Source organism: Cornus florida, unplaced genomic scaffold, assembly GCF_030987335.1.
Source record: "Cornus florida cultivar Cherokee Brave unplaced genomic scaffold, ASM3098733v1 CherokeeBrave_3.0.0_Hap2_Chr02, whole genome shotgun sequence".
NCBI lineage: Eukaryota > Viridiplantae > Streptophyta > Magnoliopsida > Cornales > Cornaceae > Cornus > Cornus florida.
Genome location: NW_026775572.1, coordinates 85,411,307 through 85,555,485, shown reverse-complemented (window position 1 = coordinate 85,555,485; position 144,179 = coordinate 85,411,307). Strand labels below are relative to the sequence as shown.

The 144,179-nt window shown below is 36.2% G+C and overlaps 4 protein-coding genes, 1 long non-coding RNA gene and 2 pseudogenes across 5 annotated transcripts; 4 read left to right on the top strand and 3 right to left on the bottom strand.

Moving 5' to 3' along the window:
• Nucleotides 1–31,613: 31,613 nt before the first annotated feature.
• LOC132297804 (small nucleolar RNA R71) lies at nt 31,614–31,712 on the bottom strand (annotated as a pseudogene).
• A 32,675-nt stretch (nt 31,713–64,387) lies between these two features.
• Nucleotides 64,388–84,619, top strand: LOC132296494 (glucan endo-1,3-beta-glucosidase-like). The gene is made up of 5 exons (XM_059794693.1): nt 64,388–64,454; nt 72,626–72,759; nt 82,171–82,318; nt 82,631–83,028; nt 83,777–84,619. The coding sequence occupies exons 1-5, from the start codon at nt 64,388–64,390 to the stop codon at nt 84,338–84,340; spliced, it is 1,311 nt and encodes a 436-aa protein (XP_059650676.1). The 3' UTR covers nt 84,341–84,619.
• A 1,721-nt stretch (nt 84,620–86,340) lies between these two features.
• On the bottom strand, nt 86,341–88,024 carry LOC132295405 (uncharacterized). The gene is made up of 2 exons (XR_009478461.1): nt 87,365–88,024; nt 86,341–86,525 (listed from the first exon to the last, which is right to left on the bottom strand). It is a non-coding gene; the product is annotated as an uncharacterized LOC132295405 (long non-coding RNA).
• A 10,930-nt stretch (nt 88,025–98,954) lies between these two features.
• Nucleotides 98,955–99,428, top strand: LOC132296493 (uncharacterized). Its single transcript, XM_059794692.1, has one exon. It carries the CDS (start codon nt 98,955–98,957, stop codon nt 99,426–99,428), a length of 474 nt encoding a protein of 157 aa, XP_059650675.1.
• Nucleotides 99,429–100,558: 1,130 nt separating this feature from the next.
• LOC132296492 (uncharacterized) lies at nt 100,559–101,385 on the top strand. The gene is made up of 3 exons (XM_059794691.1): nt 100,559–100,771; nt 100,861–101,065; nt 101,198–101,385. Exons 1-3 carry the CDS (start codon nt 100,559–100,561, stop codon nt 101,383–101,385), a joined length of 606 nt encoding a protein of 201 aa, XP_059650674.1.
• A 12,471-nt stretch (nt 101,386–113,856) lies between these two features.
• Nucleotides 113,857–115,135, top strand: LOC132296491 (uncharacterized). The gene is made up of 4 exons (XM_059794690.1): nt 113,857–114,115; nt 114,225–114,283; nt 114,373–114,781; nt 114,885–115,135. The coding sequence occupies exons 1-4, from the start codon at nt 113,857–113,859 to the stop codon at nt 115,133–115,135; spliced, it is 978 nt and encodes a 325-aa protein (XP_059650673.1).
• An 8,054-nt stretch (nt 115,136–123,189) lies between these two features.
• LOC132297855 (small nucleolar RNA R71) lies at nt 123,190–123,288 on the bottom strand (annotated as a pseudogene).
• Between the last annotated feature and the right edge of the window lie 20,891 nt (nt 123,289–144,179).

Sequence of the window (144,179 nt, the reverse complement as noted above, 5' to 3'; positions counted from 1 at the left end):
CCCCAGAATGAAAATATCTTCCAAAAGATATTTTCTTAAAAACCCCTGAAATAAAATATCTTCAAAAGATATTTATGAAAAACACTCCAAGAAAAGAAAAAGAATCCAAAGAACTGTGCATCCATGCCCCTATGGACAGTGGGAGCAACCAGAATACTTTCTTGCAAAAGTAAAGATACGTGTTTCGTGGAAACCACTTAGGATGAAGGCACGCGAAGTCAAAAACTAACTCCGAACATGAAAAGTGAGGTTGTGCCAAAAACTGACAAATGGAGAAAAGGCAGAATAGGGAAAAAGACGAAAAGGGAAAAGACGAAAAGTGAATAGTGTCCGAAAAAGTGAAAATGCAGAATTGACTCGGTCCTCAAAGGAAGTTGTCAATCTAAATGAAAGAGTCTCATAAACCATTTCTGAGCACTCAAGACAACACTATAAGATGAGAAACTGAACTCAGAAAAGAAAATTAAACGGAAAAAATTTATCCGTAAAATTTCAGAAAAGGGAAAGGAAGGTAAATGACCGGGTCATCACAACTTGTAAGTGTTTCTTTCTTTTGCAGGCCATGGCTCGAGTCAAGACAGTTGCCCGCTAGCAGAATCAGTGTAGAGTGAGACCGCGTGTAGAAGAGCCTAAGGAGCTAGCTCCAGCTCACTCCGAGCGATTCGCCTCTTCTGCTTCTACATTTTCATCTTCTTCATCAGCTGAGGTAGCCGAGGCTCAGCATATACCATCACTTTCACCACCACCAGCACAGCCCGTCCAGGTCCAAGATAGACCTATCAGGAGATATTCACGCCTTTCAGTGGCGCACGAGTCTGTCTTTGACACTGCTTTCTTCTCCTGGTCGATTCTGACCAAGGCAGCCTATGATGACATTTACTGCCATGATATTTCAGCTATTCTAGCCCCAGTGGCCTACCCGATTTACTTGCGGCTCGTCTGGTTGTTCTACCAGAATCTTCTGCCGGCTCTGAATGATATATCTGAGTTGTGGACTACTATTGATGGCCACCTCATCCGCATTACCGTCGAGACATTGGCTGTATCTTCTTGGTGCCCACATGTCTGCCTTCCCTATCTTGATTATCCTATTCTCAGGAGGCCATCTGGGGCAGACATGGCCGTTGCTCTGACTGGCCATTACAGTGATGGTGCGATATTTGCTACCCGAACTTACTTGCCAGATGATTTATGGTTCTTTGATTCAGTACTATACCGAAATGTATTTATGGCGGGCCATAAGATCCAGCGGTGCTCAGATTTTCTGGCCGCACTCTATGCCTTCTATACAGGTCATTGGTTTTCTGTTCCTGCACTCTACTGGAGTGTCAAGATGAGGCTTTATGTGAGCTATATCAGCAAAGCCAAGCCCAGGCGAGCCACCTTCCTCCCCTTTGCACATTTGATTACTCAGATCCTCCGCGACCAACACTATCCTTTCCACCTGGATAAACATCCTGAGCCAGGGGCTTCCCGCTATGGCAAAAAGGATTGGAATAAGAGGTACAATGCTCTCATAAAGAGTTTAGAGAATGAGGCCGTCTTGACAGCTGAGGGGGCAGAGTTAACAGCGATGGTTGAGGAGGCAGCAGCAGCAGCAGATGATCCAGCAAACCTACCGGTGGCTGCAAATGCACATATGGATATTGACCTGGAGCGAGAGCCTCCAGCAGAGTCACCACATCTCTCTCCGGCAGGGTCACTAGTACATTCTCAGGAGCAGAGTCAGGATCTACCTCAGTTTTGTGATCCAGTCATCCCTGACGCTCTAGCTCAGACACACAGCCTAAGAGAGCGTATCCAGACATTGGAGGATGCGGTTGTCTCTCTCCGAGCGGACGTGACTACTCTCCACATAGACATCTTGACTGCACTGCAGGCCATTTCCAGAGACATCCAGGGATCACGCCCCGCCAGATCGACTTCCTCTGCTTGATCTCTTTATCTCTCCCCTCATTTTATATATCTGTGATACTTGACTGTTCTTTTGATACTGTTATTATATTTTTGTGGCCAGTCTATTGGCCCAGATATTGTGTTGTACCCTATATTGCTTTCATTTTATTTATCATCTACATGCTATTTTTGGATGTCATGTTATTATATTGATATAATTATCTATGATTGACTCCATTATCAGGTACATCCTAGTGACTTCAGTGAGAGAGTGCTGCCCAAAATTTTTCAGGACCACCTTTACCCCTCTCTCTCTTTACTTCATTTCCTATCCCATTTACAATCGCATGTCTACTGTGCACCACTATTATCCCTTTTGTTATCTGATGAGCTTTTATCCCAGTGCCATCTTTTTAGGACCACAATTCATCCTAAGTTTGGGGGGGGGGGGGGGAGGGGGGGTTGTACCACCCATTCTTTGCCTTAGCTGCACTAGTATACTCTTTCCTTTAGTTCTCTTTACACATTGAGGACATTGTGCACTTTAAGTTTGGGGGTAATGTGTGTTCTTTGTAGTGTTTGTTTTCAATTCAAAAGTTTGAGCATGACTTGTGTATTTGAGGGATTTTCTATGATTGGTCCATGACTAACTATGGTTTTAATCTTTTGAGGACTATATTGTTTAGAATTTAAAAATTGCTTGACTTGAGAGTCCAATACTCCTTGTATGCCTTGTGGATTCTATTTAGGAGTAAATTTTTCGAAAGATTTATATCTTGCTTGCATTTGTGGTCTACATTATCTTGATTTTGTGATTGTTTTGAGATTCACTATAGGATTCTAAACTAGCACAGGCGCACATTAGCATTCATTTATAGGGTATATGCTTTGTTAATTATTGAATTGGTTATATCCCAATAGAGCTAGTTGTGTATTGAAAGCTTTCATCTTGATAAAAGTGGATAACACACCCTTTTCATTGAGTAGCCGAGATTCTAGCCTCATTAAGCACTGAATTTCTCGCGCCGAAAGGTGGAGGGCCCAAACTCTAGGTTAATAATGGTTTTTATAAAAAAAAAAAAGGATAGAAAAAGGAAAAGAAAAAGAAAAGAAAAGAAAGAAAGTTGCAAAAGCAATAAAAAAGTGAGGACTTCTCCCAAAAGGTGAGAAGTGAGAAATGATTAGATGGAGGTTGTTTTGATTTGTAGCCTAGTTGATTTAAGCTTGTAAGTCCTTAGGGGTGTTTAAACACCTAATGCCCTAAACCCGTCTTGTAATGACCCGATCATTTTCCTCCCTTTCCTTTTTTTGAAATTTTACGGATAAATTTTTTCCGTTTAATTTTCTTTTCTGAGTTCAGTTTCTCATCTCTAGTATCGTCTTGAGTGCTCAAAAATGGTTTCTGAGACTCTTTTGTTCGGATTGACAACTTTCTTTAAGGACCGAGTCATTTCCACATTTTCATTTTCAGACACTATTCACTTTTCGTCCTTTTCCTTATTCTGTCTTTTCCCCGTTTGTCACTTTTTGGTAAAGCCTCACCTTTCGTGCTCGGAGTTGGGTTTTGACTTTACATGTCTTCATTCAAAGTGGTTTCCACGAAATACGTATCTTTACTTTTGTAAGAAAGTACTCTGGTTGCTCCAGGTGTCCATAGGGGCATGGATGCACAGTTCTTCAAAATCTTTTTCTTTTCTTGGGGTATTTTTCATAAATATCTTTTAAAGATATTTTATTTCAGGGGTTTTAAAGAAAATATTTTTGGAAGATATTTTCATTCTAGGTCATTAGTGCAGTTAACCCCTTTTGGATGGGCCATTATGCAATTAACGAAAGTTATTGCAAAATACCTCATTTTGAGCCCGGATCCTCGTAAGGGATTCATTGTCACATTTTTTCGAGTTGTGTACTCTTAGAATTTCCTTCTGGTCATTTTTCTCCAGTTTCAGAGTTTCTAACCCTAGTTGCAGCCGAACTTGCTCGGGACATATCTCTCTGCTTGGGACTCGATTTTTGACGCCGTTTCTTCCATTATTCATATTTTCTTATTTAGGTTCTTTTTTGTTCATAGAGTTTCCCCGTTTGAGTGCGTCTGCTTAAATTTCACTTTTCCGAACCCGGCAGGGCCCTTACGGGGCACTTTTAAGGTTTTTCTATAAATAGGGGACTTAGAAGAGAAAAAGTTAGATTTTTCTCATCTTCCTCGCTCTCTTGGCTGGCCCTCCATGGAAGCCATGGTTGCTGCCCTTCTTTCTTCTTTTCCGGCCACTTCCCTCGTGCAAAATGTTGTCGTGCCTTCGTATTTTGTGTTTGCCTTGACGACGCGCACCTTTCACCCTTATTAGAATCCATTTCTGACCATTTCTTGAGTTTAGGTTTGAAGTCAAGTTGTGATTTTCATGGGGCTTCCTTGGGATTCTTGTTCATTATGTTGTCCTCGACAAAACCCCGCGGTATCGTTAGATTCAGAGCACTTTTCTTTTGGTTGCTTTTGAGATTTTTATCTCAAATTGAGGTAGGGGGTGTTATAGTTTATATTTTTGTTATATTACATGATATGGATGCTTATACAACTCATTTACATGCTTGGATATCAAATCTAGAATTTTTATTTATTTATTTTCTTGTATGAGGTTTGAATTTCCCGGTAAGTTAAAGCATGTTTTAAACTTGTGGCATGGCATTATAGTACACCTTGATATGGTCATTGACATATATTAAAGTGAGAGCTTTTGGACAAGTAATGAAGTTTTTATTTAATATTTATCTTGAGTAAATTATTAATTCATGTGGCCTTAACTGGCTTGAAATCAATGTGTGTTAGCATCTTATATTAGGCCCTAACATGCTCTTCAACATAGGTGAATTTGAGAATAATCGGAGTTATTTTGAAATCTAGTAATATTTAATTAATTTGATTAATTAAATTATTCCATGTGCACTATTCACTTTATTGGAATTTCGACTTGATATTATTGATGTGCATGCCAGATGATTTCACATATATTATTTCGAGAATTTTTGGACAATTTTGATTTCTAGAGAAATTAATTAATTAGGTTAATTAATTTCTACTTAGGGTTCTAACGAGTTAGACTTGTATTTCATGGGGCTTTTGCCTTTTTATCATGTATCGTGACTTATTGCAACTTAGCTTCATTAATGTAGTTAATGGACTCGCACCCTTACATTGGAATGATTTAATTGTTCATATGTTGTTAAATAAATAATTAAATCATTGATCTTATACTAGTGGTATAATTACATCAATGGATTCCTTGTGTTTTAAATCCTAATTCGTGGTCTATCTAGATGCACTCTATGATTTCTTGAGATTTTACATGCCATCACAGTTAAGAACTTAGGGCATGACTTGTGTGTTTCCAAAACCTTGGTTGTGCATGAAACGTGGTTAATGCATTTCTTATATCTTGATATTTTCTTGACATGCATAACTTGTTGATTTTGGAACTTGGGATATCAATCAAGAATTGACATGGCTAGGACTTGGTTCTAGTTGGGAGATAGAGAGCTTCCTACACTATCGTACGCATTAGGGGAAGGTACCCATGGGTTAGTAGCCCTAAAGTGATCCCAAAAGAACGGTTTTCTGTAGTACACACTAGGGGAAGGTACCCATGGGTTAGTAGGCCTAAAGTGATCCCAAGAGTACAGTTTTAATTCAGGCGATATCCGAGTTTCCACATTGGTTGATTTCACTCTTTAAATTTCAAGTTGTTATTCGTTGAAGATTTAAACCTTGTCGTGTTATGTGAAATGCTCCAATCTTGTTAATTGAATAGATATTATGCCTTGTTCTTGATTTCATGTATAACTCTTATCGTGTTAATTGGAATGTTCCATTCTTGTTTACTTGCATAGATATTATGCATTATCCTTGACTTCACACCTTGTCCATGTCTTGCTACTTGAATTGTTTCAATCTCGTTAACTTCTTAGTTATCTCGCTTCATGTTACTTTATGCTATCGTGACTTAGGAATGATCCTACACATGTAACTTAACTTAGATGCTAGGTGGCTTGGTCCACAAGTAATGAATTATGTCAACATGCAAAATCTCTAAACCCTTAGATTTCAAGTGTTATCTCTTGAAGATATAAGGACCTTGTCGTGTTTTATGGAGTAATTCCTACCTTGTTAAATTGCATAGACATTATGCATGCTTCGTGTATTTAAACCTCATTTAGTATACTTGAAACTGCGCACTTGCTTCTTGTATCTAGATTCCATTCAGCATACTTATGTCTTGTATACTTGCCTTATGTGTTTCCAATCTCGTTAGTATACCTATGTTTTGTATACTACCTCACATGTTTTCATTTTCATTTAGTACACTTGTAACCGGCTTGCTTATATGCCATGTATCTCATTGCAATCGCATGAGTAGCTTAGGATGATCCTTGAGTCTCACTTTGACATAGACGTTAGGTGGCATGTCCCTTTTGAATTGTTTCAAGTTAATCTAAAAATCTGAAAGAAATCGAGTCGTGCATGCTCACTCTTTACGAGTAAACTTGTTTACTCAACCCAAAGTTACTAGGGGTATTGTTCAGGTACGAAGACTTAGTTCGTGATGCTCACCGCTCTGTGGATGGCTTGTAGCTTTTTGTTTTTATTTCATGCAAGTGTTAGCATGAAATGTCATTTTGTAGCCTTACATTTTCAAACATGTATTCTTTGATTCCATTTATGTAATGTGTACATAAGTACACCCTTTTCAATGTATTCAACATCTATAAGATGAGGCCGGAGGCCAATGACATGTATATTGTATTCTATGCACTTTTTCTTCAAGGTTCACTATGAAAATATTGAAAAATGCTAAGTCATTGCTTCATAACTTTTACATCGGGTGTGGAAATTCCATTCTTTTTCTTTCATAGGGTTTCTATAATCATGTTCGAGGTGTGGCCAAGGGCCAAATGCCATTCATTCTAGGTTTTGCATTATGGTTCCATTTATAGTATTTATAGGCATTTTTGGCCGTTGAGAGGCCATATTTTGCATTCGAGTTCTTTTGAGGCCGCGGACCATTGGGACGCATCGTAAATGTCTTTTTATGTTTGTGTGCATGTCCATATCTCACAAAAACCTTAAAATTAAGTTTTTGAAACTTCCATAGGGTGATATATAGATTTTTGTGCAAAAACTCATGCATTAGAGTTGTTTAAAGCTTCCCATTTGGTTTATCATGTTGTAGATGCATATATGAAGCCATGGTATGTTTTTAAACTTGTTTTAGGACACTTGGGATGCATGTATAGCATTAGAAGTGGATGGAGTACCATTTCTACACTTAGCAATAGCAGCTTTTGCTGCTGTCTGCTACCTTGGTCGGCTGATGAGGTCCATCGGCCGACTAATAGCCTTCAAGACTCATTCCAGTAGGTTTTCTAGTGAAACAGGGTGTTTCGGTCGATGGTACTGTTCATCAGCCCGCTAATGATTGAGTTTCAGCTTGCTAGCACTGTACATCGGCTGGCTGGTCCTCCTTGGAGCTTGGTTTCCTTTCAGCTTTTTGGACAGATTTCTTTGGTTAACTTCAGATGGTCATATCTCCTTCATTTTTTTTAATCTAAATTAGGTCATTCTTAAGCCTAACTTCAAGAGTGCTTGAAGTTAACTTTCCAATGATACCAACCATACTCAAAAACTCCAACCATAGTGAGAGTTATACCAGTTTTTGTGAGATAGGGTTGTGGTATCTCTAAATTGGTGGACGCCATTTTATCCTATTTTCATATCTTTTCCGTCCAAACTCAGGATTAAGCGATTCTTAAGTCTAAACTTGTTAATTTTTCATTATCTTTCCAATGGTGTGCTCAGTATTACCCACTTTTATTTTAAAAATGACCATTTTGCCCCTAGGTGCATTCTTGTCCGTTCTTGAAACGCCGCTTTTACATTTATTTTCTTTGAGTTCAATGACCTCTTTGAGGGTCACATTGATGTCTTAGAGACATATTGCATCTCTAGAGACTGTTGTTTTTCTCTTTTGCTTCCGCATTCTGGATTCGTTATCGGATCTACGTTTGGTTCATTACAGAACACATTGGCTTAAAAACTAGGGTCGTCACAGGTGGTATCAGAGCGTCCGGGTTCGAATACCTTAAACGACGGGTTTTAGGTGCATATCATGCTCACGTTATTTTGCTTTGATATGTCATTAGTATCATGATAACATGTTTTGTTTGATAATATGTCTTGTATGATAACATGTTCACATGCTCAGGTGTTTTGAGACATCTATCATTTGTTAAGCATGTTTTGTGTGTATATATGCTTCCTGATAACATGGTCTGTGTCGCTATCATATCTTGGTGTGATATCATGTCTGCATGTTTATGTTTGCTTGACTGTATGTGACGTATGTCGGCATACCTTACGCTTTTCATTCATGTGTATTATCATACCATGTACTTGCGTGCTTCTTGATAACATGTTTTGATTTGATAACATGTTTGTTTGCTTATGTGGCAACGTGTTTAAAAGCTTACTTTGACTGTCTTAGCATATGATAGATGCCTGTTTACCTTAGCACGTTGTACCTACTTGTTATCCCAGTACATTGTATACACTTGTTCATCTTGACATGCTTTATGTGATTTACTACTTATGTGAGTAGATCGTCCGTGCTATGTTGCTTGCTAGCTGTTTCCTTTTATGTCTGGTTTTGACATTGTCTCATAGGATCTGTCATATCGCTTGGATGCATTCTTATTTTATGAGTTTCTTCATTGGATAGGAGAAATTCATTCTGTAAGGACCCATGTCGGGAACCTTCTTATCTGTTTTCTTGGTTGGGTGTTTCGCGACCTTAGTTTGATAGTTGATGTGAGTAAGGCTCATGTGAGCATAGAATCACAGTCCTTGTCTGGTGGAGTGAGAAGTGGGCTAAGGAGGCACTATTTCATTTCCTTTTCCTTCGTGGCTTCTAGATCTAAGGCCTTAAGCGTAATGCTACCTATAACAATGTTATCAGAGTTTTAGGATTAGCTACCCGGCTCTCGCAGATGCCTGGTTCTCGTGGTGCTTTTGGTAATGATTATTTTCGGCATTGATGTCATCCGTATCGATTGGTTTTCTGAGTTGACCTGGTTGGGCATGTTATGAACTAGTGCCTTATACTGTCATGCTACCTAACTGACGAGTAAGTGTAGGCGGGTTTTGGTCGCTGTTCGTACTGCCTTATCACTCTCTTCCTTTATCGTGTTTCAACGTTTCATTGTCTTGGGATTCTCTTGGTAGTTGACATTAAGTTAACGTGCCGATTCGTGTGAGGCATTGTCTTGGTTCATGGTTACGCGTTCCTTCAGTTGATCTTTAGACTTCTGGAGTTGTCCTTTAGTGTTTTATGAGCTGTCCTTGGTTTGACCTTTTGTTCGGTCCATGTTCTGTTCTTTTCCGGTATATTCCTAATTTCAGGGATGAAATTCCTTTAAGGAGGGTAGGTTGTAATGACCCGATCATTTTCCTCCTTTTCCTTTTTGTGACGACCCTAATTTTTAGGCATGCGTGTTTTGTGATGAACCAAAGATTAACCCGATAGCGGATCCAAATGTGGAAGCAAGAAACAAGTTGACGGTCTTCCAAGGCACAACACGCATCTAATACACTTTGATGACCTTCCATGAGGTCGTGGAACTCAATGAGAACTGACGTAGAAGCAAAAGATCGGAAAAATAACAATTAAGACCCCAGGGGCAAAATAGTCATTTTATATGGAAATGATGTCCCTAGAATGTATATCATTCCCAAAACACATCCGCAACTTTTCTTGAAGTCACGGAACTCAAAAGAAAGTAGCGAAAGCGAATTACAAGAAAATCGGACAAAAATACCTCCAAGGGCAAAATGGTCATTTCTGAAAATATAAAATTGGGTGCTACCGAGCACACCATTGGGAAGATAGCGAAAAATTGATCAAGTTAGACTCAAGAATCACTTCATTTGGAGTCCGGATGGAAGAGAAAACTCAAAAAAAAGTTTTGACGTCGCCGCGGCCTTGAATAGTAACTTGGGCAAAATGCTGAAATCGTGTGCCATTTTGAGGCACTAAACGACATTTTCTGGAAAAACACGAAGAAAAAACCCCCCTCAAAATAATTTTTCCAAGCTGACCATGTCAAAAGAAAGTTTTATTTTTGACGTGACATCCCCAAAATGCCCTTACAATTGACTTTTTTAAATAATGCAGATGCGCACAGGAAAACAGATTTGACGCGGGGTTTTCGGGTCCGGGAGAACATTTTCTGGAAAAATGTTGTGAAGAAACCCCCCCTAAAATCACGTTTTCTATGTGCCTATGTCAAGACCGGAATTTATTTTTAAAACTAAATTCCCGAAATGCTCCTATATCAGTTTAGGCCAAGAGGGTTAAAACAAAAAAGCTGCTATATGATTTTTTTTGAGATCTGCCAGAACAGAGAGCGAAAACGGGCTAGTAGATGAATTTTTCTGGAAAAACACAAAGAAGAAATCCCTCCTGAAATCAAAGTTTCTACCTGGCAATGCGGGAGAAAATGAAAAAAAAACTCACTCTAAATTGACCAAAATGCCCCTCTATGAAATCTGGTCACGAGGATCCAAAAAGCAACTAAATGGAAAACAGAAAGCTGAACTTTGTGATGGATTTCCGGCATTGAGACCACATTTTTTGGAAAAACACGAAGAAGAAAGCCCCCCTAAAATCACCTTTTCTAAGTGACCATGTCGAGATCGGAATTTATTTCCCGAAGGAAAACCCCAGAATGCCCTAAAGTCAGATTATGCAATAAAAATGTAAAATGAATCCATAGGAGGTTCAAATCACCAAGGATGAGGTTTTTCTTAAAAATGATCATGCACATAAATGTAACTTACCCATTAGGACATGCTACAATGGTCCATGGCTTAAAAATATCGCTAATGCAAAATTCGACCCCCTCACGGCCAAAAGGCAAAAATGAACTAGAAATGGGAAATTTGAAAACTAAAATTAACAAATGATTTCAAATTACTGTTTGGACCTTGGCCACACTTCATGCATATTAAGTAAGTCCTAATGAATGTGCTCGTGCACACTTTGCATCACCCGATTTGGAAATGAACTCTTAAAGGCTTAGATTTTACTAGTTTAGCCCAAAATACAAAGTATGAAACTAAAATGCAAAAATGAAAACAAAATGGTGATTCGCCCTTGGCCACACCTGTAATACCCCTAGTTTTCAAAAGGATAAAATGGGAATGGGAATTTAATTTTCAATTTTGATTTGTATTTCATTTTTTTTTTAATTTAATAATTGGACTTATTTGTTATTTGTTTAGCTTAATTGTTTTATTTGCCTAATTGATTTATTACTACTTGTGTGTATTTAATTTAATTGTTGAATTGAGATTGTTTTAATTTAATTATTTGATGATAAATGACATGCATTTTATATGACTTATTTTGGTTAGTTATCTACATTAATTGTTTTATTTGGTCCTGTATTTAATATAGGATTAGGGTTTTATTTTTATATGGTTTGGACACCAACTTAGGTTAGGTTTTAATTAAACCTGGGACGGCTATATATATATTCTTATAAGTCCGCTAGGGTTGAGACAAATCCTTTTTCACGTAAAAGTGTATTGAGAGGGAAAACAGAGAGGGTTGGAAGGAAAAACACAGAGGGAAAACTAGGCGAATCAATTAAGCTTTCAACTATGGACTGAGGGTGTACCACAGAGGAAGGAAGAGGTTAAGGGTGACTAAGAACTGGAACCGTAGGAGAGTTGCAGTTGCAGGTAGCCTACAGTTCATTGGAGAATTTAGCAACGGTGTTGAAAGGTTTCAAACCGAAACCTAAAGGCAAGTTTCAGTCTATCTCATTCCTATAAACTTGTGTTCTGTGCATTCTAAATAGACTCCAGGATGTTAATTAAACATTAAAAATGGATGTGTTATGCATAATTAAATCAAATTGTAATCCGTTGTTTGTTTTCGTTTAAACTGTAACTGGTTTGGTCTTAAAACTGTTCCGAGTGTGTTAAGTTTTTGATAATCAATTCATAAGGGTTTTAAAGAGTTTCTAGGACTGATTGGATTTAAAGTAGATCCTAAGAAGTTTTAAAACAATTCGGACAGAGACTTGGAATTTTGTCGGTTTTAAATAACTAAAATTGGTTCACGCATAAACTATTTTGGTTATGTATTAAACTTCTGTAATTTAATTCCTAATGGAATGTGAGGAGTTTCTAGGACTATTTAGATTTAAATTAGACCCTAAGGATGTTAAAAGGGTTGGGACAGGGACTGGAAGCTTCGCCGGAAGCGCAGAAGGCAACCGGACGAAGCAGAGATGACGCATGGAGTAGAGACGGCTCTCAGGGGGGGAGAGCCGGCTCCCTAAGTGAGGGAGCCGGCTCCCATTAAAGTAGAGCCGGCTCTGGAAGATAAAGAGCCGTCTCCCATGGGGGGGAGCCGGCTCCCTTGAACAAATACCCCTTCGGGGGTATTTTCGGTATTTATTTTGACCTTGGGGCCTTAAACAGAGTTTCTGGAAAATAAAGGGGTTCTAAATACTTAAAAATTTACCTATTAGAACCTTTAAATAGTTTGTTTATGCTAGGGTTTAATTCTAAGGGGCATCATGAACATAAACATTAGTAATGTGTATGCTGTCCGGAAGAAAGGAAGGGAGACGGAAAGGCTAGTTGTTTCTGCAAATTCAATGAACTGATATAACAGCTATTGTTGGGATTTTATAGCAATGATGTCTAGGATATATATGAGTCCCAAGAGGGTTGGTTGGGTTGTGGTTGTGGTTGACATGTAATTTTAAATATATATAGTTGCATGCTGTAAGGAGTGGAGGAAGTTCTAACTACTGGGTTATTTTCACCAGTTAAATGGGCTAGTATATTGTACCATTGGGGACTTATATGAGGTACAGTTTGATTTCTCTGTGTTATACTATATCAAGCACAGGTTTTAAGTTAGAGGATTAAAAGGACGTCATATGATGCAAACATAAATTTTATGCCGTCAGGGGGTTAAGGAGGTTTGCATTACTAGTATTTGTTTTAATGATTTAAATGAACTAGTATGAGGGTATGGTTTGGGTTGAATGGTATATCGTGCTCAGTTCATAGGTCTGATAATCATTATACCCTGCTATGGTTGTTAATTGATGAACTGATTTAGTTTCTGTTTTGTCAATTGGATGGATGTGGATAATTTAAATTGTTTAACAGTACTATAACAATTTAACAGGAGTTTTATGATTATAATCATATACTGGATGCATAATAGGATCTTAATAATACATGTTTTCTATTATGCTGGTTCATGGATATACTTGATGTTCTAATGAATGTGCATCACTGGTGGATGATTTGCATTATATGTACCGGTATGGGACGGTGATATATCAGGGATGGATTAGATCAAAAAGCTAAGTCCTACCCCTTCATACATATGGAATGGATTAACTAAAATAGTTAAATCCTACATGGATGCATGTCCTGTCAACTAAAACAGTTGAACGATATAACGGATGTTTGTTTTATCTTTCTGCATTAGGAAGGAATTTATATATATATTTATGGTACTGTGATACGAGCTTGAGTCTCTTGATCATGGTTAGGGTGCATATATTGCAAAGGTTGGGTAGCTAGATATAGCTAATGTTCCCTGGTAGGTCTAGGTACTTGGCCGCTGAAAAGCGTGTTTTATATGTCACCTTCTACCCAGGCTGAACTATGTTATAGGCTAGTGAGCATCCTATAGTGTGTATATATATATATGGACTATTGTAGATATTGTCGAGCTATCAAGGATGTATCTGCGTATCGGGTTTATGTACGGATTGTAGTAGATTGGAACTTGCATGTGGGCCTGACCCACTTCTATTTTTTAGGTATTCGCCAGTACCAGGCTTAGAGTTTGATCGTGTTGATGCAGATACAGACATTCACTCTTCCGGTTACATAGTATTTCCTTTCTATTTTGGTTTTGGATTTTAATTCTGTAAATTTATTTAAAGTTTTGGAATTAGGGGTCCACTAGGTGGATTCCCGAGTTGTACGGATTTAAATTATATTAATTTATTATTTAAGGTTTGAGGATTTTCATTTTAGTTTCTTTCAGCGCATTATTATTTTATTCTTAATTCAGTTTTATTCTTACTTGGTTACATATTAATTATCTGATATCCCTCGGATCTGTGCTCGGACTTGATCACCCGTGTCTCTAAATCAAGGGGTATCACAACATCTCAGACATAATAAATGAATGCTAATGGATGAATTTCATGCATAATGCACGCTCCGGTGCAAAATGGCATACTAAAACGCATGATTTTTCATATATTCTTATTAAGGGCAAAATTTAACCTCCACGACATATATGCAATTCCAAAAGAAGTTTTGCCCTTAGCCTTATGTCATATACATAAAATGAGAATAAAAAAAAATCTGCTTAGGCACACATTACAAATATAAAATCAAATATACACATTTAACCCGAAAGGCTACAAGCGGCCTTTCTAGCCAACCTTTACAAGAATGGAACCTTCAAGTCCACAAATCATCCAAGTATGATGAGAATCTCAACCTTGATTCCTGTACCTGAAAATATGCCCCAGTAACTTTGGGGTGAGTAACATAAAGCTACTCGTAGGAAATGAGCATGCATCGACCTAGCTTTTTACAATTTTATCACCTTAAGGTGAAACATGTTAAAGGGCTCATGCCACCTAATGCCTGTAACGACCCAGTCATTTTCTTCCTTTCCTTTTTCCTGAAATTTTACGAATGAAATTTTTTCGTTTAATTTTCTTTTCTGAGCTCTGTTTTGTGTCGGTTAGTGTCATCTCGAGTACTCGGAATTGGTTCCTGAGACTCTTTTCCATGGATTGACAACTTCCTTTGAGGACCGAGTCATTTTCACATTTTTCGTTTTGCGACACTATTCACTTTTCGTCATTTTCCCTATTTCTTCCTTTTCCCTATTTTGTCTTTTCCCCGTTTGACACTTTGTTGGCGTAACCACACTTCTTGTGTTCGGAGTTGGTTTTTGACTTCATGTATCTCCATCTTGAGTGGTTTCCACGAAATACGTATATTTACTTTTATAAGAAAGTACTCTAGTTGCTCCCGGTGTCTATAGGGGCATGGATGCAAAGTTCTTTGAAATTATTTTCTTTTCTTGGGCTGTTTTTCATAAATATCTTTTGAAGATATTTTATTTCAGGGGTTTTTAAGAAAATATTTTTGGAAGGTATTTTTATTCTGGGCCATAAGTGCAGTTTTCACTTTTTGGAGGGGCCATTGTGCAATTAATGAAAGTTATTACAAAATGTCCTGTTTTGAGCCTGGATCCTTGTACGGGATTCATTTTCACATTTCATCGAGTTGTGTACTCTTGGAATTTCCTCCTGGTCGATGTTTTCCAGTTTTAGGATTTTTGGCTCCGGTTTGCGCCAAACTTGTTTTAGGCATAACTTTCTGGTCGGGACTCAGTTTTCAACACTGTTTCTTCCGTTGTTCATATTTTATCATTTTAAATCTTTTTCGTTCACAAAGTTTTGCCATTTGAGTGCGTCTGCTCAAATTTTACTTTTTCGGACCCGATAGGGCCCGTTCGGGGCACTTTTTGAGATTTCTATAAAAGGGGGGTGAGATATTTCATTTTTCATCTTCTCCCCTCTTCATGCACGACCTAGAGCTCCCATGGCAGCCCAAGGGGTGCTACCATCTTCTCTTTCCTCTTTTGGTTCACTTTTCCTTGATGGAAAGTCTTCGGCCTTAACGTTTGTTGTTCCCCTCGCCGTGCTCTACCTTTCCCCCTTATTAGAATTCAGTTTTGACTATTTCTTGAGTTTGGTTTTGAGGTCAAGTTATGATTTTGATGGGGCTTTCATGGGGGTTATGTTCACGGCGTTGTCCCAGACAAAACCTAGTAGTATCGTCGAATTCGGAGCACTTTTATTTTGGTAGGCCTTTGGGAATTTCATCTCAAATTGAGGTAGGGGATGTTCTAGGTTTAAATTCTTGTTATATAGCATGCTTGTGATGCTTATAATACTTATTTGCATGATTAAATATAAAATCTAGAGATTTTATTATTTATTTTTCTTGTACGGGATCTAATTTTCCCGGTTGCTCATAACTTGGTTTAAACATGTAGCATGATTTTATATTGCCCCTTGATATGCTCATTGTTGTGTATTAAAATTGGAACATTTGAATAAGTATTAAATATTTTATTTAATATTTATCTTAGGTGAAAGATTAATTTACATGGCCTTAACTAGCTTGAAATCAATATGTGTTAGCATATTAAATTAGGCCTTAGCATGCTCTTCAACATAGTTGAATTTGAAAGTAATTGGAGGTGTTTTGAAAATTAGTAATTATTAATTAATTAAATTAATTAATTTGCCTCGAGTGCACTATTCACTCTATTCGAATTCCGACTTTATATTCTTGATTTACATGCCATATAGCTTCACATATATTTGATTTAGAATATTCGGTTAGGTTTTGAAACCTTTTATTTAATTAAATTCCATGTTTAAGATTTAATCCTCATGGTGATATACAACTTGGAATTGTATTGTGGCATGCTAGAAAATTAAGTTTTGGTATGGTTGTTCACATGTATTAAATTGGGATTTATTACATGAGAATTGCGACTTTTGTTTTATATTTAACTTTAGTGAAAGTTTAATTCGCATGGTCGTAAATTGAATGAAATAAACTTGTAAAGTGATATTTCATTAGTCCTTGGCATGTTCTCTAAGATATGTTAAATTGAGAGCATTTGGTCAAGTTTAAAAATCTAGAGATTTTAATTAAAAGAATTAATTAAAATCTATTTTGTGGTCCCATTAGCTTAATTAAGGTTTTAACTTGATATTTGTATTGGCCATGACTTGTTTAGTAGTATATATTAATTGTGGACCATTTGAAGTTGCTTTAGAACCTTGGTAATTAAATTAGCATGATTTAATTAGAGTTCTTCTTTGTTGTTCCAATAACCTAATTGAGTTTTAGAATGGATATAGGTGATGACCATGCCATGTTCTTTAATATATATTAATTTGAAGTTATTTGGAATTGAATTAGAATCTAGGGAATTTAATTATTTTTATTTAATTAAATTCTATCGAATTGAGCCATAGATTTAATTGTGTTTGAAAGTCGTTTCTATATCAAAATCCTGGACATGGACTTGTTGTATATTCATTTGGTTATGTTTTGAGCATTGGATAACATAGTTGCTATGTTTATACTCATGAGAATATGTTTTCCTTATTGAATATATTGTTGCCTTGTGTAATTATTTGCACATTTCGTATTTAACATCATTCAAGCATAGCGTGTAACGAATCGCACACTGAAGATTCGACATTCATCACATCATATTAGTTGTGGACTTAGAGCATGTATTGTATAGGTTTCCAAATTTGGTTGTGCTTGGTAGATAGTTGATTATCTTGCATATTCCTGTTGATATATGCGTTGTTGCACAACTTGTTGATTTTGGAAACTTGGGGATGTCGTTATTTGGCTATGGCTAGGCGTGGTTCTAGTACGGGGGATAGTCCTTCTATATAGTCTAGTGCGCACATAGGGAGGTTACCCATGGGCTAGTAACCCTAAAGTAACTATGTTGTCGGTCTGATCCGGCGTGACGTCCGAGTATCCACTTTGTTTGATTTCGCATTTCATTTTCAAGTTGATAACTAGATGATGTTGTAACTTGTTGTTTCTTATTTGTCGTTCCATTTTAAGTTACAGGATGTTAACTTTGCGAAATTGTGTTTTATGCGTTGTATTGGAAGTTCCAATGTTGGTTAAATTGCATCGATATTGAAAATCGTGTTTTGACGTTCTAATAAAGCTTAGGATTGATCTTATTGATTCATTTATAACTTAGACGTTAGGTGGCATGACCCACTTCTATTGTTTTCGTGCTTTAGATTTCAAGCTGATAGCTTTAAGAAATTGTATTTTGTTGCCTTGTATAATATGCTTTTATGTGGTTAGATTGCATTGAAGTTGTAAATTGCGTTTTGATTGTTCAGCATGGCCTAAGATGATTCCTTAGACTTATTTAGAACATAAACGTTAGGTGACATGATCACTTTAGTTGTTTCTGTATTCGAGATTGCAAGTTAATACCTTTATGAACCTATATCTTGTTGCTTTGTATAATGTGCTTCCATATTGTTTAAATAGCATAGATAATGTGATTTATGCTAGAAACACTCTAAGGTAGCTTAGGATGCTCCCCGAGTCTCATTTCGATATAGACGTTAGGTGGCATGAACCCCTTTAACTTGTTTCACTTTAAGGTGATAAATTTGTAAAATGCTAGGTCGATGCATGCTCATCTCCTATGAGTAGCTTTATGTTACTCACCCCTACGATACTGGGGCATATTTCAGGTACGAAGACTTGGTTCGTGAAGCCTAGCATTCCTTGGATGTCGTGTAGCTTTCAAGTTTCCATTTCAAGCCTAGCATTCTTTTATAGGGTTTTATAAATCATGTTTGAAGTGTGGCCAAGGGCCAAACGGTCATTTGATCCCGTTTTGTATTTTTGGATTCCGAGTTTTCATTTTTGCCTTTTTGCCCGTTGGGGGGTCGGATTTTGTATCAGTGGTATTTTTAAGTCGTGGACTATTGTAGCACGTCCAAATAGGTAAGTTACGTTTGTGTACATGGTCATTTCCGGGCAAAACCTTATCATTTGTGTTTTGAGCCTCTTGTGAATTCATTTCGCATTTTTTTTGCATATTCTGATCTAGGGGCATTATGGACCTTTCACGGTGATTTTATTTTATTCTTTCAACATGGTTGAATAGAAAACATGATTTTAGGGGGGTTTTTTTTTTCGTGTTTTCCAAGAAAATGTGGTCTTGGCATCGGAAATCGTTTACGAAGTTCAGCTCTCAGTTTTTCAATTTAGCAGCTTTTTCGACCCTCTGGACCAGATTTCTTGGGAGGGCATTTTGGGCATTTTACATTGAGTTTTTTTTGAATTCTCTCGCATAGTCATGTAGAAATCTCAATTTTGAGGGGGGTTTCTTCTTTGTGTTTTTGCAAAAATGTTCATTTACACCTCCAAATTCAGCCTCTGTTCCGGATTTTTCTGAAAAAAGAAACCACACAGCAGCTTTATGGGCTGCTGCCAGCCATGTGTGCACCCGGTGCGCGCGCGGCGTGCATAGGCACGCGCATGGGCATGCGCATGGGGTTGTCATGGCCCCTCGTCGGGCCGCCTCGACGTCAATTATTCTTTTGGGCTTTTCTCCTTCGTCGGGACTCTGATTCAAGTGAATTTTTTTTTGAACTTGATTAATTTTTCGTCGTTTATCCAACGGTATGCTCGGTTACACCCGGATATTTTTGGATAATTACGAGTTTGCCCTTAAAGCTTTAAATGTCCATTTTTCTTCGTCATGCCGTTTCTCATTCGTCCGGACTCTGAATCATGCGATTGTTGAGTCCATCTTGATTAGTTTTTCATTATCCTTCTAGTGGTGTGCTCGGTGGCACCCGAATCTACAGTTTTCAGAAATCACTATTTTGCCCCTGGGGGCTTATTTGTCATATTTTCGATCTTTTGCTTCCGCATCAGTTCTTGTTGAGTTCCACGACCTTATGAAAAGTCACCTTGACTTCTTAGAGTCTTGTTTTCTGTTTTCGCTTCCGCATTCGGATCCGTTATCGGATCATCCTTACGGTTCATCACAGGACACGCTGGCCTAAAAACCAGGGTCGTCACAACGCCTATGTCAAGGGTGAGACTTAGGGAGCATCCTAAGCTACACTAGATCATTTCTAGCATAAATCACATCACTCATGCAATTCAAACCACGTAGGAGCATGCTATACAAAGCAACAAGATATAAATTCTCAAAGTCATCAACTTGAAATCTAAAGTACGAAAACAACTAAATATAGCAATTTAGTATTATTAGAATTTCTAATACCACACATCAAAATATAGATTCTCTAAGTTATCAACTTGAAATCTAAAGTACGAAAACAACAAAAGTGGGTCATGTTACCTATCGTCTATATTCCAAATGAATCAATAGGATCATTCCTAAGTTGCATTTGAACAATATAGCATGGATGTACTTAACAACATCAAAATTTATAATGATTCATTAAGATCATAAAGCATATATGTACTTAACAACATCCAAATTTACAATGATTCAGTAAGATCATAAAGCATAGATGTACTTAACAACATCAAAATTTACAATGATTCATTAAGATCATAAAACATAGATGTACTTAACAACATCAAAATTTACAATGATTCATTAAGATCATAAAGCATAGATGTACTTAACAACATCAAAATCGCCAATAGCCAAAACCACAAGTCACAATTTAAACATGATTGTCAACTTGGAATTGAATGCGAAAACAAAAGTGGGAGACTTGGACATCTAAGCTCGGAATTCTGTCGAGACCTCAATGGTTATTCAGGGCACTAACCCGCGGGTCATACAACCCCTAGTGTGCACTATAAAATGAGGAGAACTCATACCTCCCGCACTAGAGCTAAACTCTAGCCATGTCTCTGAAATAATGTCCCAAGTGACTCCAAAATAAATAAGTTAACAACTTATATACGTATTAATAGTACACGAAACTACTTTTATACACAAGTAGGTTGAAACCACACAATACATGCTCTAAATCCACAACTACTATAGGATGACAAATATCGAATCTTCAGAGCGCGATTCGTTATGCGCTATAGTAACATCACATGTCGAATCTTCAGTGTGCGATTCGTTACACGCTATAACAATATAATTCAATATTGAAAACATAAACTGAAGAATCTAATACAGTCCAAACTCATGATTTAAATATACAATCAATATCAAACACATGATTAAATCATTAACGCAATAGAAACAGAAATTAATTACATAACCTAATTAATTTCTCTAAGTTTCAAATCTTAATTAAATGACCACTAATTAACACATGTTAAATAACATAGCATAGTCATTACATATATCAATTCAAAAACTTAATTAGGCCATTGAAACAATAAAAATGGAATTTAATTAAATCATGATAATCAAATCCCTAAATTCTAAAACAACATAAAATGGTTCCAAATTAATATATGCTAGTATACAAGTCCTAGTCATCACCAATATCAAGTTAAAAACTTAATTTGACCAATGGAACCATTAAATAGAATTTAATTAATCATTTTAATTAAAATCTCTAACTTTTAATACTTATCCAAATGCTCTCAAATTAAAGTATGTTAAAGAACATGCCAAGACTTAATTTAAAAGCATATCGCAAGTTAATTTCATGCAAGGTACATCCATGATAATTAAACTTTCATAAAAGATAATTATTAAATTAAAAGTGCAATTCTTATTCAATTAATCCCAATTTAATATATGTGAACAAACATATCAAAGCATAATTTATTATCATGCCACAATTCAATTCTAAGCTATATACATCATTGTAAATTAAATTTCATACAAAGAAATAAATATTACTAATTTTCTAAATTTGATACAAGGCATGCAAACAAGTTGTATAATCATGGGAAACACTCAATACAACACATATATAATCCTAAAACATCCCCTACCTCAATTTGAGATGAAAATATCAAAAGCAACTAAAATGAAACTACTCCGAATCCGACGAAACTTTGGGGTTTTGTAGGGGACAACGCTATGAACATTAAACTCCAAAGAGGACCTACCAAAATCCAAACTTGACCTCAAACCCGAACTCAAAAATTGGCCAAAAACGGGTTCTAATAAGGGGGAAAGAAACGCGTAGTCAAGATAAACACAAAACGTAAAAGCACTATGACTTTATAACAAAGGGAAGGAGGTTTAAATGAGAAGAGAAGGGTGGTAGCCCCCTTTGGGATGCCATGGGTGCTTCTGGTCGTGCTTGATGAGAGGAGAAGATGACTTTTCAATTTTATAACCCCCTATTTATAGTAAAACCCTAAAAGTGCCCCGAAAGGGTCCGTCGGGTCTAGAAAAGTGAAATTTGAGCAGACGCGCTCAAACAACAAAACTCTATGAACGAAAAAGATTCAAAATGAGAAACTATGAACAACGGAAGAAACGAAATCAAAAACTGAATCTAGAGTAGAGAGATATGTCCCGGACAAGTTCGGCGGCAACCGGTGCCAGAAACCCTAAAATTGGAGAAAAATGACCACAAGGAAATTCTAAGAGCACACAACTCAACGAATTGTGAAAATGAATCCCGTACGAGGATCCAGGCTCAAAACGAGGCATTTTTGAAATAACTTTCATTAATTGCACAATGGCCCCTCCAAAAAGTGAAAACTGAACTAATGACCCAGAATGAAAATATCTTCCAAAAATATTTTCTTAAAAACCCCTGAAATAAAATATCTTCAAAAGATATTTATGAAAGGTAGCCCAAGAAAAGAAAAAGATTTTGAAAAACTATGCATCTATGCCCCTATAGACACCGGGAGCAACCAGAGTACTTTCTTACAAAAGTAAAGATACGTATTTCATGGAAACCACTTAGCATGAAGGTACATGGAGTCAAAAACAAACTCTGAGCACAAAAAGTGAGGTTGTGCCAAAAAGTGACAAACGGAAAAAAGACAAAATAGGGTAAAAGACGAAATAGGGAAAATGACGAAAAGTGAATAGTATCGAAAAACGAAAAATCTAGAAATGACTCGGTCCTTAAAGGAAGTTGTCAATCCAAGGAAAAAAAAGTCTCAAAAATCATTCCAGAGCACTTGAGACGATACTAAGTGATGAAAAACTGAACTCAGAAAGGAAAAGAACAACGGAAAAAAAAATATCCGTGAAAATCTGAGGAAAAGGAAAGGAAAGAAAATGACAGGGTCATTACACTTTCTCTGAAATTTTACGGATAAATTTTTTCCGTTTAATTTTCTTTTCTAAGTTCAGTTTCTCATCTCATTGTGTTATCTTGAGTGCTCGGAAATGGTTTCTAAGACTTTTTCATTCGAATTGACAACTTCCTTTTAGGACCGAGTCATTTCTATATTTTCACTTTTTGGACACTATTAACTTTTCGTCCTTTTCCCTATTCTGTCTTTTCCCCATTTGTCACTTTTTGCAAAAACCTCACCTTTTGTGCTTGGAGTTGGGTTTTGACTTCAGATGTCTTCATTCGAAGTGGTTTCCACGAAATACGTATCTTTACTTTTGTAAGAAAGTACTCTGGTTGCTCCCGGTGTCCATAGGGGCATGGATGCACAGTTCTTCATAATCTTTTTCTTTTCTTGTGGTGTTTTTCATAAATATCTTTTGAAGATATTTTATTTCAGGGGTTTTTAAGAAAATATTTTTTGAAGATATTTTCATTCTGGGTCATTAGTGCAGTTAACTCTTTTTGGAGGGGCCATTGTGTAATTAACAAAAGTTATAGCAAAATACCTCATTTTAAGCTTGAATCCTCGTACGGGATTCATTTTCACATTTCGTTGAGTCGTGTACTCTTAGAATCCTTCTGGTCGTTTTTCTCTAATTTTAGAGTTTCTGACCCCCGTTGCCGCTGAACTTGTTCGGGACATATCTCTTTAATCGGGACTCGATTTTTTGACACCGTATCTTTCGTTGTTTATATTTTCTCATTTCAGTTCTTTTTTGTTCATGGAGTTTTGCCATTTGAGCGCGTCTGCTCAAATTCCACTTTTCCGAACCCGGCGGGGCCCTTTCAATAAATAGGGGACTGAAAGAGAAAAAGTTAGATTTTTTGTATCTTCCCCCCTCTCTTGGCCGGCCGTCCATGGCAGCCATGGCTGCTGCCTTTCTTTTTTCTTTTCTAGCCATTTCCCTCGGGTAAAATGTTGTCGTGTCTTCGTGTTTTATGTTCGCCTTGCTGACCCGCACCTTTCACCCTTATTAGAATCAATTTCTGACCATTTCTTGAGTTCGGGTTTGAAGTCAAGTTGTGATTTTCATGGGGCTTCCTTGGGATTCTTGTTCATCGTGTTGTCCCTGACAAAATCCCGCGGTATCATCGGATTCGGATCACTTTTCTTTTGGTTTCTTTTGAGATTTTCATCTCAAATTGAGGTAGGGGGTGTTAGAGTTTATATTCTTGTTATATTACATGATATGATTCTTATACAACTCATTTACATGCTTGGATATCAATCTAGAATTTTTATTTATTTATTTTATTGTATGAGGTTTGATTTTCCCGTGAGTTAAAGCATGTTTTAAACTTGTGGCATGGCATTATAGTACACCTTGATATGGTCATTGACATATATTAAATTAAGAGCTTTTGGACAAGTAATGAAGTTTTTATGTAATATTTATCTTGAGTAAATTATTAATTCATGTGGCCTTAACTAGCTTGAAATCAATGTGTGTTAGCATATTATATTAGGCCCTAACATGCTGTTCAACATAGGTGAATTTGAGAGAAATCAGAGTTGTTTTGAAATCTAGTAATATTTAATTAATTTGATTAATTAAATTATTCCATGTGCTCTATTCACTTTATTGGAATTCCGACTTGATATTATTAATGTGCATGCCATATGATTTCGCATATATTATTTCTAGAATTTTTGGACAACTTTGATTTCTAGAGAAATTAATTAATTAGGTTAATTAATTTCTACTTAGGGTTCTAATGAGTTAGACTTGTATTTCATGGGGCTTTGCCTTTTTATCATGTATCGTGACTTATTGCAACTTAGCTTCATTAATGTAGTTAATGAACTCGTACCTTTACATTGGAATGATTTAATTGTTCATATTTTAAATAAATAATTAAATCATTGATCTTATACTAGTGGTGTAATTGCATCAATGGATTCCTTGTGTTTTAAATCCTAATTCGTGGTCTATGTAGATGCACTCTATGATTTCTTGATATTTCACATGCCATCATAGTTGAGAACTTAGGACATGACTTGTGTGTTTCCAAAATCTTGGTTGTGCATGAAACGTGTTTAATGCATTTCTTGTATCTTGATATTTTCTTGACATGCACAACTTGTTGATTTTGGAACTTGGGATATCAATCAGGAATTGACATGGCTAGGACTTGGTTCTAGTACGGGAGATAGAAAGCTTCCTACTCTACCGTGCACATTAGGGGAAGGTACCCATAGGTTAGTAGCCCTAAAGTGATCCTAAAAGAACGGTTTTCCGTAGTGTGTACTAGGGGAAGGTACCCATGGGTTAGTAGCCCTAAAGTGATCCCAAGAGTACGGTTTTAATCCGGGCGATATCCGAGTTTCCACATTGGTTGATTTCACTCTTCAAATTTCAAGTTGCTATTCGTTGAAGATTTAAACCTTGTCGTGTTATGTGAAATACTCCAATCTTGTTAATTGCATATATATTATGCATTGTTCTTGATTTCATGTATAACTCTTATCGTGTTAATTGGAATGTTCCATTCTTGTTTACTTACATAGATATTATGCCTTATCCTTGACTTCACACCTTGTCCTTGTCGTGTTACTTGAATTGTTTCAATCTCATTAACTTCTTAGTTATCTTGCTTCATGTTACTTTATGCTATCATGACTTATGAATGATCCTACACATGTAACTTGACTTAGATGCTAGGTGGCTTGGTCCACAAGTAATGAATTATGTCAACATGTAAAATCTCTGAACCCTTAGATTTCAAGTGTTATCTCTTAAAGATATAAGGACCTTGTCGTGTTTTATGGTGTAATTCCTACCTTGTTAAATTACATAGACATTATGCACGCTTCGTGTATTTGGATCTCATTCAGTGTACTTGAAACTGCACACTTTCTTCTTGTATCTAGATTCCATTCAGCATACTCGTGTTTTGTATACTTGCCTTATGTGTTTCCAATCTCGTTAGTATACCTGTGTTTTGTATACTACCTCGCATGTTTTCATTTTCGTTGAATAGACTTGTAACCGGTATGCTTATATGCCATGTATCTCATTTCAATTGCATGAGTAGCTTAGGATGATCCCTGAGTCTCACTTTGACATAGAAGTTAGGTGGCATGTCCCTTTTGAATTGTTTCAAGTTAATCTAAAAATCTGAAAGAAATCGAGTCATGCATGCTCACTCTCTACGAGTAAACTTGTTTACTCACCCTGAAGTTATTGTGGGTATTATTCAGGTACGAAGACTTGGTTCGTGATGCTCATCGCTCCGTGGATGACTTTTAGCTTTTAGTTTTTATTTCATGCAAGTGTTAGCATAAAATGTTATTTTGTAGCCTTACATGTTCAAACTTGTATTCTTTGATTCCATTTATGTAATGTGTACATAAGTACACCATTTTCATTGTATTCAACATGTATAATATGAGGCCGGAGGCCAATGACATGTATCTTGTATTCTATGCACTTTTTTTTTCAAGGTTCACTATGAAAATATTGAAAAATGCTAAGTCATTGCTTCATAACTTTTGCATCGGGTGTAGGAATTCCATTCTTTTTCTTTCATAGGTTTCTATGATTATGTTCGAGGTGTGGTCAAGGGCCAAATGCCATTCATTCTAGGTTTTGCATTATGGTTCCTTTTATAGTATTTTTAGGCATATTTGGCCGTTAAGAGGTCATATTTTGCATTTGAGTTCTTTTGAGGCCGCGGACCATTAGGACGCCTCTTAAATGTCTTTTTACGTTTGCATGCATGTCCACATCTCACAAAAACCTTAAAATTATGTTTTTGAAACTTCCATAGGGTGATTTATAGATTTTTATGCAAAAACTCATGCATTAGAGTTATTTCAATCTTTCCATTTGGTTTATCATGTTGTAGATGCATATATTAAGCCATGGTATGTTTTTAAACTTGTTTTAGGACACTAGGGATGCATGTATAGCATTAGAAGAGGATGGAGTACCATTTATACACTTAGTAGCAGTAACTTTTGCTGCTGTTTGCTGCGTCGGTCGGCTGATGAGGTCCATCGGCCGACTGATAGCCTTCGAGACTCATTCCAGTAGGTTTTCTAGCAAAATAGGGTGTGTTGTCGGCTGGTACTGTTCATCAGCTGGCTGATGATTGAGTTTCAGCCGGCTAGTACTGTACATCGGCTGGATGATCCTCCCTGGAGGTTGGTTTCCTTTTAGCTTTTTGGACAGATTTCTTAGGTTAACTTCAGAGGGTCATATCTCTTTCATTTCTGATCCAAATTAGGTCATTCTTAAGCCTAACTTTAAGAGTTCTTGAAGCTATCTTTCCAATGATACCAACCACACTCAAAAAGTCCAACCGTAGTTAGAGTTATACCAGTTTTAGTGAGATAGGGTCGTGGTATCTGTAAATCGGAGTACGCCATTTTATCCTATTTTCATATCTTTTCCATCCGGACTCAGAATTAAGAGATTCTTGAGTCTAAACTTGTTAATTTTTTGTTGTCTTTCCAATGGTGTGCTCAGTAGTACCCACTTTTATTTTGGAAATGACCATTTTGCCCCTAGGTGCATTCTTGTCCGTTCTTGTAACGTCACTTCTACATTTATTTTCTTTGAGTTCTATGACCACTTTGAGTGTCATGTTGGTGTCTTAGAGGCATATTGCATCTCCAGAGACCATTGTTTTTCTCTTTTACTTTTGCATTCTGGATTCCTTATCGGATCTAAGTTCGGTTCATCACAGGACACACTGGCTTAAAAACTAGGGTCGTCACAGGTGGTATCAGAGCATCCGGGTTCGAATACCTTGGACGACGGGTTTTAGGTGCATATCATACTCATGTTGTTTTGCTTTGATATGTTATTAGTATCATGATAACATGTTTTGTTTGATAATATGTCTTGTATGATAACATGTTCAGATGCTTAGGTGTTTTGAGACATCTATCATTTGTTAAGCATGTTTTGTGTGTATATATGCTTCCTGATAACATGGTCTGTGTCGCTATCATATCTTGGTGTGATATCATGTCTGCATGTTTATGTTTGCTTGACCGTATGTGACGTATGTCGGCATACCTTACGCTTTTCATTCACGTGTATTGTCGTACCATGTACTTACGTGCTTCTTGATAACATGTTTTGATTTGTTAACATGTCTATTTGCTTATGTGGCAACTTATTTAAAAGCTTACTTTGATTGTCTTAGCATATGATATATGCCTATTTACCTTAGGACATTGTACCTGCTTGTTATCCTAGTACATTGTATACACTTGTTCATCTTGACATGCTTTATGTGATTTTACTACTTATGTGAGTAGATCATCCATGCTATGTTGCATGCTAGCTGTTTCCTTTTATGTCTGGTTTTGACATTGTTTCATAGGATCTGTCGTATCACTTGGATGCCTTCTTGTTTTATGAGTTTCTTCCTTGGATAGGAGAAATTCATTCTGTAAGGACCCATGTCGGGAACCTTTTTGTCTATTTTCTTGGTTGGGTGTTTCACGACCTTAGTTTGATGGTTGATGTGAGTAAGGCTCATGTGAGCGTAGAATCACAGTCCTTGTCTGGTGGAGTGAGATGCGGGCTAAAGAGGTACTTTTTCATTTCCTTTTCCTTCGTGGCTTCTAGATCTAAGGCCTTAAGCATAATGGTGCCTATGACAATGTTGTCAGAGTTTTGGGATTAGCTACCCCAGCTCTCGCAGATGCCTGGTGATGAGTGCTGAAAAGTACGCATTTAAACCCCTTAAGCTTAGGTATTCTAGGACCTTTATCTATTTTATTTTCCCACTTTAGATTGATTTCGTGTTATTTCCATTTTCAGGTACTTATCCCCAAAATAAGCTAACTCAGCTAAATAAGAGCATAATTGAAGCAATCTTGAGATAAATCAAAGAAAGGAGCAAAGTGGGAGCAAAAGGAGCAAAGGGTGCAAATTCAGCAAGTTCGATTGATCATGGAATATCTTCAATCGATCCAACATTGATCAATTTCAGCATTTCAAGATGGATCTAAGCTATTTTTTCCTTATCCAAAGATCCCACAAAGTTTGATTTATCTAACTTTCTTTTGATCGATCAAAAAGATTCTATCTTATCTAGTTATACCACCTCATCTACAACTTTTGTCTCTTTCCCAAAAATATCTCCAAAATATCTCAGATTTGTTTTTATCCAAAAAGGCCCTGCCATTGAGGATAGATCCAGCCTTAGTTCGATAGATCTTAGCTATGCTTGATCGATCTCAGACAAGGTTCGATCGATCGAACTTTCCCAAGTGCGCAAAAAGATAAAAATCCAGCTCATTGAAAATTGTCTCGTAGCCAATCATTAGAGGAATGTTGGAGTGCGTGCCCAGACCATTAGGGTGATATTTTAACCTACCTATATAAAGAATAAGATGCACCTTTTTGAGAGAGCTTTTTAGGAGTCTTTGGAGAAAAGGAGGCTAGATACCATTTCCATATCTTAGTGAAGAAGAAAAGAAGAGAGGAGGCTAGAGACACAAGCTTGGAGTTCTTCCATCCACCAAGAAGAGGAGTAATTTCTTCCATGGAGTTAGCCCTTGAGGGTTGGAGGACACTATCCATGAGTGGCTAGACATCCTCTTGGAACTAGAGTTAGCCCTAAGCATGCTTTCTATATCTTGATTTATGTATTTTTGAGGGGATTTGTTTTGTGATACATGTTTTGACATTTTTATATGCATAGATCTTGTTTATTCAATGATTTGTGTGGTTTAATGCTTCCAATTGACCATTTCATTCTATCCATATGTCTATGTATGCTAGAATAGATGTTCATATGTTTGTCTCTATTTCTTGTGTTATTGATGCATGTCTATGTGTATTGATGCTATAGATCTAGAGATTCTCAAGACATAGTGCTTAATAAAATGCTCTTATGGTTTATTTGATGGTTCATACTCATTTCTTGATGGATTGTGCCTCTCTCTTAGTTTAATTTCATGTCATTAGCTTAGTTGTAGTGTAGTTGTAGTCTAGATGTTAAATGGGAGGACAATCCATGCTTATTGTTTGATGTTCCATAGTGTTGAATGCAAGTGGCATATGTCTCTAACCTTATGATGTGTTTGGATTGTGAGCTCAAAGGAAGGATTAATGACTTAGTTTGATATATTGTGCTATCCACCATGTTGCTTAGATAATATATGCTTAATTGGTCATCCATACTTGTTGAAACAACCACACACACACACTATTGTTACAATACATGTTTTCCCCCTCATTAATCATTCATTAAAGGTGTAGAAAAGCTATACTTAGTGGTGACCTCTAAACCCCAAGATCTCTCTCTCTCTCTTTTACTCTCTCTATTGCACTTAATTGTTTACTTTACTTTAAATTGCAACTTAGTATAATTCAACCACCAACCAATCTTTTGATCACTCGACCTATTAACCCTAATCTCGATTCCACAACCTTGTACGACCCACCAATCCCCTAGGACAATCCCTACGTGCCCTATGTATATTTTCTAGTTAGAGGTAATAGTGACTCTTATAATTGTAAAACTTGGCCACATTGCACACTCACACTCTAAGTGCACACTTTGAAGCGTGGTACGGCGACAAACCATAGTTTTTGGCGCCGTTGCCGGGGATTGATTTAAGGCAACGTCGTATTTGTGGAATCAATTAGGAATTAGTATTCTTTTGATCTTGTTTTTACTTTATTTTCAATTTCATTTTCATTTTGGTTACTTATTGGGTTGGTTCGTGTTTAACTAGGTACATTAAGCAAAGGAGCATTCCAAGCAAAGAAGCATTCCAAGTAAAGCAAGGAAAAAGCTAAAATCTAAAATTTTTGCAAAGCTAAAATTGGAAAATGAGTTGAAGTGCTAAAGGACCATTTGTGAGCTCTTTTTTAACTCAACCTCTAGTTAAATCGTCGGCCCGCGTGGAGGCTTGTATTTCAATTCTTAGATAAATCGTGAGCCCACGTGGAGGCATTTTATTGTTCTTTGCATAAAACATGATAGTATAGGATCATTGGTATGTGGAGGAAGTTTGTTGATTGAGGTGTTTGTTCATTGCTTGTTGCTTGTTGTGTCTTGTTGTGCATGCATGGTCGTAGGTCATTAAATCCTACTCTGGTCCCTCTTAATTTGAATTTAGAATCCATTGTTCGTACACCTAGGGGAAGGGGTAATTTTGATCATTCTACTTTTACAATGGAAGTACATAATGAAGACCAGATGGAGGACCTTGGTCACATAGACCAACAAGGTATCCTTTATCCCAATGTGCATCATGATAACATACAAGTACCATTAGGCATGCCAAGGCCATTCATTCACCAACCACAACAACAAGGCCAAGTTCCATTGGGAATGCCAAGGCCGATGTTTGTTCCACAACCTCCCATAATTCAAGGCAATCAAGGTGCCCATCTTGCACCACCAATTGCTAATCCACCTCTTGTTTTAAGAGATCATTATGTGCCTAATGAATATAATGCACCCACATGCATTCAATTGCCACCATTTAGAGCACACCACTATGAAATCAAACCACAAACCATTCAAATGCTTTCTAATTATCGTGGACTTCCAAGTGAAGAACCTTACAAGCATTTGGATGAGTTTCTTGAAATATGTTCCACCGTGAAATACACGGACATGCTGGAAGAGGTCTTAAGGCTTAAACTTTTTCCATTCACCCTCAAAGACAAGGCAAAATATTGGTTCAACAATCTTAGGCCTTTTTCAATAACTTCTTGGGTAGAAATGCAACAAGAATTCTTGAAGAAGTACTATCCGGTTTCTAAGACCAATGCCATGAGAACTTCAATTAGGGAATTTTCACATGGGGATGGGGAAACATTTCATGAGGCATGGGAACGATTCAATGAATTGCTTAGGAAGTATCCACATCATGACATGCCCAAATGGCAATTAGTTCAATATTTCTTTGAAAGTCTATCGAACAATTATAAAGGCATGGTTGATGCTTCCATGGGTAGCTCTTACATTGATAGGCATGAGGATGATGTGTGGCGTCTTTATGAGAGCATGAGTAAAAATTCTTTGCATCGAACTTTATCTTCGAAGAATGGTAGAAATTCTAGTGGAAGGAAGAGTGCCAGCTTACATCAAGTTGACCACTCTAATGAAATTGCTGCCGAGATGAAATCATTATCTCAAAGGTTTGATCAATTCTTGATCAACCAAAACTCGGTCAATCAAGTATCTTCGTTCCCCAACCATTCTCATCATGCATCTAAGGAGACATGTATGACTTGTTCAAGTATTTTACATTCTACTTCCAATTGTCCCCATGGACATGTGCAAAGTGAGCACCATAAGTAAGTCAATGTAGCTTTTGTTAATCAAGGGAATAATCCTTATGGTAATCATTATAATCCTAGTTGGAGGAATCACCCGAATTTCTCTTGGAAAAGCCAAGGGGAGGGCTCAAACCCTTCCCAAGGTGGTTTTCAAGGAAAGTACATCCCACCTCCAATGCAAGGCCAAGGATCCCAAGGATATAAACAATATCAATCACAAGGAAACCAATTCTCAAATTCTCATTTTCCCAATCAGTCATATTCTTAAGGAAATGTTAGGAGTCCCGCTTTTGAGGAGAAAGTTTTAACCGCTTTAGGCACTCTAGAGGCGAACACACAATTGCTTCATTCTCACTCTCAATCCATTGCAAAGCTAGAAACCCAAGTAGGGCAAATAGCTAGCATTTTAAATGCGAGAGAGAAGGGAAAAATGCCTATGAATGCCCCACCAAAGCAATAATTTGTTGTGGAGACTCATTCCTCATCGGAAGGTCACACAATAGAGCATGTCAATACGGTGACGACCTTGAGAAGTGGAAAGATTGTGGACAACCAAGTGGGTATGTCCAATGAAGAGAGTGAACCGGTGCAACCAAAAGTTAACACCCGTCCTGTTTCATATGATATTCCTTCTTCATTGCATATGCATGATCATTTAAATGAGAATGTGTTGAAAAGTGATTTTAAAAGTGATCTTGAAAAGAAAAATTTTCAAAATGATTTCAAAACTTCTTGTGTTGAAGAAACTTCAAAGAAAAATTCTAAAAAGGTTTTTGAACCAAAACCTCCATTTCCGGATGCCTTAAAAGGATCCATTTCTATTGACAAGCAAAAGGCCAAAGCAAATGAAATTATGGATAAGTTTAGGCAAGTGAAAGTTAATCTTCCGCTTTTGGATGCAATTAAGTAAATTCCGGCTTATGCTAAGTTTTTAAAAGATCTTTGCACCCAAAAGAGGAAGAATAAAAGCCAAGCACCTAGAAAAGTGGTCTTAATCGAGCAAGTGAGCTCAATTTTGCAACATAATACTCTTCCAAAGTTTAAGGACCCCGGTTCACCTACCACTTCATGCATCATTGGTGATCATATCATTAATCGGGCTCTTCTAGACTTAGGAGCAAGTGTTAACCTTCTTCTATACTCGGTGTATGTCAAATTAGGCTTAGGAGATTTGAAACCAACGTCGGTAGTTTTGCAACTTGCCCACTGATCAATCAAAAAGCCTAGGGATATCATTGAGGATGTATAGATCAAGATTGACAAATTCTTCTTTCCCGTTGATTTTGTTGTCATTAACACGGAACCGGTTCCAAATCCAAAGAGCCAAATTCCCGTCATTCTTGGCCGTCCTTTCTTAGCAACCGCAAATGCCAACATTAATTGTAGGACAGGGATAATGAAGATTTTATTTGGCCATATGAAGGTAAAGTTGAATATCTTTAATCCAACCCCCAATTCATTTGACAAGCATGGAGAAGTGAATGTTGTAGAGAAATGTCTTGACCATGAATGTGAAGGAATAGAGTCTTTGCGTGAAACCAAGATTTTAAAAAGTTCATCTTCAACCTTAAAACCCAAGAAAGTAATTTCAAAGTCTTGTTTTGAAAGGGCATGGAAGCCCAAAGATCACATTGAAAAAGGACCAACAAGTTCCTTTGAGCTAAATCCAACAAGTTCCTTAGGGAACTGTTTGTTGGGTGGAGTTCAAAGTACTTATCATCCCATTAAGGAGGGGATGCACTACAAGATGTTTGATCTGCGCTAAAAGAGCCCAACGTCTTGTTAGAGACGTTAAAAACTAGTGCATTTCGTAGGGTGTCACAACCCTATTCCTCCCTCATTTCTATTTTAAATTTCATTTCTTGCGAAGTCTAGATATTTTCTTTGAGTTCATATGTATTGCTGGGACTTGTGATTAGGATTGCATGCACTTTCATATTGAAAATGAGCATTTTGCATAAGTTCGATCGATCTCCAAGGAGGTTCGATCTATCAAACTTCATACCTGCATCCAATCACCTCTCTGTCCAATCGATCTTAGAAAACCTACATATTTTAACTCTCTGTCAGATCGATCAGAAGTACTTCGATCGATCTAGACTCATCTTGGATCAATCTGCAGTGTCCAACACTTAGAAAATTTTTGAACTCAGAAAACCTGCATATTTTTCCTCTCTGTCAAATCGATCGAACCTGTCTGATGCTTTTTCCTAGGTCGATCTCAACTCACTTTGACTTTGACTTTTGTTTATTTTATTTTATTTTTGAAAAACTTGAAACTTTCAAATATATATATATATATATATAATAAAAAATATATTTTTCAATTTTCCATTTTCAATTTTCTGTTTATTTTTATTTTTATTTTTATCATTATTTGTTTTTCAAACAAAATCCAAAAACATTTTCGATTTTTAATTTTTAATTTTTAATTTCTAAATTTTAAATTTTTAAATTTTAATTTTCCAAAATTCAAAAATAGTTTTAATTTTAAAATTTAATTTTTTATTTTTAATTCAAAAAAATAAAAAATAAAAAATCTCAAAAATAATTCTACCATTTAAGAAGAGAGATCGATATCAGTTAGATCGATCTGAAGTTTCAGTTCGATCGATCGAACTGGTACGGGAATGTTTTTAAAAATTGAATCTAGGGTTAGGAGATCGATTTCACAGATCGATCTAAAAACCCTAGGAGCCTTCGCCGCTGCAACCCAACTCTTCTCCATCTCCGATGAGTGCTCTGGCAAGCATCCCAAGCATTGATTCTCTTTCCATCTCATCCCAGATCTCGGATTACACATTCCTTTCGCATCTCATCTTCTCTCTCGGTTTTAGGTGAGATCCGAGATCTCTTCCTTTGATTCAAGCTTATTTTCATGCATCCATGCTTTGATGTTAGATCTAGGATGTTGCCATGCTTGATTATAACAATTGATGAGATTTGAAGCTTTGTATATATGTGTATATATATGTATATATATCGTTTTTATAATTTTGTTTTTAATTTTTAATTTTGGAGGTCACGGGCCTACTCAAGTGATCAATATTGTTGATTTATTGTGTAGAGGGCCTTACAAACTTGTTTGGGTGCCCCGTGCCTTCCACGTCACAGATCTGTGACGATTTGCATCAGTTGCAGAGTTTGATCGATCGAACTTTTTCTTAGATCGATCTGATGAGATCGATCTTACTCAATCAAATTTAATTCAAGATCGATCGAACTTTAATCGATCTCACATTTTTGTGATCGATTAAACTTCACAGATTTGTATCACACACTTCATCACCATCTCTTGTGTTCCATGCTATCTTATTTATGCCCATTGCCTGTGTTTTCTACATTGGATGCATTTCATACTTATACTGTCTAGCATTCTTCATATCATGTCACTTATTTCTTGTCACTTCCATAAATTCATGTGCTTTATCTATTTTATTTATCTTATTTGACATACATGATTCTATAAAATGTGCTTTAATTCTTTATACCGGCATTGACTTCCTTTTTGAGTTTTCTTTCTATTTTACAGGCCATGACTCGATTCAAGACTGTTACCAAGTGGCAACATGGCCCGCAGAGGAGAGTCAGGTAGAGGAGCGAGGAGCCAGGAGAGCCCTTTCATATTCAGGAGGAGCCATTAGAGCCTACTCCACCTCAGTCTCCATCTTCTGACAGTAGATTGCACTCCTCTGCTCATGCATCATCTTCTCCTCAGGCTGAGGCTGAGCATATACCATCTCCATCACCACCACCAGCTCAGCTAGCCTAGGACTTAGTCCGGCCATTGCCGAGATACTCACGCCTTTCAGTGGCGTATGAGTCAGTCTTTGATATCGACTTCTTCTCCCGGTACAGTCTGACCTGGCTTGCATATGATGACATTGATTGCAGGGGCATTTCAGCCATTCTAGCCCTTGTCACATACCCGGTTTACCCGAGGCTTGTTCGGATGTTCTTCCAGAACCTCCAACCTGCCCCGAGCAATCTGGTGGAGTTGTGTACTACAGTGGATGGCTATCCTATCAGTATTACTGTGGACACTTTATCTCGATCTTGCCGATGTCCACATCTTTGCCCGCCCGATCTCCAGGATACCTATCCTACTTTATGGAGGCCTAAATATGCATTTATGGCCGAGGCACTTACAGGCCATTACAGTGAGGGTGACACATTTGCTACTCATACCTATGTGCCCGATGATCTGTGGTTTTTTGATTCGGTCTTGTACCGAAATGTATTCATGGCTGGCCACAAGATACAGAGGTGCGGTGACTTTCTGACAGCTCTGTATGCATTCTACACAGGATGCTGGCTTTCCATTCTAGCACTAATTTGGAGTGTCATGATGAAGCTCTATGCAGACCATATCAGCAAGGCCAAGCCCAAATGGGCTAAGTTTCTTCCTTTTGGCCATCTTATTACACAGATTTTGAGAGACCAGTGCTATCCCTTCCAGTCACGGGAGCATACTGAGTCTGGGGCCTGCTTATTTAAGAAACAGGACTGGAATAAGACATACAATGCTCTTATCAAGAGTGTTAGAGAGGACGCTGTGATAGCAGCTGAGGAGGATGAGGAGGCAGAGATGACAGCAGAGGTAGATGCACCAGTAGTAGCGGACGATCCAATAATTGATCCGGCTGCTATGCATTTAGATATTGATTTAGAGCAAGAGCCACCAGTAGAGGATCTTCCACATCACTCTCCAGCAGGGTCGCCCATTTATGATGAGGAGCAGGCTCAGGATCATCATTTTCCCGATCTAGTGGCACCTGAGGCTTCAATTCAGACACCTAGCCTAGGAGAGCACTTCCAGACATTGGAGGGTGAGGTTGTCTCTCTCTGGGTAGATGTTGTCTCTCTCAGAGCAAACGTCGTCTCCTTCAGCATAGATGTAGCATATCTCCGCTCCGACGTTCTAGCTGCGCTGCGGGACATTTCTCGAGACATCCGCGGATCGCATCCTGCCCGTCCTACTTCCTCCATTTGATCTTTCCATCATTTTTCTCCTCTTATATATCTGTGATATCTGCATATATTTGATACTGTTATATCATTTTTGACGGCCAGTCTGTTGGCCCTGGTACTGTTGGGATGCATTATATACTGTTATTATTTTTCTCATTTATACATGTTTTATTTTGGATGTAATGTTGTATATTGATATATCTATTTGACTCCATCAAGTGCATCCCAGTGATTTCAGTAAGAGAGAGTGCTGCTAAAATTTTTAGGACCACCCTTATACCTCTCTCTATTTTTCGGTTGCTATCCCATTTACACTTGCATGTCCACTGTGCACGGTTATTATCCCTTTTGTTATCTGATGAGTTTTATCCAAGTACCAAATTTTTAGGACCACAGTTAATCCCAAGTTTGGGGGGGGGGGGGGGTATGCGACTTACTTTGGATACTTCTGTCCTGGCTATTTTGCCTTAGTTACACTGGTATATTATTTCATTTTGTTCTCTTTGCACATTGAGGACACCGTGTCATTTAAGTTTGGGGGTAATAGTGTGTTTTGTAATGTTTACTTTAAGTTCAAAATTTTGAGCATGATTTGTGTATTTGAGGGATTTTCTATGATTGGTCCATGATTAGCTATGATTTTGATCTTTTGAAGACTATATTGCTTAAAATTTAAAAATTGCTTGACTTGAGAGTCCAATACTCCTTGTATGCCTGTGGATGCCATTTAGGAGTAAATTTTTCGAAAGATTGATATCTTGTTTGCACTTGTAGTCCACATCATCCTGATTTTGTGATTGTTTTGAGATTCACTTTAGGATTCTGCACTAGAACAGGCACACACTAGCATTCATTTGTGGGGTACATACTTTGTTAATTATTGAATTGGTTATATCCCAATTGGGCTAGTAGTGCATTGAAAGCTTTCATCTTAATAAAAGTGGATAACAAACCCTTTTCATTGAGTAGCCGGGATTCTAGCCTCATCAAGCATTGAATTTCTCGCGCCGAAAGGTGGAGGGCCCAAACTCTAGGTTAATAGAAAAAAAAAAAAAAGTTGTAAAAGCAATAAAAAAAGTGAGGACTTCTCCCAAAAGGAGAGAAGTAGGAAATGATTAGATGGAGGTTGTCTTGATTTGTAGCCTAGTTGATTTAAGCTTGTAGCCCTGGTTTGGGAGTCATTGACCTAACGCTCGATCTCATGAATCGCTAGAAAGTTGAATAGATCGACACATTGCACTATGCTTCCATCTTTGATCCTCTAGGATAGTAAAAAAAAAAAAAAAAAAAAAAAAAAAAAAAATTAAGTGAAAAGAATAAGCGCACCTAGATCAATAAACCTTTAATAAAAGGTCCACTCTTTGTCTTGATGATCGGTACTAGATTTGTGTGCTAGTTTGAGGTTAAGGATGTGATCATTTCATTAGTTAGCTAAGATAACAACATATTTGATGCCGGTCCATTCAAAAAGGATTCTAGAGTTGTTTTGATTTTCATGATCATTTTCTTGATGTGTGGATGACCATACTTGCTTGCTTGATGTTGAGATTTTGGGAGATTGCTTGGAAATGTTTGAAAAATTGCATACTTAAGGTAGTTTTCTCCCAGTGCTTGTTTGCAATATTGGTGCCTCTTTTGAAAGAATGGGCTTAATGTTTGTGGGTATCATTTCCGGAAGCCCTCACGAGACTTCACTCGTCCACTAGGGGTAACCTAGGGGTTTAAAAGTTTTGCTGTATATGCTAAATGCAATCGTATTCCCTACGAAAGTGGCGTTATCTATTTATTACTTTCTAGTTCATAGTTAATTAGTTGTTTATTTCATTCCTTTACTTTCTAGTTCATTGCTAGGGACTAGCAATATTTAAGTTTGGGGATGTGATGAGCGCTGAAAAGTGCGCATTTAAACCCTTTAAGTTTAGGTATTCTAGGACTTTTATCTATCTTATTTTCCCGTTTTAGATTGATTTCGTGTATTTCCATTTTCAGGAACTTATCCCCAAAATAAGCTAACTCAGCTAAATAAGAGCATAATTGAAACAATCTTGAGATAAATCAAAGAAAGGAGCAAAGTAGGAGCAAAATGAGCAAAGGGTAGAAATTCAGCAAGTTCGATCAATCATGGAATATCTTCGATCGATCCAACATTGATCGATTTCAGCACTTCAAGATGGATCCAAGCTATTTTGGCCTTATCCAAAGATCCCACAAAGTTCGATCGATCTAATTTTCTTTCGATCGATCGAAAAGATTCCATCTTATCCAGTTGTACCACCTCACCTACCACTTTTGTCTCTTTCCCAAAAATATCTCCAAAATATCTTAGATTTGTTTTTATCCAAAAAGGCACCACCATTGAGGATCGATCTAGCCTTAGTTCGATAGATCTCAGCCATGTTTGATCGATCTCAGACAAGGTTCGATCGATCGAACTTTCCCAAGTGCGCAAAAAGATAAAAATCCAGCTCATTAAAAGTTGTCTCATAGCCAATCATTGGAGGAATGTTGGAGTGCATACCCAAACCATTAGGAATGTTGGATACCATTTCCATATCTTAGTGAAGAAGAAAAGAATAAAGGAGGCTAGAGACACAAGGTTAGAGTTTTTCCATCCACCAAGAAGAGGAGCAATTTCTTCCATAGTGTGACGGCCCAAGTTTTTCAACCCGGTGCGTCAGTGATGAATCGAAAGTTGATCCGATAACGGATCCGAAATGCGGAAGTAAAAGATGAAACCAAAGTCTTTAAAGATATAAACCATCTTTAAGACACCAATGTGACCTTCCATGAGGTCACGAAGCTCAAGAGGACGAAAGCGAAAACAAAGGTCAAAACGGCCAAAAACCGTGAACCAAGGGGCAAAATGGTCAAGTCACAATTTAAAAGAGAAACTTGACTCTAAACAAGTCAAAAAAGGTGAAAACAATCTAATCTAATCATTTCATAACATTCCAAGAGGTTCTAAGAACATTGGACATGAATCCCTCAAAATGTCCTATCCCGGTTGAAGTGAAAATTGACACTACTTCACTAAAACATGAATAACTCCCACTGTGATTGGAATCTGAGAATGGAATTGGTACCATTGGAAATCTGACTCAAAATTCATAAATTTAGGCTCAAGAATCACCCCATTTAGATTTAAAATGAAGAAGTTATGGTCATTTGAAGTCAGAATATCTGTGCTGAAACTGAATTGAAGAAGTTGGGTGAAAGGGCTCATTTCGGTCAACCGAAATGACCTATCGGATAACCAAAATGAACATGCTGAGAGCAAAAAACAAGCTTTTAAGGCTTGGTTGTTTCGGTAGACTGAAGTAACCCATCGGACGACCAAAATAAGCTTGAACAGTACTTTTGGCTACTGGAAATGGTGTTTTGGAAGTTCAAACAAATACCAAAGGCCATCGGTCGACCGAAATGAAGCTTCGGACGACCAAAATGGCTCAAAAACATGCTGAATGGCTTGCTATGAACCAAAAACATTAAGGCTTAACCCAAGCCTTGAACCCTAATATGAATATGATCCAAAAACATGATTTTAAGTTATATAAACATGTTAGCAAGTGTACTTTGCATATTGAAATGTTATAGAATGCCCTATGGCCTCATTACATGTCATTTACTCAAATTCACATGCCAAACTTCAAAGTTAGGAAAGAATACGTTTCAAGAACAAAACTTGCAACTTAAATACATACACTTGAATCTTTAAGTTTGTGGCCCTTGGCCTCATGTCATACACATCAAATACATTGAAAGGAGTGTACTTATGTACACTTTACATGATTAGAATCAAATATACATGTTTTTGACATATAAAGCTACAATGGCATTTCAAGCCAATCCTCACCAAAATGAAAACCTTCAACTCCCTAAGTCATCCAAGCATAATATGAATCTCAACTTTAATTCTTGTACCTGAAAAATGTCCCCACTATATGGGTAAGTAACATAAAGCTACTCGTAGGAAATGAGCATGCATCGACCTACATTTTACAATTTCATCACCTTAAGGTGAAACATGCTAAAGGGGCTCATGCCAACTAACGTCTATGTCAAAATGAGACTCAGGGAGCATCCTAAGCTACCCTAGATCAGTTCTAGCATCAATCACCTCATTCATGCAATTTCAACAACATAGGAGCATGCTTACACAAAGCAACAAGATATAGATTTTCAAGGTAATCAACTTAAAATCTAAAATGCGAAATCAACTAAATATAGCAGTTCAGTATAATTAGAATATCTAATATCACACATCAAGACATAGATTCTCTAGACTATCAACTAGAAATCTAAAAGTGTGCAATTAACTAAATATAACAATTTAGTATAGATGTACTTAACAATATCAAATCGCCAATAGCCAAAACCACAAGTCACAATATAAACATAATTGCAAACTTGGAATTGAATGCGAAAACAAATAGTGGAAGACTTGGACATCACGCTCGAAATTCTGTCGAGACCTCAAGATGGTTATTCCGGGCATTAACCCGCTGGGAAAACCACCCTAGTGCACACTATCTTAATTGGGGAGAACTCATACCTCCTGCACTAAAGCTAAACTTTAGCCATGTCACATGTAACAACAATGTCCCAAGACTGCAAAATAAACCAAATAAGTTTACAACTTATACATAATTTATATAATGCATGAAATCACCTTCCATGCACAATTAGGTTGAAACCACACAACTCATGTTAGGATTCAAATTCTAAAATGACATACATAATGTCAACACAAAGTGTGTAATTCATTACACAAGTCAACAATATATTCCATAAAGAAAACATGTTCTCATGAATATAAATATAACAACAAAGTTATCCAATGTTCAAAACACAATCAAGTGAATACTCAACAAGTCTAAATCCATGATCTCAACACAGAAGGAACTTCTAAAACATGATTAAATCCATGGATAAACAAGATAGAATTTAATTAAATCAAAATAATTAAACTCTCTAGATTTCAATTCATTTCCAAATGGCTTCAATTTCATATATGTAAAATGACAAATCATGGTCATTACATATATGCATTCAAAAGCTTAATTAGGCCAATGAAACCACAAAAATAGATTTTAATTAATTCATTTAATTAAAGTCTTTAAAATTTCAAACTCAACCAAATGCTCTCAAATTAAAGTATGTTAACAAACATGTCAAAACTTAATTTTGAAGCATAATACAACTCAATTTCATTCAAGGTATGGGCATGAACTTTAATCTTTCACAAAAGATAAATATTAATTAAAAAGTGCAATTCTTATTTAATTAATTCCAATTTAATATATGTTAACAAACATATTAAAACTAAACTTTCTAGCATGTCACAATTCAAATCAAAGTTATATATCATCATAAATTTTAAATCTTATACAAAGAAATAAAAATTACTAACTTTCTAGATTTGATACAAGGCATGCATATAAGTTGTATAATCATGAAAAACACTCAATACAACACATACAAAACATTAAAACATTTCCTACCTCAATTTGAGATGAAATCTCAATTCCCCACCAAAATGGAACGGCTCCCAATCCGACAAAACTTCTAGGTTTTGTCGGGGACAACACCGTGAACATAAACCCCATGAAAGCCCCATCAAAATCACATCTTGACTTCAAACCCGAACTCAAAAAATGGTCAGAAATGGTTTCTAATAAGAAGGAAAGATAGAGCACGGCGAGGGGAACAATAAACACTAAGGCATTACACCTTTTCAACCAAGGGAAGTGACCGTAAAAGAAGAGAGAAGCATGGTAGCCATGGCTACCATGAGATTCGGCCAAGAGAGAGGGGAGAGAGAGAGAAAAATCTGATATTTTCTCTTAAGTGCTCCTATTTATAGAAAAACCCTAAAAGTGCCCCGAACGGGCCTCGCCGTGTTAGGAAAAGTCAAATTCGTGCAAACATGCTCAAACAACAAAACTTCGTGAACAAAAAACATTCATAATGAGAAAATATGAATAACGTAAGAAACGACGTCAAAAACTGAGTCCCGAGCAGAAATTTATGCCCTAAACAAGTTTGGCGCTAATTAGGGCCAGAAACTCTGGAACTGGAGAAAACAACCAGAAGAAAATTCTAAGAGTACACGACTTGACGAAAAGTGAAAATGAATCCCGTACGAGGATGCAGGCTCAAAACAAGACCTTTAGCAATAACTTTCATTAATTGCACAATGGCCTCTCCAAAAAGTGAAAATTGCACTAATGGCCTAGAATGAAAATATCTTCTAAAAATATTTTCTTAAAAACCCATGAAATAAAATATATTCAAAATATATTTACGAAAAACACCCCAAGAAAAGAAAAAGTTCCCAAAGAACTTTGCATCCATGCTCCTATGGACACTAGGAGCAACCAGAGTACTTTCTTGCAAAAGTAAAGATACGTATTTCATGGAAACCACTCAAGATGAAGATATGTGAAGTCAAAACCCAACTCCGAATGCAAGAAGTGTGGTTATGCCAACAAAGTGACAAACGGGGAAAAGAAAAAATAGGGAAAAAGACGAAATGGGGAAAATGACAAAAAAAAAAAATGAATAGTGTCGAAAAATAAAAAATGTGGAAACGACTCGGTCCTTAAAGGAAGTTGTCAATCCATAGAAAAGAGTCTTGAAAATCACTCCAGAGCATTCGAGATGACACTAAGCGACGAGGAACTGAACTTAGGAAGGAAAAGATCAACGGAAAAAAAAAAATATCCGTGAAAATCTAAGGAAAAGGAAAAGGAAGAGAAATGACCGGGTCATTACACATAGAGTTAGCCCTTGAGGGTTGGAGGACCCCATCCATGAGTGGCTAGACATCTTCTTGGGGCTAAAGTTAGCCCTAAGCATGCTTTCTATATATTGATTTATGTATTTTTGAAGGGATTTGTATTGTGATACATATTTTGACATTTTTATATACATAGATCTTGTTTATTCAATGGTTTGTATGGTTTAATGCTTCCAATTGACCATTTCATTCTATCCATATGTCTATGTATGGTAGAATAGATGTTCATGTGTTTATCTCTATTTCTTGTGTTATTGATGCATGTCTATGTGTATTGATGCTATAGATCTAGAGATTGTCAAGACATAGTGCTTAATAGAATGCTCTTGTGGTTTATTTGATGGTTCATACTCATTTCTTGATGGATTGTGCCTCCCCTTAGTTTAATTTCATGCCATTAACTTAGTTATAGTGTAGTTGTAGTCTAGATGTTAAATGGGAAGACAATTCATGCTTATTGTTTGATGTTCCATAGTGTTGAATGCAAGTAGCATATGTCTCTAACTTTGTGATATGTTTGGATTGTGAGCTTAAAGGAAGGATTAATGACTTAGTTTGATATATTATGCTATCCACCATGTTGCTTAGACAATATATGCTTAATTGGTCATCCATGCTTGTTGAAACATCCACACACACACACACTATTGTTACAATACATGTTTTCCCCCTCATTAATCATTCATTAAAGGTGTAGAAAAGTTATGCTTAGTGGTGACTTCTAAACCCCGAGATCTCTCTCTCTCTTTTACTCTCTCTATTGCACTTAATTGTTTACTTTACTTTAAATTGCAACTTAGTATAATTCAACCACCAACCAATTTTTTGATCACTCAACCTACTAACCCTAATCTTGATTCCACAACCTTATATGACCCACCAATCCCTTGGGACAATCCCTACTTGCCCTATCTATATTTTGTAGTTAGATGTAATAGTGGCTCTTATAAATGTAAAACTTGGCCACATTGCACACTCACATTCTAAGTGCATGATCGGTTGGTCAATTAACATCAACCTTCGCAATAGCACGAATCATTGTAAAATAGGGCTATTGGTCGGGTAAGTCGAACCACAGGGACTGCGCTAGTCTAATACAACCTAAATGTCTAGAATCATTCTTAGAATGATGAAGGGTTTATAGAGGTTTTGTTGGATGTCACTTAAGCTAGGAAATTAAAAGTGCATAAAACAATAAATTGCAAGAATTCAAGGGAGTGAAGTACAAGTAAAGAAGGCTAGGGAAATGAATCCACCTCCATCCCTATACACATGCTAGGTTAAGATTAATTTAAGGGGAAAACAACATATATGATAGTCATGATACATAACAATACTAGGTTGCTATAATATCCTTAAGAAGTTCATTTAAATAGAAAGGCAAGAATAAACCATCAAAGGTTCACATGATCAACTACCTAAACTAAAATGTAGCTTAGAACATGCTTACTAAGCCAAGGATTATCAAGCCCTAATTTAAATGGTGAATGCACATAAAGCTAAGAATCAAGTATAGCCCATCAAAGGGAAACCCTAAGCCATGAACTATCTAGGTTCTCCAACTCCATGCCATTAAAACCATTCCATGATCTAACTTCCATTGTCACCATGGAAGTGCAAGCAATATGATTAAGAAAAGCAACCATCCAAGACAAGATGAATAACTCACAATAATCATTTAAAACATTCAACATTCATTACAACAAAAATGAGGCTCTTGATCATGGAAAGACTATCAAAAATACATTGTAATCCCCAAAAATAAACTATACTAACACATGCTTACAAGGGAGGGGTTTCATCACCTCCCTAGATGAGGTTTAGTTGCCCATTGGTGAGCTAGAAGAAGGAAGAAGCTTGAAGACCTCCTCCATTTTCGTGCTCCCTTCTTCAAGCTTGAAGAACTCTATCTCCTTGCTCTCCTCTCTCTCTTCTAATCTTGTAGAATATGGGATAATGATATGTGTGGCCTTCCTTGCCTTATCTACCACCAAAAGGTCACCAACCAACATCTCCAACCACTTCATTAAAGAGGAAAGCAAAGTGAAGAAACCAAGGTGCAAGTGGGCTGAAATGAGCCATTTCCGAAGGGCATTCTGCCCAAAATTCGAGCACTCTAAGCAAGGCCTCGAGCACTCGAATTTAGTGTAAAAATGCCCATGCTTCACTTGCTCTGCCCAGACCTACTTTGGTTAAACAGCCATAACTTTCCACTCCGAACTCCGAATGATGAACCGTTTGAAGATTTAGAAAGCTAATTCAGAGCTATAAATATTTCATGTTTTGGTGGAGATCCAATTCTCAAGGATGGTTGGTCGAAAATGAAGATCAAGGCAGAATTTCATTGCTGCCAGGCAGTTCTGCGCGCCTCTGGTAACAAGGCCATAACTCTCTGCTCCGAGCTCCGAATGACAAACCGTTTGAAGATTTGGAAAGCTGATTCAGATCTCTAAATCTTTCATTTTATGAGGGAAGTCCAGTTCTCGAGTTTGGAAGGTCAAAATGGCGAGCAAAGCCCAGGTTCTACTGCTGCCAGAATTCAGCATTGGCACCTTTTGTTGCTCAAGATTCCACAAGGCCTTATTCTTGTTCCATTTTGGCCAATGAACCTGAAAATGCATAAAAACATAGAAATGAAGATAATCTACATAAATTAACATACAACGGACTTTACTAATGCAATTTAGGGCGCTTGAATATATAATATTCGGCGCTTATCAGTGCACACTTTGAAACCTGGTTCCCGTTGTGCTTTTGGTAATGATCATTTTCGACATTGATATCATTCATATCGATAGGTTTTCTGAGTTGACCTGGTTGGGCATGTTATGAACTAGTGCTTTATACTGTTATGCTACCTTACTGATGAGTAAGTGTGGACGGGTTCTGGTCGCTGTTCATACTACCTTGTCACTCTCTTCCTTTATCGTATTTCAACATTTCGTTGTCTTGGGATTCTCTCGGTCATTGACATTAAGTTAACTTGCCGATTCGTGTGAGGCGTTGCCTCGGTTCATGGTTATGCGTTCCTTCAGTTGATCTTGAGACTTCTGGAGTTGTCCTTCAGTGCTTTATGAGCTGTCCTTGGTTTAACCTTTTGTTCGGTCCATGTTCTATTCTTTTCTGGTATGTTCCTAATTTAGGGGCCAAAATTCATTTAAGGAGCGTAGGTTGTAATGACCCGGTCATTTTCCTCCCTTTCCTTTTTCTGAAATTTTACGGATAAATTTTTTCCATTTAATTTTCTTTTCTGAGTTCAGTTTCTCATCTCATAATGTCGTCTTGAGTGCTCAGAAATGGTTTCTAAGACTCTTTCGTTTGGATTGATAACTTCCTTTAAGGACCGAGTCATTTCCACATTTTCACTTTTCAGACACTATTCACTTTTCTTCCTTTTCCCTATTATGTCTTTTCCTCGTGTTTTAACTTTTTGGCAAAACCTTACCTTTTGTGCTCAAAGTTGGGTTTTGATTTAACATGTCTTCATTCGAAGTGGTTTCCATGAAATACATATCTTTACTTTTGTAAGAAAATACTCTGGTTGTTCCCGGTGTCCATAGGGGCATGGATGCACAGTTCTTCAGAATCTTTTTCTTTTCTTGGAGTGTTTTTCATAAATATCTTTTGAAGATATTTTATTTCAGGGGTTTTTAAGAAAATATTTTTGGAATATATTTTCATTCTGGGTCATTAGTGCAGTTAACCCTTTTTGGAGGGGCCATTGTGCAATTAACAAAAGTTATTGCAAAATACCTTGTTTTGAGCCTGGATCCTTGTACGAGATTCATTTTCATATTTTGTCAAGTCGTGTACTCTTAGAATTTTTTTCTGGTCGTTTTTCTCCAGTTTCAGAGTTTCTGACCCCCGTTGCCGCTGAACTTGTTTGGGACATATCTCTCTGCTCGGGACTCGGTTTTCGACGCCATTTCTTCCGTTGTTCATATTTTCTCATTTTGGTTCTTTTCTGTTCATAGAGTTTCTCCGTTTGAGCGCGTCTACTCAAATTCCACTTCTCCGAAACCGGCGGGGCCCTTTCGGGGCACTTTTAGGGCTTTTCTATAAATAGGGGACTTAAAGAGAAAAAGTTAGATTTTTCTCATCTTCCTCCCTCTCTTGACTGGCCCTCCATGGCAGCCATGCCTGCTACCCTTCTTTCTTCTTTTTCGGCCACTTCCCTCGTGTAAAATGTTGTTGTGTCTTCGTGTTTTGTGTTTGCCTTGACGACGCGCACCTTTCACCCTTATTAGAATCCATTTCTGACCATTTCTTGAGTTCGGGTTTGAACTCAAGTTGTGATTTTCATGGGGCTTCCTTGGGATTCATGTTCATCGTGTTGTCCCCGATAAAACCACGCGGTATCGTCAGATGCGGATCACTTTTCTTTTGGTGGCTTTTGAGATTTTCATCTCAAATTGAGGTAGGGGGTGTTATAATTTATATTCTTATTATATTACATGATATGGATGCTTATACAACTCATTTACATGCTTGGATATCAAATCTAGAATTTTTATTTTTTTATTTTCTTGTATGAGGTTTGATTTTCCCGTTGAGTTAAAACATGTTTTAAACTTGTGGCATGACATTATAGTACACCTTGATATGGTCATTGACATATATTAAATTGAAAGCTTTTGGACATGTAATTAAGTTTTTATTTAATATTTATCTTGAGTAAATTAATTAATTCATGTGGCCTTAACTAGCTTAAAATTAATGTATGTTAGTATATATATTAGGCCCTAACATGCTTTTCAACATAGGTGAATTTGAGAGTAATCGGAGTTGTTTTGAAATCTAGTAATATTTAATTAATTTGATTAATGAAATTATTCCATTTGCACTATTCACTTTATTGGAATTCCGACTTGATATTATTGATGTGCATGCCATATGATTTCACATATATTATTTCGAGAATTTTTGGAAAACTTTGATTTCTAAAGAAATTAATTAATTAGGTTAATTAATTTATACTTATGGTTCTAATGAGTTAGACTTGTATTTCATGGGGCTTTTGCCTTTTTATCATGTATCATGACTTGTTGTAATTTAGCTTCATTAATATAGTTAATGAACTCGCACCCTTACATTGGAATGATTTAATTGTTCATATATTGTTAAATAAATAATTAAATCATTGATCTTATACTAGTGGTATAATTGCATCAATGAATTCCTTTTGTTTTAAATCCTAATTTATGGTCTATGTAGATGCACTCTATGATTTCTTGACATTTCACATGCCATCAAATTTGAGAACTTAGGGCATGACTTGTGTGTTTCCAAAATTTTGGTTGTGCTTGAAATGTGGTTAATGCATTTCTTGTATCTTGATATTTTCTTAACATGCACAACTTGTCGATTTTGGAACTTGGGATATCAATCAAGAATTGACATGGCTTGGACTTGGTTCTAGTACGGGAGATAGAGAGCTCCCTACACTACCGTGCGCACTAAGGGAAGGTACCCATGGGTTAGTAGCCCTAAAGTGATCCCAAGAGTACAGTTTTAATTCGGGCGATATCCGAGTTTCCACAGTGGTTGATTTCACTCTTTAAATTTCAAGTTGCTATTCCTTGAAGATTTAAACCTTGTCATGTTATGTGAAATACTCCAATCTTGTTAATTGCATAGATATTATGCCTTGTTCTTGATTTCATATATAACTCTTATCGTGTTAATTGGAATGTTCCATTCTTGTTTACTTGCATAGATATTATGCATTATCCTTGACTTCACACCTTGTCCTTATCGTGTTACTTGAATTGTTTTAATCTCGTTAACTTCTTAATTATCTCGCTTCATGTTACTTTATGCTATTATGACTTAGGAATGATCCTACACATGAAACTTGACTTAGATGTTAGGTGGCTTGGTCCACAAGTAATGAATTATGTCAACATGCAAAATCTTTAAACCCTTAGATTTAAAGTGTTATCTCTTGAAGATATAAGGACCTTGTCGTGTTTTATGGAGTAATTCCTAACTTGTTAAATTGCATAGACATTATGCACGTTTCGTGTATTTAGACCTCATTCAGTATACTTGAAACTGCGCACTTGCTTCTTGTATCTAGATTCCATTCAGCATACTCATGTCTTGTATACTTGCCTTATGTGTTTCCAATCTCGTTAGTATACCTGTGTTTTGTATACTACTTCGCATGTTTTCATTTTCGTTTAGTTTACTTGTAACCGGTATGGTTATATGCCATGTATCTCATTTCAATCACATGAGTAGTTTAGGATGATCCCTGAGTCTCACTTTGACATAGACGTTAGGTGGCATGTCCCTTTTGAATTGTTTCAAGTTAATCTAAAAATCTAAAAGAAATCGAGTCATGCATGCTCACTCTCTACGAGTAAACTTGTTTACTCACCCTGAAATTACTGGGGGTATTATTCAAGTACGAAGACTTGGTTCGTGATGCTCATCACTCCATGGATGACTTGTAGCTTTTAGTTTTTATTTCATGCAAGTGTTAGCATGAAATGTCATTTTGTAGCCTTACATGTTCAAACTTCTATTCTTTGATTCCATTTATGTAATGTGTACATAAGTACACCCTTTTCATTACATTCAACATTTATAAGATAAGGTCGGAGGACAATGACATGTATCTTGTATTCTATGCACTTTTTTTCAAGGTTCACTATGAAAATATTGAAAAATGCTAAGTCATTACTTCATAACTTTTGCATCGGGTGTGGGAATTCCATTCTTTTTCTTTCATAGGGTTTCTATGATCATGTTCGAGGTGTGGCCAAGGGCCAAATGCCATTCATTCTAGGTTTTGCATTATGGTTCCATTTATAGTATTTTTAGACATTTTTGGCCGTTGAGAGGTCATATTTTGCATTCAAGTTCTTTTGAGGCCGCGGACCATTGGGACGCGTCTTAAATGTCTTTGCGTGCATGTCCACATCTCACAAAAACCTTAAAATTAAGTTTTTGAAACTTCCATAGGGTGATTTATAGATTTTTATGCAAAAACTCATGCATTAGAGTTGTTTCAAGCTTCCCATTTGGTTTATCATGTTGTAGATGCATATATGAAGCCATAGTATGTTTTTAAACTTGTTTTAGGACACTTGGGATGCATGTATAGCATTAGAAGTGGATGGAGTACCATTTCTACACTTAGCAGCAGTAGCTTTTGCTGCTGTCTGCTGCGTTAGTCGGCTGATGAGGTCCGTCGGCCGACTAATAGCCTTCGAGACTCATTCCAGTAGGTTTTCTTGTGAAACAGGGTGTTTCGGTCAGCTGGTACTGTTTCATCAGCCGGTTGGTAATTGAGTTTCAGCTGGCTGATCCTCCCTGGAGCTTGGTTTCCTTTCATCTTTTTGGACAGATTTCTTGGGTCAAATTCAGAGGGTCATATCTCCTTCATTTTTGATCCAAATCAGGTCATTCTTGAGCCTAACTTCATGATCTTGAAGTTATATTTCAAATGATACCAACCACACTTAAAAACTCCAACCGTAGTGAGAGTTATACTAGTTTTAGTGAGATAGGGTCGTGGTATCTCGAAATCAGAGTACGCCATTTTCTCCTATTTTCATATCTTTTCCATCCAGACTCAGAATTAAGCAATTATTGAGTCTAAACTTGTTAATTTTTTTGTTATATTTCTAATGGTGTGCTCTGTAGTACCCACTTTTATTTTGGAAATGACCATTTTGTCCCTAGGTGCATTCTTGTTCGTTCTTGAAACGTCGCTTCTTCATTTATTTTCTTTGAGTTCTATGACCTCTTTGAGGGTCGCATTGGTGTCTTAGAGACATATTACATCTCTAGAGGCCATTATTTTTCTCTTTTGCTTCCGCATTCTTGATTCGTTATCGGATCTACGTTCGGTTCATCACAGGATACACTGGCTTAAAAACTAGGGTCGTCACACGTCTGGTTTGGGAGTCATTAACCTAACGCTCGACCTCATGGATCGCTAGAAAGCTTAATAGATCAACACATTGAACCATGCTTCCATCTTTGATCCTTAATATTAGAAAAAAAAAAAAAAAATTGAGTGAAAAGAATAAGCGCACCTAAATCAATAAAGCTTTAATAAAAGGTCGACTCTTTGTCTTGATGACCGATACTAGATTTGTGTGCTAGTTTGAGGGTAAGGATTTGATCATTTCTTTAGTTGGCTTAGATAACAACATATTTGATGTCGGTTCACTAAAAAAGGATTCTAGAGTTGTTTTGATTTGCATGATCATTGTCTTGATGTTTGAAGGGCCATATTTGCTTGCTTGATGTTGAAATTTTGGGAGATTGCTTGGAAATGTTTGAAAAATTGCATACTTGAGGCAGTTTTCTCCTAATGTTTGTTTGCAATATTGGTGCCTCTTTAGTGAGAAAGGGCTCAATGTTTGTGGGTATCATTTCTGGAAACCCTCACGAGACTTCACTCATCCACTAGGGGTAACCTAGGGGTTTAAAGGGCTTGTTGCATATGCTAAATACAATCGTGTTCCATATGAAAGTGGCGTTATCCATTTATTGCTTTCTAGTTCATAGTTGTTCAGTTGTTCATTTCATTCCTTTACTTTGTAGTTCATTGCTAGGGACTAGCAATATTTAAGTTTGGGGGTGTGATGAGCACTGAAAAGTACGCATTTAAACCCCTTAAGCTCGGGTATTCTAAAACCTTTATCTATCTTATTTTCCCGTTTTAGGTTAATTTCATATTATTGTCCTTTTCGGTCACTTATTCCCAAAATAAGTCGATTCAGCCTAATTAAAGCATAAAAGAAGCAATCTCAAGCTAAATAGAAGAAAGGAGCAAAGTGGAAGCAAAGTGGTGGAAAACAGCAAATTTCGATCGATCTGACCAAGCCCAGATCGATCTCACAGTGATCGTTCCAACCAATTCTAGATGGATCAAACCTTTTGTCATTTTCCTCACCAAAGTACCTTTTTTGATCGATCTAAAAATTCTCTGATTGATCGAACTTCTTTGATCTTATCCCCACCAACCACTTTTATCTTTTTCCCAAAATATCCTAAAAATATCTCAGATTTGTCTTATTCCAAAAAGGCACCGCCAAGGTTTGATCGATCTCATCAGAATTCGATGGATCTGGCCATAGTTTGATCGATCTCTTTAGAATTCGATCGATCGAACTCCCTCAAGTTTGAAATAAAAACAGAGTCCAGCTCATTAAAAATGGGCTCTTGGTGTAATCATTGAAGGGGCCTTAGTGCACGAGACCTAACCATTGGGTGTGATACTTGAGCTACCTATATAAGGATTTTGAGCCATTTTGTACATGGACAATCATAGAGGAGGGGAGAACCATATATAAGAGAATATAATCTTGGAGAGGAGGCTAGAGATTAGAGAGGTATACACCATTTGGAAGTTCTTCCATTCATCTAGGGTTTCCATCAAGAAGAAGATCATTCTTACCATGGAGATGGCCCTTGAGGGTTGGATGACTACATCAATCGGTGGCTAAACATCTTCTTGGGGCTAGAGTTACCCCTAAGCATGCCTTCTAAATCTTGATGTTTTGTATTTTGAGGGGATTTGTGTTGTAATCTTGTCTTGGCCGTTGATTTATATATGAATCTTGTTTCTACAATTATTTGTGTTGATTAATACTTTCAATTGATCATTTCATTCTACTCATATGTCTATGTATGCTAGAATAGATATTTATGTGTTTATCTCTAGGTTTTGTGTTATTAATGCATGTCTATGTGTGTTGATGCTATGAATCTAGAGATTGTTAAGGCATGGTGCTTTTATGGAATACTCTTGTGGTTTGTTTGATGGTTCATACTCATTTCTTGATGGATTGTGCCTCTACCTTAGTTTAATTAGTTTAATTTTCATGTCCTTAGCGTAGTTGTAGTGTAGTTGTCTTACTTTCTTAGATTTGAGGACAATCTATGCTTGTTGTTTGATGTTCTATGCTTATGAATGCAAGAAGTATAATTCTATAGCTTGTTAATGTGTTTTGATTGTGAGCTTTAAAGGAAAGAATAATGGCTTAGTTTGATATATTGTGTTATTCATTAGGTTGTCTAGACAATGTATACTTAATTAGTCATCCATGCTTGTTGATTCAATCAATCACACCTCTTAGTATTGCAACACACATTTCCCCTCATTCATTATACATTGAGTATCTAAAAAGGTGATGTTTAGTCGTGACCTCTAAATCCCAAGATCCCTCTCTCTTGTTCTCTACCCATTTATTTACTTTAATTGCTTTGTATTGAATTTGTTCACATTGTAGTTTAATTAACCAATCAAACTACCTTTTGATCACTCGACCTACTAATCCGACCTTATTTCCATTTCAAATATTGCCCTTAAACCCTTGGGATGATCCCTAGTCACCCTAACTATATTTTTAGTTAGAAGTGGTAGTGGCATTTCATAAATTTTAAACTTGCCGCACTTTCATTGTAACTTTGGTGTACAACCGCGACAAGACCCACCAGCCTAGCTGGCCAGGTGCAGCTCAACAGACCTGACCGATTGGGTTGCAACTTACCAAGGCCTGCTTTAATATCACATTACAAGTTGATTTCTTACTTGTTACAACTATATGAATTAAACTTTCATAAAAGAAAATTCTTAAATAAAATTTGCATTTCTTATTCAAATACTCCCAATTTAATATATGTTACTAAACATATCAAGGCCTAATTTACTAGCATGCCGCAATTTAATTCTAAGTTATACACCATGATGAGAATTAAACCTTAAACATAGAATATAATTAAATTAAATTCTAAAACTTGGACAAAGGCATGCATACAAGTTGTATAAGCTTCTAAAATCATCAATACAACACTAATATAAACCTAAGACATCTTCTACCTCAGTTTGAGACGAAAATCTCAAAAGCCACCAAAATGAAACCGCTCCAAATCGGACGATACTTTGGGATTTTGTTGAGGACAACACGTTGATCATTAAACCCCAAGGAAGTCATACCAAAATCCTAACTTGGCTTTAAAGCTGAACTCAAAAAATGGCCAAAACAGGATTAAACACTAAGGCACTACAGCGTTTTACTAAAGGGAGAAGGTTCAAAAGCGAAGAAAGAAGGTGGCAGCACCTTGGGCTGCCATGAATGCCAGCCAAGAGAGGGGAAAGAGATGAAATGGTTTGACTTTTCATTTTAGAACCTCCTATTTATAGAAAAACCCTAATAGTGTCCCGAACGGTTCCCGCCGGGTCCAGAAAAGTAGAATTTGCGCAGACATGCTCAAACAGCAAAACAATGTGAACAAAAAAGAACCAAAGTGAGATAAAATGAATAACAGAAGAAATGGCGTCCAAAATTGAGTCTCAAGCAGAAAGATATGCCCCGAACAAGTTCGGCGGTAACATGGGTCAAAAACCCTAAAATTGGGGAAAAAAGACCGGAAGGAAATTCTAAGAGCTCACGACTCGATGAAAAGTGAAAATGAATCCCATACAAGGATCCAAGCTCAAAACGAGGTATTTTGCAATAACTTTCATTAATTGCACAATGGCCCTTCCAAAAAGTGTTAATTGCACTAATAACCTAGAATGAAAATATCTTCCAAAATTTTTTTCTTAAAAACCCCTAAAATAAAATATCCCCAAAAGATATTTATGAAACACAACCTAAGAAAAGAAAATGTTTCTGAAGAACTATGCATCCATGCCACTATGGACACGGGGAGCAATCAGAGTACTTTTCTACAAAAGTAAAGATACATATTTCATGGAAACCACTTAGAATGAAGGTACATGAAGTCAAAAACCAACTCCGAGCATGAAAATTGAGGTTGTGCCAAAAAGTGACAAACGGGGAAAAAGACAAAAAGTGAATAGTGTCCAAAAATTAAAAATGTGGAAATGACGCGATCCTTTAAGGAAGTTGTCAATCCAAAGGAAAGAGTCTCGAAAACCATTTTCGAGCACTCGAGATGACACCAAGTGACGAGAAACCGAGCCCAAAAGAAAATTCAATGGAAAAAATTTATTCGTAAAATTTGAGAAAAAGAAAAGGAAGAAAAATGACTGGGTCATTACAACCTGCCCTCCTTAAAGAAATTTCATCCCCGAAATTAGGAACATCCCGAGGAGAACCGAACTAAAACTGAAGCAAGGTCAAACCGAAGGACAGATCATAAGGTGCTAAAGGACAACTCCAAAACCCTGGAGATCATCCGAAGGAAAGTAAAAACGAAGAACTAAGTGACTCCTCCCAAATGAATCGGCATATTAACCCAATGTCAATCACCGAGAGAATCCCAAGACAATGACAAGTTAAATCAAGACAGATGGCTAAGAATGATATGGCAGTACGAACAATGACCTGTACTCGCCCACACTTACTCGTTAGTAAGGTAGCATGATAGTATAAGGCACTAGTTCATAACATGCCCCTAGCATGTCAACCCATAAAGAAACTTTTCGATATAAAGACATCAATGTCAAAAATGATCATTACCAAAAGCACTACGGGAACCAGGCATCTGCAAGAGTTGGGGTAGCTAATCCCAAAACTCTGACAACAATGTCATAGGCACCGTTACGCTAAAGGCCTTAAATCCTCAGTACAAGTAGAGCCAGTAGCTCCTACATTGCAAAACACCATTACCAACAACCTTCAGTCATGAATCCAAAGCCTGACAAGTCTATGCCCTCACGCCAATGGATCGGACTCCACGAAACCGAAAAACACCGACCCAAAGCTGTCCTATCCTAATGTCACATACTGGAAACAAAAAGCTGGATCAAGATCCCAATCATAGACAACTAAGTCCTCAAAGCAGAAGTCAACTATGTAGCTTTCACATCTCATTCCTGATAACCACGGTAACAAAACCCCAACAAAAGTGCAGGAAAGATGAAATAGAATAAAACAAATAGTCAAAAATCATACATATATATAGTGACCACGTCAAAATCTCAAAATCTATGTAAACTATGTATGCAACTTGAATGCAATACTATGTACCTAGGTAAGTAATTGACACTCAAGTAGCATATACTCACAAAGAAGAACACATGACCCAATCGTAAATATGTGAACGACATAATGCAAAATGACAATGTTGTACTGGAATCACATTCCACACCTGAAACAATGATGTGCTGGAATCACCGGAATTAAATTCCGCACCTGCGATAAATGATGTGTTGGAATCACCGGAATTAAGTTCCGCACCTACAACAATTGAATGCCTCTTCGCAACCTATGGGTAGCAGCTATCCATCAATTATTCAATAATGATGCACTGGAATCACCAGAATCTCGTTCCTCACCCATAAAAATGATTTGTTGGAATCACCAGAATCACATTCTGCACCGGCAAAAATGGTTTGCTGGAATCACCGAAATCGCATTCCGCACCGGCGACAATAGTTTGTTGGAATTATTGGAATCACATTCTGCACCTACGACAATGGTTTGTTAGAATAACCGGAATCACATTCTGTACCGACGACAATGGTTTGCTGGAATCACTGGAATCACATTCTGCACCGGCAACAATGGTTTGCCCTTCTGTATCCCATAAATGGCACCTACTTATGGAATAATATATAAATATGTATTGAATGACTTACTACGCACCCACTATACTCAATGCAATAAAAATGTCCAACTACGTAAATAGACATCCAATCAAATACCTTAAAAAATACCTAAACACATATGTGCACAAATATCTACAACGATATCACTAATGATACTAGCACGACATAAACTACGACATGTGCACAAATATATACACGGTCGTATATCCTACACATGTTTCTACGACATGCTCAATAAATAGCAAACTTATACAACACATATATGCAGCAACTAGCATGCTCTTTTCTCAAAATGTATGCAACAATGCATGAAGACCTAAGTCAGTACAGATGCAGACTACTGGCCGACATGCATACAAAACTACATGCAATGCATATATATATAACAAAAGCATACAAACACAAAGTATGGCAACACATGCGAGAGAAAACATAAGACATAATGACACTTATCGCATTCCATCATGTTAAAGCAACTAAGGGAAAACGTTCAAAGGCTTTCAAACACATAAGCACGTAAACACGTTATCACAACAAAACTGGTAATAAAAAATCATATGAACATATCAAAGCAAATCAAGAAAAGCATGGTATGAATCCAAAACCCGTTGTCCTAAGGTTTTCAAACCTAGGAGCTCTGATACCACCTGTGACGACCTTGGATTTTTACAAACACAGTGCGTCCTATGATGACCCGAACCAGATCCAAAACGCAAAAATAAAATAGAAACATGGCCTCTAGAGATGTATATCATCCCTAAGACACAAAAGTGGTTTCTTGAAGAGTCCCGAGACTCAACGGAAGCAAGAAGGAAACAAAGGTTTTAAAACCCTATAAGAAATGGACCAATGGTAAAATGGTCATTTTAGCCAGAAAAGGGTGCTACCATGCACACCATTGACAAGACAACAAAAAATTAACGAAGTTAGACTCAAGAATCACCTGATTTGGAGTCCGAACGGAAAAGATATGAAAATAAAACAAAGAGGTATCCTCCGATTAAGAGATACCACGACCCTATCTCACTAAATCTATTCTAACTCTCGGTAAGGTTTGAGTTTTTGTACTTGGTTGACACCATTGGAAATCTAACTTCAATCTCTTGAAGTTAGACTCGAGAATGACCTAATTTGGATTAAAAACGAGTGAGATATAACCCTCTTAAGTTGGTGCAAGAAAGCTATCCAAGAAAAACTAAAAAAGGAAGGCTTCAGGGAGGATCAGCAGGCTGACAGCAAGGATTAACCTACTAAAACTGCATCATCAGCTGGCTGATGGCAAGGATTAGCCTACTAAAACTGTGACCTTTTTCATAAGCAAGCTCACTGGAATTGGTCTCGAGAGGCTATCAGCTGACTGATATCAATTGTCAGCCGACCAATGCACCTGATATCAGAAAAACTTTCTACTGCCAAGTGTGTGGAAGGTATTTGGTCTAAGTTTAATGCTATTCATTCATCCCATATGTAATGACCAGGTCATTTCCCTTTCTTTTCATTATCAACAATTTCTTTTTTTTTCGTCTTTTCCCTATTTCGTCCTTTTATCGTTTTTCATTTTTCCTTGCATAATCCCACTTTTTGTGTTCGGATTTGACTCCAACTTTGCATACATCCATAATATTAGAATTCTAGGATATCTACATTTGCACTTTTATAGAAAAGTATGTTAAATGTTCACTTCCCTTGTAAAGAGCATAAATGCATAACTTTTGGTAATTTCCTTAAACTTGAGGGTTTTTTTTGTAATTAAGTAATGTAATTAATTTTCGTCTTAGGGACCATTTTGTAATTTAATTTGGAAGATATTTTCAAAAAGAACCTTTTTGCAATTTCCAAAAATGTGACAAGTGTCATATTCCTAAGGTACCACTTGTTAGCTTGGTTGTGAAACCACTTGGAGCCATTATCCCTTAACACATGGAGGGTAGAGATTCACTCATTTGTTGGCCTAGGATTGGAGCACATGTTGACTTAGATTCATGACAAGTGTAGGTTAGTGATCTAGTATAGGGAGACACCTTGGATTCATGACAAGTGTAAGCACAAGATTAAGTCTTGCAAGTGTGTGTGTGAGACGTAGTGCAAGAGCACCTAGTGAATGGAGAAGCCCACCACCTATTTAACTTAAGGTTTATATTTCTTCTTGCATATTTCATCTTTTCCTCTCAAACCCTAACTTGACCACCATTAGAGCAAAGCTTGAGTCATAGTTTAAAGCTTTATTTTGGTGCCCTTCCATTTGCCTTAGATCATTGAGCTTGGAATACAAAAGCCTTGCCTCATCATCATCTTTATAACCCTAGAAGGAAAACTTAAGATTCCTTTGCTTTCCTTGGATTTAAGAGGAACAATCCTCTTGTGAGGTAGGGGGTGTTATCATTTATCTTCCAAGTAATTTAATTATTTTTATAGTGATATCCAAGTTATATGCATGTCTTGTATGGAAATAAGAAATAAATGACTAATTGTAACTTGTATGAAATTCATTTTAGACTTGATAAATGGCATGACCATGACTTGATCTTTGTTGTGTATTAAATTGGCATGATTTAAATGAGCTTTTAAAGCTAGAGGATTAATTGATTTATGTTGATTTAAATTCAAATTAATTATACCATGCTTGTAATTCATTTGTGACTTGATATAAAACATGGCCATGAATTACTCCATGTCATATATTAAATTGGAATAATTTGGACAATTCTTGAAATCTAGAGAAATTACCTAGTTGGTCTACTTAATTTCTACCATGTTAAACTAGTGATTTAGTCATGTAATCCATGGAACTCATTGTGTTTTATCACATATCATAACTTGTTGCTCTACTTGTTGATTTTGGAAACTTGCGATATTATCAAGAACATGACTAGGCTAGGACTTGGTTCTAGTACGGGGGATTGTCCCTCTAGAACTATAGTGCGCACTAGGGGAAGGTACCCATGGGTTAATAGCCCTAAAGTGATCTCAAGAGTATGGTTTTACTCCGGGCAATATCCAAGTATCCACTTTGGCTTGATTTCGCATTTAAATTCCAAGTTGTTAACTTTGTGAATTTACATCTCATTATGTTATGTTGAAAGTTCTATTGTCACTTGATAATATGAATTAAATTGTATTGGATTGCAAACTTGGTATAAAGATAAACCCATGCATTCCCTACGAGTAAACTTGTTTACTCACTCCTAAGTTACTGGGTGTTTTTCAGGTAAAGAAGCCATAATGTGGGATGCACAACAATCTTAGACTTGCTAGACTACTTGGAGTATTTTTTTTGCTATGTTAGAATATGAACATGTTAGCATATCTTGTTCCATTTTGCTTACTATGTCAAATAATTATATTTATTGTTCAAGTCATGTAATGTGTACTTAAGTACACCTTTGGCTACTCTATATATGTGTATTGCAATGAGGCCAAGGGCCAAAGATACTTTAAGCTATGTATGCTATTTAATTTTCATACTATGTTTATGAAGTATGTGAAAACTCATCCATTGAAGGGTTAAATTTTGCATATAATATGCCATAAGGCCATAGGCCAATCTAGCGCGTTTGAAACATCATTTTACATATGCGTGCATGTTCATATATTGAAAAATACATTGATTCCAACTTTTGAGTTATTTATGGTTGATTTATGAGAATTTATGCAAAAACTCATGCATTGAGCATTATTCAAGGTTTTCTTGCGACTTAACATGCAATGGTTGTTCAATTAAGGTTTAAAGATGTTTTGAAGCATGTTTGAATCATTTGGGAAGCATACAAAACCTTAGAATTAATCCTAGCATCCTTCCCATGGATCACAGTGAGTTGCAGTAGAGTTTTTCGCAGCAGCAGGGTCCATCGGTCGGCTGATGGCAATCATCAGTCGACTGATGATGGTCTCGTAGCATTCCAGTAGCCATTTTAGAAAAAAATAAGCTATCAGCCGGCTGATGATTGGGGTTCAGCTGGCTGATGATTGAATTTTAGTCAGCTGATGATGGAGGTTCAGCCGACTGATCCTCCCTGATGCACGGTTCACTTCCAGCATCTCGGACAGAACTTTGGGTCAACTTTAGAGGGCCGTAACTCATTCATTTCTAATCCAAATTAGGTAATTCTTGAGCCTAAACTCAAGATGTTGAAGTCAGTTTTAAATTGACACCAGTTTTAAATTGACACCAAGAACACTCAAAAAATCCAATCTTACCGAAAGTTATGACTTTTTTAGTGAGATAGGTTCTTGAAATCTCCAAATCGGAGAATGCTTCTTCTTCTTAAATTCGTATCTTTTCCGTCCGGACTCCGAATTAGGTGATTCTTGAGTCTAAATTCATTAATTTTTCATTATGTTTCCAATGGTGTACCTGGTAGCATTCAATTCTGGGTGAAATGACTATAATACCCTTGGTCCATTTCTTATAGGATTTTAAAGTCTTTGTTCTCTTCTTGCTTCCATTGAGTCTTGGGACTTCTTAGGAAGCTATCCTTGTGTCTTAGGGGTGATGTACATCTATAGAGACCATATTTCACTTTAGCTTCCACATTCTTGAATCATTATTTGATTTTCATTCGATTTAACATAGGACGCACTGGCCTAAAAACCAAGGCCGTCACAGGTGGTATCAGAGCTCCTAGGTTCGAAAACCTTAGGACGACGGGTTTTGGGTGCATAACATGCTTTTGTTAGTGTACCTTGATTTATTAGCATACCTTTGATAACATGTTTTTGGCATTATAACATGATTACATTTTTCTTAGTGACATATTTGTTATTATGATATGTCTCTATGCTTGTATGCTTATATGTTTAAGAAGCATCCTTGTTTGACATATTGCTTAAGTGCTTAACTGTTTAAACAGCCTTCTTTGATTACTTTATCATGACCATATGTCACATACCTCATCTTGCTTCGTGTTTCTTACTTTCATCGTACGAGTTGCATTCGGTTATAATAACTTGTGTTATTGTTGACCTCTTTCATTGCATATGTTTAGCATCATGGTTGTCACACGTGGGGAGTCTTTGCGTCAGGGCGTTGAGGAGCAGGTGGACGACACCGAGTTTACAAGGGGTCTAGAGAAGCCTAGGATTCCAGTTCGTGGCATGGGTCCTAATCCACCACGAGCTCCGACTTATGAGGAGCAAATTGCACAGGGAGTGGCTTTGGGGATGTCAGAGTCCATTCAGCAGATGTTTCATCAACAGATGACAGGGATGCTGATTCTAGTACCGGTACCAGCACCGGCACCAGTTGCTAATAAGGCATTGGACTACTTTATGAAGTTACAGTGGGTTAAGACGACCAGTTTGTAGGAAGTATGGATCCGCTTGTTTCGGAGGCATGTTTTGATCTCATAGTACGCAGGCTTGATAGCATGGGAGTACCCACAGACCGATTTAGGATCTCCTTGACAGCCTCTATGTTCATGGGAGATGCTGATATCTGGTGGAGGTCTATGACCAATATCCACGATGTGGAGGTGATGACTTGGGAGGAGTTCAGGACATTGTTCTTCGACTGCTTCTTTCCGAGGGCTATGAAGTAGGATATGAGAGTGCAGTTCACAGGTCTCTATCAGGGCATGATGAGTGTCATTGAGTATGAGACATGCTTCACTTCTCTTTCCCGCTATGCACCGGAGATAGTAGCTACCGATGAGCTCAGGGCAAAGAAGTTTTAGGATGGGTTACATCTTGATATCAGGCCACGGATTTCAGTATTGGATTTGAGGACCTACGGAGAGGTGGTCCAGAGAGATATGATGGTAGGCAGAGGACCGAGATCAGAATAGGATCAAGGGATTGTATAAGCAGTCTCGTGGAGAGGCTTCATCAGTATCTACTGGCGGACTGTGGAAAAAGGCTAAGGCCGGGGACAGTTCACATACTCAGGGATAGTCACAACAAACTAGGTCTGCATCTACAGTTCCAGTATCTTCAAGGTCAGCCCGGGGAGTGATTTGCCACCATTGTCAGCAGTCGGGGCATATCAAGCCTTGCTGCCCACAACTTCAGCCACAGGCCAGTCAGTCACAGGCTAGTAAGCCTACAGCTTCGATGAAGGGGTTTCAAGGGACTTGCAACTATTGTAAGCAGACAGGTCACATAAGGAAGGATTTCCCTCATCCACGGAGTAAGGTACAGAGTGGCGCAGGTCCACAGGCCACATCGGTAAAGTCGACAGTTACACAGTCAGGTTTCAGAGTGCCTCAAGCACCATAGCCGGTTGCACCGATCAGTTCGTATCAGGTTAGGAACCCTACACCTACTGGTTTCGGACATTAATCAGCTCAGCAGGGCAGTTCTCAATAGTCAGGGGCTCAGGGACGAGTCTATGCATTGCCACAGGCCAATACCTCCGCTGGGAGTTCTATAATTCGAGGTATCTTTCCAGCTTTTAGTTCTTGGGCTAGAGTTCTTGTTGACACAGGTGCATCACATTCATTCATATCTGCATCATTTGCACATTCTTTGGGTCTGGAGGTCATGCAGCGGGATGGTTTCCTTTGTGTTGACACACCAGTTGGGGGTCTAGTATCTTTGGACCGTGTTTGTCAGGTTTGTGCTATCGAGATAGCTGGACGGACTTTAGAGTTCGATTTTATTGTTCTTGACATGGCGGGCTTTGACATCATTCTTGAGATGGATTGGTTATCCTTCTTTCGGGCTACGATTGATTACTTCAGCGGGAGGGTGTCCGTTTGCACTCCTAAGGGCGATTATTTCCATTTTGTGGGAGATCGGAGCGATTCCCACCCGGCGATGGTTTTCAGTATCAGTGATTAGAGTCGCCATAGGTCCTATTTTGCTAGTCTATTAGCCGATGAGGACAGTTGTTCAGGCCATGTTTTTCCAGCAGTTGTAGATAAGTTTCTGGATGTCTTCCCGGAGGAGTTGACAGAACTCCCTCCTCTTCGGGAGGTTGTCTTTGCCATTGATGTCATTCCCGGTACTGCCCCTATCTCTATGGCACCGTACCGCATGGCACTGGCAGAGCTTGATGAGCTGAAGGCTCAACTGGATGATTTGAAAGGTAAGGGCTTTATTCGTCCTAGTGCTTCACCCTGGTGAGCACCGGTTCTTTTTGCGAAGAAGAAGGATGGGTCTTTGAGACTTTGCATCGATTATCGCAAGTTGAATCACGCTACGATCAAGAATAGGTATCCTTTGCCTAGGATTGATGACTTGTTTGATCAGTTGAAAGGAGCGACGTGCTTTTCGAAGATTGATCTGAGATCGGGTTCTATCAGTTGAGGGTTAAGGATGAGGATGTATCCAAGACCACTTTCCGCACACGGTATGGCCATTATGAGTTCCTGGTGATACCATTTGGTTTGACCAATGCTCCAACAGCTTTCATGGATTTGATGAACCGTGTATTTAGTGACTATCTTGATAGGTTTGTGGTGGTGTTCGTTGATGACATTCTTGTGTACTCAGCTTCGAGGGAGGAGCATGAGTACCATTTGAGGACAGTATTGCAGATCCTTTGGGATAATTAGTTGTACGCCAAGTTCGAGAAATGCGAATTTTGGCTATCGGAAATAAAGTTCCTTGGACATGTTGTGTCAGGGGGCGGAGTTACAGTGGATCCATCAAAGATTAAGTCGGTGATGAATTGGGAGCATCCGAAGACAGTGTTTGAGATTTGGAGTTTTCTTGGCCTAGCCAGCTACTACAGGAGATTTGTTCGGGATTTCTCTCGTTTAACAGCACCTATGACTCGACTTACCCGTAAGGGGGTCAAGTTTGTATGGAACGAGGCATGTGAGTTTGCTTTTTAGGAGTTGAAGGTCAGGTTAACATCGACTCCAGTTTTGATCATTCCTGAATGTGGTTTGGGTTATGTGATCTTTTGTGATGCTTCACGGGAAGGTTTGGGTTGCGTCTTGATGCAGACAGAGCGGGTGGTTGCTTATGGGTCTCGATAGTTGAAGACTCATGAGTTAAACTATCCGACACATGATTTGGAGTTGGCAGCAGTTATCTTTGCCCTGAAAGGGTGGAGACACTATTTGTACGGGGAGAAGTTTGAGATTTTCTCCGATCACAAGAGTCTCAAGTATCTCTTCTCTCAGAAGGATTTGAACTTGAGACAGCGCAGATGGGTTGAGTTTATGGAGGATTATGACTTTGAGTTGCAGTACCATCCGGGTAAGGCCAATGTAGTAGCCGACGCATTGAGTAGGAAGTCACGGGGGACTCTTACTAGCATTTCCATTCACAGATAGAAGATGCTAGAAGAGCTTGTGGATCTTGGTTTATAGTGTTATGAGGATGTTTCACCGGCTATTTTGTTTAGTCTTGTGGCTCAACCGACACTTGCTAGCAGAATTATTAAGGCACAATTGGAGGATGGGGAGATAAAGGCCATCCATGCTCGGATTTCAGGCGGTGAGGATGTAGAGGGTTGGACCTTACATTCAGACGGTAATCTCAGATACAAGGGGATGATGTTTGTTCCCTTATCTTGTCGTGAGGACGTTCTTCAAGAATTTTACCACTTTTGGCTCGCAGTTCATCCTGGTGGTACGAAAATGTATCACAATCTGCGGTGACAGTTTTGGTGGCAAGGCATGAAACGGGATGTCTCACAGTTTGTGGCTCGATACCTTACTTGTTAGTAAGTGAAGGCAGAGCATCAGCGACCGGTGGGATTGTTGCAACCATTACCAGTAGTTGAGTGGAAATGGGAGCATATTACTATGGACTTCATGATGGGACTTCCAAGGTCTCAGGCGGGGAATGATGCACTTTGGGTCATAGTTGATAGGTTGACTAAGACGGCCCACTTCTTGCCTATGGCAGTGACTGACAGTGCAGAGAGATTGAGTGGACTGTATGTGAGGTAGATCATCAGGCTTCACGGGGTTCCAATATCCATTGTTTTAGATAGGGATCCGTAGTTCACATTTCACTTTTGGCAGAGTTTTCAGGAGACTCTTGATACAGGGCTTCATTTCAGCACATCATTCCATTTTTAGACTGATGGCCAGTCGGAGCGCACCATTCAGATATTAGAGGATATGTTACGGGCTTGTATCTTGGATTTTGGGGGTAGTTAGGAGGACTACTTACCCTTGGTTGAGTTTGCCTACAACAACAGTTACCAGACCAGTATTGGCATGGCACCTTTTAAGGCGTTGTATGGCAGACCTTACAGATCTCCAGTTTGTTGGACCGAGGTCGGTGATACCATTGCCTTGGGTCCCGACATTGTTATTGAGACTACGGAGAAAATCAAGTTGATTCGGCAACGGTTGGCTACCGCACAGAGCAGACAGAAGAGTTACGCTGACAGACGGAGGCAATCCTTGTCTTTTGAGATAGGAGACCATGTCTTTCTCAAGATTTCTCCATGGAAGGGACTTCCGAGATTTAGACAGACTGGCAAGTTGTCTCCTAGGTTCATTGGACCATTTGAGATTTTGGAGCGCGTCGGTGAGGTTGCTTATCGTTTGGCGTTACCGCTAGACCTAGATAGGGTTCACGACGTCTTTCATGTTTCTAAGTTAAGGAAGTATGAGCCGGACCCATCACCTGTTCTATGGTGGACAGATGTGGTGGTTGATGAGGACGCGACCGACGAGGAGGGTCCAGTCCAGATTCTTGATTCACTGGAGCAGGTCTTGCGGACCAAGACCATTCTATTGGTTAAGGTCTTATGGAGACACCACGGCATTAAGGAGGCTACCAGGGAGCTCGAGCAGGAGGTTCGCTCTCGGTGCCCCCATTTGTTTTCTCTTTCAGGTACAACACGATTTCGGGGACAAAATCTCTTTTAAGGAGGGTAGGTTGTAATGACCCGATCATTTCCCTTTCTTTTCATTTTCGGCAATTTCTTTTTTTTTTCGTCTTTTCCCTATTTCGTCCTTTTGCCATTTTTCATTTTTCCTTGCATAATCCCACTTTTTGTGCTTGGATTTGACTCCGTCTTTGCATACATCCATAATATTAGAATTCTAGGATATCTACATTTGCATTTTTGTAGAAAAGTATGTTAAATGTTCACTTCCCTTGTAAAGAGCATAAATGCATAACTTTTGGTAATTTCCTTAAACTTGGGGGGGTTTTTTGTAATTAAGTAAAGTAATTATTTTTCGTCTTAGGGACCATTTTGTAATTTAATTTGAAAGATATTTTCAAAAAGGATTTTTTTGCAATTTCCAAAAATATGACAAGTGTCATATTCCTAAGGTGCCACTTGTTGGCTCGATTGTGAAACCACTTGGAGCCATTATCCCTTAACACATGGAGGGTAGATATTCACCCATTTTTTGGCCTAGGATTGGAGTACATGTTGACTTAGATTCATGACAAGTGTAGGCTAGGGATTTAGTATAGGGAGACACCTTGGATTCATGACAAGTGTAAGCACAAGGTTAAGTCTTACAAGTGTGTGTGTGAGAGGTAGTGCAAGAGCACCTAGTGAGTGGAGAAGCCCACCACCTTATTTAACTTAAGGTTTGTATTTCTTCTTGCATATTTCATCTTTTCCTCTCAAACCCTAACTTGACCACCATTAGAGCAAGCTTGAGTCATGGTTTAAAGCTTCATTTTGGTGCCCTTCCATTTGCCTTAGATCATTGAGCTTGGAATACAAAAGCCTTGCCTCATCATCATCTTTATAACCCTAGAAGGAAAACTTAAGATTCCTTTGCTTTCCTTGGATTCAAGAGGAACAATCCTCTTGTGAGGTAGGGGGTGTTATTATTTATCTTTCAAGTAATTTAATTGTTCTTATAGTGATATCCAAGTTATCTACATGTCTTGTATGGAAATAAGAAATAAATGACTAATTGTAACTCGTATGAAATTCACTTTAGACTTGATAAATGGCATGACCATGACTTGATCTTTGTTGTGTATTAAATTGGCATGATTTAAATGAGCTTTTAAAGCTAGAGGACTAATTGATTTATGTTGATTTAAATTCAAATTAATTATACCATGCTTGTAATTCATTTGTGACTTGATATAAAGCATGGCCATGAATTACTCCATGTCATATATTAAATTGGAATAATTTGGACAATTCTTGAAATCTAGAGAAATTACCTAGTTGGTCTACTTAATTTCTACCATGTTAAACTAGTGATTTAGTCATGTAATCCATGGAACTCATTGTGCTTTATCACATATCATGACTTGTTGCTCTACTTATTGATTTTGGAAACTTGCGATATTATCAAGAACATGACTAGGCTAGGACTTGGTTCTAGTACGGGGGATTGTCCCTTTACAACTATAGTGCGCACTAGGGGAAGGTACCCATGGGTTAATAGCCCTAAAGTGATCTCAAGAGTACGGTTTTAATCCGAGCAATATCCAAGTATCCACTTTGGCTTGATTTCGCATTAAAATTCCAAGTTGTTAACTTTGTGAATTTACATCTCATTGTGTTATGTTGAAAGTTCTATTGTCACTTGATAACATGAATTAAATTGTATTGGATTGCAAACTTGGTACAAAGATAAACCCATGCATTCCCTATGAGTAAACTTGTTTACTTACCCCTAAGTTACTGGGTGTTTTTCAGGTAAGGAAGCCATAACGTGGGATGCACAACAATCTTAGACTTGCTAGACTACTTGGAGTATTTTTTTTTTTTGCTATGTTAGAATATGCACATGTTAGCATATCTTGTTCCATTTTGCTTACTATGTTAAAAACTTGTATTTAATGTTCAGGTCATGTAATGTGTACTTAAGTACACCTTTGCTACTCTATATATGTTTATTGTAATGAGGCCAAGGGCCAAAGATACTTTAAGCTATGTATGCTACTTAATTTTCATACTATGTTTATGAAGTATGTGAAAACTCATCCATTGAAGGGTCAAATTTTGCATATAATATGCCATGAGGCCGTAGGCCATTCTAGCGCGTTTGAAACATCATTTTACATATGCGTGCATGTTCATATATTGAAAAATACATTGATTCCAACTTTTGAGTTATTTATGGATGATTTATGAGAATTTAAGCAAAAACTCATACATTGAGCATCATTCAAGATTTTCTTGCAACTTAGCATGCAATGGTTGTTCAATTAAGGTTCAAAGATGTTTTGAAGCATGTTTGAATCATTTGGGAAGCATACAAAACCTTAGAATTGATCCTAGCATCCTTCCCTTGGATCACAGTGAGTTGCAGCAGAGTTTGTGGCAGCAGCAGGGTCCATCGGTTGGTTAATGGCAATCATCGGTCGACTGATGATGGTCTCGTAGCATTCCAGTAGCCATTTTAGAAAAAAATGAGCTATCAGCCGGCTGATGATTGGGGTTCAGCCGGCTAACGATTGACTTTCAGTCCGCTGATGATGGAGGTTCAGCCGACTGATCCTCCCTGATGCATGGTTCATTTCTAGCATCTCGGACAGAACTTTTGGGTCAACTTCAGAGGGCCATAACTCATTCATTTCTAATCCAAATTAGGTAATTCTTGAGCCTAAACTCAAGAGCTTGAAGTTAGCTTTCCATTGAAACCAAGAAACTCAAAAATTCCAATCGTACTGAATGTTATGACTGTTTTAGTGAGATAGGTTCCTGAAATCTCCAAATCGGAGAATGCTTCTTCCTTAAATTCATATCTTTTCCGTCCGGACTCCGAATTAGGTGATTCTTGAGTCTAAATTCATTAATTTTTCATTGTGTTTTCAATGGTGTACCTGGTAGCATTCAATTCTGGGTGAAATGACCATAATACCCTTGGTCCATTTCTTATAGGATTTTAAAGTCTTTGTTCTCTTCTTGCTTCCATTGTGTCTTGGGACTTCTTAGGAAGCTATCTTTGTGTCTTATGAATGATGTACATCTCTAGAGACCATATTTCACTTTAGCTTCTGTAGTCTTGAATCATTATTTGATTGTCATTTGGTTTAACATAGGACGCACTGGCCTAAAAACCAGGGCCGTCATACCATATGCCCCGAAACAAGTTGATAAACATTCCCTAACTTCATACAAGCATCCATAACATGCTAAATCAAAAGGAAACTTTAAATCATATCCCAATGCATGAATTTTGCATAAAAATTTATAAGTCACCCAAAAATAGTTCCAAAGTCAAAACTTAAGAGTTTTGTGAGATGTAAACATGCACGTAAACGTAAAATCAGATTTAAGACGTGTCCAAATGGTCTGTGGCCCCAAAATACCCCCAATGCAAAATATGACCTATCAAACCACAATTTCGCATAAAATGTCATTTAAAGAGAAAACTTGCAACAAATAGACCTAAATGCATTCAAAAGATCATTTAGCCCTTGGCCACATGTCATACATAATAAATGAGTCCTAGTGGAAGTGCTCGTGCACACTTTGCACCACCCGATTTGAAAATGAACCCTTAAAGGCTCGGATTTTCCTATGTTAGCCTAAAAATGCAATATATGAAACTAAAATGTAAACCTTAAAACAAAATGGTGTTTGGCCCTTACCCACACCTTATATATGGTAAATGAATGCTAAATGATGAATTTCATACACAATGCACACTCTAGTGCAAAAATGACATATTAAAACCCTAGTTTTTCATATTATTTCCATTTAAGGCAAATTAAAACATTTATGAATATACATGGATTTCAAAAGAAGTTTGGCCCTTGGCCACATATCACAAACATAGAATTAGTGTCAAAAAGTGTGCTTAGGCACATATTACAAGTTCAAGGCAAAAATGACATTTTTTACCTAATTATGTATTACAACTTCAATGTAAAACTCAAACATGCTAACACTTGCATGTGAACAAGAATATACTTAAAAGAACTTCAATTCGACAAAATAACCTAGGGATATTGTCCATCCCAAACCAAGGCTCCGTACCTGAAAACAGCCCGATAACTTTAGGGTGAGTAAACAAGTTACTCGTAGGGAATGAGCATGCATAGACATAACATTTTACAAGGTTATCACATTAATGCAAAACAATTCAAAAGGGTCATGCCACCTAGCGTTTATGTCAAAGGTGAGACTTAAGGAGCATCCTAAGCTACCTTAGATCTTTTCTAGCATAAATTACATCATTTATGAAATTTAAACAATATAAAAGCATGTTATACAAAACAACAAGATATAGATTCTCAAAACCATCAACTTGAAATCTGAAATGCAAAATCAACTAATATGGTTCATACCACCAAATGTCCATGTTCTAAATGAGTCTAAGGAATCATTCTAGGCTATATTAGAACAATAAAACACAAATCACAATATCGATGCAATTTAACCAATATTGAACTCCCAATACCATGCATAAAGCATGATTTCTCAAAGTTTAACATCTTGAAACTAAAAACGGGAAATCAAATAAGGAACACCAAGTTATAACATCATCTAGTAATCAATTTGAAATAAAATGCGAAATCAAACAAGGAGGATACTAGGACATCACGCCAGATCAGACCGACAACATGGTTACTTTAGGGTTACTAGCCCACAAGTAACCTCCCTATGTGCGCACCAGACTGTAGTTATACAATGACGTCCCAAGTTTTCAGAATCAATAAATTATGCAACAACGTATATATATATATCAACATGTATATACAAGATATTAACCATCTACCATGCACAATTAAATTTTTGGAAACACACAACACATACTCTAAGTCCATAACTACTATTGCATGACAAATGTCGAATCTTCAGAGTGTGATTCGTTACATGCTATAATAAAATCACATGTCAAATCTTCAGTGTGCGATTCGTTACACGCTCTGACAATATCATTTAATATTGAGAACATAAATTCATGAATCTAATACAAATTTAAAATCATGATTTAAACATATAACCAACATCAAATACATAATTAAATCATGTATGTAATCTTTCAAATTTCAGATCTTGCTCCTTGAGAGAGTGTTGTAATCTTTCAATTGCATGGGCCATAGTCGTCAATTGCTCTTCATACGAGGTAGTACTTGTCATCATGACTGGCATAGTGATGGAGTCAGAAAAAATCTTTGGCCTTGGGTGGACTAGCCTTGAACTTGTGACTGGAGCAACCTTTGAGGTTGTAGGAACCTTCCTCCTTGCCCCCAGCGAGGTGGAACTTGAACTTGTGACTGGAGCAACCTTTAAGGTTGTAGGAACCTTCCTCCTTGCCCCCAGCAAGGTGAAGGCGGTATGAGTTTGAGTTGTTACTTTAACAGATTTGGCAGAATTGACTTTCATCGCATCGTGTTGTCTTTTGGCAGGAACGGATGATTTGACCATGCTCCACATAATTGAACTTGCAGAGGTGTTTGTACCACTTGACGAAGTTGTAACCTTCTTGCCACCTTTTGTGATGGTATTGATGTTGTCCGTCATGACCGCGATATCTTTGGTGGTATTCTTGCTCTTTGTTTGAATCTTATTGGAAGTCATAGAATCTGACGATGAATTTGTTGAGAATTTGATATAGGAGAAAGAGATGAGAGGCAGAAGATGTCCCACCGGGTGTGCCAGAAATTTGTACACACAAATTTTGTAATCTGAATAATAAGAAACAAAATATGGGCAAAATAAAAATTTTATTAATTTGTGAATTTGGAGTACAATCCTTTGTGATATCTTTTACAAAAAGAATGGTCCTCTAATTCGATCTCCTTTTTGGTTGGTTGGATCCAAGTGCTGCACGAGCTTCTTCTTGAATCACCTTGGAATTTGATGAAAAACGGCACGTCGTTGGATGTGCTTGTTGTTGATCATCGTGGGATTTAATGAAGAACGGCACGTTGTTGGATGTGCTTGATGTTCTTCGCTTTTGGGTTTGGATTCTGAATTTGTGTCTCTGACTTCTGAGTCTCTGGACTTCTGAATTCTGAATCTCTGGATTTATGGACTCTGAATTTGTGTACCTGAATTTCTAGACTTCTGAATTCTGAATTTGTGTCCTTTGTTGAATTTGAGGAAGAACGGCACGTCTTTGGATGTGCTTGTTGTTCTTCGTCTTCAGAGAGAAGAGAATTTGTTGAATTTGGTGAAGAACGGCACGACTTTGGATGTGCTTGGTGTTCTTCGCCTTCAGGTTCGGGATTTTTGGCCCTCTGGATTTCTGATTCTCTCAATTTCTGGACCTTCTGAGTCTCTGGATTTCTGGTCTCTGAATTTGTGTGTCCCTCATTCTTCCTCCAGGCCTCTATTTATAGGCTTCTTGGGTTGATAGGATGATGACACGTGTCATCTCCTGATAAGGATAAAATTATAACTGGGCCGGACCGGTTATATTATGATAATTATCCTAAAAAATAATTATTCCAAATATATTTTATTAGGAATAATTATCTGTTTATTTAACCATCTGTGTTGGGCTAATTAAATAATTTAAATGGACCAAGCTTGGGCCAATTAAATAACTTAATTAAACATTAAGCCCATAATGGGTCAATTTGTCAAAACCAAAGCCCACTAAATTTTTAGTGTCTACACCCACCATTTGGAGTCACTAAAAGGATAATTTTTCTGGCCAATATCTGGGCGTCCGAACAGGGTCGATCTCAATTTCTTCCACATTATGTTGCGGGATAATATATTATGTGTGCCCGGTGCACCATCAAAACCGTCCATTCCCGTGCGTGCAATGCATGAATGGTTCTAATATGTCCGGTGCATGGTGCACCAGACACACCGAATACCTCTTGTGATTGGAACTTATTAATAATGACTTTTGCTTCATATTAGTTATAGTTGGGTACTAGTGTTAACAGATTTATAAAAATGACTTAGAAAAACGGTTATTGTACGCAAAGAATGAAAATTGGGAATTAAATACTCTTTCACTTCATGTTCGTCATTCAACTATTATCATAGTAATATAATTGCTACCTACCTTATTTGGTGAAATCAAGAAAAACTATGTTAAAATAATGATCTTGAAACAAACTAATTGTCCCACCAAACAGTTGTCCAAAATTAAGGTCGTGCATCAAGGCTGTAAAGATAGTTCTCAATTTGTTGTTCAATCTATTATTTGGGATGTTCTAGCATACCTCAATATTAGATTAGAGGATTTATTGATTGATTTCTCTCCTTCTTTATGATGTTTCTGAGAAAGTGGCACTCAAGTTGCTAAAGAAGCCTGGCTGTGCATCAGGTTGACAGGTTTTATTTGGATTGGAAGGCCATGACACATGCTCTCTTATGTTTTTGTGACAAGAATTATCAAGCAGCTGGAAACTTGGTTTTTTAGTCTGTTTAGGTTTTCTTTGTTGTGCTCTGTAATTGGACTTAGTCCATTTTTTTGTTTCTGCTGGAGATTGATCTCCCAGTTGTAATTGTACTCCTTTTTGTTTATATAAAAAGAAAAGAAAAAAAAAATACCCCATTCAGGAAAAAAAATAATTAAGGTCCTGTTTGGTGGTGGTGTTATTTTCATAAAAGTGTTTTAAGACAAAATTTGTTCTTTTGCATTGTTGTTAAGAGAAACACATAGAGGGCTGGTGACTAAGGCGGTCGCCTAGGGCCTCTGATTTGGCCCAATTTTACTAAGACTTCATGAAAAATAAAACTACTAAGGCCCAAAGCTTGAAAAGTCACACTTGAGCCCAACAGACTTATACAAAATTCAGTAATAATTGATCAATAACAACAGGAAGAAAAAACAAGATAGTAGCATGTAATGTTAATGTGACAGTGTGACACTAATTTTTTTTTTGGTCACTTGTGACACTAATTACTAATATGGAATATAATACATATTAGTTAAAACAAATACAGTTATCAAATTATATAAATTTGACATATACTACGTTGTTATTCAACTAAATAAATAAATAATAATTAGACTAACAACCAAAGAAACAATTAATTGATTCAACTTAAAAAAAAGAAGAAACAATTAATTGAATTAGCCTTTCCAAAAAAACAATTCATTGAATTAGATGAAAAAAAAAGTAAAAAAAGAAAAACCAATGGCATACCAAAAGTAGTCCACATTGTGGAGATTACCAACACCATCGGAGCACAACCATTCACCCCGTCGACCGGACACTCCATAAAGAAGAAGAAAGATGGAAAAATTATATATATTATGCCACACCATGATGCTTCTTTTTCTACTTTGTTGTTAAGTACTTATAATATATTTCATGAAATATTGTCGAATATATCTTAGTATGATTAACAACAAATTGAATTTTATTGCATGAAGACAGATAGGAAGTGGTATAGTCGAAACTTAAAAATCAATGTCATGGTAAACGTTCTTCATCTAATTATTCTTTTTTTTTTTTTTTTCTTCTTCTAAATTACTCTTTGATTTATATTTTCTGATAATATTGAATATGTACACTATTTATTGGTGGTGATAAATTTATTATTATTGGTTGGTTGTTATATGCAAACTGTACTGGCACACAATTATTTGTTAGTGGTGATAAATTTATAATTATTAGTTAGTTGTCTCATGACACTACATATGCGCACAATTATTTATTGACGATGAACACAATTATATTGTTGTGTGCTAAATTTTGGTTGAATATATTACTTGTTGAAATTGAAAACATTGTGTGAATATATTTTATGTACTCATCGTCTATAATTTTTTTATTTTAATTTCTTTTGCATGTGAAACTTTATGTGTGAAGGGTCTTAAATGTGAGAATTCGCCTAGGACCTCTCAAAATTTTGAGTCTTAGGGCCACCCTAAAAGCATGTATGGTGATGTAAAAATTCTTACAGTGAAAAACAAAACAGAAAGAAGCAGAACACGTTTGACATAGTAAAATTTCCTTTCAATGACTTCTGACTTAAACGGTGGCATGCTTACAAAAATTTCTTGTTTTTCTTCGTCTTCTTCATTGATGTTAAATGATACAACATGTATTGCAGTGTGGAGAGGGACGTTAGTCTTTTACACATTAAGTTGTGCTATTGAAAGACTTGGACTTCTTTCTCCCTCTTTGAATCCTGAAAATGGACCACCCTAGATATTTTACTCCTAGAATAAATTTAGTCCACATAAAAGGATAATTAATCAATATATGACATAAACATTTCATGTTATCTAGGGCATATATATCTCTCTTCTTCTTCTTCTTCTTCTTCTTTTTTTTTTTTTTTTTCTTGGGTCCATTTTCTAATGGAAAATAAAGCAAATTGGATAATTTACAAGTCCTTTACAAAACCATATGATGGTATGTTTGGAAGTACCGAATTGACTCATTAGATTAGAAAAAATTTAATACATATTTTGCCCAACTCTTTTTTTCTAGAGGTGAATTAACCAATTAACCGACTTCTTATACAATTTATAACTCATCTCACAAATTCACTTAATTTAATTACAATGTAATGCAATTTCAATGAGACTTGCATGTTGCTATGTTTAGGTGTATCTAATCAGCTTCTTGGATTTAAAATTAAAGAAATTTAGTTAAAACTCTAAACTAAGTTTTCTTCAATTTTAAATCAAAAGCACCCATTCATTGCTCTAAAAACGCAACATGATAACAATTTATAATTTGTTTATAATTAGTGTTGTGATTACAGTGACACAAAATATATTATATTAAATAGACAATCATATTTGAAATATGTAATTATTATGAATAGAATAATTCAATAAAACAAAATTTGTCTACTTAGGTCATCCTTATTAACCGCGGAATCATTCCTCAAGGTGAAAAAAAAAAAATTTGTCATTCGTCAAGGACTTTCCCAATATGACTAGTTGAGAGAAACTTAGGTCCTATTAGGAATTGGTCAGAGCATTTAAATATGTTGGGCACTTAAAAATGTTATACATATATATTGAGATTAGAGCCAAGAGACTAGAGAAAGTCTCATCTTTCAAACCAAGATTATGTTCTCTCTTAGAATTTTCACCAAGGCTCCGTTTGGTTAGATAAAAATAAACAAGAAAAAAAAAGAAATAGAAAATGAAAGAAAAGTGAAATGAATGAAAAGAAAAGTTATTTTCTGATAAGTATTTGGTTAACATGAAAATTTATTTAGGGAAATTATATGAAAATATTAGTTTATTAGTTTGGATAGCATGAAAATGAAAAGAAAGTAATTGTGCATACCAAAATTACCCTTATGATTTCAAATACTAAAAAAATAAATAAATTTGTGTTTGATGATGTCTATTTTTATCAAAGTTTTAATAAAATGATAAATTATTAAATTTTAATAATATAATTATTTATATTATTTAAATTAAAACAATACTTCAAGACTTCTTAGGCAAAACCGTAGAAGTACCGTAGAAGTAGAAGTTGTAAAACTATCTATTCATTTAAGATAAATAAGGAAGTTTAAAAATAAAAATAAAAAAAAAATTTAAAAAATTTGGGCTCATGGACTGATAGGCTTTCAACAAGAGTACAGAATATTTTTCTCTCTATATATAATAGAGGTGTATAATATATCTTATACAATGCTTGGAATCCCAAAAAAAAAAAATCGTCCAAATAGTATTTTGCAAGAGAACATGTTTAAAGAGAAGTTGTTTTCCAGAAGTCCACTAAAATAGAAATTGTTATAGAACTTGCCTCTTTGAAACTTATTAGAAAAGAAACTCAATTAGAAAATAAAAAAGTTAATTATTTAATATGATTCAGTTGTTGGATAAAATAGGAACTTCAAATAAAAAGAAACAATTTTCACGAGAAAATATTATTTCCCCATATTTTGTGTGAGAAAAGTTTTGGAAGAAATAGTCTAATGCGGAAACTATATTTTCTATTACAATTCAATTTCCATCTATCTAAACTCTAAAAAAATTTAAAAATTTTCTCTTTCCTTTCTTTTCTAATTGATTTCATCTAAACAAACGAAGTCTAAAAGACTCGAGAAATTCTCAAATTTCAATCCGCAAGTGAATGTTCGCTCTTATGAAAACTCTCTACTAAGATTGCTCTTACTCCTTTTTCTTTTTCCTTTTTTTAAATGCCATCTTCAAGCCTTAGGTTGGTAGGAACTTATTTTGAGATGTGAGCAAACCCTGGTTCTTGTGTATAAAGATTCATGGTATATACTTAAGATCACATACTTTCTACTACACCCACTTATATATATACAAGTGTCTTGGAAATATCAATCTCAACTTACACTTTTGTTATCTCCAATTTCATGGGCTTAAGACATTTAGTTGGGTTAGTGGTGAGGATACATTGGGCTTACTAACCTTTTGGATTCAATGAATTAATAATTCACACCAGCCCATTAAACCATGGACTCAATTAATTAATTAATTGATTAATCTTAGCTTCATTAAATGAAATTAATTACACTCCAATCGAATCTTTGGTTGAAGACCTGTCAATGCTTAATTAACTATTAGATAAATAAATGTCAATAATTCGATAGCTTTATTAATTTATTTGTTTTGACACCTTGATTATTTTGTATTTGATCACATAAAATATTTATTTGATAAAATAATGTATTTATGAATTAAATTATATGACCAACGGGTTAGTGGTCTAGCGATATCAGCTTCTTACTTCTCAAAGGGAGGTCAGGGATTCAAGTCTCAAAAGAGATAAGTGTGTGTGAGTACCAATTAAAGAAAAAAAAAAAAAAATTATGAAAAACACGCAGAGCCCTCCGAATTCGGTTGTGATAAAAAAAAATTCTGAGTCAAAATAACTGTAATAGTATCGATGCAAATTTTGAAACAAGCTACTAATTAATAATTACCCAAAGTACTATATATTAGACCCATAGACCCCGCTGAGTAAATAGAAGTAATCATTAATCAATACAAGAATTTATACTTCTCTTATGCTTAAATTATATGCGACGACTCTCACAATAGTCTCAACTTATTATTGATGGAACTTATCTCTTCATTGATATAGAGTTCATCAGTTATCACCAAATATCAACCATTTATGATGACACAATTTTTTGCGGTTTATATTTTCCTGTAACATGAACATCATAACATACATATAAATTACTTGTGTAGTAAAGTGGACAAAACCAATTCTAATACCGAATTGAACTAATACATAACATTTATATATAAAGCATTTATTAAATTTGAAAAGAGATATCACATCCATTTAATAGTACAAACACACCGTTCCGAAACTAAATTCAGTTATGAAGAGGGCACAGAGATGGAGCCAGGATTCTGGTTTGGGGGAACCGAAATTTGAAAATTTTAAAAATCAATTATAATATAATTTATATATGTATGTATACAAAATTAGTCTCAGTGCCTATACATATAATTATATATGGAGGAAAATGTAATCCAGAGTATTAGAAAATAAAATCTAAATAAATAGAGATGTAAAAATGCAAAGAGAATTGGTGTAAAAAAAATATTATTAAAAATTAATTTTTCTCAAGTAACTGTTTCAATTTTTGAAAAAAAAAAATGAGTATTTTAATTGCACTTCAAGGTTTATCATTATCATCTTGACGAAAGATTAGTAAAAAAAAATTGTACTAATTTAATTAAACAAAATCTGGCAAGTTTTTATAGAAAGCGATTATTAGGAAAAAAATAAATAAGTACTTTAATAACCTATACAAATAAATACAATTTTTATTTTTAACAAATGGCACCTAAAAATGTTGTTACACACATTTTTGTTAATTTTAGATATTTAATTTTTTAACAAGAAAGGTTCATGTATCTTTATTGAATATCATATATAATCAATATTATAAATGTTTGTGTGTATATATATATGTATATATGCAAATGCAAATATATATAATAATTACGTGTTGCATTAAGAACTACGAACTTAGATAAGACTAAACACGGTTGGTTAAAATTAATCTGAGTTTTGAAAAAACATAGATAAGGCTAAAAAGGTTTAATTAAAATTACTATGAATTTTGAAAATATATAAGTTATACTTATTTCCAAACTTATTATAGTTGAGGCCAGCAAATAGTTTTTTTTTTATAAAAAAATTGGGGGGCCAAATATGGGATTTATTTACAAAATAACAATTTGTAAGGGCTATTAACAAAATTTTTAAAATTTTGGGGGGCCGTTGAATTTTTTTTATAAACTTTGGGACCAATATATGGTATTTATTAACAAAATAATAATTTGTTTATTAACAAATATTATGATTTTTTATTTTTTTTGGGGGGGGGGGGGGGGGGGCATCTCCCTCCCCCGGGCTAAGAGATCGCAAATAATCGAAATATATTATGAGAACGCAAACGCGATGAGCTGAAGTGAATTGAAGAATCTTGTGAAATATATATATATATATATATATATATATATATATATATATATATATAGGGCTCAATGGCGACCCAATCAAGGCACAAGGCAACGTTTGGGTGAAGTACAAACGATGTTTGAGTAAAAAAAAAACATAGAACCAGGGAACGTATGGTGTCGCTTATATTTTTCCAACGCCCCCTTAGCAATCAAAAAAACAAATTTAAGCTATAAAATTTATGGTTTCTGCCCCCTTGCGATGGAAAGAAAGAGCAGAAATAGGGAAAAAATAAAGGGATGGGAATTTTTGTGAGTAATGTATTTCCGACCCCATTAGTGGTGGTCGGAATTGAGCCAACTTTCCAACGCCCCCCATTTGGAGTCACTAAAAGGATAATTTTTCTGGCCAATATATATTTGGGCGTTGAAACAAGGTCTCAATTTTTTCCACATGACATGAAAACCAAAATAAGAATGAGGAAGAAAAAAATATTATGTTGTAGGATAATATATTCAGTGTGCCCGGTGCACCATCTGAATCGTCTATTCTCGTGTGTGTAGTGCTTGAATGGTTTTAATGTATTCGGTACATGGTGCACCGAGCACACCAAATACCTGTTGTGATTGAAACTTATTAATAATAACTTTTGCTTCGTATTAGTTATGGTTGGGTACCAGTGTTAACAAATTTATGGAAATAACTTAGAAAAACGGTAATTGTGCACAAAGAATGAAAATTGGGAATTAAATACCCCTTCACTTCATTTTTGTCATTCAACTATTATCATAGTAATATAATTGCTATCTACCTTATTATATTACTATTATCATAGTAATATAATTTCTTCATTGATATTAAATGATACAACATGTCTTGGAGTGTGGAGAGGGATGCAAGTCTTTTACACATTAAGATACGCTATTGAAAGACTTGGACTTCTTTCTCTCTCTTTGAATCCTGAAAATGGACCACCCTAGATATTTTACTCCTAGAATAAATTTAGTCCACATAAAAGGATAATTGATCATTATATGACATAAACATTTCATGTTATCTAGGGCATATATCTTTTATTTTTTTTTTTTGGGTCCATTTTCTAATGGAAAATAAAGCAGATTAGATAATTTACAAGTCCTTTACAAAAATATATGATACTATGTTTGGCAGTACCGAATTGACGCATTAAATTTGAAAAATTTTAATACGTATTTTGCCCAACTCTTTTTTGTAGAGATGAATTAACCAATTAATCGACTTCTTATACAATTTATAACTCATCTCACAAATTCACTTAATTTAATTACAATGTAAAGCAATTTTGGGCGGGGTCAAGGTCTTTCCCAATATGACTAGTTGAGAGAAACATAGGTCGTATTAGGAATTGGTCAGAGCATTTAAATATGTTGGGCACTTAAAAATGTTTGGCAGAAGTCACATTGAAGACTTTTCAAATAGGAAAATATACACATGAAGACTTTTAAGTTTTAACATTAACTAGCAAATTTAATTGGATTCACTGCGTACTTGACCGGTTTTGATTGATTTCGACCCACTATCATACTTGACCCGTTTTTAATGCCAAATTTCTCAGCTACTAGCCTCTATAAAAGGAACGAAGAATATGCAATATTATACATCTTGCATTTAAAGAAAATAGCAAAATTGGTTATAATTACTTCTTCATCTCTTCGATCTCAATGGCTATTTTCTATGAATTACTACTACTTGGCGTATTGTTGCCTATCATACACAATGCAGGTGCACAATTCATAGTTACTAATTTTCTCGCAATTATGCAACTTCTTAGGATTCATGTTAACATCATTTATGTAACCCAAGTGTGATTGTAGTACACCCTAATTTAGGATACCGAGCCTTGTGATATAGGCCACGTTGCATGGCGTAATATTAACACACACGAGAGATAGAGTACATATATACATATATGGTCATGCTTGTGCTAACCATTTATTTATTTATTTTTTAATCTCTACTTACAATTTTCCTCTAGCTTATACAATGTTGGTTATAATGTGTTTTCTCCAATTAATAAACTCCATACACATGCAGGTGCACAATCCATAGGTGTTTGCAATGGACGACTTGGCAACAATTTGCCATCGGAGCAGGAAACTGTGGACTTATACAAATCCAATGGCATTGGAAGGATGCGAATATACGATCCAAACCAAGCAACTCTGCAGGCACTCAGAGGATCCAACATAGAACTCATTCTCGATGTTCCGAACGGGAAACTTCAAGAGCTTGCATCCGATGCTTCAGCTGCAACTCAATGGGTCCAGATGAATGTACAAGCTTACTCTCCCGATGTAAAGTTCCGATACATTTCTGTGGGAAATGAAGTAGATCCCAACACTGAAAATGCTCAGTATGTTCCGTTCGTTCTCCCCGCCATGAAAAACGTCCACAGTGCGATTGTAGCAGCCGGACTACAAGACCAAATCAAGGTTTTGTTGGCTTTGGTCTAATACTACTTTGATAAAAGAGTAGTGATCGAATTTGGTAGTTACCGAATTCAAATTATGTGAGGAGTTATAAGTTTCATCACATCATGTCATGATCATATGATAGAAGCGACCACCTCTCTCACATAAATTGAATTCTAAGTGCCCAATAATTAGAGGGCATAATTATATAGCTTCAAAGACTTTTATCTGACCAATTACGTATAAATGCTCAATTACTCTTATTACTTCACTGACATCACTTTTAGTAATCCTAATTTCCATTGTCTTTTGGTTGTATATTACTTCCACCATTTTCTATCTCTACTTTTCCATGGTGGAATTTTTAGAATGACCTGCTTAGCTTTCATTTCACCTCTCACCATCAAATGAATTGTGAATAACCCGTCAATCTTCTCTTGGAAACAAGGGGCACTTCCGGTTATGTGGGTGCTTGAAACAATTTTGTCTTATCCAATATTGTATAAGATAGAGTCGGACACATCCAACTAAAATTATGTAAGTAAAAATGATGTCATGATGATATTATCATATTTAAGGTGATGTTATCCCCACTTACATAAAACAATCAATATATGACTTTCGGACTACTTATCAATATTCAAACAATCGGATACATCCGACTTTTGGACCAATTATCATTATTCTTATCTTTAATCCATACGCATCTATCATGGATACCAAAAACTTGAAAAGACTGGATACTAAAATCAAGTCTGTTTTCCCACAGGTTTCGACAGCAACGTACTCCGGACTTTTGGGCACCTCTTACCCTCCATCAAATGGGGCATTCCAAGACAACGCAAGGTCATTCATGGAGCCAATCATCAGCTTCCTTGCTAGCAATACTGCCCCATTACTTGCCAACATATACCCTTACTTTGCCTATATTGATAAACCCCAAGACATTCAGCTTCCTTATGCCTTATTTACTGCACCAGGAGTAGTTGTAACCGACGGTTCATTAGGATATCAAAACCTTTTTGATGCATTGTTGGATGCCATGTACACTGCCGTTGAGAAGGTAGGTGGACATAATTTGGAGATTGTGGTGTCGGAGAGTGGCTGGCCGTCTGAGGCTGGCACTGCAGCAAGTGTGGAGAATGCAAGCACTTACTACAGAAATTTGATTAATCATGTCAAGGGTGGGACTCCAAAGAAGCCAGACAGGGCTATACAAACCTTCTTGTTCGCCATGTTTGACGAGAACCAAAAGCCTGGGAAGGAAACGGAGAAACATTTTGGCCTGTTCAGTCCTAATAAGCAGCCTAAATACCAAATTGCTTTCAGTTAAAATACTGATGAATATGAAAAATGAAGGAAAATTTAAAGTAGCGAGCTAAATTATATATATATATATACATATGTATCGATGAATAAGAATGGCTTGTGCTTATATAGCTTGAACATTGTTTACCTGGAAAGAGAATGTCTTGGGTAAGGCATGCCTGTGATCTCTATTCTATCTTATCAATTAATTTTCGTCTTTCTGTTTGTTTATTTAAGGAAGCTATGTAATATAAGATTTGTATGGAGGAGCAAAAATTAATAAAAGAGACATTTTAATTTTACACATGCTGTCTTTATCCTTCGTGGTATTTTATTTTAAATATTCAAAAGGCTAACAGTCAACGATGAACTGGAAATGATGCTAATGTTTTGGCTAACAGTCAACGATGAACTGGAAATGATGCTAATGTTGTGGCTAACAGTCAACGATGAACTGGAAATGATGATAATGTTGTTGGGGCTAAGGTAGAAATAATGGCAATCAGTTGTTCTCAAAGGTGAAGATTATTAATTTTGGAGTGTTAAAACGAGAACGTTGTTTCTCTCTCTTGATTTGTGGTAATTAGTTGAGAATGGCTATACTAAATATGATAATCAGAAAGAGAATAATGGTTGCACAAGGAAAACGAGAAGAATGATGCTAATGCTATTTGGATTATGTGTTCTAAAAGTCAATTATTTATTTTTAATATTTAATTTTTTGTTAATAAATGTGATTTATTATTAAATATAATATTTATGCATTGGGTTTATTATACCTTGGCATTGTTTGCAGGATACTTTTATCAGTAAGATTGTAACACACTTGACTTCTATGAGATAGAATGATTTGTCTTAATAATTGGGATAGTTGACTCTAAATCAGTGTGTTAACTAGTATGCTTAGAGTACATTAATTAACTGGATCACAATAAGATCACACACATACAAATTACTATCATTATTTTGGTGTACTTCTTATATACTAAATTTATTAGGCTCTTAATCCTGAGGGGTTTAGTGGACTCAAGTTTTAATATTGTTCACTTTAACTTACCAATGTGTGAGATCTTTAAGGTCAATACCATGGTAGTACCAGGAAGCTAATGTTGGAGTTGTTGGAACACAAATGCTTAACAATGAATCCACACTCATTATAAGAATTATAATAATAAGTTTGGCGGCTCCAAAAATAACCGTTTGACAGAGATGATTAAGGCCAAAAAACAACCCAAAGGGCCGGTTCCGTGGATAACTTTGTATGTGGTATCAAATGTGCATACATCTCCGAAATGACTATAATCTATAATCATACAAGGATTTACCCAAAAAATATTCATTATCATTTGTTCATTATCCAATTGGAGGTTATAGTAGAATGACGAATTTTTACGGCACTATTCTTTGAAATGTGACAGGAGCCACACCTGATTGCCATGTTACATATCCAAATGCCTTTTCTATTGTAAGTAATTGAGTCGGTCATGCTTTGTGAAGCCAACTGATTTAATCCCATCAACTTCCCCTGCCATAAAATAAAATGCAGTAGACGATGAAAGTCCTACGGCATGTGACAACTCAACATCAAACGACTGGGTAACACTAATACTTGTTTGCGAGGGCATCATGTGCCTCAAATTAGGTTTGACAAAAGGGTGGTTGTGTGCTTCTACAAACTTACATACAACATAAATTTGCTTTAATCTGTCATTACATAATACCCATCTGTGTATCACAACCAATTCGAGTTTCAGACCTAAGGGTCTTTATAGTATGGGGCTTACTGCCTTGGGCTCAAACACCCTCTTTGCAATAGACAAACATTGTTGATGTAACTAATCCATTTTTTTATTTATTTTTTTGTCTTTGTTTGTATACTCCTTTCGAATGCTAAAACCTAATTGACCACCGTATGCGTTATAGAAATTATGAGCAACTTCGGGGGATTCAAACTCCATGGACATTATTCTATGATATTCAGCTGTAAATTCTTCGAGGTTATCAACATTGTCAACACAAACGACATTATCAACATTCTGAACATAAACAGAATTATCAACATTCTCAACACAAACAACGGTATCGCAAATATCATTATCAACATTCTCAACACAAACAACGTTATGACCATTATGAACAATCTAAGCAAAATCATCATTAACGTGTGGCACTTCTTCATTCATGATTCCTACAATCAAATAACAAGCCGGCTGCACCACGGAAGTATGAACATAAGAAAAAAGTGTGCAAGTACGATAAAAATAACATGATCCCATCAGTATAGTGGTCTTATGCCAATACTTTTATTTTCACAAATTCGCTATAACATAAATGTGTAACATGGAAAACTGATAATGCTATGTTGGTGGATATAACATAATGTGTAAGGGATATGTTCCCAGAAATTCAAATTTTGTTTAAAAATCATGTACACAGAATAAAACCAAAACAAAGACGTTTGTTATGAAGAATGATAAACAGAACATGATAGTAATAAAATACGTATAGTGGATTGATAACTAAAACCATTGCTTTCACATATATGGCACCAAAACCCGTTGGATGATATCATCGTTCTAGGATTCGTCAAAACAAAAACAGATTATGGGAATTGGTTGTTGAAATCAATTAAGGAATTAAATGATGTAAGTCAAAATACTCACCTTGTTGTCGTCGAAATTGCTAAACAAAACCCTTAATTTAGGTGTTCAATTTAGCTGTTAACAGAAATCAATTTTTGGAAATAGAAATCGATTTTTGGAAATACAATCAAAGCCCTCTAATCTTTTGATTCCTTACAAACACACAAAACAGAAATTGATTTTTGGAAATAGAAATCGATTTTTGGAAACAAATGATTTGAAATTCAGCAATTAACATATCATTGTTATGGGATTTGTCAAAACAGAAATTGATTTTTGGAACAAATGATTTGAAATTCAGCAATTAACATATCATTGTTCTGAGATTTGTCAAAACAGAAATAGATTATGGGAATTAGTTGTTGAAATCAATTGAGGAATTAAATGATGTAAGTCAAAATACTCACCTTGCTATCGTCAAAATTGCTAAACAAAACCCTTAATTTAGGTGTAAATCCATAATCAACTCCGGTCACCACAATCAAAGCCCTATAATTTTCTTTTCCCTCACAAACATACAAAATAGAAATCGATTTTTGGAAACAAAATTGTTTGGAAAACAGAAATCGTGCAGGAGATAATTTCGTTAATGGCAGGATTTGGGAAAGAATGACATTAATTTGGGAAATAATTTGGTTAATGGTGGGATTTGGGGTTTAGGGCTACTGTGGGTTTTGGAGGGAGCGCGAGAGAGGGCATGTTTGTTGTCTAACTATTGGTGCAAGGAAACAAACTCAAGCATAAACCACGGTTAAGGAGGGCGACGTGGCAGAAGGAGGGCCAACGAAAAAAATGAACTGCATGGACTGGAGGAATAGTGAACTGGACTGAATTCGAGTCCATCAGTATTCCATATCTTCTCACGTCAAGTTTTATGCTTATGTAAGAACCCCAAACCAGAAAGAGCCTAAGAGCAAACGGTGTAGGGATTTTTTTGCCAGCTGGGAAGTCAGAGGAGCTAGTGTGTTGCATGGTATGAGGCTAGCAAATGGTGGGTCCCAGGTGAAGAATCGCAAAGCCAATCGCCACAGATAACATATCAATTGCGAGTGATGACTGGCCCCACAAACTGTAACGGCTCTTTATTTTTTTTTCATTTGATTTTTTTCTTTACTATTTCGTTTTATATGTAATTTATTTTTATTGTAAAAAAAAAAAACATTTATGATTTTGATTATTTTATTTTATTTTTTAATTTTCAAATAAATATGTATGATTTCTATTTCTGTCTTTTGGATTTTTTTTTTGGTAAGTTTGTCAACAAATATATATGAATTTTTTTTAATAAAAAAATAATATTGTTAGAGATGGTTTTTTTCTTTACTATTTCCTTTTATATGTAATATAATTTTATTGTAAAAAAAATATTTATGATTTATGATTTTGATTATTTTATTTTTTATTTTTATTTTCAAATAAATATGTATGATTTCTATTTCTTTGTCTTTTAAAATTTCGTTCTTTGAAATTTGTCAACAAATATATAAGTAAAAAAAATTAAAATAATACTTTATTAATCACAAACAAACAATATGAAGAAATACATTTTACTCAATATTATTGTTAAACTTCTTCATTGCCAAATTTATTCCACAAATGCTCCATGAGATCTCTCCTGAGATCCCCATTGTTTTCTTCATTGCGAATCTTGTTGAGGCGAGTGGAGATGTATGTTGCCAAAAATGATCGGTCTCGATTGTACTATGGAAGGTAGACCGACTTATTTGCTAGAGGTGTCCATTCCAAAATGTTAGTATCGCCCTCCTCTTCTATAATCATATTGTGCAATATGATGCACATTCTCATTATCTTACTTAGGTCTTCTTTCTTCCAATAATTTATTGGTCCATGCATTATAATAGCCCACCTTATCTGCAACATACGAAATGCCCCGAATTCTTGTCTTTGACCAAACAAATTCTCTTTTCCAGTAGTTGGGTGCGGGATGGTTTGCATCAAAGTTGCCCACTTAGGGTATATACCATCAGATAGGTAATACCCCAGCGTACAGTGATGTCCATTCACCTTGTAATTCATTAGAGGCATTGTATCATTAATGATACGATTGAATATTGGGGAATGATCTAAAACATACACGTCATTGTGTGAACCAGCAATACCAAAGAAAGCATGCCAGATCCACAGATTTTTTTGATGCAACCACCTCCAATATGATGGTTGGCTTACTGTCTCTCCCCTTGTGGGTGTCATGCCACCCTTTAGGGAAATTCTTCTATTCGCAATGCATACATCTATAGAGTCATGAGTTGTAATCAAAAGTAATACGTATACTTACATGGGGATCTTCTTTCTTCCCCTTCTTGAAGTAAATATGCAATGTTGCTTTCGTTTGGCGAGCGTAGGTACTGCTCCGTATACAACGCAATTACAGCATCACAAAATCTCTTCAAGCTTTCGATTGCAGTGCTGTGATGACCCTGGTTCTTCAGGCCAGTGCGTCCTGTGATGAACTGGAGATTGACCCGATAGCGGATCCAGATACAAAAGTAAGAAACAAGACAACAGTCACCCAAGGCACAACATGCCTCCAAGACACTCTGATGACCTTCCATGAGGTCTGGAACTCAATGAAAACTGATGCGGAAACAAAAGATCAGAAAAGTAACAATTTGGCCTCTAGGGGCAAAATAGTCATTTCTAAAAATATGGATTCGGGTGCCACTAAGCACACTACTGAAAATACAACAAAAAAATAATCAAGATGGACTCAAGAATCACATGATTCAGAGTCCGGATGAAGGAGAAACGGCATAACGAAGAAAAACGAGTCGTTAAGGCTAAAAGGGTAAATTGGTAATTATCTAGGAAGATTTGGGTGAAACTGAGCACACCATTGGAAAGGCAGTGAAAAATTAATCAAGTTCAAAAAAAAATTCACTCGATTTGGAGTTTGGACGAAGGAGAACAAGCGAAAACAAAAGGTGACGTCACGACGTCGAGACGAGCACCCCACGAGCACTCCGACAAGCACCATGACATGCTAGGGGAAGAAAAGTTCTAGCCAGAACTGAGAGCTGAAACGAGATCCGAAATGAATTTTTCTGGAAAAACATGCGCCCCCCCCCCCCCCCCCCCCAAATAAAGTTTTATACCCGACAGCGAGAAAGAAAACACAAAAAACTCATTGTGAAACACCCAAATTGCCCTTAAATCAGAAAAGGTTAAAAGGTCAAAAAGCTGCTACAGGATCTGTCTGTGACTGAGAGCAAAAATGGGTCATCAATGGAATTTTTCTAGAAAAACACGAAGAAGAACCCCCCCCCCCCCAAAAATCAAGTTTTCTACCCGATAACATAGACTGAAACAAAGAAAATGCACTGTAAAATGCTCAGAATACCCCAAAAAAAATCAATTTAAGAAGTTTAAAATCTTTCCGAGCTGCTGCCAAAGGAAAGGAAATGGGGTTTCGGGATGTTTTTAAATCGTCTAAATTTAAAATGCAATATTAAAATACACCCACAAGACCCCCGGAAGTTTCGGATCGGTCGACACATTTTTCAAAAAAAAGTCGATGAATACTACCAAGTACTAAAATCTCAAGTTTAAAAAAAAAACATATTTGTAAACTTTAGAATTAATGGCTTTTGGCCTCATGTCATACATACAAAATAAGTATCCAAAAAGTGTACTTAGGTACGCATTACATATTTGGAATCAAGGATATAAGTTTTAATATATAAGGTTATAAAATGACATTTCATGGTAACATTTGCATAAAATGAAAATTTAAAAGTTACAAGTCATCCAAAGAATGATGAGCATCACGAACAAAGCCTTCGTACCTAAAACAAATCCCCAGTAACTTCGGGGTGAGTGACATAAAGCTACTCGTAGGAAATGAGCATGCATCGAACTTGCATTTTACAAAATTATCGCCTTAAGGTGAAACATGTCAAGGGGCTCATGCCACCTAACGTCTATGTCAAAATGATACTCAGGGAGCATCCTAGGCTACCTTAGATCATTTCTAGCATAAATCACATCATTTATGCAATTTAACCATATAGAAGCATACTGTACAACGCGACATGATATAGGTTCTCAACAGTATCAATTTGCAATTTAAGATACAAAAACAATTAAAGTGGGTCATGCCACCTAGCGTCTATGTTCCAAATGAGTCTAAGGAATCATCCTCAGCTACATTAGAACAATAAAACATAAGTCACGATATCGATGTAATTTAACTAGCATTGGAACTTCCAATACCACGCATAAAGCATGATTTCTCAAGTTAACATCTTGAAACTCAAAATGGAAAATCAAATAAGGAATAACAAGTTACGATATCATCTAATTATCAACTTGAAATGAAATACAAAATCAAACCAGGCGGATACTTGGACGTCATGCCGGATCAGACTGACACCATAGTTATTTTAGGGTTACTAGCCCATGGGTAACCTCCCTATGTGTGCACTAGACTTGTAGAGGGACAATCCCCCGTACTAGAACCATGTCCTAGCCTTAATTAAATAACAACATCCCCAAGTTTCCAAAATCACTAAGTTGTGCAACAACGTATATATCAACATGTATATACAAGATAATCAATTATCTACTACGCACAACCAAAATTGGAAACACATACAATACATGCTCTAAGTCCATAACTACTATGGCATAAAAGATGTCAAATATAAAATGTGCAACTCATTACACAAGACAATGATATATTCAATAAGGAAAACATATTCTCATGAATATAAATATAACAACTATGTTATCCAATGCTCAAAATGTAACCAAGTGAATATACAACAAGTCCAAGTCCATGATATAAACATAGAAACAACTTCCAAAACATAATTAAATCCATGGAGCAATTAGATAGAATTTAATTAAATAAAAATAATTAAATTCTCTAGATTCCAAATTAATTCCAAATAATCTCAAATTTATATATGTTGAAGGACATATCATGGTCATCACATACATAACATTAAATAACTAATTAAGTGATTAAAATACTTAAAATAAAATTAATTAAACTAATTAAATAATTTCCTCTAGATTTTTAAACAACTCCAAATGCTCTCAAATTAACGTATGTTCAAGAACTCACCAAGGCCTACTTTAATATCACATTACAAATTTATTCCATACTTGATACAACTATGTGAATTAAACTTTCACAAAAGATAAGTATTAAATAAAAGTTACAATTCTTATTCAAATAATCACAATTTAATATATATCAACCACCATACCAAGGCCTAAATTTCTAGCATGCCACAATTTAATTCTAAGTTGAATATCATCATAAGAATTAAACCTTACACAAAGAAAATAATTAAATTAAATTCTAAATTATGAACAAAAGCATGCATACAAGTTGTATAAGCATCATTAGCATGCAAGACAACAAAAATATGAAACTATAACACCCCCTACCCCCATTTGAGATGAAAATCTCAAATCCCCACCGAAATAAAACTGCTCCGAATCCGATGATACTCCTAGGTTATGTCGGGGACAACATGGTGAACATTAAACTCCAAAGAGGACATACCAAAATCCAAACTGGGCCTTAAACCTGAACTCAAAAAATGACAAAAAATGGATTCTAATAAGGGGGAAAGATGCGCGTAGTCAAGACAAGTATAAAACACGAAGGCACTACGATTTTTTAGCAAAGGGAAGGAGGTTTAATTGAGAGAAGAAGGGTGGCAGCCCCCCTTGGGCTTCCATGACAGCTTTTGGTCGTGCATGAAGAGAGGGGAAGATCACTTTTCTATTTTATAACCCCCTATTTATAGGAAAACCCTAAAAGTGCCCCGCCGGGTCCGAAAAAATGAAATTTGAGCAGACGCACTCAAACGGCAAAACTCTGTGAACGAAAAAGAACTGATATGAGAAAATATGAACAACAGAAGAAACAACATCGAAAACTGAGTACTGAGTAGAGAGATATGCCCCGAACAAGTTCGGTGCCAACTAGGGCTAGAAACCCTAAAACTGGGGAAAAACGACCAGAAGACAATTCTAAGAGTACACGGCTTGATGAAAAGTGAAAATGAATCCCATACGAGGATCCAGGCTCAAAATGAGGCATTTTTGCAATACCTTTCTTAATTGCACAATGACCCCTCCAAAAAGTGAAAACAGCACTAATGACCCAGAATGATAATATCTTTCAAAAATATTTTCTTAAAAACCCCTGAAATAAAATATCTTCAAAAGATATTTACAAAAAATACCCTAAGAAAAGAAAAAGATTTTGAAAAACTATGCATCCATGCCCTATGGATACCAAGAGCAACCAGAGTACTTTACTGCAAAGTAAAGATACGTTTTTCGTGAAAACCACTTAGAATGATGATACATGAAGTCAAAAACCAACTCCGAGCACAAAAAGTGAGGTTGTATCAAAAAGTGACAAATGGGGAAAAGACAAAATAGGGAAAATGACAAAAAGTGAATAGCGTTGAAAAACGAAAAATGTGGAAATGACTCGGTCTTTAAAGGAAGTTGTCAATCCAAAGGAAAGAGTCTCAGAAACCATTTCTGAGCACTCGAGATGATACTAAGTGATGAAAAACCAAACACAGAATAGAAAAGATAACGGAAAAAATTTATACGCAAAATTTGAGAAAAAAAGAAAGAAAGAAAATGACCGGGTCATTACAACCTTAACACCTTAAAGGGATTTCGTCCCCAAAATCTAGCCCCAACAATCAAAAGGTGAAACCAGGACAACTACGGAGTACATCTTCGAGTATCCCACACAACATGCTACAAAAGCAATCCCAAAACTGAAAGATAACACATAAACCAATGTCATTCGCACCCACATGCTTACGTCAGGACAGCCCCTCAAAAGAGAAGTGACCACACGGCCACATGACAAGTCAAAGGTCACATACAGAACCCAAGGTCAGACAAAGAAACAAAAAGTAACAACTGTAAGCATTCCTCTTGATGAATCATCATACTGATCCAAAAACAACCACCAAAAGATTTCCAAGATAACCATGTATCAAATCAGGGTATAGAACAAAGACAATGTGGCAGTACGAATAGTGACCAGAACCCGCCGATGACGTACTCAAATATGTGGCAGCAATGATAGTATCTAGCACTCACCCACACTTACTCGTCAATAAGGTAGCATCAACGGCAACTAGCACCCGCCCACAACACACAACTTGTACGGTAGCATGACAGTATAAGGCACTAGTTCATAACCTGCCCCCACTAGGTCTACCCATAAAACCTCTCGATACAAATGACATCAATGTCGTGAATCATCATTACCAAAAGTAATTCGGTAACTCAGCATTCCGTAAGAGTTGAGACATGGTCCAAAGACGTCGACATCCCAGCCACTCTCAAAACCCTAACGACTATGCTACAGGTACCTTCTGGCTTAAGGTCTTAATCCTCAATATAACAAAACCAACAACTCCAATGTCTCAAAATACTCCTATTAACAACATCAATCAAGAATTTAAAGCCTAACAGAGAAATCAATACCACCAGGAATCAAAACGAACCTCACTACAAGACATTTCATCGAAAGTCCCACATATCTTCCTAAAATAACTACAAAACCACACCGGAATCAAACATTGGATCAAAATCCCTATCACGGATAATTAAATCCTTGAAAAATAAGTCCACGACGTGGCACACACATCAAAATCCAAACAACCAACGTCACAAAACAAGTCTCTCAAAACCGTGCTTGGCGTCACCAAGCTAAATAAAAATTCCTTAATTTCAGTCCATAAACAGTCACTCACTGGAACTACGATTCCTCAAAACTATGCCTAGCCATAACTAGGATGAGAAAAATCCACAAATAAGCCATATCCAACAGCAATCTCCTAAACTTCTCCTAAGACTCAACTACATCCAGGTCTCCAAAAACCAAAGCAAGTCTCCAAAAGACATCCTCAAAAAAGCATCGAACTCATCTTATGAATCAAACAAATCCTCAATGATATGGACACAAGTCCCCATAAAGTGTTCTCACATAAATCAACTCACTCTGACCACCACAACTCCATCAATAACCATGGAAAAAACTCCCCAAGGGAAGACATAAAGGAAAAGAACCACCAGTCCTAAGATTGACAACACCACGACTCCACCTCTGAAACAAAAGATAACAACGTCAAAGACTTCACCCCCTACATGGGAGTATGTCGACCAAAATTCACCAAGGACTCAAGACAACAACGGCGATCCTCACGGACCAACCAACCCCAAAACCGTGCACAAGGTGACGAAGAAAAGAGACTCACTCCTTATGAAATCCCAAATACGAACCAAGAAAAAGAGGAGAAACCCTATTCTCCTACAAGTGGCAACACATCAAATATGAAAATGGAGCATTCTTCCCACCTTAGGGAAGTAGACATCTCAAGACAAAACAAATATGAAAACTCTTCTACAAGGAATCTCATAATGAAACCATTACAGAAACCGGCATACAAACTACGCGCGACCGAGGGAAACAAATAGGAAAACCAAAATGGAAGTCATGCATATAACAAGGAAGGCAACTACCAAATAAGTAAATCTACTCACATATATAAAGTTAAGAGTACATGCGGCACGTCTCCACGTGAACACAAAAGCATGTCATTAAAGCACAGCAACAACACGGCATCTCTAAGCATATAAATAAGGCATGCTAATATCACACAACAAGAAAACAAATGTTGATAGACCTTCACCTACTCATGCTTCACAATAAAATAAATCATAATACTAACTTGTAATAAACAAAACTGTAGAAGATAAAATGATGCAACAATGAACCCTATGGACATCGTGTCCTAAAGTGTCCAGGTAAAAGGGAAACAAGTCCTAGCTATAATCTGACTCCAAAAACCAATGTGACAACAACCTGTCTCAAAACAAACGTGAGCCCTCACCATAATGGTAAGACTCCTACAATCCGTTTCCGAATGTAAAGGTGACACTATGAGTGACACTAACAATGCAATGCTCTCACTAACCCGAAACATTGATCAATCGACTCGACCACAAAAGCGTCATCACGCAAGGAGAACTCAAATGAAATGGCTACTCTAGCTATACCAGCAACAACCAAATCAATCACTACAATTGATCCCCAAAACAACCATCATTATCATCAATCAAAGGGAATATGCCTATCAGGACAAAACCAATGCTGATTCCATCCGAAATGCTCTCGTAGCTAGCCACTATGGTAGAATGACAGTGCCATGCACTGGCCCACAAAACCAACAAATCTAGTCCTACAGCTACAGTCAATGACTCAACTCACAAGAGTCTAAACAAAAGGTGTCTCTCTACCTACCTCAAAACTGATGCTAGATCAACAACGACCTAAACTATAATGAAACTGTGACTACAATCACCATCAATCTCAACTCGTGCCTCAATGACCAATCCTGTGTCATACTAAATATGTAAGACAGTTATGCATATATAAATCTAACTTAGTATACATCATATGTCATGCTCTTTACAATGGAATACAATCATACTAAATAAACGGCATACCACATATAGCACGTACGCATATAAACATGTTATCAAACCAAAACATGTTATCATGAAGCATATAAACACGTAAAACAAAGCAACAAAAACGTGAAATGCACCTAAAACCCGTCATCCAAGGCATTCAAACCTAGGACCTCTGATACCACGTATGACGACCTGGTTCTTCAAGCCAGTGCATCCTGTGATAAACTAGAGATTGACCCAATAGTGGATCCAGATACGAAAGTAAGAAATAAGACAACAGTCTCCTAAGGCACAACATGCCTCTAAGACACTTTGAGGACCTTCCATGAGGTCTGGAACACAATGACAACTAACGCGGAAATAAAAGATCAGAAAAGTAACAATTTAGCTCCCAGGGGCAAAATAGTTATTTTTGAAAAAATTGATTCGGGGGCCACCGAGCACAGCTGGAAAGACAACAAAAAACTAATCAAGATGGACTCAAGAATCACATGATTTGGAGTCCGAATAAAGGAAAAATGACATGACGAAGAAAAACAAGCCCTTAAGGCTAAAAGAGTAAACTGGTAATTATCTAGGAAGATCTGGGTGCAACCGAGCACACCGTTGGAAATACAGCAAAAAATTAATCAAGTTCAAGAAAAAGTTCACTGGATTTGGAGTCCGGACGAAGGAGAACGAGCAAAAACAAAAATTAACGTCACGACGTCGAGACAAGCACCCCACGAGCACCTCGAAAAGCACTATGACATGCTAGGGGAAGAAAAGTTCCAGCCACAACTGAGAGCCAAAACAAGGTCAGAAACGAATTTTTCTAGAAAAACACGAAGAAGAAACCTCCCCCAAAATCAAGTTTTCTACCTGACAACGTGGAAGAAAATACAAAAAAACTCACTGTGAAATACCCAAATTGCCCCTAGATCAGAAGAGGTCAAGAGGGTCAAAAAACTGCTACAGGATCTGTTTGCGACTGAGAGCAAAAACGAGCCATCAAGGGCGGACCCAAGGCTAGGCAAGGGTGGGTTGTAGCCCACCCCAAAAAAAAATTTTTTTTTTTTTACTATACTAATATATTAGCCTAGCCCAAAGAAAAAAAAAATTAATAGTATTAGCCCACTCCAAATACCCAATGAAGCCCAACTTCAACTCAGCCACCATACTAAAAGAAAGGCCCAAACCAAATAACCCCATGATGGGCACCAGAAAAAAAAAATAATAATAATAATAAAAACTTAGGGAAAATCATTTCGCGCTTTACACTTTAGTCTTAACACTTTTGACTTTACACTTTACAGCCTCCCACAGTCCCGGCCACCACTGTCTCATGTTCGGCACTTCGGCTCCTTCAAATTTTAGGGCAAATCATTGCATATTTCAGGCTTTCCTTTTTAGCCTCCCCCAGTCCTACGGTCCTACCCAACAAATTGGAATTGTATTCATGATTCATCACTGTGCACGATCAAATGATCAATCGATAATTTGATATTTAAGGTAACTCATAATTCATTTATTCAATTATTAATTTCCAGGTATATATATATATATATATATATATATTATTCCATATTTTTTCTTAACAAAATTACTTAATATAGGGTTTAGTTAATTGGTTGATATATTTTGATTTAGGTAAATTACTTAAAAGTCAACAAATTGAATTGAATCACACAATTTCTAATTAGATCTCCCTTTGCAGAAATTGTTGAAGGCCAACAAATTGGAATTGCTTTCAATCTTTCATCACTTCAGACTTTCAATTATTAATTTCCATGTATATATATATATATATATATATATATATATTATTCCATATTTTTTCTTAACAAAATTACTTAATATAGGGTTTAGTTAATTGGTTGATATATTTTGATTTAGGTAAATTACTTAAAAGTCAACAAATTGAATTGAATCACACAATTTCTAATTGGATATCCCTTTGCAGAAATTGTTGAAGGCCAACAAATTGGAATTGCTTTCAATCTTTCATCACTTCAGACTCTAAGTATAAAGCACAAGTGCACAACAAATTGGATCAATTGATATTCAAGGTAAGTCATTTCTTCAATTATTCAATATATATATATATATATATATATATATATATATATATATATATTTATTTATTTATTTTTATTCCATATTTTTTCTTAACAAAATTACTTAATATAGGGTTTGGTTAATTGGTTGATATATTTTGATTTAGGTAATTACTTAAAAATTTAAAATTACTTGTTTTGCAAACTAAAAAGTCTAAAATAGAATTAAACAACATCGTTTATGTTAATTTGGAAAAAGTAGACAAGCAGTGATACTGTGATAGAATGTTAAAAAATAGAAACTACAGTTTACAGCTGGTCTTAGCATGTTATTGGTTGATATATTTTGATTTAGGTATTTCTACCTCATTCTTTAATTTTATTAGGTTAAATAATAATGGCTCAATATCAACCTCCAAATAAGAATGTGAAAAGTATGTCTATTCTCTTATTATATCAAAAGAGAGGCCAAATGTGTGACGATGGTCAATCGAAAAAGGATATACCTAGTGGTAGTGCATCTAGCGTTGACGATGATCAATTGAAAAATGATATACCTAGTGATCTTGATTTGCAACCTCCTGTGGCTCCTGCCCTACCTCAAGTTGTTAAACCCAATCAACTTCACTCCACTTCTATTGAAAGAGATCATGGGTTACGTATTCAAATACATGAATACCCGGTAAATCAAATGGATAAGCTTAGACGAGCTTACATCAATTTGGGGCCTTATCAACCTAAACTTTCCAATTATCCTAACTCTTCAGATGGAAAGCAGAATCGACAATTTAAGTATGAATGGTTCAAGCAATTTCCTTGGCTAGAGTATTCTCCTTCAAAAGATAAAGTATATTGTTTTCCATGCTTTCTCTTTGAAAATACGGTGGCGAGTCGTTCTTCACTTGTAGTTGGTGGATTTAGCGGTTGGAAGAGAGTTAATGATTGAAAAAATTGTGTATTCTTGAAACACATAGGACTTCAATCCTCACCACATACAAAATGTGCCATACTTTATGGGAATTTCAAGAAATCGGCACAACATATTAATAAAATGTTGAATGCCCAATCAAGAGAGCAGGTTTTGAAGAATCGAATGCGGCTTAAAGCAACTACTGAAATTGTTCGCTTGCTAGCATTGCAAGGAATTGGTTTTAGAGGCCATGATGAAAGTTCAAGTTCATTAAATCGAGGGAATTTTTATTGACGTGTTAAAGTGCAAAGCGGAAGGAAATGATGAACTTTCAAGTATTATCTTAGACAATGATCCACAAAATGCCCAATACATTGCTCTGTCAATTCAAAAAGAGGTTATTCATATTCTTGCAAACAGAGTGAGAAAACTGATTTGTGATGAAATTACGGGAGGTAAATATTGTATTCTTGTTGATGAAGCACAAGATGAGTCTAATACAGAGCAATTGGCTCTTGTTTTAAGATATGTAAAGCATGATGGCTTACAAATGGAACGTTTTTTTTGCCATTGTGGGAGTTGAAAACAGATCAGCAGTTACGCTTAAGGATACAATATGTGTTATTCTTGGTCGGTTTGATCTTTCAATTCAAAATTTGAGAGGTCAAGGGTACGATGGTGCTAGTAATATGCGCAGCGAATGGAATAGACTACAAACATTATTTCTTAAAGATTGCCCATTTGCTTATTATGTCCATTGTTTTACACATCGATTACAATTAGCATTAGTTGCAGCAGCAAAAGATGAGACGAATATTTGGCAATATTTCTCTCACCTAACTTGTATTGTCAATCTTGTTGCTTCCTCTCCTAAGCGTCTTGCTGAATTAAAATCTTTTCAAAGGGATGATATTGCATTTATGTTAAGCACAGGTGAACGTGAATCTGGTAAAGGTGCTAATCAGATTGGCACCTTGCATCGAGCTGGAGCTACTCGTTGGAGCTCACATTATGATTCTGTGAAGGATTTGATTGATATGTATATTGCATCCTGCAGAGTTGTTGAAAGTCTTAGAAATGGTGGACAAAGTCAATAAATATGTGGGCGAGCTTCAGGTGTTTACAAGGTAATGAGAAACTTTGAATTCATATTTATTTTACACCTAATGGATAACATTATGGGATTCATTGACACACTTTGCCAGGCCTTGCAATGCAATTCTCAAGATATTCTAAATGCTTTGAAATTAGTCTCATCAACTAAAAATCTCCTTCAAAAATTCAGAGAAGATTATTGGGATATTTTTCTTGCCAATGTGGTGTTATTTTGCAATCGATATAACATTGATATACCTGATTTGAGTTCTCGTTATGTAGAGGTATGGGTCGTTATTGTCAGCAACAAGATCATATTACAGTTGAGCACCATTATCACTTTGACATTTTCAACTCTGTAATAGATTTATAGTTGATGGAGTTAGAACATAGATTCAACAATGAAGTAGTGGAACTTCTTACTCTTAGCTCTGCTTTGGATCCTAGTGATTCTTTTAAATATTTTAACGTGGAAAAGATATGCAATCTTGCTGAGAAATTCTATCCTTGGGACTTCACTGTCCAAGATGTTAAAACATTGAAGTTTCAGTTGATGCATTATCAACTTGATGTATCTAGTGATCCCAAGTTTTAGAATATTTCTTCTCTTACTAATTGAAGTCGGGAACTAGTTGTAAGCAAGAAGTTTGAGTACTACCCTTTGGTTGATAGATTGATTCGTCTTGTATTGACTCTTCCTGTTTTTACAGCAATTACGGAAAGAGTATTTTCAAGCATGAAACGTGTTGAAACTGCGATGCGTAGCAGGATTGGAGATGCATTTCTCGCTGACTGCATGACCATCAATCTTGAACGGGAGCTTGTTTGGAAAATTGACTTGGAGCCTGTTATTGACGAATTCAAGTCTTTAAAGACTCGTCGAGCACAACTTAGATAAATATTTTGTAATCTTTGAATTTAAATATTTATCTATATTATGTTATAATATATATATATTTTTTTTGCTTAAGAAATTTTGTTATTAAATTTATGTTTAGTATTAGCCCACCCAAACGATAAATCCTGGATCCGCCCTTGCGAGCCATCAACCGGTTTTTTCTAGAAAAACACAAAGAAGAAAAACAGATTATGGGAATTGGATGATATCATTGTTCTAGGATTCGTCAAAACAAAAACAGATTATGGGAATTGGTTGTTGAAATCAATTAAGGAATTAAATGATGTAAGTCAAAATACTCACCTTGTTGTTGTTGAAATTGCTAAACAAAACCCTTAATTTAGGTGTTCAATTTAGCTGTTAACAGAAATCAATTTTTGGAAATAGAAATCAATTTTTGGAAATACATTCATAGCCCTCTAATCTTTTGATTCCTTACAAACACACAAAACAGAAAGTAATTTTTGGAAATAGAAATCAATTTTTGGAAACAATTGATTTGAAATTCAGCAATTAACATATCATTGTTATGGGATTTGTCAAAATAGAAATTGATTTTTGGAAATAGAAATTGATTTTTGGAAACAAATGATTTGAAATTCAGCAATTAACATATCATTGTTCTGGATTCGTCAGAACAGAAATAGATTATAGGAATTGGTTGTTGAAATCAATTGAGGAATTAAATGATGCAAGTCAAAATACTCACCTTGCTATCGTCAAAGTTGCTAAACAAAACCTTTAATTTAGGTGTTAATCCATAATCAACTCCGGTCACCACAATCAAAGCCTTATAATTTTTTTTCCCTCACAAACATACAAAACAGAAATCTATTTTTGGAAACAAAATTGTTTGGAAAACAAAAATCGTGCAGGAGATAAATTCGTTAATGGCAGAATTTGGGAAAGAATGACATTAATTTGGGAAATAATTTGGTTAATGGTGGGATTTGGGGTTTAGGGCTACTCTGGGTTTTGGAGGGAGCGCGAGAGAGGGCTTGTTTGTTATGCAACTATTGGTTCAAGGAAACAAACTCAAGCATAGACCATGGTTAAGGAGGACGACGTGGTAGAAGGAGGGCCAATGAAAAAATGAACTGCATGGACTGAAGGAATAGTGAATTGGACTGAATTCGAGTCCATCAGTATTCCATATCTTCAAACGTCAAGTTTTATGCTTATGTAATAACCCTAAACCAGAAAGAGCCTAAGAGCAACCGGTGTAGGGATTTTTTTGCCAGCTGGGAAGTCAGAGGAGCTAGTGTGTTGAATGCTATGAGGCTAGCAAATGGTGGGTCCCAGGTGAAGAATCGTAAAGCCAATCGCCATAGATAACATATCAATTGCGAGTGATGACTGGCCCCACAAACTGTAACGGCTCTTTATTTTTTTTTCTTTTGGTTTTTTTCTTTACTATTTCGTTTTATATGTAAGTTATTTTTATTGTAAAAAAAAAAAAACATTTATGATTTTGATTATTTTATTTTATTTTTTAATTTTCAAATAAATATGTATGATTTCTATTTCTGTCTTTTGGATTTTTTTTTTGGTAAGTTTGTCAGCAAATATATATGAAATTTTTTTTATAAAAAAATAATACTGTTAAAGACGGTTTTTTTGTTTACTATTTCCTTTTATATGTAATATAATTTTATTGTAAAAAAAATATTTATGATTTATGATTTTGATTTTCAAATAAATATATATGATTTCTATTTCTTTGTCTTTTGAAATTTCTTTCTTTGAAATTTGTCAACAAATATGCAAGAAAAAAAAATTAAAATAATACTTTATTAATCACAAACAAACAATATGAGGAAATACATTTTACTCAATATTATTGTTAAACTGCTTCATTGCCAAATTTATTCCACAAATGCTCCATCAGATCTCTCCTGAGATCCCCATTGTTTTCTTCATTGCGAATCTTGCTGAGGTGAGTGGAGATGTATGTTGCCAAAAATGATCGGTCTCGATTGTACTATGGAAGGTAGACCGACTTATTTGTTGGAGGTGTCCATTCCAAAATGTTAGTATTGCCCTCCTCTTCTATAATCATATTGTGCAATATGATGCATGTTCTCATTATCTTACTTAGGTCTTCTTTTTTCCAATAATTTATTGGTCCATGCATTATAATAGCCCACCTTATCTGCAACATACCAAATGCCCCGGATTCTTGTCTTTAACCAAACAATTTCTCTTTACTAGTAGTTGGGTGCGGGATGGTTTGCATCAAAGTTGCCCACTTAGGGTATATACCATTAGATAGGTAATACCCCAACGTACAGTGATGTCCATTCACCTTGTAATTAACTGGAGGCATTGTATCATTAATGATATGATTGAATATTGGGGAATGATCCAAAACATTCATGTCATTATGTGAACCAGCCATACCAAAGATAGCGTGCCAGATCCACAGATTTTTTTGTTGCAACCGTCTCCAATATGATGGTTGGCTTACTGCCTCTCCCCTTGTGGGTGTCATGCCACCCTTTAGGGCAATTCTTCTATTCCCAATGCATACAATCTATAGAGTCATGAGTTGTAATCAACAGCAATACATATACTTACACGGGGATCCTCTTTCTTCCCCATTTTGAAGTAAAGGTGTAATGTTGCTTTCGTTTGGCGAGCGTAGGTACTGCTCTGCATACAACGCAATTACAACATCACAAAATCTCTTCAAGCTTTCAATTGCGGTGCTGTGACGACCCTGGTTCTTTAAGCCAGTGCGTCTTGTGATGAATTGGAGATTGACCTGATAGCGGATTCAGATGTAGAAGCAAGAAACAAGACAACAGTCACCCAAGGCACAACATGCCTCTAAGACACTTTGACCTTCCATGAGGCCTGGAACTCAATGAGAACTGACGTTAAAACAAAAGATCAGAAAAGTAACAATTCAGCCTCTAGGGGCAAAATAGTCATTTCTAAAAATATGAATTCGGGTGCCACTGAGTACACTGCTGGAAATACAACAAAAAACTAATCAAGATGGACTCAAGAATCACTTGATTCGGAGTCCGGACAAAGGAGAAACGGCATGACGAAGAAAAACGAGCCGTTCAGGCTAAAAGGGTAAATTGGTAATTATCTAGGAATATTTGGGTGAAACCGAGCACACCATTGGAAAGACAATGAAAAATTAATCAAGTTCAAAAAATTTTTTACTCTATTTGGAGTCCGGACGAAGGAGAACGAGTGAAAACAAAAGTCGACGTCACGACGTCGAGACGAGCACCCCACGAGCACCCCGACAAGCACCGTGACATGCTAGGGGAAGAAAAGTTCTAGTTAGAACTGAGAGCTAAAATGAGATCCGAAACGAATTTTTCTGGAAAAACATGAAGAAGAGCCCCCCCCCCCCCCCCCCCCCCCCCCCAAATCAAGTTTTATACTCGACTGCGAGAAGGAAAACACAAAAAACTCATTGTGAAACACCCAAATTGCCCCTAGATCAGAAGAGGTCAAGAGGGTCAAAAAGCTGCTACAGGATCTGTCCGCGACTGAGAGAAAAAATGGGTCATCAAATGAATTTTTTTGGAAAAATACGAAGAAGAAACCACCCCCCCCCCCCCCCCCAAAATCAAGTTTTCTACTCGATAACATAGACTGAAACAAAGAAAATACACTGTAAAATGCTTAGAATACCCCCAAAAAAATCAAGTCAAGAAGTTTAAAATCTTTCCGAGCTGTTGCTAAAGGAAAGGAAATGGGGCTTCGGGATGTTTTTAAATCGTCTAAATTAAAAATGCAATCTTAAAATACACCCACAAGACCCCCGGAAGTTTTGGATCGATCGACACATTTTTCAAAAAAAAGTCGATGAATAATGATGCGACCCTGGCGTGTGTATAAAATAATGCACAACACTTTGGTTTTGGAAATGGTATCAAGCGGGCATCATAGTTTACATTTATAAACCGCTAGACACTTATACTATATAGTATGAATCGAGTAGGGATCGTCCCAAGGGATTGAACACGTGTTGGGATTAAACTTGGTTTTAAAGTTAATTAGATTGTGAAAGAGATAAATAGAGAGAGAGAGTTTGAGAGAAAAAGATTTTGGTGAATAATTAAACTAGAGTTCAATTGAAAGCATGGAATTGCAAATAAATTAAATTAAATTAAACTAAGAATTAAAGAGATAGGAAGAGAGTCTTAGGGTTAGAATTCACCACTAAGCTCATGCAATTAACCATATGCTTTCAATTAATGGGGAATTCATTAGTGTAATTATAGATGTGGTCACATTATCATCACAAATCACAGTTGTAAGCATAGATTATCAATATCAAGAATGAATTATCTACCTAATGACAATTAAACTAAAGTGTAGAACCCATTCAAAACTACGTCATAAGCCACCATACACATTCACAAATGTATCCGATAAGAGCACACATCATTCAAGAAGATAATACAAATTGTAATTAGAAGTATGGATTAACATAATCAAGTACAAATTGCCTACTTTACTACAGTTAACTAATGACAATAAGCTAATTTGTAGAACAACCTATCAAGATTAAGCCTTTATCCTAAATTAATTGACAATTATATCAACTAAGTATCATTCTATGACCATCACTAAACACAACTAAAAGAAGTATCTAGTGTAGAGTATAATTCTAAATCAATCACACATAGACATGCAATTTTCATATAGAATCAATGGAAGAATTAATTTTCAATCATCTAATGAAGACTAAAATACCTAATTAATCATATATAGACATACAATCAACTAGAGATTTTAATGGAAGAATTTATCAATACAAGCCCTAATTTATCAAATCAAGCATGTATATATAAAGAAATCACAAGGCCATATGGTTAATTATAACATATTAATTCCCCAAGAAAAGAAATACAAAGGTTTAGGTTATATGAACTTAGGGCTCATCCAAGCCCTAAGTGAAGAATTAGCTCATGGAGGAGATGATCATGGTGTCAACAAGCCCAATCCCCATCTTTTGACTCCTTCTTCTTCTTCCTTCAATTGTAGACAGAGCCTCCATAAAATGTTCTTCCAACCCTAGCTTTCTCCTTTTTCCAGAGAGAACGTAATATCACGGTATAGAAAATAAAACTTAATAATGATAAAAATAAAACTCTCTCCAAACTAATGAAAAATTAACTCAAAAAATAATGGGCTTGTTTCCCTTAAGTAACAAACTCTATTAAAGCCCATAAGTTACAAAAAATAAGCCCAAACAATAAAATCCGGTAGCCAAGTAAAAGATAAATCCCATAATGCTGCCAGGGGCATGGGGATCGATCCCCAGGGGGTATTTTTTTGCACCTTTCTGCCAATAGTTGGGGATCGATCCCCCAGTGCTAGAAATCTCTTTTAAGCCCCATTTAACTCCATTTGGCCCCCAGGCTAATCGATTTGCTTCTTGATCGTTAAGAACATCATCAAAGGCCCGGAAAAAGGTAGAATTGATCGCTTTTAAAGGATGAGCACACTATACGAACAATGAGCTGCGGCCGCTTTTTGACATTTTATAGGCTTTATCTAATTGTCTTTGCTCGATTCCAAAAAGGATTTAATGGACTGTTCTTAGCTCATTTTAACGTTATTGCCCTGAAATACACATAAACATAAATTAGGACTAAAACATGAAATTAAGATAGATGCAAAGACTGAAATACACTAGCTTAGGTGCTGAAATGTGCAACATTTAAGCACTTATCAAATAGTACCAAGTACTAAAATATCAAGTTTTAAAAAAAAAACATATTTGTAAACTTTAGAATTAATGGCCCTTGGCCTCATGTCATACATACAAAATAAGTATCCAAAAAGTGTACTTAGGTACACATTACATATTTGGAATCAAGGATACAAGTTTTAACATAGAACGTTACAAAATGAGATTTCATGCTAACATTTGCATGAAATGAAAACTTAAAAGGTATAAGTCATCCAAGGAATGATGAGCATAACAAACCAAGCCTTCATACCTAAAACAAATCCCTAGTAACTTCGGGGTGAGTGACATAAAGCTAGTCGTAGGAAATGAGCATGCATCGAATTAGCATTTTACAAAATTATCACCTTAAGGTGAAACATGTCATGGGGCTCATGCCACCTAACGTCTATGTCAAAATGAGACTCAGGAAGCATCCTAGGCTACCTTAGATCATTTCTAGTATAAATCACATCATTTATGCAATTTAACCATATAGAAGCATACTATACAACGCGACAAGATATAGGTTCTCAACAGTATCAATTTGCAATTTAAGATACAAAAACAATTAAAGTGGGTCATGCCACCTAGCGTCTATGTTCCAAATGAGTCTAAGGAATCATCCTCAGCTACATTAGAATAATAAAACATAAGTCACGATATCGATGTAATTTAACTAACATTGGAACTTCTAATACCATGCATAAAACATGATTTCTCAAGTTAACATCTTGAAACTCAAAATGAAAAATCAAATAAGGAATAACAAGTTACGATATCATCTAATTATCAACTTGAAATGAAATGCGAAATCAAACCAGGTGGATACTTGGACGTCACGCCGGATCAGATTGACACCATAGTTACTTTAGGGTAACTAGCCTATGGGTAACCTCCCTATGTGCGCACTAGACTTGTAGAGGGACAATCCCCCGTACTAGAACCATGTCCTAGCATTAATCAAATAACGACATCCCCAAGTTTCCAAAATCAACAAGTTGTACAACAACGTATATATCAACATGTATATAGAAGATAATCAATTATCTACCACGCACAACCAAAATTGGAAACACATATAATACATGCTTTAAGTCCATAATTACTATGGCATGAAAGATGTCAAATATAAAATGTGCAACTCATTACACAAGACAATGATATATTCAATAAGAAAAACATATTCTCATGAATATAAATGTAACAACTATGTTATCCAATGCTCAAAATGTAAGTCCAAGTCCATGGTTTAAACATAGAAACAACTTCCAAAACATAATTAAATCCATGGAGCAATTAGATAGAATTTAATTAAATAAAAACAATTAAATTCTCTAGATTCCAAATTAATTCCAAATAACCTCAAATTTATATATGTTGAAGGACATATCATGGTCATCACATACATAACATTAAATAACTAATCCAAAAACCAAAGGAAGTCTCCAAAAGACATCCTCAAAAGAGCATCGAGCTCACCTCACGAATCAAACAAATCCTCAATGATAAGGACACAAGTCCCCATAAAATGATCTCATATAAATCAACTCACTCTGAGCACCACAACTCCATCAATAACCACGGAAAAAACTCCCCAAGGGAAGACATGAAGGAAAAGAACCACCAGTCCTAAGAAGGACAACACCACGACTCCACCTCTGAAACAAAAGATAACAAGGTCAAAGACTTCACCCCCTACATGGGAGTAAGTCGACCAAAATTCACTAAGGACTCAAGACAACAATAGCGATCCTCACGGACCAACCAACCCCAAAACCGTGCACAAGGTGATGAAGAAAAGAGACTCACTCCTTGTGAAGTCCCAAACATGAACCAAGAAAAAGAGGAGAAACCTTATTCTCCCACAAGTGGCAACATATCAAATATAAAAAATGGAGCATTCTTCCCACCTTAGGGAAGTAGACATCTCAAGACAAAACAAATATGAAAACTCCTTTATAAGGAATCTCATAATGAAACCATTACAGAAACCAGCATACAAACTACGCGCGACCGAGGGAAACAAATAGGAAAACCAACATGGAAGTCATGCATATAACAAGGAAGGCAACTACCAAATAAGTAAATCTACTCACATAGATAAAGTCAAGAGTACACGCGGCACGTCTCCAAGTAAACACAAAAGCATGTCATTAAAGCACAACAACAATACTGCATCTCTAAGCATATAAATAAGGCATGCTAATATCACACAACAAGAAAACAAATGTGGATAGACCTCCACCTACTCATGCATCGCAATAACATAAATCATATTACTAACATGGTAGTAAACAAAACTGTAGAAGATAAAATGGTGCAACAATGAACCCTATGGACATCGTGTCCTAAAGTGTCTAGGTAAAAAGGAAACAAGTCCTAGCTATAATCTGACTCCAAAAACCAATGTGACAACAACCTGTCTCAAAACAAACGTGACCCCTCACCATAATGGTAAGACTCTTACAATCTATTTCCGAATCTAAAGGTGACACTACGAGTGACATTAACAATGCAATGCTCTCACTATCCCGAAACATTGATCAATCGACTCGACTACAAAAGCGTCATCACGCAAGGAGAACTCAAATGAAATGGCTACTCTAGCCGTACCAACGACAACCAAATCAATCACTACAATTGATCGCTAAAACAACCATCATTATCATCGATCAAAGGGAATATGCCTATCAGGACAAAACCAATGTTGATTCCATCTGAACTGCCCTCATAGCTAGCCACTACGGTAGAATGACAGTGCCATGCACCGGCCCACAAAAATTGCAATCTCAGAGGAACCTTCCAAAACAACCAAGGATCCTAAGAGGTCCATAACCTCATCATAGCTCAAAACCAACAAATCCAGTCCTACGGTTGTAGTCAATGACTCAACTCATGAGGGCCTAAACAAAAGGTGTCTCTCTACCTACCTCAAAACCGATGCTAGATCAATAACGACCTAAACTATAATGAAACTGTGACTACAATCACCATTAATCTCAACTCGTGCCTCAATGACCAATCCCGTGTCATGCCAAATATGCAAGACAGTTATGCATATACAAATTTAACCTAGCATACATCATATGTCATACTCTTTACAATGGAATACAATCGTACTAAACAAACGGCATACCACATGTAGCACGTAAGCATATAAACATGTTATCAAACCAAAACATGTTATCATGAAGTATATAAATACGTAAAATAAAGCAACAAAAACGTGAAATGCACCCAAAACCCGTCGTCCAAGGTATTCAAACCTAGGAGCTCTGATACCATCTATGACGACCCTAGTTCTTCAAACCAGTGCGTCCTGTGATAAACCAGAGATTGACCCAATAGCGGATCCAGATACGAAAGTAAGAAATAAGACAACGGTCTCCTAAGACACAACATGCCTCTAAGACACTTTGATGACCTTCCATGAGGTTTGGAACTCAATGAGAACTAACGTGGAAATAAAAGATCAGAAAAGTAACAATTTAGCTCCCAGGGGCAAAATAGTTATTTTTGAAAAAATGGATTCGGGGGTCACCGAGCACACCGCTGGAAAGACAACGAAAAACTAATTAAGATGGACTCAAGAATCACATGATTCGGAGTCTGGACAAAGGAGAAACAACATGACGAAGAAAAGTAAGCCCTTAAGGCTAAAAGGGTAAACTGATAATTATCTAGGAAGATCTGGGTACAACTGAGCACACCATTGGAAAGACAGCGAAAAATTAATCAAGTTCAAGAAAAAGTTCACTCGATTTGGAGTCCGGACGAAGGAGAACGAGCAAAAACAAAAGTTGACGTCATGACGACGAGACGAGCACCTCGAAAAGCACTATGACATGCTAGGGGAAGAAAAGTTCTAGCCACAACTGAGAGCCAAAACAAGGTCAGAAACGAATTTTTCTAGAAAAACACGAAGAAGAAACCTCCCCCAAAATCAAGTTTTCTACCTGACAATGTGGAAGAAAATACAAAAAAACTCACTGTGAAATACCCAAATTTCCCCTAGATCAAAAGAGTTCAAGAGGGTCAAAAAGTTGCTACAGGATCTGTCCGCAACTGAGAGCAGAAATGAGCCATCAAGGGCGGACCCAAGGCTAGGCAAGGGTGGGCTGTAGCCCACCCCAAAAAAAAAAATTTTTTTTTTTACTATACTAATATATTAGCCCAGCCCAAAGAAAAAAAAAATTTAATAGTATTAGCCCTCTTCAAATACTCAATAAAGTCCAACTTCAACTCAGCCACCATACTAAAAGAAAGGCCCAAACCAAATAATCCCATGATGGGCACCAGAAAAAAAATAAAAATAAAAAAATAATAAAAACTTAGGGCAAATCATTTCGCGCTTTACACTTTAGTCTTTACACTTTTTACTTTACACTTTTCAGCCTCCCAGAGTCCCAGCCACCACTGTCTCATGTTCGGCACTTCGGCTCCTTTAGATTTTAGGGCAAATCATTTCATATTTCAGGCTTTCCGTTTCAGCCTCCCACGGTCCTACCCAACAAATTGGAATTGCTTTCATGATTCATTACTGTGCATGATCAAATGATCAATTGATAATTTGATATTTAAGGTAACTCATAATTCATTTCTTCAATTATTAATTTCCATGTATATATATATATATATATATATATATATATATATATATATATATATATATATATATATATATTATTCCATATTTTTTCTTAACAAAATTACTTAATATAGGGTTTAGTTAATTGGTTGATATATTTTGATTTAGGTAAATTACTTAAAAGTCAACAAATTGAATTGAATCACACAATTTCTAATTGGATCTCCCTTTGCAGAAATTGTTGAAGGCCAACAAACTGGAATTGCTTTCAATCTTTCATCACTTTAGACTTTCAATTATTAATTTCCATGTATATATATATATATATATATATATATATATATATATATATATATTTTATTCCATTTTTTTTCTTAACAAAATTACTTAATATAGGGTTTAGTTAATTGGTTGATTTATTTTGATTTAGGTAAATTACTTAAAAGTCAACAAATTGAATTGAATCACACAATTTCTAATTGGATCTCCCTTTGCAGAAATTATTGAAGGCCAACAAATTGGAATTGCTTTCAATCTTTCATCACTTCAGACTCTAAGTATAAAGCACAAGTGCACAACAAATTGGATCAATTGATATTCAAGGTAAGTCATTTATTCAATTATTCAATATATATATATATATATATATATATATATATATATATATTTTTTTTTATTCCAGATTTTTTTCTTAACAAAATTACTTAATATAGGTTTCGGTTAATTGGTTGATATATTTTGATTTAGGTAAATTACTTAAAAATTTAAAATTACTTGTTTTGCAAACTAAAAATTCTAAAATAGAATTAAACAACATCGTTTATGTTAATTTGGAAAAAGTAGACAAGCAGTGATACTGTGATAGAATGTTAAAAAGTAGAAACTACAGTTTACAGCTGGTCTTAGCATGGTATTGGTTGATATATTTTGATTTAGGTATTTTTTATCTAACTCATTCTTAAATTTTATTAGGTTAAATAATAATGGCTCAATTTCAATCTCCAAATAAGAAAGTGAAAACTATGTCTATTCTCTTATTCTATCAAAAGAGAGGCAAAATGAGTGACGATGGTCAATCGAAAAAGGATATACCTAGTGGTAGTGCATCTAACGCTGACGATGATCAATTGAAAAATGATATACCTAGTGATCTTGATTTGCAACCTCCTGTGGCTCCTGCCCTACCTTAAGTTGTTAAACCCAATCAACTTCACTCCACTTCTATTGAAAGAGATCCTGGATTACGTATTCAAATATATAAATACCCAGTAAAGTAAATGGATGAGGTTAGACGAGCTTACTTCATTTTGGGGCCTTAAACTTTCCAATTATCCTAACTCTTCAGATGGAAAGCAGAATCGACAATTTAAGTATAAATGGTTTAAGTAATTTCCTTGGCTAGAGTATTTTCCTTTAAAAGATAAAGTATATTGTTTTCCATGCTTTCTCTTTGAAAATACGGTGGCAAGTCGTTCTTCACTTGTAGTTGGTGGATTTAGCGGTTAGAGGAGAGTTAATGATGGAAAAAATTGTGTATTCTTGAAACATATGGGACTTCATTCCTCACCACATACAAAATGTGCCATGCTTTATGGGAATTTCAAGAAATCGGCACAACATATTGATAAAATGTTGAATGCCCAATCAAGAGAGGAGGTTTTGAAGAATCGAATACGGCTTAAAACAACTATTGAAATTGTTTGCTTGCTAGCATTGCAAGGAATTGGTTTTAGAGGCCATGATGAAAGTTCAAGTTCATTAAATCGTGGGAATTTTATTGACGTGTTGAAGTGCAAAGCGGAAGGAAATGATGAACTTTCAAGTGTTATCTTAGACAATGCTCCATAAAATGCCCAATACATTGCTCCGTGAATTCAAAAAGAGGTTCTTCATATTCTTGCAAACAGAGTGAGAAAAATGATTTGTGATGAAATTGCGGGAGGTAAATATTGTATTCTTGTTGATGAAGCACAAGATGAGTCTAATACAGAGCAATTGGCTCTTGTTTTAAGATATGTCAAGCATGATGGCTTATTAATGGAACATTTTTTTTGCCATTGTGGGAGTTGAAAACACATCAGCAGTTACGCTTAAGGATACAATATGTGTTATTTTTGGTCGGTTTGATTTTTCAATTCAAAATTTGAGAGGTCAAGGGTATGATGGTGCTAGTAATATGCGCGGCGAATGGAATAGACTACAAACATTATTTCTTAAAGATTGCCCATTTGCTTATTATGTCCATTGTTTTGCTCATCAATTACAATTAGCATTAGTTGCAGCAGCAAAAGATGAGACGAATATTTGGCAATTTTTCTCTCACCTAACTTGTATTGTCAATCTTGTTGCTTCCTCTCCTAAGCGTCTTGCTGAATTAAAATCTTTTCAAAGGGATGATATTGCATATATGTTGAGCATAGGTGAACGTGAATCTGGTAAAGGGGCTAATTAGATTGGCACCTTGCATCGAGCTGGAGCTACTCGTTGGAGCTCACATTATGATTCTGTGAAGGATTTGATTGATATGTATACTGCATCCTGCAGAGTTGTTAAAAGTCTTAGAAATAGTGGACAAAGTCAACAAATATGTGGGCAAGCTTCAGGTGTTTACAAGATAATGAGAAACTTTGAATTCATATTTATTTTACACCTAATGGATAACATTATGGGATTCATTGACACACATTACCAGGCCTTGCAATGCAAATCTCAAGATATTCTAAATGCTTTGAAATTAGTCTCATCAACTAAAAATCTCCTTCAAATATTCAGAGAAGATTATTGGGATATTTTTCTTGCCAATGTGGTGTCATTTTGCAATCGATATAACATTGATATACCTGATTTGAGTTCTCGTTATGTAGAGGGTATGGGTCGTCATTGTCAGCAACAAGATCATATTACAGTTGAGCACCATTATCACTTTGACATTTTCAACTCTGCAATAGATTTACAGTTGATGGAGTTAGAACATAGATTCAACAATGAAGTAGTGGAACTTCTTACTCTTAGCTCATCTTTGGATCCTAGTGATTCTTTTAAATATTTTAACGTGGAAAAGATATGCAATCTTCTATCCTTGGGACTTCACTGGCCAAGATGTTAGAACATTGAAGTTTCAGTTGATGCATTATTAACTTGATGTATCTAGTGATCCCAAGTTTTAGAATATTTCTTCTCTTACTGATTTAAGTCGGGAACTAGTTGTAAGCAAGAAGTTTGATTACTACCCTTTGGTTGATAGATTGATTCGTCTTGTATTGATTCTTCCTGTTTCTACAGCAACTACGGAAAGAGTATTTTCAAGCATTAAACGTGTTGAAACTGCGATGCGTAGCAGGATTGTAGATGAATTTCTTGTTAACTGCATGACCATCAATCTTGAACGGGAGCTTGTTTGGAAAATTGACTTGGAGCCTGTTATTGACGAATTCAAGTGTTTAAAGACTCGTTGAGGACAACTTAGATAGATATTTTGTAATCTTTGAATTTAAATATTTATCTATATTATGTTATAATTTTTTTTTTTTTTTTTTTTTTTTTTTTTTTGCTTAAGAAATTTTGTTATTAAATTTATGTTTAATATTAGTCCACCCCAATGACAAATCCTAGATCCGCCCTTGTGAGCCATCAAACGATTTTTTCTGGAAAAACACAAAGAAGAACCCCCCCTTAAAAAAAAAATCAAGTTTTCTACTAGATAACATGGACGAAAACAAAGAAAATGCACTGTAAAATGTCTAGAATACCCCCAAGAAAATCAGGTCAAGAAGTTTAAAATCTTTCCGAGCTGCTGCTAAAGGAAATGAAATAGGGCTTCGGGAGGTTTTTAAATCGTCTAAATTGAAAATGCAATCTTAAAATACACTCACAAGACCCTAGGAAGTTTTAGATCGGTCGACACATTTTTCAAAAAAAAGTCGATGAATAGTACTAAGTATTAAAATCTCAAGTTTGAAAAAAAAATATATATTTGTAAACTTTAGAATTAATGGCTCTTGGCCTCATGTCATAAATACAAAATAAGCATTCAAAAAGTTTACTTAGGTACACATTACATATTTGGAATCAAGGATATAAGTTTTAACATATAAGGCTACAAAATAACATTTCATGCTAACATTTGCATGAAATGGAAACTTAAAAGTTACAAGTCATCCAAGAAATGATGTGCATCACGGACCAAGCCTTCATACCTGAAACAAATCACCAGTAATTTCGGGGTGAGTAACATAAAGCTACTCGTAGGAAATGAGCATACATCTACCTAGTAGTTTACAAAATTATCACCTTAAGGTGAAACATGTCAAGGGGCTTATGCCACCTAACGTCTATGTCAAAATGAGACTCAGGGAGCATCCTAAACTATCTTAGATCATTTCTAGCATAAATCACATCATTCATGCAATTTAACCATATAGAAGCACACTATATAACGTGACAAGATATAGGTTCTCAACAGTATCAATTTGCAATCTAAGATACGAAAACAATTAAAGTGGGTCATGCCACCTAGCGTGTATGTTCCAAATGAGTCTAAGGAATCATCCTAAACTATATTAGAACAATAAAACACAAGTCATGATATCAATGCAATTTAACCAATATTGGAACTTCCAATACCATGCATAAAGCATGATTTGTCAAGTTAACATCTTGAAACTCAAAATGGAAAATCAAATAAGGAACAACAAGTTACGATATCATTTAGTTATCAACTTGAAATGAAATGTGAAATCAAACCAGGTGGATACTTAGATGTCATGCTAGATCAGACCGACACTGTAGTTACTTTAGTGTTGCTAGCCCACGGGTAACCTCCTCATATGGGCACTAGACTTGTAGAGGGACAATCCCCAGTACTAGAACCATGTTCTAGCCTTAGTCAAACAACGACATTTCTAAGTTTCCAAAATCAACAAGTTATACAACAACGTATATGTTAATATGTATATAAAAGATAATCAACTATCTACCACGCACAACCAAATTTGGAAACACATACAATACATGCTATAAGTCCATAACTACTATGGCATGAAAGATGTTAAATACAAAATGTGCAACTCATTACACAAGACAACGATATATTCAATATGGAAAATATATTCTCCTGAATATAAATATAATAACTATGTTATCTAATGCTCAAAATGTAACCAAGTGAATATACAACAAGTCCAAGTTCATGATTTAAACATAGAAACAACTTCCAAAACACAATTAAATCCATGAGCAATTAGATAGAATTTAATTAAATAAAAATAATTAAATTCTCTGGATTCCAAATTAATTCCAAATAACCTCAAATTTATATATGTTGAAGGACATATCATGGTCATCACATACATAACATCAAATAACTAATTAAGTGATTAAAACACTTAAAATAAAATAAATTAAGCTAATTAATTAATTTCCTCTAGATTTTTAAACAATTCCAAATGCTCTCAAATTAACATATGTTTAAAAACTCACCAAGGCCTACTTTAATATCACATTACAAGTTTATTTCATGCTTGATACAACTATGTGAATTAAATTTTCACAAAAGATAAATATTAAATAAAAGTTGTAATTCTTATTCAAATAATCATAATTTAATATATATCAACCACCATACCAAGGCCTAAATTTCTAGCATGCCACAATTTAATTCTAAGTTGAATATCATCATAAGAAAAATTTTACACAAAGAAAATAATTAAATTAAATTCTAGATTATGAACAAAAGCATGCATACAAGTTATATAAGCATCATTAGCATGCAAGGCAACAAAAATATGAAACTATAACACCCCCTACCTCCAATTGAGATGAAAATCTCAAATCCCCACTGAAAGAGAAGTGCTTCGAATCCGACGATACTCCTAGGTTATGTCAGGGACAACACGGTGAACATTAAATTCCAAAGAGGACATACCAAAATCTAAACTTGACCTTAAACCCGAACTCAAAAAATGGTCAAAAACGGATTCTAATATGGGGAAAGATGCGCGTAGTCAAGACAAGCATAAAACACGAAGGTACTACGACTTTTTAACAAAGGGAAGGAGGTTTAATTGAGAGAAGAAGAGTGGCAGCCCCCCTTAGGCTACTATGGCAGCTTCTGGTCATGCATGAAGAGAGGGGAAGATCACTTTTTAATTTTATAACCCCCTATTTATAGGAAAACCCTAAAATTTCCCTGAAAGGGCCCCGCCGGGTCCGGAAAAGTGAAATTTGAGCAGACGCGCTCAAACGGCACTACTCCATGACCAAAAAAGAACTGAAATGAGAAAATATGAACAATGGAAGAAACAACGTCGAAAATCGAGTCTCGAACAAAGGATATGCCCCAAACAAGTTCAGCAGCAACTAGATCCAAAAACCTTGAAACTGGGGAAAAATGACCAGAAGACAATTCTAAGAGTAAACGACTCGACGAAAAGTGAAAATAAATCCCATACGAGGATCCAGGCTCAAAATGAGACATTTTTGCAATAATTTTCATTAATTGCACAATGGCCTCTCCTAAAAGTGAAAATTGCACTGATGACTCAGAATGGAAATATCTTCCATAAATATTTTCTTAAAAATCCCTGAAATAAAATATCTTCAAAAGATATTTATGAAAAACACCCCAAGAAAAGAAAAAGATTCTGAAAAACTATGCATCCATGCCTCTATGGACATCGGGAGCAACTAGAGTACTTTACTGTAAAAGTAAAGATACGTATTTTGTGGAAACCACTTAAAATGAATATACGTGAAGTCAAAAACCAACTCCGAGCACGAAAAGTGAGGTTGTGCCAAAAAGTGACAAACAGGGAAAAGACAAAATGGGGAAAAGGACGAAAAGTGAATAATATCGATAACGAAAAATGTGGAAATGACTCGGTCCTTAAAGGAAGTTGTCAATCTAAAGGAAAAAGTCTCAGAAATCATTTTTGAAAAACCAAACACAGAATAGGAAAGACAATGGAAAAAATTTATCCGCAAAATTTGAGGAAAAAGGAAAGGAAGAAAATAACTGGGTCATTACAAGTGCTCTCTCCAATCTTTATGTACTTATCACAAAGATCCGTTGAAATTCCGTATGTGAGTAGTCGTATTTCTGTTGTCATCTTTTACATAGGGGTGCACCCCATACGACTAGTAGCATTTGAAGAAGTTGTCATGAGTTGTAATATCGTTCACAATGTGAAAAAAAAAACAACTGTCGTCGAATCTGGAACCGTCTATGAAAGTATTTAGGTGGAAACATGTGATTTTTAGTGAAGTAATCTTTCCAAAGTTATTATGCTACATCTTCCCGATCACGCTTAATATATCATTTTTTCTTTGGTTTAAATAATGTTTTTAGATTCTTAGGAGTAAAAATACCCAGAATCATTTTGATCATTTTATGATAGAATTGATAAACAGTCTCCCGATCAGAATTTGACGAATTTTCTGAAGAATCAGATTCGGTGATTTGAAAAAATTGTAATGATGATGCCATTTTTTTTTTTTGTTGTAAAGATGTTGAGAATTTAAAGAAGAGAAAAAGTGCTAGAGGAATCAAAGAAGAGAAAAATGGATTTGAGGAATGAAGGAAGAGAAAATGGACTTGAGTAATTACAGAAAAGTAAATTAGTGGTTTATATAGCCATTGGGGATATAGCCGTTGGGTGTACAACAATCTCGAAAAATACTACACTCATTTCACTCAATACTCATCCTTCAACAGTCATTTCACTAAATCATCATCCTTCGATACTCAATGGATCAGCGATCTCCATCTAATAACCCTCACATTAACTAATATGAAAACTTTGAAATACCATCTTAATTCAATTTTGGGTGGCACTCTCAAGATCCAACCCATTCTGAATATACATCTCAACCCCAATTTCAAAACCAATTTTATCCGTAATACACACCTCAATTTCAAAATCCATTTTGTCCCCCTTACACATCTCAATTCCAAAATCCATCTCAACTACCCCCATACACACCTTAATTCCAAAATTCATCTCAACCTTTTCAATCACAGCCACCCTCAAGGAAAAGGGTGGGAATTGGTCCGAAGAAGAAGATATAGCATTGAGCAAAGCATGGATCATAATTGGTGAAGATCCAATTATGGGTACAGATCAAAGTAAGACTATATTATGGCAACGAATTCACGCTCACTAGGTTAGGCAATTAGGAGACATGATGATGGAAAAAAGAACACATGGTGCTCTGATAAACCATTTTACAAACTTTCAGTGTGAAGGAAACAAATTTTCTGGATATTACAAAAATGTCCACGACAATCTAATGAGTGGCTACAATAAGAATGATTTGGTAAGTTTTTACTTTATACAATATTTTTTTATTCTTAATTTAATCCAACTTATTAATTTCAATGATTTTTTTATTTTTTATAGATGAATACTGTTAGAGATGTATATGAATTTCAATAGGAAAAAAAATTTAAATACAAGTATTGTTGGAATGTTCTGTGATGAGCGTTGAAAAGTGCGCATTTAAACCCCTTAAGATTAGGTATTCTAGAACCTTTATCTATCTTATTTTCCCACTTTAGATTGATTTCGTGTTATTTTCATTTTCAGGTACTTATCCCTAAAATAAGCTAACTCAGCCAAATAAGAGCAGAAATGAAGCAATTCTGGGATGAATCAAAGAAAGGAGCAAAGCAGAGCAAAAGGAAGCAAAAGGTGAATTTTCAGCAACTTCGATCGATCTCAAGAAAAGTTCAATCGATCCAACTTTCATTGATCTCATCACTTCCAGATGGATCTGAGCTATGTTTATCCCTATTCAAAGATCTCAAACTTCGATTGATCCAACTTCATTCTCTGATCAATTAAACCATCTTGTCCTTATCCAAATGATTGATCTTATCCAGCTGTACCACCCTACCAACCACTTTTGTCCTTTTCCTAAAAATATCTTCAAAATATTTCAGATTTGTTTTTATCCAAAAAGGCGCCACTATTGAGGATCGATCCAGCTTCAATTCAACAGATCTCAGCCATGTTCGATCGATCTCACTACAAGTTCGATCGATCGAACTTTCCAAATCTTGAGAAAATCCAAATTCCAGATCATTAGAAGTTGTCTCATATCCAATCATTGGAGGAATTTTTGGTGTACGAGCCTAGCTCATTTTAGGTGATATTTGACCTACCTATATAAGGAATATGAGCCACTTTTTGATATACATAGAGACTTAGAGGGGAGATTTGGAGAGAATTCTTAGTGAGGAAACAAAGGAAAAGAGGAGGCTAGAGACACCATTGGAGGCTCTTCATCAACCAAGGAGCAGATTTCTTCCATGGAGCTTGCCCTTGAGGGTTGGAAGACATCATCCATGAGTGGCTAGACATCCTCTCGGGGCTAGAGTTAGCCCTAATCATGCTTTCTACATCTTGATTTATGTATTTTTCAGGGTATTTGTATTGTGATACATGTTTTGACATTTTTATATATATAGATCTTGTTTATTCAATGATTTGTATAGTTTAATGCTTTCAATTGATCATTTCAATCTATCCATATGTCTATGTATGCTAGAATAGATGTTCATGTGTTGTCTCTATTTCTTGTGTTGTTGATGCATGTCTATGTGTATTAATGTTATAGATCTAAAGATTGTCAAGACATAGTGCTTAATGGAATGTTCTTGTTGTTTATTTGATGGTTCATACTCATTTTTTGATGGATTGTACCTCTTCCTTAGTTTAATTAGTTTAATTTCATATCATTAGCTTAATTGTAGTGTAGTTGTAGTTTAGATGTTAAATGGGAGGACAATCCATGCTTGCTGTTGATGTTCCATACTAATGAAAGCAAGTAACATATAGCTCTAACCTTGTGATGTGTTTGGATTGTGAGCTTAAAGAAAGGATTAATGGCTTAATTTGATATGTTATGCTATCCACCATGTTGTTTAGACAATATATGCTTAATTTGTCATCTATGCTTGTTGAAACAACCACACACATACACACTTTGTTGCAATACATGTTTTTTTCCCTCATTAATCATTCATTAAGGGTGTAGAAAAGCTATGCTTAGTGGTGATCTCTAAATCCGAAGATCTCTCTGTCTCTTTTATTCTCTTTATTGCATTATTGTTTACTTTAGTTTAAATTGCATCTTAGTGTAATTCAACCACCAACCAATCTTTTGATCACTCGACTTACTAACCCTAATCTTTATTCCTCAACCTAGTATGACTCATTAATCCCTTGGGACGATCCCTACTTGCCCTAGCTATATTTTTAATGAAAGGTAGTAGTGGCATTTCTAAATGTAAAACTTGGCCACATTCATCATAGCTCTACACCACTATCTTTTAGTGCAAACTTTGGGTCGGTGTACGACAAAGCACCAAGTTTTTGGCGCCATTGCCGGGGATTGATTGATTGGCAACGTCGTATTTATGGAATTAATTAGGAATTAGTACTCTTTTGATCATGTCTTTACTTTATTTTCATTTCAATTTTTGTTACTTATTCTGTTGGTTCTTGTTTGACTAGGTGCATTGAGCTAAGAAGGTGAGCAAAGGAGCATCCAAGCAAAGGAGTTAAGCAAGTAAGGAAAAAATGCTAAAATCATAAAAAAATTGCTAAGCTAAATGCTAAAAAAATTTGGAGTTGAAGTGCTAAAGGACCTTTGTGAGCTTTTTTAAAAAATTTGGAGGCTTGTATTTCAATTTTAGATAAATCGTGAGCCCGCGTGGAGGCAATTTACTTTTCTTGCATATTGTTGATATCATGGGAGTATGGGAACATTGTATGTGGAGGAAGTTTGTTGATTGTTGATTTGTTGTGAAGTTGAAGTGTTTGTCATTATTACTTGTTGTGTTGCATTGTGCATGCATGGTCGTAAATCATTGAGACCCACTCTTGTCCCTTTAAATTTTCATCTTGAATCCATTGTTTGAAACCCTAGGGGAAGAGGTAGTTTTAGTCAATCCATTTCATCACCCCAATGTGCATCATGATAACATGCAAGTTCCATTAGGCATGCTAAGGCCATTTGTTCATCCATCACAACAACAAGGCTAAGTTCCACTGGGAATGCCAAGGCCAATCTATGCTCCACCACCTCCTATTATTCAAGGCAATCAAGGTGCCCATGTTACACCTCCAATTGCTAATCCTCCCTTTGCTTTAAGAGATCACTATGTGCCTAATGAATATAATGGACCCACATGCATTCAATTGCCACCATTTAGAGCACACCACTATGAGATCAAACCATAAACCATTCAAATGCTTCCTAACTATCATGGACTTCCAAGTGAAGAACCTTACAAGCATTTGGATGAGTTTCTTGAAGTATGTTCCACCGTAAGATACACAGACATGCCGGAAGAGGTCTTAAGGCTTAAACTTTTTCCATTCACCCTTAAAGACAAGACAAAATATTGGTTTAACAATCTTAGGCCTTTTTCAATAACTTCTTGGGCAGAAATGCAACAAGAGTTCTTGAAGAACTATTATCCAGTTTCTAAGACCAATGCCATGAGAACTTCAATTAGGGAATTTTCACATGGGGATGGGGAAACGTTCCATGAGGCATGGGAATGCTTTAATGAATTGCTTAGGAAGTGTTCACATCATGACATGCCCAAATGGAAATTAGTTTAATATTTCTTTGAGAGCTTATCGGATAATTACAAAGGCATGGTTGATGCTTCCATGGGTGTCTCTTACATTGATAAGAATGAGGATGACTTGTGGTGTCTTTATGAGAGCATGAGTGCAAATTCTTTGCATCGAACTTTATCTTCGAAGAATGGTTAAAATTTAAGTGGAAGGAAGAGTGTTGGCTTACATCAAGTCCACCACTTTAATGAAATAGCCGCCGAGATGAAATCATTATCTCAAAGGTTTGATCAATTTTTGATCAACCAAAACTCGGCAAATCGAGTATCTTCCTTCCCTACCTATTCCCATCATGCATCCAATGAGACATGTATGACTTGTTCAAGTGTTTTACATTCTACTTCCAATTGTCCCCATGGATATGTGCAAAGTGAGCATCATGAAAAAGTCAATTCAACTTTTGTTAATCAAGGGAACAATCCTTATGGCAATCACTATAATCCTAGTTGGAGGAATCAACCGAATTTCTCTTGGAAAAACCAAGGGGAAGGCTCAAACCCTCCCCAAGGCGGCTTCCAAGGTAAATACATTCCACCTCCACTACAAAGCCAAGGTTCCCAAGGTTTTAGATCATCATATCAATCACAAGGAAACCAATTCTCAAATTCTCATTTTCCCAATCAATCATATTCCCAAGGAAATGCTAGGATTCCCACTTTTGAAGAGAAAGTTTTGACCACTCTAGGCACTCTAGAGGCTAACACTCAATTGCTTCATTTTCATTCTCAATCCATTGCTAGCTAGAAACCCAAGTATGGTAAATAGCTAGTACTTTGAATGCTAGAGAGAAAGGAAAAATGCTTTTGAATGCCCCACAAAAGCAACAATGTGTTGTGGAGACTCATTTCTCATCGGAAGGTCACACAATAGAGTATGTCAATGCGGTGACTACCTTGAGAAGTGGAAAGATTGTGGACAACCAAGTGGGTATGTCCAATGAAGAGAGTGAACCGGTGCAACCACAAGTTGACACCCGTCCCATTTCTCATCCTATTCCTCCTTCATTGCATATGCACGATTTTTCAAATGAGAATGTGTTGAAAAATGATTTGAAAAGTGATTTTGAAAAGAGAAATTTGCAAAATGATTTGAAAACTTCTTGTATTGAAGAGACTTCAAAGAAAAATTCTGAAAAGGTTTTTGAGCCAAAAGTTCCATTTCCAGATGCCTTAAAAGGATCCATTTCAATTGACAAGCAAAAGGCCAAAGCAAATGAAATCATGGATGTGTTTAGGCAAGTGAAAGTTAATTTTCTGCTTTTAGATGCAATCAAGCAAATTCTGGCTTATGCCAAGTTCTTAAAAGACTTATGCACTCAAAAGAGTAAGTAAGCTCAATTTTGCAGTATAACACTTTTCTAAAGTTTAATCGAGCTCTTCTTGACCTAGGAGCAAGTGTTAATCTCCTTCCATACTCGGTATATGTCAAATTAGGCTTAGGAGACTTGAAACCAACGTCGGTGGTTTTGCAACTTGTCGACCGATCCATCAAAAAGCCTAGGGGTATCATTGAGGACGTATTGATTAAGATTGATAAATTCTTCTTTCCCATTGATTTCGTTGTCATTGACACAGAACCGGTCCCAAATCCTAAGAGCCAAATTCCCATTATCCTTGGCCGTCCTTTCTTGGCAACCGCGAATGCCAACATTAATTGTAGGACGGGGATAATGAAGATCTCATTTGGCCACATGAAGGTAAAGTTGAATATTTTTAACCCAACCCCCAATTCATTTGACAAGCATGAAGAAGTTAATGTTATGGAGAAATGTCATGACTTTAAAAGTGAAGGAATTGAGTTTTTGTGTGAGACCAAAGTTTCAAAAAGTCCATCTTCAACCATGCATTCAAAGAAAATTGTTTCAAAGGCTTGTTTTGAAAGGGCATGGAAGCCCAAAGATTGTTTTGACCAAGGACCGAAAACGTCTTTTGAGCTTAATCCAACAAGTTCTCTAGGGAACCATTTGTTGGGTGGAGTTCAAAGCACTTATCACCCTATCCAGGAGGGGATGCACTATAAGATGTTTGATCCGGGCTAAAAGAGCCCAACGTCTTGCTAGAGACGTTAAAGACTAGCAAGGCATTTCGTAGGGTGTCAAAACACTATTCCTCCCTCATTTCTATCTTTAATTCCATTTCTTACGAAGTCTAGATATTGGCTTTGGGTTCAAATGCATTGTTAGGAACTTTGATTAGGATTGCATGCACTTTTATGTTGAAATTGAGCATTTTGCATAAGTTCGATCGATCTCAAAATGAGTTCAATCGATCGAACTTCCCACCTGCATCAAACTTGCATCCAAATCACTCTCTGTCCAATCATTCGAACAAAACCTGCATATTTTAGCTCTTTATCCCATCGTTCAAACTTGCTCCTAGATCGATATTTAGTTCTTCGATCGACCCAACTTTATCTTGGATCGATCTACAGTTCCAACACTTAGAAAAATTTTGAACCTGTATCCACCTGCATCCAAAAGCCTCTCTGTCCCATTAATCAAACATTTCTTTAATTCTTTGCATTCTCAATCAATTAAAGGTATTCTGAGATCGATCTTGGAGAGATCGATCTTTGTTTTTTTATTTTATTTTTATTTTTTTTATTTTGACTTTGTTTTAATTTCTTAATTTCAAAAATTCCAATGTGTGTGTGTGTGTGTGTATATATATATATATATATATATATATATATATATATATATAGATAAATAAATATTTTTCAAAAAAAAAAAATCCTAAAAATATTTTTCCGTTTTATTTTATTTATTTTTACTTTTTATTTTTCAAAAATCCCAAAAATACTTTGTCACTTAAGAGGAGAGATCAATGTCAGTTTGATCGATCTGAGGATTTAGTTCAATTGATCGAACTGGCAAGGGAATGTTTTTAAAAATCGATTTGTGGTCATTTGATCAATTCCACAAGAATCGATCTCAAACCTTCATTCCCCCTTCGCCGCTGCATCCCAACTCTTCTCCGTCTCCGGCGAGCATCCCAAGTGTCGAATCTTTCTCTCTCTTCTCGGATCTAGGACCTCATCTTCATCTCACCTTCTCTCTAGATTTCGGTAAGATTCGATTTCATGAACACATGCTTTAAATTTTAGATCTCAGTTGTTATGATGATAATTAACTCCATTGATGAAGTTTGGAGCTCTTTGTATATATGTGTATATATATGTATATATGTTTTATATTTTCTTGATTTTGATTTGATTTTCAGAGTTATAGGACGAATCCAGTGACTAGGATTGATGTTTGTTGTGTTGATGGACCCACGACCATGTTCGCGAAGGCCCCGTGCCATCCACGTCACAGATCTGTGACTTTTCAAGTTTCACTTCACAGTTCGATCGATCGAACTTTTTATTCGATCGATTTGTAACACATCGATCTCACTTATTCTTGATCGATCAAACTTGCATCGATATCATATTTTTGTGATCGATCGAACTTCACAGATTTATTTCACACATTTCACACACCATCTCTTGTGTTTCATGCTATCTCATACATGCCAATGCTTGTGTTTTCCACATTGGATGCATTCCATATTTACTGTCTAGCATGTTTCACATCATGTCACTTATTCCTTATCACTTGCATAGATTCATGTTCCTTATCTATTTTGTCTATCCTATTTGACATACATGATTCTATAAATTGTGTTTTAATTCTTTATGCTGGCACTGACTCCTATTTTGCAAGTTTTCCTATTATTTTGTAGGCTATGGCTAGGTCAAGACTGTAGCTCACGGACACTATCACTGTAGGGGCAGGCAGAGTTTGGACGACGAGGCAGGTCTATCTCATGCCCAGGACCCCATTCAGGAGGAGCCAGCGGAGCCCACTCCACCTCAGTCTCCCTTATCCGATAGCAGACTACAGTCTTTAGCTGAGGCATCTTCTTCCCAGGCTGACGTTGAGGTTGAGCACATACCATCTCCATCACCACTGCCAGCTCAGCCAGCCCAGTAATTAGACCGACCATTACATAGATACTCACGCCTTCGAGTGGCGCATGAGTCGGTCTTTGACACAGACTTCTTTTCCCGATCGGTACTTACTCGATCAGCATATGATGATATATTCCGGAGGGGTATCTCAGCCATACTAGCCCCTGTCTCATTCCCAGTGTACCCGAGGTTGGTCCGGATGTTCTTCCAGAACCTCCGGCCTGCCCTGAGTAACCTGGTGGAGCTGCAGACCACCATTGATAGCTACCCGATCCGTATCACTGTGGACACATTGTCCAGATTGTGCCACTGTCCACATGTCTGCCCTCCAGAGCTACAGGACACATATCCCACTCTCTACAGGCCATCATATGCAGACATGCCCATTTTACTTATAGGTCACTATGCCAGTGGCGAGACCTTCGCTACCCGGACCTATCTTCCAGATGACCTGTGGTTTTTTGACTCTGTCTTGTTCTGTAACATCTTCATGGCCGGCTATAAGACACAGAGGCGCGGCGACTATCTGACAGCTCTATACGCATTCTATACAGGGCATTGGCTATCCATCCCAGTATCATGATGAAGCTTTATGTCGACCACATCAACAACGCCAAGCCCAAAAGGGCTAAGTATCTCCCATTCGGCCATCTCATTATACAGATTCTTAGAGACCAGCGCTATCCCTTTCAGCCACGGGAATAGACTGAGTCTAGGGCTTGCTCATTTAAGAAGAAGGACTGGGATAAGAGCAATAGCGCTTTTATCAAGAGTCTCTGGGATGATGCTGCCGAGGCAGTTGAGGAGCTAGAGAGAGAGGAGATGGAGCAGGCAGCAGCAACAGCAGCGCAGGCGGCGGACGATATACCAGTCGATCCGGCTGCCATACACATGGACATTGATTTAGAGCATCCTGCAGAGGACCCATAGCATCACTCTCCAGTTGGGTCATCCGTTCACGATCCGAAGCAGGCTCAGGATTATCATTCTCCCACTCCAGCAGCACCTGAGGCTCCTGTTCCTATACCCGAACTTTGGAGAATGACTTCAGACCTTGGAGGATGCCATGGTATCTATCTACGTAGAGACTATCTCCATTAGAGCTGATATTGCTTCCCTTGACACGGATGTCATGACCGCATTCAGAGATCTATCCAGAGATATCCGCGGAGCACGACCTGCCCATCCTACCTCCTCCACTTGATCTTTCCATTCTTCTTTCTCCTCTTATATATCTGTGATATCTGCATATTTTTGATACTGTTATATTATTTTTGCAGCCGTGTCTGTCGGCTTTGATACTGGATGTATTGTACTTTATTTTTGGTTTATATATGTTTTCTTTATGGATGTCCTATTTTCAAATTCTTATATCTATCTGTTTGATTCCATCAGGTGCATCCCAGTGACTTCAGTGAGAGAGAGTACTTCTCAATTTTCAGGACCACCTTTATCCCACTTTCACTACTTTATTTGACTATCCCATTTACACTTGCATGTCCACTGTGCACTGTTATTATCCCTTTTTGTTATCTGATGAGTTTTATCCAAGTGCCAAATTTTCAAGACCACAGTTAATCCCAAGTTTGGGGGGGCTATGCCACCCACTTTGGATACTTTTGTCCTAGCCATTCTTTGCCTTAGTTGCACTGGCATACTCTTTCCCTTTTATTCTCTTTGAACATTGAGGACACTGTGCCATTTAAGTTTGGAGGTAATGGTGTTTTGCAGTGTTTATTTTTAAAATTCAAAATTTTGAGTATGACTTGTGTATTTGAGGAATTTTCTATAATTGGTCCATAACTAGCTATGATTTTGATCTTTTGAGGACTATATTACTTAAAATTTAAAAATTGCTTGACTTGAGAGTCCAATACTCCTTGTATGCCTTGTGAATGCCATTTAGGGGTATTTTTTTTGAAAGATTGATATCATGCTTGCACTTGTGGTCCATATCATCCTGATTTTGTGATTATTTTGAAATTCACTCTAGTATTCTACACTAGCACAGACGCACACTAGCATTCATTTGTAGGGTACATGCTTTGTTGATTATTGAATTGGTTATATCCTAATTAGGCTAGTAGTGCATTGAAAACTTTCATTCTTGATAAAGGTGGATAACAACTCATTTTCACTAAGTAGCCGGGATTCTAGCCTCATCAAGCACCGAAAGGTGAGGGCCCAAACTCTAGGTTAATAATTGAACTTGCTAAAAAAAAAAAAAGAAAAAAAAAAGTTGCAAAAAATAATAAAAAAAGTAAGGACTTGTCCAAAAAGGTGAGAAGTGGGAAATGATTAGAAGGAGGTTGTTTTGATTTGTAGCCTAGTTGATTTGAGCTTGTAAGTCCTTAGGGGTGTTTCAACACCTAGTGCCCTAAAGCCGTCTGGTTTGGGAGTCATTGACGTAACGCTCGACCTCATGGATCGCTAGAAAGCTTAATAGATCAACACATTGCACCATGCTTCCATCTTTGATCCTATAAAAAAAAAAAAAAATCGAGTGAAAAGAATAAGCGCACCTAGAACAATAAAGCTTTAAAAAAAGGTTCACTTTTTGTCTTGATGATCGGTACTAGATTTGTGTGCTAGTTTGAGGGTAAGGATGTGATTAATTCTTTAGTTAGATAAGATACCAACATACTTGATGCCGGTCCACTCAAAAAGAATTCTAGAGTTGATTTGATTTTCATAATCATTTTCTTCATGTATGGAGGACCATATTTGCTTACCTGATGTTGAGATTTTGGGAGATTGCTTGGAAATGTTTGAAAAATTGCGTACTTGAGGTAGTTTTCTCCCAATGCTTGTTTGCAATATTGGTGCCTCTTTTGAAAAAATGAGCTTAATGTTTGTGGGTATTATTTCTGGAAACCCTCACAAGACTTCACTCGTCCACTAGAGGTAACCTAGGGGTTTAAAAGGCTTATTGCATATGCTAAATGCAATCATGTTCCCTACGAAAGTGGCGTTACCCATTTATTGCTTTCTAGTTCATAGTTTTATAGTTGTTCATTTCATTCCTTTACTTTTTAGTTCATTGCTAGGGACTAGTAATATTTAACTTTGGGGGTGTGATGAGCGCTGAAAAGTGCGCATTTAAACTCCTTAAGCTTAGGTATTCTAGAACCTTTATCTATCTTATTTTCCCACTTTAGATTGATTTCGTGTTATTTCCATTTTCAGGTACTTATCCTTAAAATAAGCTAACTCAGCTAAATAAGAGCAGAAATGAAGCAATTCTGGGATGAATCAAAGAAAGGAGCAAAGTAGAGCAAAAGGAAGCAAAAGGTGGAATTTCAGCAACTTCGATCGATCTCAAAAAAAGTTCGATCGATCCAACTTTCATCGATCTCAGCACTTCTAGATGGATCTAAGCCATATTTTTCCCTATTCAAAGATCTCAAAGCTCAATTGATCCAACTTCATTATCTGATTGATCGAACCATCTTGTCCTTATCCAAATGATTGATCTTATCTAGCTGTACCACCCTACCAACCACTTTTGTCCTTTTCCCAAAAATATCTTCAAAATATCTCAGATTTGTTTTTATCCAAAAAGGCGCCGCGATTGAGGATCGATCCAGCTTTAATTCGATAAGTCTCAGCCATGTTCGATCGATCTCACTATAAGTTAGATCAATTAAACTTCCCAAATCCCGAGAAAATCTAAATTCCAGCTTATTAAAAGTTGTCTCATATCCAATCATTGGAGGAAGTTTTGGCGTATGAGCCCAGCTCATTTTGGGTGACATTTGACCTACCTATATAACGAATATGACCCACTTTTTGATATACATAGAGACTTAGAAAGGAGATTTGGAGAGAATTCTTAGTAAGGAAGTAAAGGAAAAGAGGAGGCTAAAGACACCATTGAAGGCTCTTCATCAACCAAGGAGCAGATTTCTTCCATAGAGCTTGCCCTTGAGGATTGGAAGACATCATCCATGAGTGGCTAGACATCCTCTTGGGGCTAGAGTTAGCCCAAAGCATGCTTTCTGCATCTTGATTTATGTATTTTTGAGGGGATTTGTATTGTGATACATGTTTTGACACTTATATATATATAGATTTTGTTTATTCAATGATTTGTATAGTTTAATGCTTCCAATTGATCATTTTATTCTATCCATATATCTATGTATGCTAGAATAGATGTTCATGTGTTTGTCTCTATTTCTTGTGTTGTTGATGCATGTCTATGTGTATTAATGCTATAGATCTAGAGATTGTTAAGACATAGTGCTTAATGGAATATTCTTGTGGTTTATTTGATGGTTCATACTCATTTCTTGATGGATTGTACCTCTCCTTTTGTTTAATTTCATATCATTAGCTTAATTGTAGTGTAGTTTTAGTTTAGATGTTAAATGGCAGGATAATCCATGCTTGTTGTTGATGTTCCATACTTATGAAAACAAGTAACATATATCTTTAACCTTGTGATGTGTTTGGATTGTGAGCTTAAAGAAAGGATTAATGGCTTAATTTGATATGTTGTGCTATCCACCATGTTGTTTAGACAATATATGCTTAATTTTTCATTCATGCTTGTTGAAACAACCACACACACACACTTTGTTGCAATACATGTTTTTCCCCTCATTAATCATTCATTAAGGGTGTAGAAAAGCTATGCTTAGTGGTGATCTCTAAATCTCAAGAGATCTCTCTCTCTCTTTTATTCTCTTTATTGCATTATTATTTACTCTAATTTAAATTGCATCTTAGTGTAATTCAACCACCAACCAATCTTTTCATCACTCGACCTACTAACCCTAATCTTGATTCCTCAACCTAGTACGACTGATTAATCCCTTGGGATGATCCCTACTTGCCCTAGCTATATTTTTAGTGAAAGGTAGTAGTGGTAATTTCTAAATGTAAAACTTGGCCACATTCATCATAGCTCTACACCACTATCTTTTAATGCAAACTTTGGGTCGGTGTGCGACAAAGCACCATTCTACGGGATTCAAAAAAATGGCAGATGCATTACAATACTAAAGACAATCCAACTAGACAACTAATGAAAAGAGGTGTTGATTTAGATATTAATGAGCCTATAAATTGGTCTGAATCAACTCCTACAACACCAGGTTCATCAACTCCTGCAGTGTCAACTCCAGCTTCGGTAAATCTTAGTGATGACGATACACCAGTCGATACCAAAGGTTCAAGTATCTCACGCCTCGAGGGACAAAAAGCAAGGAAGTTTCATATATATATATATATATATATATATATATAAAATAAAAAAATAAAAATAAAAAACGCGATTTCTTGAAACAAGAAGTATTCTTAAACAATTGGAAGTTATAACAGCATAATGCGTCATATTTGGTGAAGTAGGTGTGGAAGGAGAGCGAATGAGACTTTAACTTTCCATTGAGAGACAACGAACTAAGCAGCTGGAGATAGAATCAAATTTGGAGAAAGAACGGACTAAACAATTAGAAATAAAAATGAGAGAAAAGATGGCTGAAATGGAGTTTGAAAGAAATATATATAATACATAAGATCCATCGAAGGTTCCAACAGAAGCATCAAAGGCATGGATCATTTGACAACAAAATCGAATCTTAAATAAACTAAATCAAGGGGGTGGTCATATGTAATTTATTTATATTTGTGAGAAAATATGCAATGTCTTTTTATTTTATTTATTTAATTGTGAGAAAATATGTAATGTCTTTTTTATTTTATTTATGTAATTGTGAGAATATATGAAATGTCTTGTTTTATTTTATTTATTTAATTGTGAGAAAATATATTAATTTAAATGAATTCAAGTGGTTGAAAAAGTAACCGTTTAAAAAATTACAAACAAACAAAAAAATAAATATCTTTTTAATTTTTTTACTCAAAATATTAAATATATTTAAAAAAATATAAAAAAATAATAAATAATAAATAGCGATTAACCCGTAACCTAGCAATACAATGTAGGTAGCCATATAAGTATTTCTAGCCGGTATAGCAATTGTCTGCCCTAAGAGCAACTCCAATGCTGTGACGACCCTGGATTTTTTAACCCAGTGTGTCCTGTGATGACCTGAACCGGATCCAAGATGCGGAAGTAAAAGAAGCAAAACGGCCTCAAGAGATGTACGCCATCCCTAAGCACCACGATAACTCCCTATGAAGCCACGGAATTCAAATGAATGAAGTGCGGAAGCAAAACAAAGACGAGTCCTTAGAGATGCACGTCATCCCTATGGCACAAGAATGGACTCTCAAAGAGTTTTGAGACTCAACGGAAACAAAATGAAGAGAAGGGCATCAAAACCCTACAAGAGAAAAGCCAGGGGTAAAATGGTCATTTTACCTAAGAGGGAGGAATTTAACTTTAACAAGTCAAATTAGATCTAAAACATCCTAAAACATCCTTTGGTATCTTCACATGAAGTCCCAAGGCTAAAAGAAGAGAAATCCCAGATGAACCCTATCCCAGTTCAAACCAAATCCGACCCCCACTCACTAAAACAAGGATATCCTGAGCTAAGAGAAAAATTTGAAGCTCAAACTAGTACCATTGGAAATAAAACGAAAAATTAATGAAGTTAGACTCAAGAATCACCTGATTCGGAGTCGGACGGAAAAGATATTAAGTCCCGAAGTCGAAGGAAGGAAAACCCTATCCCAGTTAGAACAAAATCCCAACACTACCTTACTAAAACATGAATAACTTAAGTTTAAAATGGAATATGAAGCTCTAATTGGTACCATTGGAAAGCTTATTTCGACGTGGTCAGTTTAGACTCAAGAATGGACCATTTTGGAGTTAAAACAAGTGAGATATGGCGCGTTGAAAAAAAATGTCTGGAGCAGGAACAATACCTGCGGGCGCAGACCCAAAGCTGTGGGGGCCCACCAAATGCGGTAGAAATCCATGGGTGCCCGCCAAATGCAGCAGTGGGGTGGACTGGAACCTCCAAAAATGCAGAAAATGGTAGAAAATGCAGAAAATGGGTTTGCAACGCGGTTTCCAACACCAAGACTAAATTTTTTGGAAAAATGTCTCGAAGAAACTCCCCTCGAAATCACATTTTCTATGTAGCAGAGTTGAGAATGGAATTTATTTCCCAAAGTAAATCCCCAAAATGCCCTTAAGCAAGATTTTTCAACAAATGGTTGAAATGAGTGTATAGGAGGTTCAAAATACAAACGAAGGGGTTTTTCCCAGAAACGATCATGCACGCAGATATAACTTATCTATTTGGACGCACTGCAATGATCCATGGCTTGAAAATACCGCCGATGCAAAATCCGACCCCCCAACGGCCAAAATGACAAAAATGAAACTTGGAATGAAAACTCGGAATTCAAAATTATGAAATGGTTACTTGGCCACACTTCATACATGGTTAATGAGACCCTAAGGAATAATCAAAATGGAATTCCCACACCCGATGCACCCATGGTGAAACAGTAACTTGACATTTTTCAACATTTTCACAAAATTTCATGAAGTCAAAAATTTCATAGGATACAAAATACATGTTATTGGCCTCCGGCCTTATCTCATACATGTCAAATACATTGTAAAGGGTCTACTTACATACACATTACACATATCGAATAAAAAATAACATTTTAACAATTAAGGCTACAAATGGCATTTCAAGCCAACCTTTACAAGGACTAAAGCCTTCAAGTCAACTAGCATCCAAGCAATGATGAACATCACGCACCAAGTCTTCATACCTGAAACAGCCTCCCACTAACTTTGGGGTGAGTAAACAAGTTTACTCGTAGAGAATGCGTATGCATGACTCGATTTCTTTAGAGATTTTTACATTAACTTGAAATAATTCAAAAGGGGCCATGCCACCTAACGTCTATGTCAAGATGAGACTCAGGGAGCATCTTAAGCTACTCATGCAATTGAAATGAACAGCGGCATACAAGTATATACGCTCAAGTATACTAAACGATGTTAAAACATGGTATACGACATATAGGCATACATTTCCAAGTATACTAAACCATATTAAGATACAATTATACAATTAATATGCAATGTCTAAGCATACCTACACAAGTATACAATTAATATGGAAAGCTCATGAATCAAGTATACATACACAAGTATACTAAACAAGATGAGTTGTACATGAAATAAGTATACATAACACAAATATACTAAATGAAACCTACGCACGCGGAATAAGTATACTAGCTCAAGTACACTAAAAAAAGCTCGAATACATAAACAAGTACACTAGTCCAAGTATACTAAATGAGGTCAAATTACACGAAGAAAGTATACAGTTTCAAGTATACTAAACAAGATCCATATACACAAGGTAATCACCAATTCATAAGCTACAAGTAATCCGTGATTAACAACTTGGAATGGAATGCGAAATCAAGAATGGAAAGACTAGGACATGCGGTCGCTAGACCAAGCAAGTGTTTCCGGGTAATTATGACCTACAAGGCACTACCTAGTGCGCACATGCATAAGTTATTCTAGGAAATTACGACCCACAAGGTACCACCTAATGTGCAATTATGACTTAGAAGACTCTTGTCTCTGTATTAGAGCCAAACCCTAGCCATCACGTGAAATATGTCCTTACAAGCTTTCTAAAATCAACAAGTTCAAAACTTATACCCCAAAATCAATAAGTTAAACCAAACTTATACGTCTCAAACAATATCTAGGAATCAATTTACATGAACATGCAAGGTTGAATCCACACAAACTATGTCCTAGAGTTCAAGCCTACAATGATATTCACAATGTCGAATCTTTAATGTGCGATTCGTTACACGCTGTGACAATTTCATTTCAATATAAATAATATAATCTCATCCAAATGATCCATAATTCATATATGTTAAATAACATAATATGGTCACTACACAAACCAACCCAAAACTAAATTGGATCATTGAGACAACAAAATAGAGTTTAATTGAAACATGGTAATTAAATCTCTAGATTTTCTAAACCAACCCCAAATGGCACCAACTGATATAAACAAGTGAACAAGCCCAAGTCACTACCATTATCAAGTTAAAAATTCAATCAAACTAGTGGAACCATTAATTAGATTTTAATTAATTCATTTAATTCAAAATCTCTAGATTTCTAAACTTATCCAAATGCTCTCAATTTAACATAGGTTAGAGAACATGCCAAGGCCTATTTTAATACACATTACGAGTTAATTTCATGCTTGTTTCAACTATGTGAATTAAACTTTCGTATAAGATAAATATTAAATAAAATTCGCAATTCACATTTAAATTCCCCCAATTTAATATATGTTACACAATATCTCAAGGCCTAATTTCCTAGCATGCCACAATTCAATTCTAAGCCATATACTTCAATTAGAATTAAATCCTATACAAGAAAATAATCAAATTAAATTCTAGGATTTGTACAAAGCATGCATACAAGTTGTATAAGTTCATAAAACAATCAATACAACTAAAATATATATTATAACATCCCGTACCTCGCTAGAGAAGAGTCTCTCTAGAATCCAAAGCAAATCAACACAAAATGGGAAACCCTTCAAGGGTTATGTAGAGGAGGATGAGGGGAACAACAAGTGTTCCAAGCTTCATAGTCTAAGGTGAGTGGAAGGCCATCAAAAATCAAGGTCAAGGCCAAAGGTTTCAAGCTCCATCCATGGAGGCTAGGGTTTTCTTTATAAGAGAGGGAAGAGATATAAATTAAGTGTGAAAGAATGTGAGTGGAGGAAATAAAAATCCTCCACTCACTATGTGGTCTTATACCAAAGTCAACACACACAAGTCTTGGTCAATTGCACAAAAACCCTCCTTAACAACATTATTTCAAAGTGGCCCAAAAAATAATTGCAAGACTAAATTGTGAGCCTACACTTGTCACAAATCAATGGCTCCTTCCTAGGCTTAATCTTAAACCTATACTTGTCAACCATCCAAGCCAACAAGTGCACCAATCCTTAGCCAACAAGTGGGTGAATCTCCATCCTCCACATGTCATCATCCAAGGCATCAAATTGTTTCCACACAAATGTCAACAAGTGGACTAATGAAAGTGTGACACTTGTCACACTTTTTGAAAATTGCAAAAAGGTCCTTTTTGAAAATATCTTCCAAATTAAATAGCAAAATGGTCCCTAAGACAAAAAATAATTACTTTACAGTAATTACACAAATGACCCCAAAAGAAAGAAAAATTCCAAAAAAATTGTGCATCCACACCCCTAAGGAAGAAAGTACACAACTAGCATGCTTTTCTACAAAAGTAAAAATGCACATAGCATGGAATTTAAATATTGTGGATGCATGCAAAACCGGAATCAAATCCGAACCTGAAAAGTGAGGTTATGCCAACAAAGTGACAACCGAAAAAAAGACGAAAGGTGAATAGTGTCACAAAAGTGAAAATGTGAAAATGACTCGGTCCTCAAAGGAAGTTGTCAATCCAAGGAAAAGAGTCTCGGAAACCATCCCTGAGTACTCAAGATGACATTAAGTGGCGAGAAACCGACCTCAGAAAGGAAAAGATCAACGAGAAAAAAAAAAATATCCATGAAAATCTAAAAAAAGGAAAGGAAAGAAAATGACCAGGTCATTACAAATGCCCTTTCATTTTAGTTCTCAAACTCAAAATATAAGAGGTAGGTAAAAAATGGGCTCTCCAATGAGCTCTAAAATTTTGAGATTCTTAAATCTCCTCTCAAAGATAGCAGCTGCCAAATTTTTTTGGCAGGTATCTTATTTCTCTATACGGTGCCATTTCCCTTAATCATATCCATCTCTCTTTCCCTCAATCCTATCTATCTCTCTCCCTTTTGTTGCATTCTCTCTCTCTCTCTCTCTCTCTCTTTTGTTACCGCCAATGAAGCACAGACACGCGTGATAGGGGTCATGTACTAGTGTCGGACACGTGTCCGACACCCTTCTACTGGTGTCCTATTTTTTATTCATTTTTTCAGGTCGGACACGCTATAAGATACGGCCGGGACACTCTGGAGGACACGACTGGTACACCGGAGATTGGAGGGGATGAGAGAGAAACTGGAAGACAGGGGAAATCAACAAAGAGATGATGAAGAACATGATGATTATGCTTAGTTGGTATGGATCAATCGAAGGCAAAATGAAAGAAGAAATCTCTTTTAATTGTTTGAGTGAAAATTTGTTTGCAAATTCTCTAAAAATAAATCAATAGACGGAGGAGAAGGAAGATAGAAAGTTAAGAGACGGAGGAGATGGCATTTAGCCAAGAGTTAAAGTTCTAGCTGTCTCATCTTGGTGCGAAAAGATCTCAACCAAAGGCTTAATCACCTTTTTCTTCCTTTGTCAATGATTAATAAAAGAGGAATTTCAACTTGAGGAGAGAGAATATGGTCGGTCAAACGTGGGAAGACTGATCTCCTTTTCAATGTGTTTGGTTACAAAGTTAAAGCTATTCTAGTATTATACAAATTCTAGTATTAGATATAAAGATATACTACATATTTATTATTTGAATTTTAATACAATTTGGATTGGACTTAATTTAAATGGATCATGTCTATTTATGTAAATTAAAAATTAAGAGAAATTAAAATTTATATATAATAAAAATATATAATATTATTTTATTATCATATCCTTGTCGTGTCCGTGTCCTATTTTTTTGAAATTTGTTATATCGCCGTATCCGTGTCGTATCGTACCTGTGTCCCGTGTCGATGTCTATGCTTCATAGGTTGCCGCTCATCACATCACCAGTTCCAAGTGCATCGACTCCAAGTTCATCAGTTCCAAGTGCATCTCTCTCTCTCTCTCTCTCTCTCTCACACACACACACACACACACACACACATTGAGATCTATGGTATCTAATAGGTTGATAATTGTTTAACTGAATTGAAACCCTGGATGGTAGATATGAAAATAACCTGGATTGAGAGGAAATTTCAGATAATTATTTGTATTTCAAAGACTAAATTTTCTGTATACTTTAATTAATGGAAATTATATAGTTACAATACTCTCAGCATTTAAGCTACAGCGGATGGTAAAGGCAGTATTATTTTGGGTCCCTTATTTTATTTTCGGATCATTCTATGTTGATACTAGTTTGTTTATATACTCCTCTCACTGTTGTTTATGTAATTTTTGAAGATCTAGGTTTGTCTTATTTTTTATTGGGTGTTTAATTGAGGAACTATCCTTTTGTTTTATCCCTCAGTTGTCCATCTAACTAATGATTTCATGTTTTTGAAGTTAAGGTGTTTGATACTTCGATTATACTAGTAGTATTGTTTAATCACTGAATTATTTTTGCAAATTTATTTATTTATTTTTTCTTATGGTGCTCAAGCAAATATAAGAGACAATCGGAAGGAGATATGAGTTTACCCATGTCCATGAACTCTTAGCCGAACTCAAGTAATCATCCCTTGTAGGATACACTAAAGTTGAAAATAACTAGCAAAGTTCAATACAGAAACATTTATGTACAATTATAGGAATTGTTAAAAAATACATATATAAAGAGAAAGATATATAATGAATAGAAAACAATGGAACCATTACCAAGCAGAGAAGACAATAAACCATTAGCTATCCAGACCTTTATTCAAGTACAAAAATAGGAAGTGTATAAATTAAATTAATATGAAACTTCTCAATTACTAATGCAAGAGGTATAACTATTGTCAGCCTTGGTAATTTATCCACAGTGGGCCTGATGTCGCTTTGATTTGGCATATTGATAACTATCAATGGAAGTCCCTCAACAATCAACAAGGTAGGGAAAGACATTCACGCCAGATCAAGATGTAGCAATTTGCAATGCTTGGTTGAGCATCACCCAAGATCCAATTGTTGGTAACTCACAATCACAAACTAATTTTTGGAGTCAAATATTCCAAAATTATCTTGATCACAGCAATGACGAAAATGTACGAACATAAGGTTCTATCCAATCTCGTTAGGGTATAATTATGAAGTGTTATGGTAAATATAGTGGGTGCCTTAGACAAATTGAAAATAAGCAACAAAGTGGAATCAATGAAATAGATAAGGTGAGATTTCTACTTTTCTTGTTAGTTATAAGTTTAATTTTTATACATCTTAGTTTGTTTCATATCATTTTCTAGGTTTTTCAAATAGAAAGTATGTATTATGAAAATGAGAAGAAACATTTTTCTTTGGATCACTATTGGGCGATCTTGGAATATGGCATTAAGTGGGAAGATTGGGCATCCTCTAAAAAGCCAAAGTCTCATGTAATGACCCTATATTCCTCTTCCCCATCCCATTCCTTAGACATCCATTTCTCTCGATTCTGATCAAGATCTGACCGGAATTGGTGTTGACTCCCCAAGAACCAAAAGGCCTAGTGGAAGGAAAGCTGCAAAAGAAGCACATAGGAAAAGCAAAATAACAAATACTTCAGACACTCCTTTTTATGATTTGATGGAAACATTTTAACAAGAATGCAACCGATGCAAGTGAGAGTAGAATGACGAAGTTTGAAATAGAATAAAAAAAAGTTAAAGTAATAGAGTAAATAAATCAAAGGGAGCAAGAAGAGAAAGAAGCCAAGGAAAAAGAGAGAGATGATAAGATTATGATGATGGACCTTTCCAACATGGACCCTTAGGTAAAAGTTTATTACCAGCTGTACAAGATTGAGATTCTTGCCAAAGTATAAGCACGCTCAACAAACTTTAATTATTATATTCCTCTTCCCCCATGTCCATGATTATCTACCTTTTTTTTTTTTTTTTTTTTTGTTATGCTTATGTATTTATTTTGGATCATTGTTATGGATTTTATTGAATTGTAGTATTGAAATGCCAAACATGGATTTGATGATTCAATTTTATTTATTTATTATTAACAAGACAAACAAGCTAAATAAAATACAAACACTAAAAAAAAAAAAAAAAAAAATTACAAACTCACTTGTGTACAATCTAGTGTACAAAACACACATACTAATAAATTAAGGATTCAAACAAAGGACATCTGAAACACACTTCTTCAAGTCTCTCCTTGTCATGACCACATATATTTAATAAGATCATTGCGGAATGTGTGATGGATTGCAGAAGATCGAATCATATGATGACAAGCGAGGAATTCAGAAAACAAGGGTGTCAGCTCCCGCGACACTTCAACTAGATGCACCATTTCGGGTGCATCATACTCGTTATCTAAAGAGTCGTCACGCTCATCTTCAATGATCATGTTGTGTAAAATTATGCATGCCTTCACGATATAACAAAGATCTTCATGGCTCCAAAATCTTGCCGGCCCACGCACAATAGTAAAATGTGCTTGCAGTGCACCAAATACCCTTTCCACATCCTTCCGGTATGACTCTTGCATTGTTGCAAATAGTTACCTCTTGGTGAGTGCTGAAAAGTGTGCATTTAAACCCCTTAAGCTTAGGTATTCTAGAACCTTTATCTATCTTATTTTCCCGCTTTAGATTGATTTTGTATTATTTCCATTTTTAGGTACTTATCCTCAAAATAAGTTAACTCAGCTAAATAAGAGCATAATTGAAGCAATCTTGAGATGAATCAAAGAGAGGAGCAAAGTAGGAGCAAAAAGGAAGCAAGTGGTGGAAATTCAGCAAGTTCGATCGATCCTAGAAAATATTCAATCGATCGAAAGTTCATCTATCTTAGAATTTCAAGATGGATCCAAGCTCTCTTGTCCTTATCCACAAATCCCACAAAGTTCGATCAATCCAACTTTCTTCCGATCAATCGAAAAGATTCCATCTTATCCACTTGTACCACCCTACCTACCACATTTGTCTCTTTCCCAAGAATATTTTCAAAATATCTCAGATTTGTTTTTATCCAAAAAGGCGCCGCCATAGAGGATCAATCCAGCTTAAATTCGATAGATCTCAGCTATGTTCGATCGATCTCACCACAAGTTTGATTGATCGAACTTTCCAAATCCTGAGAAAATCTAAATTCCAGCTCATTAAAAGTTGTCTCATATCCAATCATTGGAAGGAATATTGGTGTATGAGCCCAGCTCATTTGGGGTGATATTTAACCTACCTATATAAAAACTATGAGCCACTTTTTGAGAGATACACTTGATAGTAGATAGACACAATTTTCTATATTCTTAGGGAGGAAGAAAAGAAAGGAGAAGGCTAGAGACACAAGTTTGGAGTTCTTCCACCAACCAAGAAGAGGAGCAATCTCTACCATGGAGTTAGCCCTTGAGGGTTAGAGGACACCATCTATAAGTGGCTAGACATCATCTTGGGGCTAGAGTTAGCCCTCAGCATGCTTTCTATATCTTGATTTATGTATTTTTGAAGGGATTTGTATTGTGATACATGTTTTGACACTTGTATATATATAGATCTTGTTTATTCAATGATATGTGTGATTTAATGCTTCTAATTGATCATTTCATTCTATTTATATGTCTATGTATGCTAGAATAGATGTTCATGTGTTTGTCTCTATTTCTTATGTTATTGATGCATGTCTATGTGTATTAATGCTATAGATCTAGAGATTGTCAAGACATAATGCTTAATGGAATGCTCTTGTGGTTTATTTGATGGTTCATACTCATTTCTTGATGGATTGTGCATCTCCCTTAGTTTAATTAGTTTAATTTCATGTCATTAACTTAATTGTAGTGTAGTTGTAGTTTAGATGTTAAATGGGAGGACAATCCATGCTTGTTGTTTGATGTTCCATACTTATGAAAGCAAGTAGCACATATCTCTAACATTGTGATGTGTTTGGATTGTGAGCTTAAAGAAAGGATTAATGGCTTAGTTTGATATATTGTGCTATTCACCATGTTGCTTAGACAATATATACATAATTTGTCATCTATACTTGTTAAAACAACCACACACACACTATCTAAACCCCGAGATCTCTCTCTTATTTTCTCTCCATTACATTTAATTGTTTACTTTAGTTTAAATTGCATCTTAGTGTAATTCAATCACCAACCAATCTTTTAATCACTCGACTTACTAACCCTAATCTTGATTCCACAACCTAATACGACCCACCAATCCCTTAGGACGATCCCTACTTGCCCTAACTATATTTTTAGTGAAAGGTAGTAGTGGCAATTTCTAAATATAAAACTTAGCAACATTCATCATAGCTCTACACCATTATCTTTTGGTGCACAAACTTTGGGTTTGGGTGTGACACCACCAAGTTTTTAGCGCCGTTGCCAGGGATTGATTGAAGGCAACGTCGTATTTGTGGAATTAATTAGGAATTAGTACTCTTTTGATCGTGTCTTTACTTTGTTTTCATTTTGGTTACTTATTGTGTTGGTTCTTGTTTGACTAGGTGCATTGAGTAAAAAGGTGAGCAAAGGAGTATTCCAAGCAAGGAGCTAAGCAAAAGCACAGAAAAAGCTAAAATCTAAAAATTTTGTAAGGCTAAAATTGAAAATTGAATTGAAGTGCTAAAGGACCCTTTGTGAGCTCTTTCTTAACTCAATCTCTAGTTAAATCGTTGACCCACGTGGAGGCTTGTATTTCAATTCTTAGATTAATCGTGAGCCCATATGGAGGCAATTTACTTTTCTTTGCATATTGTTGATAGCATGGGAGTATGGGATCATTGTATATGGAGGAAGTTTATTGATTGTTAATTTGTTGTGAAGGTGAAATGATTATTCATTATTTGTTACTTGTTGTGTTTTGTTGTGCATGCATGGTCGTAGATCATTGAAACCTACTCTTGTCCCTCTAAATTTTCATCTTGAATCCGTTGTTTGAAAGCCTAGAGGAAGAGGAAGTTCTAATCAATCCATTTCATCAATGGAAGGACATAATGAGGACCATGTGGAGGACCTTGATCACATAGACCAACAAGGTATCCTCCACCCCAATGTACATCATGATAACAAGCAAGTACCATTAGGCATGCTG

Bases quoted from the DNA above. Each gene is read 5' to 3' on its own strand.
- LOC132296494 (XM_059794693.1), top strand. From the start codon at position 64,388: ATGGCACCGTACCGCATGGCACTGGCAGAGCTTGATGAGCTGAAGGCT. The intron at 82,319-82,630 runs GTGCACAATTCA...ATACACATGCAG, and splicing joins GCCTATCATACACAATGCAG to GTGCACAATCCATAGGTGTT. The intron at 83,029-83,776 runs GTTTTGTTGGCT...GTTTTCCCACAG, and splicing joins GACTACAAGACCAAATCAAG to GTTTCGACAGCAACGTACTC.
- LOC132296491 (XM_059794690.1), top strand. From the start codon at position 113,857: ATGCGCGGCGAATGGAATAGACTACAAACATTATTTCTTAAAGATTGC. The intron at 114,116-114,224 runs GTAAAGGGGCTA...TGCATCCTGCAG, and splicing joins CATAGGTGAACGTGAATCTG to AGTTGTTAAAAGTCTTAGAA. The intron at 114,284-114,372 runs GTGTTTACAAGA...ACACATTACCAG, and splicing joins AATATGTGGGCAAGCTTCAG to GCCTTGCAATGCAAATCTCA.
- LOC132296493 (XM_059794692.1), top strand. From the start codon at position 98,955: ATGTGTGACGATGGTCAATCGAAAAAGGATATACCTAGTGGTAGTGCA.
- LOC132296492 (XM_059794691.1), top strand. From the start codon at position 100,559: ATGGATAACATTATGGGATTCATTGACACACTTTGCCAGGCCTTGCAA. The intron at 100,772-100,860 runs GTATGGGTCGTT...ATAGATTTATAG, and splicing joins TGAGTTCTCGTTATGTAGAG to TTGATGGAGTTAGAACATAG. The intron at 101,066-101,197 runs GTGATCCCAAGT...CTGTTTTTACAG, and splicing joins TTATCAACTTGATGTATCTA to CAATTACGGAAAGAGTATTT.